The sequence below is a fragment of the Urocampus carinirostris genome, chromosome 2, assembly GCF_059441175.1.
Source record: "Urocampus carinirostris isolate Australia breed hairy pipefish chromosome 2, RoL_Ucar_1.0, whole genome shotgun sequence".
Taxonomy (NCBI): Eukaryota; Metazoa; Chordata; class Actinopteri; order Syngnathiformes; family Syngnathidae; genus Urocampus; species Urocampus carinirostris.
The window spans coordinates 35,486,760-35,630,938 of NC_142350.1; the positions used below are offsets into that span (position 1 = coordinate 35,486,760).

At 40.9% G+C, this 144,179-nt stretch overlaps 3 protein-coding genes and 1 pseudogene across 4 annotated transcripts in view; all 4 read left to right on the top strand.

Moving 5' to 3' along the window:
* Nucleotides 1-48,172: 48,172 nt before the first annotated feature.
* LOC148371751 (U2 spliceosomal RNA) lies at nucleotides 48,173-48,262 on the top strand (annotated as a pseudogene).
* Nucleotides 48,263-61,031: 12,769 nt separating this feature from the next.
* Nucleotides 61,032-102,108, top strand: LOC148371752 (neurocalcin-delta A). The gene is made up of 5 exons (XM_088326317.1): nucleotides 61,032-61,350; nucleotides 81,355-81,764; nucleotides 89,415-89,520; nucleotides 96,446-96,565; nucleotides 99,175-102,108. Exons 2-4 carry the CDS (start codon nucleotides 81,387-81,389, stop codon nucleotides 96,541-96,543), a joined length of 582 nt encoding a protein of 193 aa, XP_088182443.1. The 5' UTR covers nucleotides 61,032-61,350; nucleotides 81,355-81,386; the 3' UTR covers nucleotides 96,544-96,565; nucleotides 99,175-102,108.
* An 18,726-nt stretch (nucleotides 102,109-120,834) lies between these two features.
* Nucleotides 120,835-135,164, top strand: LOC148371753 (14-3-3 protein zeta/delta-like). Of its 2 annotated transcripts, none has more exons than XM_088326319.1 (6): nucleotides 120,835-120,936; nucleotides 128,464-128,775; nucleotides 130,154-130,277; nucleotides 131,464-131,627; nucleotides 131,698-131,793; nucleotides 134,334-135,164. In XM_088326319.1, the coding sequence occupies exons 2-6, from the start codon at nucleotides 128,473-128,475 to the stop codon at nucleotides 134,367-134,369; spliced, it is 723 nt and encodes a 240-aa protein (XP_088182445.1). In that variant the 5' UTR covers nucleotides 120,835-120,936; nucleotides 128,464-128,472; the 3' UTR covers nucleotides 134,370-135,164. The 2 variants fall into 2 exon arrangements, with proteins under 2 accessions (XP_088182445.1, XP_088182446.1); XM_088326320.1 differs by lacking the exon at nucleotides 120,835-120,936 and adding an exon at nucleotides 125,365-125,385.
* Nucleotides 135,165-136,931: 1,767 nt separating this feature from the next.
* Nucleotides 136,932-144,179, top strand: part of LOC148371754 (polyadenylate-binding protein 1A) — a 7,318-nt gene continuing 70 nt past the window's right edge. Inside the window, exons 1-15 of the mRNA XM_088326321.1 lie at nucleotides 136,932-137,730; nucleotides 138,542-138,735; nucleotides 138,907-139,022; nucleotides 140,317-140,456; nucleotides 140,781-140,875; nucleotides 140,944-141,081; nucleotides 141,169-141,264; nucleotides 141,344-141,616; nucleotides 141,996-142,086; nucleotides 142,160-142,282; nucleotides 142,377-142,519; nucleotides 143,298-143,382; nucleotides 143,467-143,597; nucleotides 143,728-143,818; nucleotides 143,895-144,179. The exon at nucleotides 143,895-144,179 is cut by the window's right edge and continues 70 nt beyond it. Of these exons, the coding sequence (XP_088182447.1) occupies nucleotides 137,538-137,730; nucleotides 138,542-138,735; nucleotides 138,907-139,022; nucleotides 140,317-140,456; nucleotides 140,781-140,875; nucleotides 140,944-141,081; nucleotides 141,169-141,264; nucleotides 141,344-141,616; nucleotides 141,996-142,086; nucleotides 142,160-142,282; nucleotides 142,377-142,519; nucleotides 143,298-143,382; nucleotides 143,467-143,597; nucleotides 143,728-143,817 (1,908 nt within the window). The 5' untranslated portion in view covers nucleotides 136,932-137,537 and the 3' untranslated portion in view covers nucleotide 143,818; nucleotides 143,895-144,179. The remainder of the gene's footprint in view (nucleotides 137,731-138,541; nucleotides 138,736-138,906; nucleotides 139,023-140,316; nucleotides 140,457-140,780; nucleotides 140,876-140,943; nucleotides 141,082-141,168; nucleotides 141,265-141,343; nucleotides 141,617-141,995; nucleotides 142,087-142,159; nucleotides 142,283-142,376; nucleotides 142,520-143,297; nucleotides 143,383-143,466; nucleotides 143,598-143,727; nucleotides 143,819-143,894) is intronic.

Genomic DNA, 144,179 nt, shown 5'->3' on the forward strand with positions numbered 1-144,179 from the left:
AGGGGGCGTGGTATGAGCCCAAACTGGTCTCCAAGTGAACAGTTCTTGAGGGAGAGTGCACAGACTTCAACCCCAATGAGTGATAACATTGCCCTGCAACACCTGACTGACATGGTAGGCCGAATTGGAGAGCAGATAGGCAACTCAGTATTGGCTAGTCTGCTCTCTTCTGGTTTCATTGATCGCACACATGCACATGACACACCAATGACTGGCAAAGCAGCGACTGCTATGACTAAAGACGACCCCAGACCACATAACACAACGCAGGTAAACACTACACCGGTAATTGTCCATGTCAAGACTGAACGTGAAATTGTGACTTTCAGGGGAAATGGTTCTGACAAGTTTTCAATTCAAGAATGGATCACCATGACTAAAGCCCAGCTTCGGAAACAGTCTTATACAACAGCTGAAAAAGCAGATGAGATACTAAGCAGGCTTTTAGGGAGGGCAAGAGACGTTGTCAGAGTAGCTCTCAGGAGTGATGAGGCACTTGATGTGAGGCAAGACCCAGATATCATTTATGACATTCTAATACGATACTTTAGTCATTCCTCGTCAACTCTCCCGTTGCAAGATTTTTACACCACGCTACCCTCGCCAAAGGAAAATCCAGTTGACTACTGGATCAGACTAAACAAAGCAGCAGACACTGCTGATGAGGGTTTGCGTCGCTTGGGCAGAAAAATGGAAAACCTTGGTGGGGAAGTGGCACAAATGTTTGCAAAGTACTGTCCTGATCCACAGCTATCGAACATTTTCAGATGCAAGCCTGTTAATGAGTGGACCTCTAAGGACGTTCAACTCAGGATAGATGAGTATCAAAGGGAATCAGGGGCGTCAACTAGGTCTTGCAGTGTCCCTCCACTGAAGAATTACCCGACTGCAGTGCTTGACAGTGAATCTTCTTGTTGTTCCTACTCTGGCTCTATAGAGACGGGTCTCCAGTCCATTTGTCCCCACCATGTTAACCCCGATCCATATACAGATTTTTCGTGTGTTCGACAGCATGCCCAGCGCCCACAGCATGTCTCACCGCCTGTCCGTGTCCCACCACAGCATGTCCCACCACAGCATGTCCCACCACAGCATGTCCTACCACAGCATGTCCCACAGCCTGCTCAGAAAGATGACAGTGATGTCCTTGGCCGAATGATGAGCATGCTAGAGAGAGTTTTGTCTAGAGTGGAGCCACGCAATCCTGAGCGTATTCAGAGGCGCTTAAGTCCTTTCAACTCCCCTCCATGTAAGGTGTGTGGTGGCGCTGATCACTCCACTTTATATCATTGCAAATTGAATAATCTGTGTTTCAAGTGTCTAGCCCCTGGTCACTCTAAGCAGCATTGCCCCGACAAAGTTTCTCCCCAAATCAGTTCAGTTTCGGGAAACTAGCTGACCTGTATTCAGAGGGAGGCCGTACAGGTCAAAATGAGTTCTCCCACCCATTTGATCTCAATTTCAATTCAGTTTTTAATTCTGACACGTTCACACAATCTCAGTTGCCTAATATTGTTTATCAAAACACGCATACTGTAGGGGGCCGCGATAGTTTGTTTTATGTACCAGTTAGAGTGGGGAGCAGTATGACTTTGGGGGGGATGTTGGATAGTGGCTCCATGGCCTGTACCGTGAGTGAGACTGCTCTGCGTAAGATGCTCTCTGTTGGAGCAGTACGTACAGAAGACGAATTTTCCACCAACGTGACACTCATTGGTGTTGGGGGTCGACGAGTGTGCCCAAAGTCAGCTTTCAACATCCATATGGAAATCAATAACTGTAAAATGATTGTGCCAACAATTGTTGTTGAGGGGCAACCTGATGACCTAATCATTGGAACTAATGTTATCAGAAACATATTGCATGAGTCAAAGAAGTTTAGTGCGTACTGGACAGCAATCTCTGCTCCATCATCCACTAATGCTGAAACGGAGCAATTTCTTTCAATGCTAGCTGGCTTGCATAGATGGAGTGGTGGTGAAATGCCCGAGAAGATAGGCACAGTGCTCTGCAATTCAGCCACATGCCTTGAGCCTGGCCGTGAGTACCTCTTGTGGGGGAAGCTGTCAAAAACTGCACGAGTATCTCCTGGGAGCGCAGCGATGACAGAACCTACGTCGGCACGATCTGCCCCCAAGGGTCTAATGGTCGCCAGAATCGTCACACCTCTGTGGGCAGATGGATGGGTTCCACTGAAGGTCATGAATGTCACAGAATATCCGCTGTTTTTGAGACGCAATGCAAAGCTGGCTGACTTGGTGCCTTGTGTTGCTTTGGAGGATCTAGACCTGGTCAGTGGCCATCAGAGTACTTCCGTTGTGCAATTGCCTCCTGTCTGCTCTGATGTAAGTAATGCTGAGGAGAAGCTACAGTCTATTGGCCTGGGTGAACTAGATGTTGGCTGTTGTGATGCATCGTCTGAGTGTAAAGACAAGTTGTCAGAGCTGATCATTCACTACCAAGACATCTTCTCGCGTAATCACCTTGACTGCGGAAAGGCGAAGGACTTTGTTCACAGAATCCATCTGGTTGACCAAAAGCCGTTCAGACTCCCTTTCAGACGTGTGCCACCGAGTCAGTATCAAAAATTACGCCAAGTCTTGAATGAAATGGAAGAGAAAGAGATCATTCGAAAGTCGACAAGTGAATATGCTTCACCTTTAGTTCTCATCTGGAAGAAGAATGGTGATATGCGTGTGTGCACTGACTTTAGGTGGTTGAACAAGAGGACTCTGAAAGATGCTCATCCTCTGCCACATCAGGCTGATTGCTTAGCAGCACTTGGTGGCAACTCCTTCTTCAGTACAATGGACTTGACGTCTGGGTTTTACAACATGCCTTTACACGAAGATGATAGGAAGTACTCAGCGTTCACTACGCCTATGGGGCTTTATGAGTACAACAGGTTGCCACAGGGGCTCTGTAATAGCCCAGGGAGTTTCATGAGGATGATGACTTCCATTTTCGGGGACCAAAACTACTTAAGTCTGCTATGCTACTTGGACGACATTTTAGTTTTTGCCCCTGATGAAAGTTCTGCACTCAGACGTCTTGAAATGGTGTTCAGCAGACTCCGTGCCCAGAATCTGAAACTGGCCCCCAGGAAATGTCACTTTTTAAGGAAATCTGTAAAATTCTTGGGCCACATTATTGATGAACATGGAGTGTCTACCGATCCAGAAAAAGTTGAAAGTATAAGCAAAATGACTGTGGCGGACTTGATGGAGTCGGATGGAGCGACACCTTCTGAGAAACGTGTGCGGTCTTTCTTGGGCATGTTAAATTTTTATCAACACTTCATTCCGGGGTATTCAACACTCGCAAAGCCCTTGTTTTATCTGCTGGCTGGCCAGAAACAGAAGAAAGGCAGAAAGCCCAAATGCACTGTAGTGGGCCGCAAACTGAAATCAGGTGACTGGACTGCTGACCACGACCAGGCATTTACAGACCTCAAAAAGGCCCTTATCCATTCTGTGGTTTTGGCTCATCCAGACTTTAGTCGTCCATTTTTGCTGTCGACTGACGCCTCACTGGATGGCCTTGGAGCCGTTTTGTCCCAGGTACGTGAAGGTGACACAGTGGCTAGGCCAATTGCGTTCGCTAGCAAGTCTTTGACCCGGTCACAGAAGAACTACCCAGCTCACCGTTTGGAATTTCTTGCACTGAAGTGGGCTGTGTGTGAGAAGTTTAGCCATTGGTTGAAAGGCCATGAGTTTACCGTCTGGACTGACAATAATCCACTTACACACATTATGACTAAACCCAAATTGGACTGTTGTGAGCAAAGATGGGTGTCAAAGCTGGCCAGTTACAATTTTGAAATCAAATATGTGCCTGGTCCCAAAAACACGGTTGCTGACGCTCTCAGCCGTGTCCCTTTTTGTCAGAATGTTGGCCACAGACTAGTCAGTGAACCTCTTCATGATCTCACTGCGGAAGCTGCGGTTTTGTCTGATACAGCCGTCCAACAGACTCTCAGAGACTCTACAGATCAGCCTGTCATGGCAGAGAAGCTGTCCCATTCTATAGCTACAAATGTCCAGTCATTACTCGTGTCGGCCCAGACTGTATCCAATCAAGAAGTTGCTGCTGTTGTCCAGTCACACACTGAATGGGCCTCCGGTGCGAGAACTCGTGCAGCTCAACTGATAAGCCACATGCCCCACCTTATTCCAGATACACAACCCAGTCTGCCTGCCTTCTCTATGGATGACCTGCGAGAGGCTCAGTCCAGGGACAGAGTTTGGTCTCGTTTTCGGTTTTATGTGGAACGGTCTCGAAGACCGTCTAGACGTGAAAGGGCACACGAGACAAGTCAAGTTCTGGGCCTCCTGCAGCACTGGGAGAAGTTTGTTCTGAGTGATGATGTTTTGTACAGAGTATCCCGTAATCAGATTTCAAATGCAAAACGCCATCAGTTAGTGGTCCCTGATTGCCTGAAGGCCGAAGTTTTAAAAGGGGTGCATGACAGTGCGGGCCATCAAGGCCAGTCAAGAACCCTGAGCATCGCCAGACAGAGATTCTTTTGGTTGCATATGGACAGAGATGTGAGGATGCATGTTCGTCAATGTCAGCGTTGCATAGTCAGCAAAGTCACTGAGCCTGCAGGGAGGGCCCCTCTGGAAAGCATTGCCACTTCCCGCCAATTGCAACTTGTTTGTATTGATTTCTGGTCCGCTGAAGATTCACACAACAAATCTGTTGACGTATTAGTGATAACAGACCATTTCACCAGATTGGCACAAGCTTTTCCATGTAGAGACCAGTCAGCCAGGCAAGTAGCTAAAGTTCTATGGGAAAAGTATTTTTGTGTTTATGGCTTTCCGGAGAGGATCCACAGTGATCAAGGCCCAAGCTTTGAGAGCAATTTGGTCGCAGAACTTTTACAATTGTCTGGGGTGCGTAAGTCACATACTACCCCGTACCATCCGATGGGAAATGGAAGTGTTGAGCGTTTTAATCGTACTTTGGGCAATATGATCAGAGCTCTGCCCCCTGAATCAAAGCAGGACAGGCCAAGACGTTTACAAACACTCACATTCATGTACAATTGCACTGCTCATGAAACTACTGGATATGCACCATTTTACTTGATGTTTGGGAGAGTTCCTCGCCTCCCAGTCGACACTCTGTTTGGGAACATTTTGTCTGACCCTGACATTACCACCTACGGCAGATATGTTGCAAAACTGTCTGAAGACCTGAGGGAGGCTATGTCAATTGCTCAGGAACATGCAAAAAAGGAACAGGGCAGACAGACTCGACTCTATAACAGGGCAGCAAAAGGGCCGTCAATTGGAGTTGGAGATAGAGTCCTTGTGGCGAACAAAAATGAGAGGGGCAAGCGAAGATTGGCTGATAGGTGGGAGTCTACCATCTACACTGTTATTGAGATGAACCCTCAAACACACACATTCAAAATTCAAGACACCATCACAGGGAATGAGAAGGTTGTTCACCGTAACCTGCTGATGTTGGTTAACTTTCTCCCAGTTCAAGACCAGCCCTCTCTCCAGTCTGATTTGTCTTTGTCCTCTGCACAATCATCTGCCTCTGTTTGTTCTTCAATGACCAGTCCCACTGTCTCCGAAGAATCTCACGCTCGAGTGCCTGCTCAGCTAAACCGGTCTGGATGTACGGCAGATGATGCGCAGAGTCTTGTAAGCATCTCAGGCCCTGACAACTACACAGATCTCACGCCTGCGTCTGGGGAGAGAACCAGAGAGTGGGTGCATGGGCTGAACTCTGAAAGTTCTGATCACTCTGGTCATTCCTTGACCACTCATACTCACGACACTGCTGTTAGGGATGACATTTCGACTCTTAGTGAGCATGATCATGTTCAATCTGTAGTGGCTGCTGTCTCTGGAGGTAACGTTAGCCACACTGATCAACCAGAGTCTGCACCACACCGCACTACACGCCTGGGTCGTGTTATACGACCAGTCAACAGGCTTCTTCACACTATTGCTAGACAAGATGTCACCAGACACCTACAGTGTAATGTTTAGACTATGCGTAACACAGTAGTTCGAGCTCTTGGGGCATGACATTTTTTCCCTTTAAAATTCTTCTGAAATAACTTGGTTTTGGAGATAATGTTTTGTGCTCATTTATGTCTTATATATGTCTTGGGTGAATGTGGAATGTGTAAGGCATTCTATAGCCGGCGGCTGGTTCAGAGAATTTTCTCTGTCCACTGCATCCTTAAAGGATACTTCTCAAGCCGGTCCTAATATGTGTGACCCAATGACTACTGTTATATATTGATTTTGATTTTATAACCAAGTGTCAGATTTTGTCCAGAATTCGGTGGGGGTGGGTGTAACAGAGTTGAAATTTGATTGTTTTGAATGTTTTTTTGAATTCTCACAAAATCTGTGTTTTTGTTGTATTACTGTTAATATTCCGGTACCTCATTCAGTTGTTAAGTCATGGGCGTCTGCGACTGTTCTTTTCGTTTGGCACTTTATGGGCTTCAGCGCTTGCCGTAGCTTAAATAAGTTTGTAAGCGTTGAAGGTAAGATGTGCCCAATATCAGTTGGATAAAAAAAATGCATATTTTGCTAGACATTTGAGCTGCTTTCGAAATTATTTTTGTATATAAAGATATATAAGTTGTTCTAAATGATGTATATTAAAAAAGCACTAAATAAGAGGTTAAGCAATACAGCTTGAAATGAAGATGCAACGTGTTTTGATGCAAACACGCCACGAGGTGCGGCCTGTTGAGTGATGACCCGTTCTTTTGTATCTTTAATATTTTAGATAATTGCAGTCGTGAACAGAAGCCCCTGACTTTTGTATTGTTTTGTTTATTTAATGCAGGTACGTGTGAAAGTTATGTTCATTGTTATTATCGAAGTTTCATTATTAATGTGCTCGCATGTTGTCTGCTTGCTGTAGCTAAAATAAGTTTGTAAGCGTTGAAGATAATTGCAGTCGTGAACAGAAGCCCCTGACTTTTGTATTGTTTTGTTTATTGAATGCAGGCAATAAACCCAGAGATTGTGAAACCTTGTGTCGTGCATGAAAGAGGGTCGCTACATAGGAAGCATACACAGAAGCTTAACAGAAAACTTGGATATTTTTACAAGCAAACACATGTGAATGATTTGAAGTGATATGCAGTCAGGGGAGGCAGGGGAGTCTGTGCCTCACCTCTTATCATGGGACTATAAAATTCCAAATATATTAAATGGTTATGTTCATTTAGTGTTAAAGTTTGTTCACATTTAACTTCACAAATTTTGGACTTTATTTTTCAAAATTACTAAATGTTCACACTATATTATGAATATTATTAATACAATTTGAATGTAACATATTACTGTGCTGAGTATCTGCAGATGCAGAGTGAGGGAGGCATTTCTATTGCCTCATGGCAGAGGGCGATAGTGAGACAACGATTCTGAATTGGCACACTCCTTGGCACCCAAAAAATAGAATAAGTGATAGTATTAGAAAGATAACTGCAGGTCAAACCATCCAACCATTTTTTATGCTGTTGCATGAACTCTCTTAAATAATGGAGGATTAGAGCATAGAGTTCATTTATAAGCTAAAATAGGACAATAGAACATTCATTTCTTATGCTATAGTTTATACATTGCTTACTCGCTCTGCCAATCAAATGATAATTATAAGATGTCGGTTCATTCTTTTGTAAATCTGACTGTGCTTCACCACACATGAACCTCACCACACGTCACAGATAAAGCTTGATGAAAATTTCGGCATCACTCCCCTTGCTCAGTGGGTCATGTAAGTAAACATCGCTGAGTTTTATGATTCACAGTCCTACTGCTTGATCTTTTTTTTTTTTTTTTCCATATTTTTTTGCAATACAATAAACCACTGAATATTTTGTCCCCAATAGAAATATTTAAGATTCCAAACAGGCAACTAGTACTTTTCATCACGCGTTCTGTTGAAGCTTATATCTAAAAAGAGCAGCACGTAGACTTCATTTATTGGTTAGGGTAACAATAAAATGTTTTTTATTTCTATGGTACAGTTTATATATTGCTTTCTGGTTGTCAGTCACACGATGAATAAAATGGAGGTTTATTCATTTCAAAACCTCACCGCATGTCACTGATGATTTGCAAACGTCAAGTGAAAAAATGCATCGACATTCATGCAATTTAGCCTTCCTTTATGGAAATAGAGTTTAAAGATAGGACCAAAAAAAATGAGATTTTTTTTCATGGGAACGACAATATGTTTTTAAAGGTTATTCATCTATCTATCTACCCTGGTCATACCCCTCGAGAGGGGTGACCGACAGCAAGACAACACATACAAAAATCAAGAAATTAAAAGAAAACTAAAAAAGGGAAAAAGTAGCAAAAAACACACAAACATTTTTGGACATGGCCAACCCAAATTCCCTAACACCCAAACAAGTTAAGCACCTCGACATCCAAGTTGGTCATGCTTTCGTCCCCCCAGATGAAACGGGACACAAGAACGCGACCATGTCACTCGGGTCAGGGTGACACAACACACTCTTCTGTTCAACAGCAGGGCCCGACAGCTTTCACTGGTTTACCCCTGCCGCATATACGGGTGCCCTGCCCATCCCTTAGAACTTGTCCAAACATCCCTCTATCCTTTCAAAACACCTCTCCACTCATTCATATCACCAACAAGAGCTCAGGCTTCCATTATATTTAGACCTCTTTCCTGCAGTGCACTCATAACACCATCCATCCACATCAATCGCGGCCTTCCTCTTGGTCTCCTTCCATTTACTTCTGCTCTGTAGATCCTCTTCAACATTCGCGCCTCATCCATCCTCTCTATGTGTCCAAACCAACCGAGTACTCTCTTAAAGGTTAAACAATGGTATTTTAACATCGTACCATCGGTAGGGGGGCTAATTTGATGGATACCAACAGCCATTCGTCGGTGGTGAATGCAATATATTTATAACTATATATTGTAAGATTATTAAAATAGGTTACTGAGTATGTTACCACCATAACATGGGTTTTCCAGCTATATTAAGTTTATTATTTGATAAGCAGCATTGCTTTAATAATAACATCACTCATTTGGTTGTTATACATGCATTTTTGTTCATCCACATTTTTGAATGAAGTATTTACTTGCTTTATCTGTCAGGACCAGAACGGAGACAGGACCCACTTGCGTTGCGTTTCTCACAAGTTTTATTGGAAGAAAGGGAAGGGTCCCGCCCATGATCCGGTGATTGCTGGACGCAGAAAGCAGGTCGCTCTGAACGCGAAAGTGCCGATCAATGGTGGTGTCGGGAACGGAAAAACTGGACCTTAGGGACAGGAGAGCAAAAAAGTGGAAGCGAGTCATAAGCCAGGAAAAGAGAGTAGAAGCGGTCGGGGACAAAAGAGGTCAAAAGCCGGGACGGGAGAGTAGACGTGGTCAGGATCAAAAACGGGTCGAAGTCGGGGGACAGACAGGAGCAAAAAACAGGTGGGAATCAGGGTCTAAAAAAGGCTTGCCTAGTGTTAACTGAGGTTCCCAGACGGACTGACAACTGGGGACAGATAGGAGTGGGTTTAAATAGGGACAGGGAGTCAATCAGAGTCCAAGGCAGTTGGCGCCAAAGGAGCAGGCAGAGGTGATTCACGTCGGTAATCATGACAGTATCCTTTCATATCAGTATTTTCCCAACAAGGGTCTTCCGATGAGTCAGCCTCATTTTATACAACAACCTTAAAAACCCAGCTGTGTGCAGATTTAACCAAAGTCTCTTGTTCATTGAGATCCTTTCTCTTGTCTTGTAATGTGAGTTCCCAGGAAGACTTGTCAGAGTTTCATTTTTACGTTTTGCATAATCCACGCCTTTCTCCTAAAAGAGAGGGGCTGAAACAAATTTCGAAACCTTTCTTGGTTGGAGACACGCTTCCCATCGATTGGACCAGAGTGCACTCTGATTTCAACTTTATTTTGAAACTTAAAATAATAATAAATAATAATTTATTCATCTAGATTTAACACAGTTCAATGTTGAAAAGTGCAATTATTTATCCCAATCGACGCTTTTAAAGTTAAACTCACTTAATTTTCTCAATTCTAATAAATGTCTGTAATAAATGTCCTCAACTGCATTGATTCTCTCCAGCTCTATTTTTTTCAAAGTCCGAATACGCTGTCTGGTGCCGGAAAAGAACACGCGGCAAGACATTGGAAATGTCTTTTGCCTTCTATACTGTACTAACCAGAAAAATATAATTCTGTTGAAATGGGAAAGAAGTACAAAAAATGAAATTGAAATTTTGGAAAACCCGGATATTTAGGAGTCATAAAAATCAATGTTGTCTCCGTGTTTTGAACATAAACTTTAAAAGGAGTGAATAGTATGAAAAAGTAGCAAAGCACCCAACATTAAAAAAATGACAAAATAATAATAATAATAATAATAATAATGAAATAAAGCGAATGTTGCACTATTGACTTCACATACTGATAAAATGACAATTGTTTTATTAATTCATGATGAAAACGTTCACATACTACAGACTGTTTTACAAGTAAAAACGATGGAAAGTGTTTGGCAATGGTTTTTGGAAACGGTTTTCGGCTCAGGTACTTTCACTCAGCAAGTAGAAATCAGCTCATTACATTTAGATTTAGAAGCACAAGTGGCTAACGCTAATCCGTGGTAGAGTTTTTACTTTCTGGATATGTAGAATCCATCCATTATCATTTCTGCAGTATGTGTACGTTCTGTGTCGTTACTTCATTTGAAAAGTAATTAATTAACAGTTACCCTCTCAGATACCTGACACTAAAAAGTAGTGCGTTACACTGAAAGTAACTATCTAGTTACAAATTACCGTATATACTCGTAAGCCAACCACCTTAAGCTGCTTATTTTAAATAACCACATAATAAAATAAATACAATAAAACGTGTACGCCAACCGGTGGAAGCAGTGAATCCTTCATATTTCTTGACTTGTGCAATCATGAGAGCTTGCAAACGACCACTTGACATATCCATTTTGTGTTTGGGCTTCAGACCACCCCAAGATCTCCTTCTCCATTTCTGGGTACAGTCCAAGGTGTTTTCTTTTTCTTTCTCCAGGATACAGTGTATTGCAAAAATAATTTTTCAAATAAAAAGCCCAATTTTCAGCGAATTTTTACCTCAAATTATATGCTCATTAAATTCCTATTAATTTGCTGTGTCTGTATAAGCCACATTTCCCTCCCGACCCGCTGCATACCATTCCAAACAAATATGCGCATATAAGCTGACTCCCTGGTTTCAGTGTTTTATTTTATAGCATATGAATTTGGCTTAGATGCGAGTATATACGGTAGAGAGAATATCTACATGTGGATAAATTCAGTCCTGCCGTCCTCTGTGATTGAGACAGCACTGCCACAACTGTATTCAGTTAATCTTTGTAGGGTAGATATATACACCATAATTAGTGATCAGCATTTATAAAGCAGAACGGTAAAGTAGTAACGGACTGAGTGAGTAGTAACGAAAGTAGAATTGCAAAATTGTATTAATAACGTGTTACAGCACTCATTACCAGGAGCAGTAATTGCGTTCCAGGAATGTGTTCCTTTGTAATGAACTTGTCCTATCACTGCAAATGACAATTAAGTCCATCTGATTTTTGATTTTCAGAAAAGGTATGCTTACTGTTAAAAGGTGGCTTGACTGAGCTAAGCCCTCTAAGTTGGGGGCACTTTGATGCATTGAACTGCGGCTCAAGATAAAAGGACCAAGACAACAGTGTACAAACGTTTTGTACATTTTATTTAAAAGCTTGAATTATATTATCATTATTTTTGGCGGGGAAGACATAGATGCTTTTATATTCAGTTGCCACATTGTATTTGGTGTACAGTTTTTTTTATGTGCTATCGGGCATGTAGTCGAGATCCTTGAACAATCTTCCAAAATTAAACTACAGAGTATGCAGTTTGGATTAGAAATAACAATTACAAAATAAAATGCTGCAAAATAGATGTATAATATCGTTTTAGAAGTGTCTGTATCCTGCTGTTCAATTTTAAACAATTCATTTTTAAATCACTTCTGCAAAGACCACTACATGGGCGCTTTCAACATGCTAGCTTGACAGTATTTTAAATTCTATGTTCATGTCAATGATAATGTGATGGTAGCATTTTTTATTCTTCCTTTCCACAATGCTCTAAAAATACTAGCAGCTGCTGATTAGGTGCATGACAAGACCCAGAACATTGGCAGGGAGAGATGCTGAAGTGGAGAGATGACAGTCCTTAGAGATGAAAGGACCTCCGCACTTCGGATTGTGGGCCTAAATGTGACAAACAACAACCATAGTGAGAAAAGCAATAATTAATGAGAAATTGAGTGTGAAATCATTTGTCTTTTCTGATGAAATCACTTTTGTCACAGTGGTGCTCATCTACACAGATAGGCAGCTTCTGTGTATTTGTGATGCAGTTTGCAATCTACCATATTTTCAAGACCACAGGGTGCACAGTGTGAAAGGGTACAGTCTCCGTAGCTTGTTCTATTTCTGAATTCAACTCACGCAATCGGCGCACCCCAAGATAGGGCGCAGGAACCCTCTGCATAAGACCGCGTTACAACAACACAGACGAGCATACAAGTGTGCGTGTTTAAAAATACTATCTATCTATCTACCTTGGTCATATCCCTCAAGAGGGGTGACTGACAGCAAGACACACACATACAATAACAAATAAAAAAAGAGAAATAAATAGCAAAAAAACACGAAAATTTTGGGACCATGGCCAACCCAATTGCCCAAACACCCAAACAAGTTAGGCACCTCGGCACCCAAGTTGGTCATGCTTTCGTCCCTCCAGATGAAACTGGACACCAGAAAGCGGCCATGACACTCGGGTCAGGTTGACACAACACACTGTGGTGAGGGGCCCTCTCCTTGTGAGAGGTAAGAGAATTCTCCCACCATGGTCCGCTGTGTGTCGTAAGAGGCAACTAAAGTGGAGGGAGCGAGGGGACTGGGGATCCTCTCCTCTCTATCTCTACTCCCTAAGAGACAGCAAGGCAGAGAAAGGGGGGCGGGAGACCAAAAGGTTTCGCAAACCCTAGTTATAGGGTCATTAAATGTGAGAGGATGTGGAAGTAAAGCGACTGAGTGGAAGAAAGAGGAGATTGGAAGGATGATGACTAAAAGGAAGGTTGATGTGTTAGCCTTGAGTGAAACAAAGATTTAAAAATACAACGGAAGCAAAACTGAGTTTTGTTGTGGTTAAGTGTATTGATTACAAAGTAAAACAAACTTTAAAAGAAAGAGCTGGTACTCAACTGTTTGGCATTCACATTTTTACCAGTAATTACATAACCCTTGAAATCCTCATCCTCTGTTTCTGACTGGAACAGCTTTGCTAAATCTCCATTAAAAGGTTCGCTTTCTTCACTTTCAAAGTCAAGCTTGAACAGTCCGGCCCAAGCGTCATCAATCAATTCTTTTCATTATAATCTGTTGGGAATTTCTGCGCCACCGTAGTCCTAAACCAGATGGAAAAATTACACCGTTTGATGAAACGAAAGCACCAATTATTCTGCAAACAATGCATTGCGTGTGACGTCCTGTGTCCTCTTCTGCTCATGTGAAACTTGTGTTGTTCACACGGGAGAAGACATAAAAGTCAAAGGTGATCCCTACTTGTCGCATTCAAAGGGAAATGTGAACGATCTCATGATTTTATTAATATTTAGTTGGGGGACAACTCTGTTCCGTCTCCAGTTGCACAATACCTGTGAAATTGCCAGATAAGCTAAGGCGCGTCCATGAACACTTCCGCTAACAATGCATTGCGTGTGACGTCACACACCCTCTTCTGCGCGAGCGATATGATGGCAATCCAACGAGAGACACTTAAGTTGTAATTAGTTGGAAATGTGAAGGATCTCCCACAAACATCGGATTTCACCCAAAATTACTGTAAGTCTTAAAATAACCAAAACTTGAACCTTTTACCTCCCAGTTCTGTGGGCAGGCCCCTAACCCTAAGGAAACCGATCTGATCTACGTCCACCGCTCTGCATAAAAGACAAGGCGCAACGAACAATTTCAAGAAAACTTATGTGCGCCTTATGGTCATGAAAATACGATACACTGATGCTGATTTTAAAGTTGATGGGAACCATTTCAATTTTTATTCACTCTTTGAAAAATGACTTCGGTATTGGTTTTGTGCGTTCGTACAAATCGTTGCGTTCGAAGCATCTGGTGTTATTATGCCCACTGCAAAAGAAGTGTTGTTAAATTTTTCTGCTGCCTTATTGCATTCAACACAGGAAATGTTTAGAGGACGATGTTTTTCCTCTCTTGTCCTCTGAATATTCGTTGAATTTCAAGTGATGAGAATGTAAGTAGGATTAGAGGCTGAAGATGAAGTATTTGTAGGGATGTTTTCAAGAGCAGAATATTCTGGACACAACTGTAAAATAAACAAAGGGTACATTCTGACAATAGTGTGCAAGTAACATTTGAAGCAAGCTTTTTATACTTTTTCTGAGACAATTCAAAACCGCTGGTTGGTTCTTGGTTGTTGGTTGTTTTTCATTCTCTGATCAATATCCCGCTATCAGCTATTTCAACAGCTTGGTCCAGTGATTGTTGGACTTCTTGACATGAAGCACGCTAGCCGATCTCTAAATTGCATTCTTGCACTGAAAGAAGAGGCAATTTCGTTGTACTTTTGTATAATGAGACGACTATTTATTCAACTTGCAATTCTGTTTTCTGTGTTTGTATTTGTAGAGCTATAGTTATTTTGTTACAGTCGTGTACTCTCAGTCAGTAAGGATGTCATCTCAAAGTAAGTTTGATCCTTGGGTATCAATAATATCTATATTTAAATCGATCCTTCTACCTGTAACATAAACTACTACACACATACAGTTAGCAGGGACAAAGGATGCACACAGACAATATCTATTGTCTTAAGATATCTTAAAATAAATGCGTCTATTACTTTACATGTAGTCAGAAAGAAGACGAACATTTACTCCAAAACTAGTTGTCAGGTTAACACAAAACTGCAGCACTGTATTGTGTTTTCTCTTATTCAACCTCCAACACAACACACAGCTGCACAATCCTTTATATAACTTCCCCTAATATTGTTAGACTGAATTATTTATAATACGCCAAGCATTTCTCTGCATGATAAGTAATACACAGCATAATGTTGGATAGTCAATTCAAGCGGCTTGTTGACTTTATGAAATACGATTCATCAAATGTGAGACAAATTTGATTTGGGTTCTGTGAATTATTCACAAGCAGGATGGATAATCCTATCAAACAAAACCAATAAATTTGGTATCGTGTGATTAATGTTTTGAATGCTATTGGTGCACCAAATGCATCAGCAACATGCAGTAAAGTATGGCAAGGTGTAAAAGAAGCCCCCCTTGGCTTTCTTTGGGAATATTAGCCGACAACATTTCTTACATGGCGATTGTAAATTAAAAACGGAAAGTTGACTGTGAGAGTCGCCGCTTCCATGATAAGTGTAAATTGGACTACTATTTCACCAAATTCCGAAAAAATTGTGTCTGCCTAATTCGCCAGGAGACTGTAGCTGTTTTCAAAGAATATAATGTCAAGAGGCACTTCCAGACGAAACCAGCCGACTACAAAAAGTTAACTGGAAACAGATGCAGTGAAAAAGTGACGCAACTGGAAGCTTTTTTAACGGCACAGAAGTGCTTGTTCACAAGACCCCTTAAGTCGAATGAAAATCGTACAAAGGCGAGCAACGAGGTCGCAACGAGGTCGCGACGATGATCCCCAAGAAATGCAAACCTTTCCCGGAGGCTGAATGTATTAAAGACTGTACAAAGAATGCCAGGCTGAATAGTCTGCCCTCAGACATTTTTAGCGTACTAAATGTGGCCCGCTTTCCGGAAATTTATGACATCCCTGCTTTAAGTGACGGACAAAAGCTTTTCCCACTTGCAAAGGGCTTGCTCAATTAAGAGTTGTCCGACCTTTTACTAATGAATCAACACAATATATTTCCTTAAACAGCTCGTACGGCTGTTGGCACGATCGCTCTGTTGGATCACCCACCCCTAGCCAATTATAGTTTGTGAAACTGGTGAGATTTCTCAAGGCCCTCTAGAGCATGGGGTCTCCAACATGGTGCCCACAGTGCCACTGTAAGAAAGCTGAGGTGCCCGCGGACCTGTTGTGAAAATAGTTTGCCAGTGCTGGATCATTGTGTTTTTCTAGTAAAATGTTTTTAGTGGTTGACTGAGTCTATTTAACCCTACTTCCAATAATCAACCTGGTAATAAAAAACTAACAACATAGTATAACATGATAAATTGTTGCTTTAGGAATGCATATCAAACTGTGTACCCTTTGCTCTAATTAGTAGCAAGAATTACCTCTCATCTTAAAAAAGATTGGAGACCCCTGATCTAGAGGGTTTTCAGCCAACTCAGTATCTGATTGGCTAAACTAATAGCTTTCTCGAAGACTCATATCATGCCTCAGGGCATTCAGGATTTTTGTGAAGGCCTATTAACTAGCAAAAACTAAAGGCTGAAATGTGATCGATTAAATGCTTACATATGAAAGCACACATTTGGAAGCAGAGGCACCAGGGAGAAACAATTAAAGGAAGCTCACAGAACATTTGGAATTTTCAAATAAGTATTGCTGGAAAAGTATAATGAACATCACATTTTCCAGATATTTTTTAGTCCAGTAGGGAAGGCCAAGCATGCCCTCAAAGCCTACCACTGTTAAATAGTTGTATTTCTTTCAATTTAAAGTTGTTTCTCATTTAATGTCATATTTTTTTTGCATTTTGTTTTTCAAACTTGCTGAATCGTCATACTATATTAAAATTAAAATTATTTATACAATTAGTATGTATCGTATTACTGTGCTGGTTGTCTACAGATCCTGAGTCTCATCTCATCTCATTAGCTACACCGCTTATCCTCAGTAGGGTCGCGGGGGTGCTGGAGCCCATCCCAGCAATCATCGGGCAGTGGGCAGGGGACACCCTGAACTGGTTGCCAGCCAATCGCAGGGCACACAGGGACAGACAACTCGCTCGCTCATTCACACCTAGGGACAATTTGGACCGGCCAATTCACCTGAAATGCATGTCTTTGGAACGTGGGAGGAAACCGGAGTGCCCGGAGGAAACCCACGCAAGCACGGGGAGAACATACAAACTCCGCACAGGAAGTCTGGAGCTGGATTTGAACCCACGCAGGAGGTTCCCAAGACATGAACTGTGCCGCACACGTGCTAACCACTGCGCCACCGTGCTGCCAGATCCTGAGTGAGGTAAGCAATTCTCTTGCCTCAGAGCAGAGGGCGATAATAACCAAGAATTCTGATTTGGCGCACATATCAGCCCCAAACAATAGAACAACAATAACAATATTTGTGCTTGCCTATTAACAAAAGACAACCATCCCATTTGAACCTTTAACTTTAACCTTTACATTTTTATTGGCTTCCCCAGCCCTCCGTCTAGCGCAACCGCTGAGCGTGTGTGCGTTCATCAACAGCTTTCGAACTGTTACAATTCTCTAACCTGGAAAGAAGCCAGGAAATCTCGCGGCGGCAACAAGCGTGCCCGGTATCCTCTATCGCCCTCAGGCACAACAGACCCCGAGAAGGCCTCGTGCGAGAGTAGAAATACGCTAATTGTTTGATTATACACATCTCCATGATAATGAATTACTTCTCCGTGATTCAGGAACATGGTGCGCAATGTGAATTAGCGCCACAACATTCAAGCTGTGAAAGTTGATTACTCATTAGCAGGTGACGGAGTGGCACCAACCACCTTGACACCTCCCGATGCCCCACCTGTTTATTGGTACAGTATATGTGTGTGTAGATATCATTTGAAGAGAGCTGTATTGTCTTTTACATTATAGTATAATGTTCAGTATGATTGTCAGCCAAACGTTACTCCAGTTATCTTCAAGTCCAGTATTATTATTTTTTAGGCACGAGTTACAGTGATCCCTCGCTAATAGCGAGGAAAGCTCGGGCCTAAACCATACCAGTCCAACCGACCCAAGCCAGCGGGTATTAAAGCCAGACTCAGCCCGAGCCCGACCTATTAAGTTGATTTTCAGGACCGAGGGCGAAGAAAGCCTTAAATTTCATATTTAATCGTTTAGGACTCAAGAGAAGGAGAGGCCTGCTTTTTGTAATAAATCAAAGTTAAACAAGACTTTTGAAATAATTCTTTAGTGTCTTAGTGTTCCTTACAGTGCGTCACCCTTGTTGCCCTGCTTACAGATGTCTGCTTTCATTTTTAAGCATTTATATATATATATATATATATATATATATATATATATATATATATATATATATATATATATATATATATATATATATATATATATATATATATAATCTCATCTCATTAGCCGTACCGCTTATCCTCATTAGGGTCGCGGGGGGGCTGGAGCCCATCCCAGCCATCTCCGGGCAGTGGGCAGGACACCCTGAACTGGTTGCCAGCCAATCGCAGGGCACACAGTGACAGACAACTCATTCGCTCATTCCCACCTAGGGACAATTTTGACCGGCCAATTCACCTGAAATGCATGTTTTTGGAACGTGGGAGGAAACCGGAGTGCCCGGAGGAATCCCACGCAAGCACGGGGAGAACATGCAAACTCCGCACAGGAAGTCTGGAGCTGGATTTGAACCCATGACAGATTCCCATGACATGAACTGTGCCGCACAAGCGCTAACCACTGCGCCGCCGTGCTGCTAGATATAGATATAGATATAGATATATATATATCTCATCTCATCTCATCTCATCAGCTGCACCGCTTATCCTCAGTAGGGTCGTGTAGGCACTGAATATATATATATGTGGGAGGTGGCTAGAGTCAGGAACACGTTCATATTTCATTTAAGCATTTAACATCACATTTCCAATAACCTGACCGCAGGCCTTCAGGATTTGCGGGATCTGGCTCATACAATCAGTTTTGGAGAGAGCAGTCTTGGTGTAGCCAATCAAATTTTGAGGTGGCATCTGAGAGAAAGCTAATGGGCGTTGAGCAATGTCACCAGTTTCACAAACTGTGACTGGCTTAGTAACTAGGAAGTGGTAATCTACCGAAGTGAGCAAGCATGATAAGGTTTTGTCTGCACCTCTTAGAGTAAAAAACTCCCCTCTCACCCACCCTCTCCCGTTCTCGGTTAGTCTATGCTCCCTGAGGGGGCCGCGTTTGGGGCGGGGCGCCATCGTCAGACATGATAACTGGGTTCGCAGTGGGGGCCAGGCGTAAAAGTCACGCCACATCACTAATTCGGTTAAGGCGTACGTCTACAATCCACGGCACGCCACTAGGTTTCAGTGGATAATATAATATTTAATTGGATGATAATTGTAAATAAATTAAGGTAGAAGTTCACAGATTTTTCCTATGACAGGTTTATGAAACATAACTGCCACGATAATCAAGAGGTTTAATCGATGGAAGACTCGCGCATACTCGAGGTTTTTTTATTGTAAGCTGAAAATGGTGAAAGTAAGACTGTTTTAAATACACTACAAATACCAACCCAAACCCTAAAGAAGCACTTATTCGAGCGCCTTTAGGAAAGACATGTACACGGATGCGCCATAAAGCAGCTTGACAGAGGCTGCAATGATGATTTCAGCCCGAAGATGGCGTCAACAAGTTGAATATTTTGATCTTACGGGCACCAATTTTAGTGGTAACTCCAAAATAATGTACTCTATTATTAGGGAGTGCCTAAGTATTTCAGTTGTCTTGTAGACATTGTCATATCGTAATTGTGTTTTGGTTACTTTGCTGCTTTAACGATAGTATATTAGTTATAGTTGTCAATACAAATCGTGACACTTTCTAATGTAGTAATGATCACACCATGCCAATTAGAAATACAAATGAATTATCTCTTCTTTTACATTTGTTATTAATAAGATAACTTGCTTGTTCCTCATTTCAGATATGACACTGTTGATTGTTTATAACAAATATCTGTCAAACTATTGGGGGTGGCAGTAGCTCAGGAGGTAGAGCGATCGTCTTAGGATTAAGGGATCCCAGTTCGAATCCCGGCTCGTCCGTGTTACATGTCGAAGTGTCCTTGGGTATGACATTGAACCCCCAATTACCCCCAATAAGCAGGTTAGCGCCTTACATGGCTGCAAGACCGCTATTGGGAAATGTGGAGCACATTGTAAAGCGCTTTGAGAAGTCATTGACTTGAAAAGCGCTATATAAAATGCAGATCATTTCATTTCATTATGCCAATTTCATGTTCCCCAAAGTGACCTTTAGCAGGCATGCACTAAATCAGAACAAAAGGCCAACCTAAGCATCAACGACTTAAGAAAGATGAAGTCTTCATTCTCTATTTCACTGTAGTATCAATATGCTAATCAAAGCAAACATATGTTAATAAAGAAAAGTATGATGTTTTTCTGTTTGCCAAAACCCCCAAAACAAAACGAATCCACGTTCAGCACATCTATGTGTGGGTCACAGAGTCCGCCGATGTTTGTGGGCGTGTGCGCTGCCCAAGCATGTGTGGGGGGGTGTATACGAGAGAAAGCGAGAGCGAAAGCGAGAGCGAAAGCGAGAGCGCTGCAACAAGACAAAAGTTAATGAGGTTTGAAGGCTGCTGTGGCAGCGGCAGCTTCAACCCAACACTCCTCCCCCTACGCCCCATCCCTGTCCTTTACCTCTCTGCTTCCTGTCTGGGCCTTTATTAAAAGGATAATACGGCAAGGGTCTTTAAGTGTGCAGCTGCAAAGAGAAAGAGGGAGAGCGAGAGGGAGAGGGAGGGAGAGTGGAAGGGTGAGCTAGATAGCTAAAAAGCTAGATAGATAGGTTGTTAAGTAGGTAGGTAGGTAGGTAAGTAGGTAAGTAGGTAGGTAGGTAGGTAGGTAGGTAGGTAGGTAGGTAGGTAGGTAGGTAGGTAGGTAGGTAGGTAGGTAGGTAGCTAGCTAGGTAGGTAGGTAGGTAGGTAGGTAGGTAGTGAAGGGTGGAAGGACAGACAGACAAATATATAGATAGGTTAACTAAGTAAATAACTTATGAAATAATACAGGTGCACATAGCAGGATCAATGAGGAGATGTTTGTGTTATGAAATTATTTTTACGAACACCTCTGTCCGAACTGAGCCCACTTTTTGGAAAACGGCTCGTTTCTGGCGCAGGTTGTTGTAAGAGAGACACAAGCCATACAGAGTGATGGAAATTAAGAGGCAGATGTGGGGGGGGTCCTCACTTTTTCTTCTCATGTCTGGCAGGACCCCTACCCCAGCTGTCTCTTGACTCGATCCCCTACCGTTTCGTCCGGTATTCTCACCTCTACTCTGCTCAGCCTGCTTGCAAGTCAGTCTAAGTGTGTAAAACATGTTTTGGGGGTTTTTCGAACTAACTTATATTTCCCACTCTTAAACACAGATTGGTTTAAGCTGTAGGAAGATATGTAAGACTTGAAGATTTTGCTTCATACGATAACGATAAATTCCACAAATCCCAGATTAATCAGTCTAGTGCTTAGCCTATATGGGACAAACAAGATCGCTTAGACTCAAAAACATTCCTTGTCTCAATTCCCCTTAAATACTTTGGCTTATTTTAGGAATTATTTCAAGTCAAATTTATTTGTACAACCTATTTCACCTATTTATCATTAAAAAAAAAAAATCCCTAAGAGAAAAACAACCTAAACTCAAGCTATGAGCATAATCCTAGAACGGATTAAGCTCGTATGTAGAGGAACCACTGTATATGAATTGAGTTACTGAGGCTACTTTCAATCTTACATACAAATCTTTTTGCAATTCAACTTTCCTTAGGCATTCCCATCGTGTGCATATTTTATAATTCTTTTGATCATCTTTTTTAGTGTGCCGTCACCCTAGAGGGTTTTAGGAACACCTCTCTCCACCCACTATCACTAATGCAACAGATATTAACACAGTGTTTGGTGTAGCGTTAGTACACATTTAAACGCTCTCCATTTAACAACTGTGTCAAGGGTTTTTAACATCTGTTTACCTCCACCACAACATTAAAAATACTTGCACGCTGGTACGATGACACTCTGTTCATATACATCGGAATTGAACAGTCGTGAAAGTTATCGATAAAGGTACACTTATCTTTCTATATCATCTGAGTCATTGTCATATATATATATATATATATATATATATATATATATATATATATATATATATATATATATATATATATATATATATATATATATACATATATATATATATATATATATATATATATATAGATAGATAGATAGATAGATAGATAGATAGATAGATAGATAGATAGATAGATAGATAGATAGATAGATAGATAGATAGATAGATAGATAGATAGATAGATAGATAGATAGATAGATAGATAGATAGATAGATAGATAGATAGGTATACGTCACAACTTCACATCTATATAGCAAAACTAATGCACTGTATTTTCTTGACAATAAGTTGACCTAAAGGCGCAGTCTTTTACGTGTGGCATTGCTATTTTAAACACACACACAAATTTTCACATGCTCCTGATGTGCTCCACAATCAGCCCGCGAACCTTGTTTGTTACCAGGCCGCACAGATCGACCATAGCTGTTCATGGAATCCCTACGAACAGACAATGGCAACATATTTTATTGATTTATTTGGTGAATTCGGATTTTTGATTACTTGGCCCAGGTATGTTTTGTTGTGTTTCTGGTTACTTGTTTTGACATCTTGTTAGTGGTTTAGTGCCCACTCCTTAGTTTATTACTTTATTCCATGCTTTTTCCATTTACGGTTTTGGTCTCTGTTTTGTTTTTTGTTTTTTTTTTAGATATTTTGTTGTTTTGCTAACCCTTGTTTGTTCACTTTATACCTCCTTTGGTTATTAAATACTATCCCTCTTTTGAGCACCCGGTTTTAGTTGCTGCTTCCGCCACATGGGTCTCCTCCACAAACCCTAACACAGAGTATATTGCATGAGTTGGCACAGAGTTCCCCATGTCATGTGATTTTTTTTGGTACGATGTTACAAGGACACCCAAATGTTGCACATGATTATGCAGTGGATCTATTATTATTATCAGCAGTAGTAGTAGTCATAGTATTGTTCTTCTTATTATTATTATTATCTCATCTCATCTCATTAGCTACATTAGCTTATCCTCAGTAGGGTCGCGGGGGTGCTGGAGCCCATCCCAGCAATCATCGGGCAGTGGGCAGGGGACACCCTGAACTGGTTGCCAGCCAATTGCAGGGCACACGGGGACAGGCAACTCACTCGCTCATTCACAACTAGGGACAATTTGGACTGGCCAATTCACCTGAAATGCATGTTTTTGGAATGTGGGAGGAAACCGGAGTGCCCGGAGGAAACCCACGCAAGCAGGGGGGAGAACATACAAACTCCGCACAGGAAGTCTGGAGCTGGATTTGAACCCACGCAGGAGGTTCCCAAGACATGAACTGTGCAGCACATGCGCTAACCACTGCGCCGCCGTGCTGCCTTCTTCTTCTTATTATTATTATTATTATTGTTTTCATTATTATTGTTATTGTTATGTTCTATGTTTAATGCTACTATTGCGCCAGTCCATGAACATATTGTCTGACTTTAAACCTTTCCATGGCACAGAAAAGGTTGTGAATCTCTGTTTTACAGTGTATGCCTTACAATAACACCACACACACACAAACACACACACACACACACACACACACACATACAAGTTAGCGTATTTGAAATTAGAGCGGCAGCAAAAAAAATTTGGGTTGTGTTTTATTTAAGTATTTGTGACAAAGTACTGACGTTTTTCTTAAATCAGCAATGGGCATGGGCGGGGTAGAACACAGGAATAAAGCAGTGTTAATTTGCAAATTCTCGAGGTAAGGTAGGTTGTACCCGTTTTCTATTTCTTTGACTATGTGGCTCATTTAAAGCATTTCTAGGGGATCCGCTTCCATGCGAGTATATACGGTAATTTGTAACTAGACATTTACTTTCAGAGAAACACACTCATTTTTGGTGTCAGTAGTCTGGGGGGGGTAACTCCATTACATTTAAATTCCATAACTAGTAACTGTAACTAATATTTTTTTTTTCCAGTAACAAGCCCAATACCTCACACAAAAACATAAGCCTTTATTACTTGCTGCAGGTTGTTGCCATTATGGGCTGTCAAGGACAAACAGTAGCCACAAGCCGTTCCGTGGTGAGGACCAAATAGCAATCAGGCAACGTCCTCTGTTGTATGAATCTCACAGACCAAATCATGTTGAAGTACTCTGGTAACCAAGGCATTTGATGGATCCATGTCTTTTATAATCCATTTTACTCCACATATTAGGTAGTACTTCTACGTGTATTTGTGTCGGTTACAATTTAGCTGTCTCGGTTTGATATGTAGAGACAGTCACAGATTACATTTTTTGTTCATCCACTCACTATGCAACTTCATCATTTGCCATACTGTCCACCTCTCTCACCTCCAGCAAATCCTTTCCCTGCACTGATAATGCTCCAAATATCAGGTGAGTGACTGCTGGCAGAAGAGAGATTGTCTGACCTTATTGTTTGCCGTTGCCCCCTTTTTGTTCTTCACAAATAAAGGTTTTTTTTTTAATAAACTGAAAGGTCCTCTACCGTGGCCCATGGAGAAAATGAAAGGGGGCAGTGAGCTATGGTACAATGTGACGGCGGAAAAAGAGCAGCTCATCAGAAAATAACAAAGGTGCAAGTTAAAGATAAGGTGCTTGTCAGAGATTAATCCAGTCCCGCTTGATTGTTTTCTTTAATACCAGACCTGCTACAGCAAGCGATAAGTTTGCTGAGTAATTTGGTTTTCTAGGGGACAGGCAAGGGACGAAAGTGTCTGGCCGGGTGCTCGAAATAATATTCAGGTGGGCTCTATAATTGATTTTGTCCTTTTTTTCCTTCTCAAAGAAAAATGAGATGAAGCCGAAAAGTGCTTTGACAGACTTTTTTCGTTCATGCAGCTACCTGCTACTTTTATTCCTTGCTTTCTTTTACCTCACTTTCCCCTTTGGATTAATAAACTGGCTTTGTTGAATATGGCAAAGGCGAGACGAGAGAGCAAAGGAAGAAACTGATTTTTTTTATTAGTATTCTTTTTTGCACCTCAATGTGATAGTTTCATGACGCCGAGGCAATATAAAAGAATGATGAATATGGCTATAGCTCACAGTGCATGTGTGTGTGCGCGAGTCCAATTCTTGTTAGTCGAAAAAAAAGATTGCAGCGAACAATAGATTATGATCTATTACAGTAGGCTGGTAATGAATTGCAGCTACAGCCACCCAGCGTTAATTGGACTGCTGAAATAAATATGTAAATGCGGAATGTGAGGGGAAAGCATTTCCAAAGAAACATTCTAAGTTATCAAAAAAGATTGTTTTCCTTTTTATAGAAATTAAGTGTGTACTTTCATTATTTGTTTCCTTTATATTAATGTAATTAGTGGTATCATAATTACATTTAGCATCATTATCACATTCATCAAGTTGTTGTCTAAAAAATATATTTTTAAAGGTACAGTGTGTAAGTTTAGTGGTCAAGTAATACCGTGCCCTGCAAAAGTATTGGGCCCAAAACGTTTTGTCAAAACAGATTTTTTTTCTGAGAATCAACGACATGTGAGACCCAGTTGTGAAGTGGAACCAAATTGTTTCAACATCTATCCATCCATTATCTGCACCGCTTCCTCAGTAGGGTTGCGGGGGTGCTGGAGCCCACCCCAGCTGTCTTCGGGCAGTGGGCAGGGGACACCCTGAACTGGTTGCCAGCCAGTCCCAGGGCACACAGGGACAGACAAGTCACTCGCTCATTCACACCTAGGGACAATTTGGACTTGCCAATTAACCTGACATGCATGTTTTGGAATGTGGGAGGAAACTGGAGGGCCCGGAAGAAACCCGTGCAATCATTGGGAGAAGATGCAAACTCCGCACAGGAAGGCTGGTAGCTGGATTATTTCAACATTTTATATCATAATTACAAGCAAGAAACTGAAAAAAAATTGCAAGACTAGTGACCCCTTGTTCTCTAATTTACTCTGACTCCAGAAGTTCCATGATGACTTCTGAATGATATAATGTCGACCTAAATGACTAGCAATGACAAAAAAGAGTGCAATTGTGTGTCATTAAGTCTACATTTAAATGCACTCAGAGCTCTGGAGAGGAGACGTCATTATGAAAACCAAATGATCAAGCAGGTTTGAGATAAATTGGTGGCACTGTTCAAAGCAGGAATGGGATGCAAGAAGATTTTGCAACATTTACACATCTCTCGAAGCACTGTGAGAGCTATAATATCAAAATGGAGTGAACTTGAAACCACAAAAAACCTACTAAGACCTGGCCGACCCTCTAAACTTTTGGCCCAAACTAATTAGAGAAAGTACCAAGATACCCATGATAATATTGGATGACCTGCAAGTATACACAGCTGAAGTGGGACAATCTGTGCACAAGACAACTATTAGTCGTACCATGCATAAATCTGCCTTTTATGGAAGAGTGGCAAGAAGAAAGCCATTTCTAAAAGAATACCATAAAAAGGCTCGTTTGGCGACAGCAAAAAGCACCTTGTTCCACACAAATAACATGTGGAACAAGGTGCACTGGTCAGATAAGACCAAAATTGACCGAATACAAAGCATTATGTTTAGTCGAATAGTAACACTGCATATCACCCTGAAGTTGAGGTAAAGTCTATGGCCCAACCCACCCCGGGCCCGAACCCGACCCAGATTCAATCAGGCTCGGGCTGGACTGGGCTCTGTCTGTGTGTTTTTTTCTTTGCTTTGCTTTTTTTTAACTAAGGGCCCGGTCACACAGCCGTTTGCGTCTGTATCGCGGGTAAAATTTTGGGGGGTTTTTTTGCCCGTGGTTGCCCGCGATGGAAAATGCGCAAAATTGGCCAACCCGCTGTTCATCGGTGGTATGCCCGCAAAACAGACGCCGGCGACTGTTCCGCTTCCTCATCGCGTCATTTCCGCGTCATTTTCTCGTGTGGACCACGGGTATAAAAGCTGCCGAGCCGGCGTTATGCAGAGAAATGCATCCGTGCCGAGATTTGCATCCCCTTCTACTACAACCACTTTTACCTCGTTTTATCTAACTTTTATATCACTTTTAGGGAATTTAATGGCGAAAATATAACCAAAACCACTTCGTCTTGCATTTGTTGGGAATGTAATACAACTTAAACCATTCCGCCTTTGTATTTGTTGTGAATGTAATCAAACGGTAATGCACGCCGTATACAAATCACTTTTGAGCAGGTAACATGTTTATTTTGCCTTTTTCTATTCAAATCGCTCGTATTGAAACTGTTATGCACTCTACCATAAAGCTTATTTCTGCATAATAAGCTTTACGGTAAAGTGCATAACAGTTCTCAAAAAGTGATTTATATACGGTGTGCATTACCGTTCGATTACGTTCACAACAAAAACAAAGACGGAATGGTTTATTACATTCCCAACAAATGCAAGACGAAGTGGATATGGTTATATGTTCGCCATTACATTCCCTAAAAGTGAGATAAAACGAGGTAAAAGTGGTTGTAGTAGCAAGGGGATGCAAATCTCGCCAAGGATGCATTTCTCGGCATAACACCGGGCACCGAAGAAGCCAATATGTTATTATTGTAATAGTTTTTCATTTTTATTTTATTAGCTTGTTATGAAATGAAAATAAATGTCAAGAAATAAAAATGATTAAGACGAGGTCACTACTGTGACGGGGATCCATGTTCACCTCTTGACGTCTCGAGCACAACTGACTTGTGCTCGGCAAATCGCACTGTATATACGCGGAGAAAGGCGTTTGACCGTCACACGCGTAACACGCTAATTTCACGTAATAACACCGCGATACAGGCGCAGAACATGCTATGACCGTGCTCCACACACGATTACACGCTGAAATTTCGCGTCCTACCCACGTGTAACCACGCCCTGGCCGAGGCCATAGCACGTCGTTCCGCGTCATTTCCACGTCATTATCTTGTATGTACCACGTTTGCCGCCCGCGGTTAACACGTGGTCTAAAGTTTTGAGCAGCGCAAAACTTTTTCGCGCGGCCAACCGCGTGTGAATTTCCGACCGCGAGTAAAGCACTGCTGTATCTCGTCTATATGGCGATCTCAAAGCGTCCAACAGCGTCTTCTTCACGGGCAGAAATTTCTGGCCGTGATTCAGCCTCGATACAGACACAAACGGCTGTGTGACAGGGCCCTAAGAATGTATGGTTCAGTAATAGAAACAGTTTGTCCCACAGTTTAAAGTCTGTCGTGAGCTCGTCCTTCAAATCTCTGAAACTGCAGAGGCAAAGCCCAGAAGGTGGACCGACTCACCGGGCCGCTGTCGACACCGTCCGAAACTAATCCGCCACAGCATGACGCTTTGTGGAGTGACGAAGTGTCTAGAGAGATATGCACCACAGTCTACAAATTACCTGGCGTGTACTAGGCTTCATAAAATATGTTGGCCCTCACTGCACAGGAAATGGATTAGAATTGCCTGCCTTTGTGCGTGACAAGCGTCAAATAGCACCATGGCTTTCAATAAAAGATTCAAAAGATCCCAACCAGCGGGGCCACAGGACTGGCAGATCGCAAGGCAGGGCGAGGAATGGACGAAGAGGCGTTCTTGTCCCCAATGTTGTTTAATAGTTGAAAACTGGTGTTCTGCCGAAATGTCCTACCTTGTGGAGAGGTCCTACCAATTCCTAGTGCGCATGCGCACAAGGATGATTGTGGTTTCCTACAGAGAGTACTATCAGTTTCCAATTTGATTTAGTCTTATTTGACTCTTTCACTCCTTTTAAGTACTGTTTTCTGACATAGCTTTTAAGCCTAACGTGTTTTCCTGTAGTAGCTTGTAGCATGGTGTTTGTTGACTAAGGTAATCACCCATTGTATGTATGCATGCCAGCCCTTGATATATGTCACGGGTAAAAGTTCTGTTTGCAATAATTCTAAATTTCTGTGTCGCTAGATTTACTTGATGAGAAAATAAATCACTGTCAGATTAGTTTACGGTAGGACGTGTCCACAAGATGGGACTTTTCAGCTCTGTGCACCGCTCACCTTCTTTGTTCACAGTAGCCATTCTTATCACCACACTTTACGGAAATAGCACACTTTACGGCCGGGACGTCGCGCCGTTGTGACATGACCCTGTGGCTGTGTTTACACACATCATGTGTTCAGTGTTCCCATTTCTTTGTCCCACAGTGCTGGCGTGCTAATCAGTGCTCGGCGGCCAAAGTCACATTATTTTTCCTCCTTCGTCCTCACAGATGAAATATGCAAATTCATTTATTTTTTGGGGGGGCAAATAAAATTAATTTGTCGGGCCCGGGTCCGGTCGGGCTGGATTTTTTTTTAGGCCCAGACTCACCTTTACCCTGAAGACTTACTTTGGGGTAGCCCAAAAAACAAAATAAATCAGAGAGGTGTAAATTCCAACCAAAAAACTGGATGTTCTGTCTTCAAAATAAGCAGAATCTACAAAGCTTTTATTTTTAGTACCACAGGGATAGGGTACTCAGTTCATCAAGAGCCGTATTAGTCCAGCCAGTTTTCCATTTCCCCTCATTCAACACAGTACCAGTTCTCTATAGAAGCTCTATAGATGTCGGAGAAAGATCCAGGTTATCAAATTATTAATTCATGTTGTGCATAACGTTACATTGTTATTGGTAATATACTTATCAAGTGGACCACCAAAACTTTTCTCTTTTTTCTCAGTTGTTTTTCTTCTTTTTTTCTTTTTTTTTTATATGTTTCCTTTTTGGTGTATATTTTGCTTTATTATCTCCTTTTTTCAAGTCCTTACTAGTTTCAAACAATCTAACCCTCAATAACTATTTTATGGCCATACATTTTTTTGACGTATAAATAGCATCAATATTAACGGTGGGCAGATGGCGAAATCGTTTTGGGGAAACACCATCCCCTATGTTTGTGAAAGCGGTAACGTTTCTTTAGGCCTTCCCGAAATTAAATTCAAACCAATTTAGAATTTGATTGGCTTAGCCAACAGCGATGTTGTTCTGTGGGGACGCCTGCTCCAAAATAATTGCAGGCCTATGGGAAGATTCCTGAACCTAGCAACAAGTAATCCTGATATGTGATTGATTAAATGCTTTGATTTGAAAGCACACGTGTGGAAACAAAGCATTGTAGGGGAGAAGCAATGAAAGCAAGATAACAGAGAATTTGAAATTAAGGTTTTCTATGTTTACTATCATTTGTGGCTTTATTTCAGCAAATCACAAAAAAACAGCATCCCTCAATTATTAATTAAAAAATAAATCAAATGGGCAGCACCGCGGCGCAGTGGTTAGCGCGTGTGCGGCACAGTTCTAAGGTCTTGGGAACCTCCTGTGTGGGTTCAAATCCAGCTACCGGACTTCCTGTGCGGACTTTGTATGTTCTCCCCGTGCTTGTGTGGGTTTCCTCCGTGCACTCCGGTTTCCTCCCACATTCCAAAGACATGCATTTCAGGTAGATTGGCCGCTCCAAATTGTCCCTAGGTGTGAATGAGCGTGCGAGTTGTCTGTCCCAGTGTGCCCTGCGATTGGCTGGCAACCAGTTCAGGGTGTCCCCTGCCCAGTGCCCGATGATTGCTGGGATGGGCTCCAGCACCCCCGCGACCCTACTGAGGATAAGCGGTGCAGCTAATGAGATGAGATGAGATGAGATGAAATAAATGAAAAAGTATTGATGGACAAAATAAAATTACAATCACATGAATTAGATATTTTTAGGTCAGCAGAGAAGGTCTTGCAGGCCCTCATGGCCCACCACTGATGAAGTGCCTTTTCTCTCTCTCATCTATTGTTAAATAAAGCCAAGTGAGCAGGCACAGCTGTAGCATAGGCAAAGTAGTCTATGATAGCTAATCTCAACCCAACTACAGTCAAAATCAGTTATTCTTAATTGTTTTAAATTTGCAAGTCAAGCACACCCACACAGACACGCACAAACACACGCAGACACACAAACATGCACCTCTACTTGTCCTATTTTCTCCCAAGGGTCTCTGTTAAAATTGACCTTCTATGCCTTTCATCACAGGAAAATATCACCCTCAAAGAATAATAAGGCCGCCAGACACATTAATTAGAGGGTGTCTATTCGGAGAAATGTCTGAGAGAGCCAAGAGAGAGAGAGAGAGAGATGAGAGAGAGAGAGCGAGAGAGAGAGAGAGAGAGAGAGAGAGAGAGAGAGAGAGAGAGAGAGAGAGAGAGAGAGAGAGAGAGAGAGAGAGAGAGAGAGAGAGAGAGAGAGAGAGAGAGAGAGATGCGCGCACACAGACGGATGGACTTAACGGACAGACAAACAGCCGGACAGACGGAAAGACAGACATACAGACAGACAGACAGACGGACAGACAGAGATAGAGCCATCTATGTTAAAGGGACAGTGTGTGTTATTTAGCGCTTCCTAGAGGTAATAAAAACTTGTTTCATTAAAAACGATTTTGAATAATCGCTCCAAATTTGTCATAAAACATGTTTTTGTTTTTTAAATACTTGAAGTTAAAAAAAAAAAATGTTTTTATTTTACATAACATAAGCCTTACCTTAAGGAAACTGTAATATTTGTCTGCCATCTTGTTGCTCCGGGTTCACCAAACACCTCAAAAAGAGAAGTAATATTGTGCGTTTTAATCACTTTGTTTTTCCCTAATTTGTATTTTTCATTGTGTTATTTTAGCACTTTTCAGTTGCTCTCTACAATAGATCAGCATCTAGTTGTCAAATATTACACTATAACCCAATAACAATATTTGTGAAAAGCAAAATCATTCTGATTTTATCTGTTTTCTGGTTATAGTGCCCAAACTAATACTAAATTCAATTTAATTTAATCAAGCAGTCGCACACAACAAATATGCCAGTTTACAAAAACTTATTTTACTTTAAAAATGAAATTATTTCATTTCAGTAGACTACTCAGCAATAAGAAATGAATCAATGTATAGATTTAATGTTTAAATATAGTCCGATTCTTTCTTTAAAGCCTTGTTGATAAACATATAGATTAGTAGAGACTGAAAATAAGGAGACAAAACAGCAATAAATTTCAAACTTGCAAGAAGGACAAGAGAGGGCTGTACTAAAATCCTCAAGATATGTAAATTCCAATCGGTTCTATAGGTCTTCATTCGAGACATTTCTTTTGTAATAAATTTCCAAGGTTACAAAAAGAGGATTTGCCCTAAAGGGTGTGAAATCAAAGAACGGCAATATGATAAGCCAATAGAGACAATGATTTCAATAGTGCATAGCAGTCGAAATAACGAACAACCCTGGCATCCTGCCATATCCATTGCAGGTGTCCAATATTAAAAACAGCAACAAGCAGAAATAACGTATATGTATTTTAGAAAGCATTTGACACATTTTCCTATATATTTTTGGAAAAAGCAAGACATTCAGATGTGTATTCTGAGTGTTCCAGGTAAAAAACAAAAGGCCTGCCAACAAGAGAAAATAATTGCAAGTACAAATGTCATTTCCATGCGAGAGAGGTCTCTCAGGACACAATCCACAGCTCGAGTGCTAGATGTGCTAACAAGATGGTTAAAAAAATCTTTGTGTGTGTGTGTGTCTCTGACACTCATCAGGAAACTCGGGAAGCTTAAACGCAACACAGCCGTGTCTTCCGTCAGCCTCGTTTTTCAAATCTCTCTGAGTTTCGAGCATCCCTTTTGTGTGCAAGCATTTGTTTATTTTCATGAGGGGTGGCCAGACTTTTGGAGTAATGGACCCAATTGGGTTGAAAAAAGTTTGCATAGGGGCAGGAAATAAACAGGTCTGATTCATGTATTTAATTTTTTTGTGTATGCCGAGAGTGAGTCCAAAGACTAGAAATACCACAGACAAGCCTTTGGCTTTCCTACATGGAATGCCCAAAGGGCAGCCAACCGACTGGGTTGGTTTCACCATTGATCTGCAATTACTGGATCCGACAGAAAGCCCTAAGCCTCACCCATCACAGTAAACGGTATCCATGTATCACACGCGGAGAAAATATGGTGGCCAGAACAACAGCGAGCGACTCTTTAGTCGTATTCCTGATAGAATAGCCGTATAATTTCTTCCTTATTATGCACACTTGTCCCAAAAGACAGTCGAAAAGGGTCTCAATTGGTACATAAAAAGTAATAGGAAATGAAATGAAATGATCTGCATTTATATAGCGTTTTTCAAGTCAATGACTTCCCAAAGCGCTTTACAATGTGCTCCACATTTCCCAATAGCGGCCTTGCAGCCATGTAAGGCGCTAACCTGCTTATTGGGGGTATTAGGGGTTCAGTGTCTTACCCAAGGACACTTCGACATGTAACACGGACAAGCCGGGATTCGAACTGGGATCCCTTGATCCCAAGACGAGCGCTCTACCTCCTGAGCCACTGCCGCCCCCAATAATAATCACAGCATCAAGGTGTCCAAGGCACTAATAACCTTGTAATGTTGGCGATTTATGAGGAAGTCGTCAGCCCCCTAACCACTTCATATAGAAATTAATCTGGATTGTCAGCTCTGACGGATTCTTACTGCAAATGTAAAGTAAGGTATGTCAATTTATTGTTTTCCCTTCTAACAGACCTTAATGGGTTTTAGATATTTTCCCTCACTCTCATATCATCTAATGCAATAAAAGAAACAAAGTTTTCTGTCTTTGCGGATAACTTTATAAGGTTATAACCTATGACAGAACTAACCCATTCAGGATTTTTTTAGGGTGTATTCAGGTTTCTATTTTGTGGTAATATATCAAATCAACAAAGCAAGGAGGAGCTACACGTCATGCTGTGAGGCTGATAGGGTGCTGTGTTTTAATAGAATAGAATAGAATAGAATAGAATAGAATGGAATAGACCTTTATTGTCATTGTTACAAAATGGGTTAACATATTGTGACAACAAAATTGGGCATGACACTCCAGTTTCAGACATTCACAGTGAGGTAAAAAAGCCAAGAAGATAAAGGAACAGCGAAGATGAGGTTATAAAACAAGGAGCATAAGGTTATAGTTATAATTTACACAATATTTACACAAGAAATGTCGGCATGTAGGATGTTACATACAGTTTGGTATCGTAATACAGTTTGGTATCGTAAGGGTTTGTGCAATTATGCATTTGGTGCAAAAATAGTCAACATTGTGCAATGTGAGCAGTAAACATAGTGCAGTCAACATGTGCAAGAAATATAGACATGAGTACCATTTTACGTTCGTATGAGGTAGTGTTTTGGCAAGAGTTTTTCAGTTTTTTGTGCGGTGTCTCTTTAGGGTGGTAATGGCTCTGGGGAAGAAACCGACCCAACAGCAGCGTAAACTTCAATTTAATAAAAAAGAAGAAAAGAAACACTATAGAACAAATAACTTTGTTCCCATCAATCATCTTCACATTGAGATGAGTGTGAGGGAGTCGCCCTGACGTGCATACCTTTATCCACTTCAAACACTTCTCCAAGTTCTTTTTTAGTTGAGGAAAAGGGAGAACCCTCACCCTTACCAATCATTCCGGATACTTCTGATCGACAATACCAGTGCCCCAGACACATCGTCAAACCTTTTTTGATACGAAACACTCTACTTACAAATGTTTCAGGGACATCAAAAAAACAAGTACAGAAAACTGCAGCCAGCTATTTGAATGTTGACCGTGAGTGCAATGAAAAATTATATTTTTATGAGGGTAAACAAAGTAACACAGGCTTAGAAATCCAGGCGAGTGCGATCGTACGGCATAGAACAGCAACAATTTTGAATGAATGAATGAATGAAAACTTTATAAAATTTTCGAACATTATAAAATAAAAACAGGACCAAAACAATGACTCAACAACAAAAATAATGTTAACATGTTCGAAAAGGGGTAGTAAGAAGCAGACGCTTATTTTCGCTACCCTTTCATCTTCCCTATTATATACATTTTACAGCTAGCTCCTCTTTTGTGTCTAAATATAAGAAAATCTCACGGATATACATATTACATAGGTCAGATATCAATAATTATAAAAATAACAATAATCACATATTTTATACACCAATCATCGTAGTACCCATCTAATAACTTTATAATGCTACTAGTCACTAAATATCATTGTGACACCAATGATAATAACAACAATATGAATAATAACAGTTGTGATATAATAATAGTAACAATAACAAGATAGTTAACTATAGTTGTAAACGCAGTAAGTCCAATCTCTAGTATCACTCATACCCCATTTTCTTCATCTCTGAATTCTGCAGTCAATGTTTTTTTGTATTTAAATTTGAACACGGGAATAGTTGGACATTGTTTGATCTCGTCTTGTAAATTGTTGCAATGTTGGACTCCGCACACAGACACACACATGTTTTTCCTGTTGGTTCTCACCTTTGGGATTTTGAATTTACTAAAGCCCCTTAAGTTATAACTTCCCTCTTTTTGAGTGAATAATTTTTGCATGTTTTCTGGCACTATGTTTTTGTTGACCTTAAATAGCGGTTGTGAAGTGAAAAATTTTACTAAATCATCCATATTTAATAATTTGGACTGCAGGAATAAAATCTTAGTATGATACCGATATCCTACCCTGTGTTTGGTTGTAATTGCACGTTTATGGAGAATAAAAAGGGGCTGTACTTTTGTAATTATTGCCCCAGACTTCTGCACATTATGTTAAGATTTTAAATGAAATCCCATCGGGGTGGGCGTTTCCTTAAATGTTCTGTATTTGATAACTGGTATTCAGCAAATACAGCTACAGTTGGTGGTTTGCTTTGGGAATGGAGCGTGGCTTTGGCAGCATGTTGTGGACATATTTAAAACTGCAGGTGCTCATTTTATGTCTTGTGCTTCGCTCAGCGTTGCCTCGCGGAATCGATTGAATCAGTTGGCATAACTGACCCGATCTTCTGCCTTAACGTCCTACCCTCTCGAGTTGTCCTACCTTGGGCTGACTTTACGATCAAATTGTAAATGGTAAATGGTCTGCATTTAAAACTAGCAACGGTGAACCTCGGAATTATTGAAAACAGAACTATTACTATTGATATAAAACTAGAATTGGCATGTATACAGTACATACACTGTGTGATTACCGTAGTCAACAAACACAATGCTAGAAAACTACCACAGTAACCACACCAGGCCCAAAATCTATGTCAGAAAACAGTACTTTGAATCAGTGAAAGAGTCAAATAACTCAAAATATCAACAAAAATCGTCACTACTCACCGCCTTTAAAGGCAATGTCTCAAGGGGTAGGATAAAATGTCATACTTTGTTGACCACTGATTTACATGTTGCTGATGATGCCATTTCTACGTATGATCTAAATGATGTCAATTCCGAATTTCCAGCATTGCTGACATGAACTGAGAGAGTGACCCAAATGTTGCTCATATCATCGATCAAAAGAAATCAAACATGTTTGAGATCTACAAAACAAAATGTCACTCAAGCACGTCTGATTGCATTTGATGATGGACTTTTCGCATTTCCTCCAATGAAGCGCTTTTGTGCTTTCAGCCCTTCGTTTGTTGGATATGATGAGATATCAGCTGTGAATGTCAAATCAATTCGACAGCCCAACAGAGATAAAACTAGTCGAGGTGTTTCTTTTTCATGCAGCGTCCTCCCGCTTATGTCAAAATCTGCTTGATTTTATTTGCAATAATGGCCTTTTTGGTGTCAGGAGTTGGATTTTTGCCTTCCGGCTGTAATTTGCTTGAGTGCCTTTTGTGGCCGTTGGGCTCAATGAGGACAATATAAACAGTAATTACTGTGCCTAATTAATTCATTTTTTTAAAAAAAGCTGGAGCTACTAAATCCAACAGTAAATCTTTTTTTCGGGAGAGGGATAACAGTTTACGAGAATTGGCATGGGCATGTTCCAAAAATATGGTGAAATAATGACATGTATTTATTTTGTTTTGTTTTTCATTTTTGGGGAGTTAGGGATTTCTATCCTCTCACAACGTTTGTACCCTTCACTGATCAACGTCTGGGACCTGGATTTTTGTAATCCCTTCTAAGGATATCTACTTTTGTCTTTCACATGTTTGTTGTCTTCGCGAATCATAACTTGTAAGGGTGGGCTGATCGATCCAAATATTGATATCATCAATACTGAGCGAATATGGTTTGATACTAATATCTTAAGATCGATACCGTCCTCCCATTGTAACCATCACTATAACAATGTTGTAAGTGTGTTTTAAGACTTGACATTCATTATAACTTTCAAATTCTATCCGATTGTGGTTTCACTTTATGTGCTTTACTGATTATTTTATTTTATTTTTTTATTTTATTTTATTTTTATTTTTTTTTTCAAAATATTGTGCAGTGAAAGTTACCGTATTTTCTGGACCAAAAGGAGCCCATGATTATAAGACTTGTAAATTGATTTTTTTTTTTTCATGTATAAGGCGCATCAGGCAATGACATTAAAATAGAAGATAAGAAACGTATTTCATAGAACATAAATATTAGGGCATCTGATTTTACCACTAAAATAAGTCGATTAATTCTTAGATGGATTCCATATGTAAAACCATTTCGTTGGAGGTATGCATTTACAAATGTATTTACTATAGTTCCATCTCTATAAAAGTGCTATGGATCATAAAGCACATTTTCAAATCTGTTGTTGAACTATTTACATTTTTATACTGTTGAAGTTTGTATTGTTGTTATTTCTTTAAAAGAATGACAATTTTCAACTGCTTAAATTGCATTTATAAAATAACTCAAGGGGGAGGGATTCAATTATTCGATAAAGATTCCCAAGCAAAAAGTATTGGTTCGGTATATATCGATACGCCCCTGTATTTATTTTTATCAGATAGATATAAAAAAAAAAAGAAAGATCCCAGTATCGCCCACCCCTATGAACTTGTTATTGTCATATTGTCTGGGTGTTTGGGTAGAGTTGATGTATTAGTTCCTCCTAGATTAAAATGAATAATTTTCCTCGCTGGTGAGTTAATTTTGGAGTAAACAATTTCGTATCAATGAATAGTCTAATTGATTCTATTTGCAGCAATGGAAGCTCATAGAAAATATCCCAACCAAAAATAAAATCCGTAATACCGTAATTAACGACATCCCTGTACATGTGCTGCGCAAATCCAAAATATAGAATGAAAAATACCTCATTTAAGGTGATTCTTGTGACTGAGAATATACGTAATTTGCTTAGCAAATATATTGGAATATTGCTCAGCTTGTTGACCCTTCCTAAAGCCCACTTTCTTTTTCTGCAGGATTCTGCAGGTCTCGTTTTCTGTTGAAAGCTTTTCTCCTCAAGATGAATGTATTCACTCATTTTACTGGCGCCTTGGTATGGGAAGCATAGTCGAGCTTATATCCCCATCTAGTGGTTATTGCCAGTTGTCTGGGATTACACTTGGACGTCCTAATACCTAAACACCAAACACTCGAAGCACTTATTTTTGCTTTTTTGCTTATGTCAAAGTTTTCAGATTTTCAGGAAACGAAGGCCTGGTTTATGAGATGTTTGCCTGTTTTTTAAAGAATACCAGCAGTTCAACATGTTGCCCTCTTATAGATGGAAACTGGGCAGCACAGCGGCGCAGTGGTTAGCGCGTGTGCGGCACAGTTCTGAGGTTCTGAGATCAGACCTCCTGTGTGGAGTTTGCATGTTCTCCCTGTGCTTGCGTGGGTTTCCTCCAGTTTCCTCCCACATTCCAAAAATATGCATGTCAGGTTAATTGGCTGGTCCAAATTGTCCCTAGGTGTGAATGAGCATGTGAGTCATTTGTCTCTGTGTGCCCTGCGACTGGCTGGCAACCAGTTCAGGGTGTCCCCTGCCCACTGCCCGAAGACAACTGGGATGGGCCCCCACACCTCCGCAACCCTACTGAGGATAAGCGGCGCAGATAATGGATACATGGAAACTGGCAATTCCAAGAGGGGTTTGGTCTTTTGGAAGCGTACACTGATTTTCACAGCCAGATTGTCCAGTTCAGAGGACATTGCTGGTTGGCGGTACTGCAGCAGAGCCATCAACATTATTAAGGACTCTTGCCAACCCAGCCACAACCACTTTGACCTGTGGCCCTCTGGTAGGCGCTTCGAGTCCCTTAAAACAAGGCTCAGAGACAGTTTCTTTCCCAGGGCCATCACCACCCTAAATGAGTACACAAAACAATGAAAACCTATCTCACGTTTTTGCCACTAAATGTTATTGCACAAAAACTGAAAAATGTATACCTTCTGAGTAGTTTAGGGATTTTTGTTCCCGTTAAATGTAATTGCACTTCTCTTCATTGAACTACTGTTACGAGCACTATTCTGTCACGAAGTGGGCCGGGAATCAGGAAATTGGAACTCATTTGCGTAGACGATCTGTCACTTTAATTGAGAAAGAAAAGTTGTCCAACACACAAACGGACCCAAAAACAAAACAAAGCAGGCTCAAAGGCAGGCAAAAATACAATCTAGGCATTACTCAGATCAAACAGGCGTGAACAGGTTTTCAACAAGGGTAAACAATGATCTGGCAAAGGGCAGTTTCAAAAGGCGCGTTTAAGTACCAATAGGAGTAATCAGGAAAATGCAGGTCAGCCAGTGTCAAGGGGCGGGGCCAGCTGGGCGCCATGACAACCGTGCAGGACACGACACTATTCTTTTTCATTGCAATATTATTTTAACTTAAACCAGTCTTTAAGCACTACATTGGAATATTTTTCTTATTTATCCTGATAGTATCTTCTCTTTTTTTTTCCTTCACAGTATTTAATGTATTTGTCATCTAAATAATTACTCAAGTAAAAGTAAGTGCATGCTGTGCAGATCGACCACGAAGAAAAGAAAAAAAAACAACTCAGCCCCATACAACAGAATTCGAAATAGTGTTAGCAAGCCAACAGCAAGTCGAGCCATCCAGTACATCTTGTATCATTGCATAGACTTTTTTCAGTATTACAACCAAAACGAAAGCACAAAAATGAATGCAAACCTTTATTCCCAGCCTTTATGAGGTTTTTGGGTATCCGTAGCATCAAGTTGGCGGACGTTTATGTCAATTCCCTTTCAGTAAGGCTCATGTGTTTGATGCTTTTTTTATTGAAATTGCATCCTTCCAAGCAAAATTAACACGAAACATGACATGTTTAATTTCATACAACGGGAAATTCTTAAATATTTCATCTATCTTTTGGATATTGTGAATGTTTATTATGTTATGTAAAATTAAAACTAAGTTCTCGACCTACAAATATTTTTTTGAAAATGCATCTTTTCATGATAGTTCGTGTATCATTGTTTATTATTTAAATATATTTTTGGGGGGTAAGATGGGTGTTATTATCTGTTTTACCACTAAGGGACGCTATATATTACACGTGCGTAGAATATGTAAATGTAAATGGTCTGCATTTATATAGCGCTTTTCAAGTCAATGTGGTCAAATCTGGTATTTTAAGGAGAAATATAAGAAAAGAGTTTCAAAGACATCATCATCATTTTGTATTTCATACTTACTATGTTTTTTTTAATTTATTTCTTAATCTGGAAAATCTTGAGCAAATGATTTATAAAATAAGGTCAATATTGATTAAAATGAACTCAATTAATTCCTAACAGAACAAACTTCACTGTAAAAATGTTTATTTTCACTATTTGACTACATTTACATACATGCCAAACTTTTTGCGATACAAAGATGTAATCACACATTCTATTTTTACGCGTGTAACATAATCTGTCTCCAGAATTTAAAAACAAAACCACAACAACTCTTAAAACGTTTTTAAACCCGGAAGAGGCAAACTTTCACCAAAACAGAAATCGAACGTGATTTTTGGAGCGGTTTATTCAACCACAGAGTTTTAGTCTCGCTTCAAGATGAAGCAGCCGTAGACTAAAGTTTTTTAAAACCCTTAGGGTTAGAAATAACTTTATCTACACTTGAGGTATTTCGGCCATGGAATGTCCATACCTTTGCAGTGTTATAACTTTTTAATTACATTTTTTTCATCTTCCAACCACTCAAAATATTCAAGGGGACCTTAACTGTGCGTACATATATATTTATTTGTTATGCCCACCACAAATGTTTTTCCTTTGATGTTAACTCGCCAAACCATAAAAAAGACAAATATGTCAAAATAGTGACCAAGTGTGTACGGAGGTGTACGGAGTTTGGAACTTTTTTACTTGCAGCCGCCATCTCCTAGCTTGTGTCATAATTACAGCATCTGTCAATCTATTTAAGTTGCACGTGCAAGTATATGCATTTTTTGGACGCCTCAAATAAACTTTTATATTTTTATTCTCATTTTTAGTTTTTTATTTTGCATTTGGACGTTACCATTTTTTTCTTAAATAAATAAAAACAAAACAAAAACATATTAAATTAAAAAATAAACATAGGTATGATAGATAGATAGATAGATAGATAGATAGATAGATAGATAGATAGATAGATAGATAGATAGATAGATAGATAGATAGATAGATACTTTATTCATCCCCGAAGGGAAATTCACATTTCCAGCAGCATCCCTGAGCTGAGAATACAATAATAAAGCAAAAAGAATAGAATATACAAATACCTAGTGTGACGTGCAAATGCCCACTGTAGCGTGTTATATAGAATAACTAAATAGTGCTACACATAATACATATTGCAATAAGATTCGGTAATATGCAATGTAGGTGGTGTGGTTTACTGTGGGCTTTTACTCTGCCGGGTAGAGTTAAAGAGCCTCATGGCATGAGGAAGAATAGATCTCTTCAGTCTGTCCGTAGTACAAGACAGTGACAGCAGTCTGTCGCTGAAACTGCTCTTCTGTCTGGAGATAATACTGTGTAGTGGATGCGATGGATTGTCCATGATTGACCGCAGCTTTTCCAGTGCCCGTCTCTCGGCTACTGTTGTTAGGCTGTCCAGCTCTTTGCCCACAACAGAGCTCGCTTTCCTAGCCAGTTTATTGAGACGAGAGGCATCCTTCTTCTTGACGCTGCCTCCCCAACACGCTGTCGCACAGAAGAGGGCGCTTGCCACAACTGTCTCATAGAATATTTTCAGGAGCTTTTTGCAGATTTTGAAGGAGGCCAGCCTTCCGAGGAAGTAAAGTCGGCTTTGCCCTTTCCTACATAGAGCTTCTGTGTTGGCAGTCCAGTCCAGTTTGTTGTCCAGCTGCACACCCAGGTATTTGTAGGTCTGGACAAATTCTACACATTCTCCTTTGATGGTTACAGGAACCGGGTGAGGCCAGCCTTCTGAGGAAGTAAAGTCAGCTTTGCCCTTTCCTACATAGAGCTTCTGTGTTGGCAGTCCAGTCCAGTTTGTTGTCCAGCTGCACACCCAGGTATTTGTAGGTCTGGACAAATTCTACACATTCTCCTTTGATGGTTACAGGAACCGGGTGAGTTCTGGTTCTCCTGAAGTCCACCACCATCTCCCTGGTCTTGGTGGTGTTCAGGTGCAGGTGGTTTGCATCGCTCCATCGGTCAAAGTCCTGAATCAATTTCCTGTACTCCTCCTCCTGCCCATTTCTGATACATCCCACGATCGCAGTGTCGTCGGCAAACTTTTGCACATGGCAGTACTCACATGATGTCATGACATGATGTCGTGATTGCCAATTTGGAGCACCTGCGGCGACTTGATTGGCGCCAACAGCCTGGACAGCTGATTGGTGGACAATCCCTTTTTAAACCCCCGGCTCCCTCTCAGTCATTGTCAGATCGTTGTGAAATGTTGTATTCCACTCAGTGAGCATTCCCGTCCGACTCCGTTTCTGCTAAACCTTACTCCTGCCTGATCTTCGTTTTTGACCGGTTTCTAGACCTGATTACGCCCGTTCTGCCTGCACCCGTTACCTGACTTGTTTTGCCTCGTTACCTGCCTGCCTCCTGCCTACGACCCCGATTACGAACTCGACATCGCCTCTGATCTCCAGCCCCGGCTACTATTCCCGCCTGTCTTCGTCCGACACGGAAGTGTCACTCCCGCCTCGCTCGCTCCTGTTTTCCGTCAGTCCTCGGATCAAGCAAGCAAGCCTTATTCTCCTCTCTTTTCAATCAAAACTGAGAAACGTACGCTATTGAGTCCTGTGTCCGTTCTGGTCTGTGACAGAACGATCTGACCACGAAATGGACTCAGCGCGCGCTTCTTCGAGTGGAGACCAAAGTAACGCGGAGCCTCCTTCCGCCTTGCAGCGTTTGCAATGGGCTGAGAACGCAGTCCAACAAACCACGAGTAACGTCACCGCCCTGCTGCAACAAGTCCAGAAACAACAACAACTTCTAGATCAGCAACAACTTCTCCTACTTCAACAACAACAAGTAGCGAGACTGTCAGAACAGATGTCAAGGCAACTGACGTCATCGGCTCCGCCTTCCGACATTCACTCCCCAAGCACACGATCGCCTACGCCACTAATGCCGTTTCCTACCTCTCACGCCTTCGGATCGGCAGAACCACGAGTGGGCGCGCCTGAAAAGTTCTGTGTAGGCCCGGCACAGGTTCGTGCATTTCTGGTGAACTGTCGACTTCTTTTCGACTTGCAACCTGGCAATTTCGCGTCCGAAGCGGCAAAAGTGGCTTTACAATCAACCACCTGACCGGAAAAGCCCGACTCTGGGGAACCGCTGAGTTCGAGCGTGGCTCAGAGGCATGTTCCTCGTTCGATCTATTGGCCCAGGAGATCGTGAAGGTGTTTGACACAGGATCCTCCTCGGCCGATGCACCCCTCTCTCTTCTGAATATCCGCTAGGGAAAACGCTCTATCGCCGACTACTCCATTGATTTCCGAACCCTGGCCAGTCAGAGTCACTGGAACGCCGAGGCGGTGGTCGACTCTTACCTCCATAGTTTGTCAGATTATCTAAAAGAAGAGTTGGTGTCGCACGCCCCGCAAATTACCCTCGACGAAGCTATCGCTCTAAGGGCTCGGATTGACCGGCGAGTTCAGGCACGACGACAGCTCACCCAAAGAGCTAGGTGGTTTCCAGACGACTCAGCCTAAGAGTTCAAGTCCCCACGAAGCCATGGAGGTGGACCGCGCGTCGTTATCTGCGGAGGAATGCCGGCAAAGGATTTCCGAGGGTCTTTGCCTGTACTGTGGCGGCGGGGGACACCGGATCTCATCTTGCCCGGTAAAAGGAAGAGCTCGTCGGACGGCGGAGGGAACCAATTGAGCTCAGCCATTATCCCAACCTCCAAAACCCCAATAATCGTCCTCGAGGCTCGTCTCCTGATTTCCCGTATTCCCCAGACTCTATCCGCGTTGGTCGGTTCCGGCGCGGAAGCGAACATTCTGGACATTACCCTCGCTCGCAAACTCAGAATACCCTTGGTTCCTCTCTCGTCCCCGATCACTGCCCGAGCGTTGAACGGTCGTCTGTTGGGTACAGTCACTCAGATTACCGAACCGGTGGAAATGAAATTATCGGGCAACCATCAAGAGCGGATTCGTTTCCACCTGCTCCCTGGTACCATGAGGGTCCACCCTACCTTTCACGTGTCCCGGATCAAGCCTGTCCGCCAGAGTCCGCTGGTACCTGAAACTCCTCCTCCTCCGGCCCCGCGCTTTCTGGATGGTGACCCCATCTACGACGCCTTGTCCGCTCTCGTCGAAGGGGCTTCTAGTACCTGGTGGACTGGGAGGGATACGGTCCGGAGGAGCGGTCTTGGATCCCTGCTCGACAGATTCTGGACCACTCTCTCATCACGGAGTTCCATCGCCAGCATCCTGACCAGCCTGCTCCTCGCCGAGGTTGTCCTAGGGGCGCCCGCTCATCGACTCCGTTTCCGCCTGGTCCCGCTTCTGCCTCGCCTCCTGATGCTGACGATGGGGCTTCGATCCGCTCCGAGGAGTTCTGATTTTTGGTTTCCTGCCTGTTGGAGAACTCCTGCCTGTTGGATTACTTCTGCCTGTTGGATTACTTTTCCTTTTTTGCCTGTTTTTTTTTTTTTTTAATCTACTTCTGGAGCCGTCCCTTGAGGGGGGGTTCTGTCGTGATTGCCAATTTGGAGCACCTGCGGCAGCTTGATTGGCGCCAACAGCCTGGACAGCTGATTGGTGGACACTCCCAGTGAGCATTCCCGTCCGACTCCGTTTCTGCTAAACCTTTCTCCTGCCTGATCTTCGTTTTTGACCCGTTTCTGGACCTGATTACGCCCTTTCTGCCTGCCCCCCGTTACCTGACCCGTTTTGCCTCGTTACCTGCCTGCCTCCTGCCTACGACCCCGATTATGAACTCGACATCGCCTCTGATCTCCAGCCCCGGTCGAACCACTTACTATTCCCGCCTGTGTCACTCCCGCCTCGCTCGCTCCTGTTTTCCGTCAATCCTCGGATCAAACAAGCAAGCCTTACTCTCCTTCTCTTTTCAACATTTTCAATAAAAACTGAGAAACGTACGCTATTGAGTCCTGTGTCCGTTCTGGTCTGTGACATATGAAGTTACTCTCTGCCCTACCCCAGTCCCCCCTTTCCACCTACCTAATGTGTTCCGCCCCTAAAAGCTTTACTCAAAGTGAGAAAATAGAGTATAAGCAGATAAGCACGATGGGGAAAAATGATAAGGGCTATTTGAACTCAGTTGGGCGTTGTTATCACATTCTTAACAGAAAAAAGATTCTGCTCTTACATTTTTAAGGACACCACAAACAGAGCACCTCATATTTAAGAGCGGAAAAGTCAGTAGTCTAACTGGCTTTTTCCTATCAGCCCATTTTTTTCCTTATTTTTCTTATAAAACTGAAGTGTTTGTGAGAATGCATTTATCATTGAGTTTTTGCAAATCCTTTTGCATCTGAAACAGAAATTGCTCGATTGAGGATTCATTAAACTCGCCCGGTCTGTGCAAATCCCAACCCCCGCTTCAAGTAACTCGATATAACTGCTGTCAACATTTTCCTCTTCCTTCCAGATGGTGACGAAGGAGCCTGGGTTGAAGGCTTCTAATAGGGAAGAAGCTTCACCGGGTAGGCTGTTGACTGCGACAGTCGCTTTTGCTCGCGTGAGTAAGCGAAGGAAAAGCAGAAAAGGTTTGTATGTGGGAGGACATCGCTGAAGCTACGCTAGCGAGACAACACAATGCAGCCGCTGCCCATTATTATGAAGACGGCCAGCCAATAAAAGAGCGAGCGTGTCTGGTCCACCCACACTGCATTGGCTGGTGTCCTAGGAGATGAGCAAAATATTTTTGCATCGTTTTCTGCGCGGCACTCATTTTGTTTTCACCATTTTGCCGCAGATGTAGGAGTTATCAACACGACCTACAAGATCATCAGCTGCTCTCTGCCCAGTCTATAAGACAATGCCGGTTTGCGATACAGTTGCAGATCCATCAATATCATAAAGGACAGTTCTCTTCCCAGCCACCACCTCTTTGACACATTGCACTCTAGTAGGCAATAAAAGTTCTTTGAAAGAAGGACAAACAGACTCAGAGACAGCCTCTTCCCCCAGGGCCATCACCGCCCTAAATGGGGGCACAAATTATGAAAACATATCCTGTGACTTTTTTGGGGTTTATTTTTTGTTGTTGTTGCTGCTAGATGTAATTGCATGAAACTGTGAAAAGATATACCTTGTGACGTATTTTGGTTTTTTTGTTGCTACTAAATGTCATTGCATTTATTTTCATTGTACCATGGTTACCATGTTTCTTTTCATTCACATACGCTGCAGTATCATTCTAACTTAGGCCAGTCTCTAAGCACTACATTGTAAATATTTTTTCCTGCCTTTATCCTAATAATAAAAAACCGCTGCTCACCTTTCTCGCTCCTGCTGTTTCACAATTTTTTTTCATGCATTTTGTTCTGGATTCTGATTGGTTTAACAGATCCTATCAGAGAATGTATTGGTAATAAATAAAGAGACACATTTTTACAGCTACAGTATACAGTACTTTCATTTGTTGACTGAAAAGGTTTTGTTATTTGATTTCAATGTATAGCAGAGTATAAAAATACAGTATTCTCTACTGTATCTGCGTTTGGCCATGTTCATTCTGTGTAAACAAACTTTAACAGTCTTTTTCTGTGGTGTGAAATGGGAGGTGTTAAATCTTAACTTCAGGGCAATATCACTATTTACTGTTAAGGAATGTAAATGACCCCCAGTTCTTTTTTCTTTTCTTAGCACTATTTTGCCAAGGCGAAGGCCTGAGACCCAATGAGAACCCACATTTGGGTCACGACCCACCATTTGAGAACCACTCAGTTGCATTACAACAGTGTTTCTCAACTGTTGGGTCGGGACCCAAAAGATGGTCACGGGCCTTGTATTGGCAAAATAATGCTAATATGAGAGGGTCATTTTAGCTCCTTAACAGTAGATGGCGATAATTCCCTGAAAATGCCAGTAGACAGTTTATTTATTTACACAAGACGAGCATGGCCAAATGCAGGTAGAGCGGTGAATATTTGAGATATGGGTATTCAAATCTTGAAGACAAAGCCACTACGGTGTCACGAGGTGGGACCGGACCAGAACGGAGGCAGGAGGCAGGAAGGGAGAACTCAATTGCGTTGACAATCATTACTTTTATTTAACAAAATAAAAGTCGTCCAAAACTCCGGGACAAAACAGAACAAAAACATTCTTACACTCAGAATGGTCAAGTACAGGTTTCCTCCGACTCAAACTAAACAGGACAGGGCATACCAGAACGGAAAATGTGTAATGAGCCAGCACCCGCAAAACCCACAACCCAGCCTTAAGTAGCACACACGCAATTAGCTGATCTGCTTCAGCTGGTGCAGACCGGTCACCACGGCGACCATGCTGACCATGACATACGGTAAAGTGGTTTGGATTTCATTAATTTTTTGCAGCTAATTCAGCATTAAAGGGAATATTATTACTAAGTCATTTTTGGTCTTATTTTTTATTTGAATATATTCCAATATCTCTGGATTAAACTGCAACATCCTTTCATTAAATAAATTGGAGAAGTGGAATTATTTCTTCATTTGGGTCGCGGCTTCGAATTTGGTTGAGAAACTACTTGGCCAAGTTGCAGCAATTGTGTACTTGGATGTGGGATTCCAACTGTTTTGGCATTTGAGTCAGGGTGATGTAGTGGATAAGATCCAGCAGCAATGCTGTTTGATTTTTGCAATTGGGAGATGGAATAAGAGCTTGCTCTGTCCACTCCACGCATCGGCCCGGTATTGCAGTACTTCCAGGAAAGGTGCATTCGCACTGATCGCTGCATGGCTCTGTGGCTAGGACCTTGACTCGGTCTCTTGGCTGAGAGCAAGTGTCTCGGCCCCTTGGCTTTGTAGCGTATTATGATTTGACCGATAACGGATAATGGATAATTGATAAAGACCAATTAAAGACCCCCCCTACGTCAGACCAGGGGTCGGAGTCGGCCAAAGTCACCCTTCCTCCTCACAAATAAATGATGAAAATTTGGATTTACTTTGGACTCAGTCCCTCATATCAAGTTTATCTGTAGGGCTCGGGCTGGTCTGTTATGTTCTTGGTTTTTGTTTTTGTTTTGTGCTCCATTGAAGTCTAGTCATCCTGGAATGGGCATCACCTCATTTGCGGTCCCTTCTCGAGGTTTCTTCATTTTCCTCATGTTGAGGTTTTTGAGTTTTTCCTTGCCCTCATGTAGGTTTTAGATCAGGGGATGGTGTAATAATAGTCTGTACCTTGCAATAGTCTTTGGCCTGTGCAGCCCTTTGAGACTCCTTGGGATTATGGGCCATGCAAATAAACATGACTTGAATTGACTTGACTTGACTCCTCTCTGTTTTCCTGCAGGGAGTGTGTGGCTGGCTGCTGCTACGATGAGTCATATCTGCCTCTAATCAGCTCATAAACCACCTATTAAAGCTAAAAACTCCAGAGCAGCATAGCGCTGGTCAATTCTGTCCTGATGGTATTTTAAATCTCTGCCTTAGACCGCAGCACCTGTCAAGATTCCCTTCCGTGAGTTTTATTCTTATTTCATACTTCTCGTTTCCCCAAAACTGATTCCGTCTCACATCTCTGCAGTCGGGGTCCAACCACATAGAAAACATAACATAAATTAACCATCTAGCTTGGACCACGCAGAGACGGAGCGTTTTAACCAGGCTCCGGTGTAAAACGGCCTTGTCAAAACAGAGCATCCTTGTGGGACAACACTGAGTCGCGCTCCAGGAAGTGATGTCCATGCTGCAGAATCTCTCCTTGGGGACAGAGCAACTCGGCGGTCGTCTAAACGAGGTCTCCACTCAACTGGCGTCTGTACACCAGCCCACAGTTACTCTGTTGTCAGCTTCAGTCTTTCCTTCAGGACAATGCTCCTCAGTGTCCTGCTGCGTCCACTTCCCCGCTTTCCCTCCAATGTGAGCCATTCATTCCCACTCTCCGTCATTACTCTGGATAGGTAGGGGCATGTAGACAGTTTTTGCACCAGTGCACATTAGTTTTTGATCAGCGACCTAATTCCTACTCCTCCAATAGAACTAAAATTGCATTTATTATTAGTTTACTGACTGAAAGAGCTTCTGTGTGTGCTTTGGTTTTTTTGGGCAGTAATTCTCTAAGATGTTACTCTATGTGTCAGGGGTGACCAGAACAGAGCAGGAGACCCCAGAGCGTTCGTACAATTCTTTATTTGGGGGAAGCGAACAGGGTTAGCGGGAGACGCGATGACCGTCGAACGTCAGCAGCAACGCCGTGAAGACAGCTTCGGGACACGTAGCCAATCGTAGCGTGGGACGGAAGCAGGTCGAGTTTACCGGGACTGAAGAGAAGATCGTAGCGTGGAACGGAAGCAGGTCGGATCGGAGGCATGCAAAATCAGGTAAACAAGTAAAAAGACACAGGGAAATCAGGCGAGTCAAGCGGGGTAAAAAGTAATCCTCCGACAAAGAGTTCTCCGCGTAACGCGTTTAAAAAGGGAGCATTAACCAATCAGGAAGCACATTCCAGCGTGCCACATGATTACCCCAGGTGGCTCCACTTGGGTAATCATGACACTATGTCTGAGTTTACAGCCAAAAAGCTTAAAACATTTTGACCATCCACTCAAATCTAAAGAGCAAAGTAGAAGACTTAGCATCGCAGCAGAGATCATACTCAGTCTCCGCATTTTCCATCAAAATCTGTATTTTAGCCACTAAGTGCGGTTGGGACAAGAAAGGACTTCTGGTCATTTATTACTGTGGGTTAGCGGTTAAAGACAAGTTAGCCTCCAGGGACGAAACATCTAGCCTGGAAAATCAAATTTCCTTAACCATGAGGTTAGGTAACCATCTTAGAGAGAGGCATAGGGAAAGATTAGCCTTTTTTTTTTCCATTCAACTCCGAGGCCAGGGCAGCCCATCAGACTTTGATCGCCATCTCTGGGAATGAACCCATGCAGATCGGCCATTTGTTACTGTTTTCCAACAGAGTGCTTCCGTCGTCTCAGAGGGTTTATGTTCTTTCTCTGGACAGGCAGGCCACACTCTCCTAAAGTGCCCCAATTGGCCCAAAAGACCAGGCATGCAAGTCTCGCACGGGGCGCTGGTGAGCCGTCTGCCGACCAAGCCCTCCATTGGGCGTGTGCTTCTCCCTGGTACACTTTCTACTGACTCATTTACCTTTCCTGTGGACTGCAGAACTTGTCAATATTTTCTTTCTAAGGGTGTTATTCTTGTTCAATGCTCCTTGTTTCCCCTCGTCTGGTTACTGTCATACTGGCTTCGTGATCGCGACCAGCCTTGTCCCTGCCCCCGCTGCCTGACACAATCTTTAACTAAACTCTGTATAACTGCAGAAGCGTCTCATGTCTCTGCAATCGGGATCCAACCATTTAGAAAACATAAAATGTTCCGGATTTAATACCCGTGGGCAGGGTCAGGCTGTTTTTTTACCTCTAATTAGAACAACTAATTAATTCAGATGTTTGGTAATGGTTTGATGTGAGACGGCTGGGTCTAGTCCTTACCTGCCCAACATAGACCTTTATTGTCCTTTTACAGGTTCTAAATAAATGTTGACCCCCGTCAAGGTTTCAGTTATGAGGCTGAGCAGATATAACTTGCGTTCAGACAATAATGTTTTTGTTTGAACAAAGATGTTGTTTTAAACTGTTTCTGTTTCTAAAGAAACACAAAATAATTTCCTTTGGAGGGAACCGTTTTCTTTTCCAGCCAGCCTTATGCGCCCTGAAACTTCAGCAGGGAGTAATTCCCTTTTTGTCTTCTCGCTGACTCTTCTTACGAATGCACACACACACGCACTATCGGAGTGGCAAATCCGGAAGAACGGGAGATTTCCCACCTTGTGTCAAGGTTGATGTTGCGCTGGCTATGTGAGAAAAAAGGTTTTGAACGTATCTGCCATGTGCACTATCTAACCCAATGGTTCCCAAACTTTTTCAGGCTGGCGCCCCCTTCGCTCCCTAGTGAATTCCTTGCGTCTTCATAACCAAGCAAAGACAACATCTAACATAAATTACACTTGAAAAAGGCAAATAATGAACTTTCCGAAAAATCAAGAATTTGCACAGTATAGAAGATAAAATGTACGCACTTAAAATAACCCACACCAAACAAAGTAAACAACACGAAAAATAAATTGTGCACACTATAAAAAAGTAAACATTGCACCCTAAAAATAATCTACATACTTTTAAGGCTGTAAACATGTAATGTCTGCAATTAGTGTAATATAAAATTTACCATGCGCTACTGCAGCATGTTCATCGGTGCAAGAAAGGTATTCAAGTATTATTCAAACCAACCATTCATGCTAACTTATCAACACTACTGCTACTACTATGTTTTACTCTTATTATAACAATTCACTTATTAACTTGCATAAATAAAAAGTGTTACCTCTCAATGATAATGCAGTTTTGGTGTTATTCGACATTTTTAGCTAAAGTCACAGCATTGGTTATTTCTTTGTGCCTTTGCAAACGTTTTTCGTATGGCGTGATGTAGGTTTGTTTACCTCCCAGTCCACTTGTAGAAGCCCCTTCTTCGTCTTTTACCATTTTTTGGCATGCTGTGTATTGTAAATTGTGATCATTTTTAAGGTGCTGGTAAAAATGTTTTTACTCTGGACCTAGCGACTACGCGAAAGCAAATTCTGCAACGGGTGTTTTTTTCTGTTTCACGTCCACTTCGTCAAAACCAAAATAGTTCCAAACAAGTGATGTACTCCCCTTCTTCGGTGCAAGCTTCGTTTCCTTCTCGTTTGTTGACTCTGGGACTATGTTTACGGTCTCCGCTATGACACTCAATGAGCTCACACGGTGGGTGTGGCATAGTGTGGTGCTTGCAAACTTTGAATCGCCTTTATTGGGTAGTGTTGTAATTAAAACTTGCCTCTGATTGGCCAGCGGTTTTAGATTTTGAAGAGTAACACGTGTGGTTAGCCAAAATTCCATCACTCACTATAAAACCTTGAAAAAAACGCAGTGCTTTGCGGTTTCCCAACTGCACTACGTCACATTGCGATGTCGATTCGATTTCGGTTAATTGTGCTGCTCTAACGTGTTATGTACAAATCGTTAAACAAACGTTCAAACGTCTGCCCACATTTGGGAAACACTGATCTAACCTTACTCTTGCATTCTCTAGTCAGCTATTTGGCCACATTCAGCGCAGCCCCAACATTGTTGCAGGTTTTACCATCTGGGGGAAATTTCCCCTCCCAAATTTGAAGTTGGTTTGACCCACACAACTCTTCTTTTCTGGAATGGTAAAATGAACACAGAACAGTGCAAATGATATGAGTCAGGTACAATGAAGGGCAGAAAGTGTGGTGAAGCTACTTCATAAGAGTTATAAGAGTTTTTGTGTAAAGCCTAACAATCTGCTGGGAAGGCAAAAGCAAATTTGATTTTAAATTACTGATACTCTACACAGTGTTGGGAATTATCTATCAAAATGTACCACGACCCACATTCATCCAACAATTATGCGCGCTCGTTTTTTGAGAGAGAAATGACCAGTAATTCGGCAATTCCACACCGGGGCGGGTTCATTCAGAACAGCAGGTTTAAGTGTGCCCTCAGGAGACGACCACCCCCTCCCAGTTGCCCCGGATCATTTATACATTTCAACAAACAAAGCAAAGACATCCCATTGGCTATGTGTCATCTGTAGTTAATGTTAGCTTTCTCTTATTGGTCTTCTCCCCGCATGAGGGCGTGTCGGCTGGGCTCCACAATCTTCGCATACCAGTGGCGCCCCGACGTCTGCCCTTCTACATCTGGCCTTCTGCGTCAGCACTCACAGGAATTCTGTTATCAGAAATACGTCTGATGCATTCCACACAGCCTAACCTTCTGAAGTACCTTGAATAAAAACACAGTGAATATCTTTATTGCATTGAACTGAATACATGCACTTTGTAGTCAATCGTATAAAATCCTTTAACAGGTAAAAGTGTTTTCATCTATATCAGAATCTCAGTATAATTTTCCTTTAAATTAAATTTGTACAGCGTTTTATGTTAACTTATCAACATACTGTATACCTGAATTTCTTCCCATGCATCATAATAGCTCGCTGCTGTTCCATTCGTTCAAATTCCTCCTCCACAGCTAAGTCGGCTTTGGGTGTAAAACTCCCAGATTGAAAAAGAGGCTCACTGCAGCCCTGCACACATGCATGGTGTGTACATAAATATTCACACGCACACACTCATAGGAAAAATTATCATCAGTTGCATTACTTTACACAGTGACATTCCTCAAACTAGAACCACAGAAAATATAGAATTTGGACACATCAAGTAACCTCAGATGTAATTTGTCTTCAAAATTAACGCATGACACTAAAAAAAAAGTCACTAAGAATACAAGCACAAATGGGGAAAGAACACGAGTAAACGAGAAAATTATGTTTTCTTAAAGGTACGGTGTGTGTTTCACAATGTGATGTCGCTGCATGGCAGAGGTAGGCAAACTTTTAGAGTCAAAGTACGCTTTGGGTTCCAAAATTTGGTCAGGGGCCCTATCCAATATTCATCTTTTTCATTTAAGAGTAAACAAACATGCATACTAGGGCTGCAAGCACTAATCAATAAAAACGAATACAATTGATCATTAAAACGAATGCTGATTCCTTGTGTTGTGCAATTTAAGCAATATTCAGCACATTAATTTAAGGCAAAAAGAACCGCATTAATACAGAACCCGAAATAAATGCTTAACTCAAATAATCATGAAGTGTACTGCCTACAAACAAAGGACTAATGAGATTATTTAAATATTTAAATGGACAAAACTGGAAAACTTATATAAAACTACACCCACATTTTACTATAATCTAATACACTTTTTGGTTTGGTAATGTCATCTTGGAACAATTGAACCGTTCTCCCATTAAGTTAGTTTGTATTGCGATCAACACCGCACAAATATTTTAGGCACTAGAATGTTTTTAAAAATGTATTAAATAATAATAATGTAAACTTTAGCAGTATTAAAGAATTAATATAAATATTTTTATTACAACTGTTCAGAACACAAGCCAAGAGAATCAAACTAAAAAGGTATTATGTACAAAAATAAAAATACTGTATAATAATGTCATCTAGAGAACTGAAATACCTTCCATTGTAAAATATGTTTAAAATAAATGCCATAGTGCCAATAGATTTACAGGTTTTTGTTCAGGAACAGTAACATGTTTACACTTTGGTTGTAGCTTGTTGCTCTCTGTAAGGCAAGCTTTTTTTCATGTGTTTATGTAAATTTGTGGTGTTACACAGTAGCAGAGCACTTTAACATATAAATTAGACTTTACATTGTCCTTTTCTTTAGTTGACAAAAAAGTCTGCTCCGCGCTGCGCCTTCTCTTTGCCTCTGTCATTTTCTGGTCGGGCAGGGCGCATAGATTTGGCCCTCTCTTCTGCATGGCAGGCAGGTTGCAGTAGCAGGTCAGGTAGGAAGAGGTGCCTAAAGTGTGCCTGGCAGTTACACACTCAGGCATAGAATTAGGGTGGCCAAGGGCACTGGGTGAAAGAGAAAAGGGCTGCTCTATTCAAATTGAGAAGCACCGCTTTGAGGAAATTGGGGAAGAGCAAAGTATCGATCCCAGGACAGTGGTATGGATCCTATCCAAGTGCTTGCTTAATATCAATAATTTTGATATCCGGATCGACCAGCCCACCACTAATGTTCACTACGGTCTTATGACAATAAACACATTCCTAATCCAAATTCTAATCCTAATATGTATCGTTTAATGCTGCCTAGGCATGCAACCAGTGTTCCCTCTAGGGTGCGCGCGTGCGCAATTGCTCACTGCTCGCACATTCTCAGCGCACGAGAAAATCTAGCCAGTGCACAAAAATGAGGGCTCAAAATTATTAATTATGAAGCGACTCAAGTCAAAGTTACAGTGCATGAAGGTAAAAATACACGGGTTCCCCTGACGTTGTGTCCTAAATGCGGTATTTTGAAGTTGAGTCGAAGGAGAACGAAGTTTGTCGAGGGAAGCGGCTTCTTCGGCTCGGCTCACTAAAAGGAACCGGCTCTTCCGGGTCCTAAATGGCTCTTCGGGTTGTTTTTGTTTCTTTAATCCCAACATGACCAAATATAATGTGAAATTATGCACAAAATGACTTAAAGAAAGGGGGAATAGAATAAAAAATAAAAAAATACCAAAATGAAAAAGTAGTGAAAAGCTGAGAAAAAAAGAAACAAAAGGAAGAGAAAAAAGAAGGAAAATTTTAGAAAAAAGCCAGAAAAAAAGAAAGAAAGAAATGTAGGGAAAAAAGTAAATAGAGAACAAAAAGAAAAAAGTAACAGCTCGGAAAAAATAAACACAATGAGATTTTTTTAAAGGAATTTTTAAAAAAGTTGAAAAAAAAACAGAAAAAAGAAGAAAAAGTTTGTGTTGCATTCAACTCATTTCCAATTATATCAAGTGAATCTTGTTGCCAACATTGTACTTCCACTAAAAAATGTGATTAGGTACAGTTCTGTATCTTACAACCGACTAAATAAGCCTCGCAAAATGTTAATATTATGCGACAAAATATATCAGGAAATAAAAAGAAATGGATATTTTGTGAAAGAATTGTAAGAACAAACGACGTTTGTAGGCCGTACAAACCTTTGCAATAGTACATGAGTCAATTCATTCAAAAGAGAAAAATAATATTGCATTGCCGGAAACTCAGCAAAATGGAACTTGATGTCAAGTTTTGGACATGTTTGATAATTAATTATTTTGCCACACTTGGGATTATGGTTGCTCACTGTTGTTTCAAGCGCTGCTCTCCGTGTGAACGCTCAGACCCGTGGAAAATTAGAGGGAACATTGCATGCAACCCACCAGTATTTTTTTCCCTGCGCTTCATGTTCATGTCTCTGCAAGAGTTTTTCACACACACTCTGGGGGGGGTTACGTTGACACGGCTGACCTCGCACCCCCTTTTACGCTAGCCCAGCCTTTAACACATTATGTTGACCAGCAGACGCTATTCAGATGAATGTTGCAAAGGATGGGATAATGACTCATTTCTATTCTCTTGAGAGCAATTAATAAAAGTTGGGGGGCCAGGTGTCATAATGTGTTCTATTTCTTTGCATTGCACTGTTTGGTATTTTACTGCTTTTATAATAAGATGATTTAAAGCAGTGGTCATAAACTGACAGCCAAACTATAGTGTGTTGGCCCCACTTTAAAATGAGAGAATCTTTTCGTTAGATCGGGGTTCCTTTGCTGGACCATGTGAGTCGCTGCAAATGGATGCAGAGGCATTGGGGTAGCTTTCCCAATTCAAGCTGCTTTACAAATGTTGTCCGCTGACTTTCCAGAAGTGTTCCATTGAAAAGTGTCCTTCGTTGCAGCTTACTTCCTTGATTGTTTCCGAGGAGATGAAATGCTGTAAACACTGACCCAGGGAGTCTGGTCGACCCCACTGAGGTAAAGGAATGGATAACGAAAGGCTCTCAAAGGAATCATATCGCACTGGGCTTTGTTGCCGACACGGCTTGCGCAACATGTTGCTTGTTAAGCGGCCATGAAAGGGATGCTGAAACTTACAAGGGCTTGGAATAGGATGAAGAGGTGCTCGACTTCTGCGAGTCTTTGTTCTCACTTCTTGATTAGGAATACTCTCAAGAGACTGCATGTCGAACAGGTGGACGGGCATGGAGGCTACTTTCTTTCTAAATAGTTAAACAGGGCTCAAAATTCCCACGTTTTGAGATCGATGTACCCCTACTGCCCAGTTCGACCCATGACTATGAGTTTCTACAAATTAACTGATTCAATTAACATATTTTGCACACTTTAAGAGCACCCCACTAAAATAAAGTCTTGTGTAATGAATGTTTCAATATATAAGGCGCACAGGACTAGAAGGTGCACGGAATTAAAACCAGAGTAACAGCTAGAGTTACATGAAAATAAAACATACATTTCAATTGAAAAATTGTATTTTGTTGAACATAAATGAACTTTATGACGTTTGGTTTCACCACTAAAATTAATTATTTCATAAACGGTTGATGTGCTGTCCTCACTCCAAAGTATGGAGTTTTTCGCTGACAAATAGACTGGACTGCATTTGTAGAGCACTTTTCAAGTCATTGAAGACCTCCCTAAGCGCTTTACAATATGCTTCACACTTACCCATTCACACGCTCACACTAGCACACCGATAGCAGCGTCAGCCATGCAAGGCCGAACTGCTTATCAGGGGTCATGAGGGGTTCAGTGTCCTGCCCAAGGGCACTACAAGGAGAATGGAACCCGCAACCTCTCCGTCCCAAGCCGACTGACGTCCCAAATAACCAGATTAGGTATTTTTTTTCCTGTTTATTCGGAAAATGTTCTAACTATTACCTCAAACACAATTCAAACAAGAGTATATTATTTTGTGCAAAATTTTACTGTAAACAAAAATTTTCATTCAAGTAATCACAATACTTAAGAGAATTTTTTGTCCAAAGTAACAACAAAAGAGAAATTGCAATGAGAGTTCAAAAGTTGACGTCTGAGTTATAGTCTTCATTTTTTTCCCTTTTAGGGGCCGGTCACACAGCCGTTTGCGGCTGAATCACGGCTAAAATTTTGCGTTGTTTTTTTTTTGCCCGTGGTTGCCCGCGATGGGAAATGCGCAAAATTGGCCAACCCGCTGTTCATCGGTGGTATGCTGGCAAAACAGACGCCGGCGACTGTTCCGCTTCCTCATCGCGTTATTTCCGCGTCATTTTCTCGTGTGGACCACGGGTATAAAAGCTCCCGAGCCGGTGTTGTGCCCAAACCCGACTCCTACGGAAAAATGGATTAAGACGAGGTTACTACGCTGACGGGGATCCATGTTCACCCCCTTGACGTCTCGAGCACAACTGACGTGTGCTCGGCAAATCGCGCTCAATATACGCGGAGAAAGGCGTTTGACCGTCACTCGCGTAACACGCTAATTTCACGTAATAACACCGCGATACAGGCGCAGAACATGCTATTACCATGCTCCACCCATATTTACCCGCTGAAATTTCCCGTACTACCCATGTGTAATTACACCCTGGCCGCGGCCAGAGCACGTCGTTCCGCGTCATTTCCGCGTCATTACCTCGTGTGCCGCCCGCGGTTAACACGTGCTCAAAGTTTTGAGCAGCTCAAAACTTTTTCGCGCGGCCAACCGCGTGTGAATTTCCGACCGCGAGTAAAGCACTGCTGTATCTCGTCTATATGGCGGTCTCAAAGCGTCCAACAGCGCCCTACAGCGTCTGCTTTACGGCCAGAAATTTCTGGCTGTGATTCAGTCTCGATACGCCCGTGAAAGGCTGTGGAGCCGCGCTCTAAAGAATTGAACAGCGCAAAACTTTTACGCGCTGCCACCCGCTCGCGAATTTCCGACCGCGTGTTAAGCACTGCTGAATCTCGTCTGTATGGCGATCTCAAAGCGTCCAATAGCGTCCGCCTCACAGGCAGAAATTTCTGGCCGTGATTCAGCCGCAAACGGCTGTGTGACCGAGCCCTTAGCAACCAACAGTAAACATGTTAACCACAAGAGTGCACTCGAAGACCACCCTATATGTTCCTCAAAGGCAGAACGGTTACCGTATGCCATATCATTTAATAGTATGTATGCGTTTGGAATTCTTTTCCTCTGTATTTTACAGTATGAAAGGTAAGATTTTTTTTCAATCCAATCTCAAAATGTTTGACTTCAATTTAAATGGCAAACGATGGGCTTTTGAGATGTGAGCAGATCGTCCCTGCTGTTGAACTGAAGCTTAAAGGACAGGGGATGCATGCACCTTGCACCTAATTTTTGGTGAGTTTGAGCCAAATGTATTAACTAGAAATTACCACTCACATATTTGTTTTTTATAAGTCTTTTTTTTATCATTTGGTGTATTATTTTCTTTTATCGTTAGCAATTTTCTTATTAATTTGTGGCCCCGATGCCATCCAGCCAAGGGATGTACAGCTTTTTGTTCAGGAATAGTAATATTTTGGTTTTGGTTGTATATTGAGTTTGAGTCCCCTGCTTTAAAACCCTGAATTCAAAACACTGGTTGGTAATAGAATAGTAATACAATTTTAAAATCAGAAAATGTTTTACAGGGTAGTGTGTTCATCGGTGCACTTCGACATTAACCATTCACCGGCACTGATGTTTATAGTCATTGGCAGCCAGTGAGTCAATGCAAGAGACGTCAATAACCGTCTATGGCAAGGAATGAGTATTAATATAATTGTTTTGGGGAATCTAAAGACAGAAAAAAGCAGTGTTGGCAATGTTAATACCTCTTTTGGACCCTGTCTATCTGCCTGTATTCGGACTGTGCATGTGCGCGTGTGAGTGCACGTATGCGCACGTATGCGCGTGTGTGCATTAGTGTGTTGACCTATTGAAATGATTTGAGGGTCCCCGTTGCTATGGCAACACAGGTTTCTGTGTCTCTTTTGTGTTCTCCTCCCATTGCATTTCCCCTCCACTCGAGAGTGGGGTCACGTGACCACGGTGACGTCAAGCTGAAGAGGCCGGCAATAGTGATGGCAATTTCGGCGCTTTTTAGAGAACTATCTCTTTTGGCTCGGCTCACAGAAAAGAGCCGTTTCTTTCGGCTCCTAAACGCCCCCCCCCCCCCCCACACACACAAAAATTGTGATGGCTTACTAATATTAACGAAGCATTGGGGGGCAGCACGGCGGCGCAGTGGTTAGCGCTTGTGCGGCACAGTTCATGTCATGGGAACCTGTCGTGGGTTCAAATCCAGCTCCAGACTTTCTGTGCGGAGTTTGTATGTTCTCCCCGTGCTTGCGTGGGTTTCCTCCGGGCACTCCGGTTTCCTCCCACATTCCAAAGACATGCATTTCAGGTGAATTGGCCGGTCCAAATTGTCCCTAGGTGTGAATGAGCGAATGAGTTGTCTGTCCCTGTGTGCCCTGCGATTGGCTGGCAACCAGTTCAGGGTGTCCCCTGCCCACTGCCCGATGATTGCTGGGATGGGCTCCAGCCCCCCGCGACCCTACTGAGGATAAGCGGTACGGCTAATGAGATGAGAACGAAGCATTGGGCACCAAATTAATTATTTTGAAAAATACATAGCCTATCTTGTTTCAAAATAGCCTGCGTAGTGAACTTTTGCCTAATTCAAACTTTCAAATTGTTGATACCGTAAAATTCAGACTATAGAGCGCATCTGATAATAAGCCGTACCCAGTACATTTTTTAAGGAAAGACCATTTTGTACATACATAAGCCGCACCTGACTATTAGCCGCATTTTCCCGCATTGAAACATGAGATATTTCCAAAGATACGGAACACAGAAAAAGTTTTAATGACCTTCTCGCCGGCCCGCCGGTGGGCCACCGGACTTTTGATAAACAAACACGTGTCTGTACGATGTCAATGCATCATGCCGCATATCATTGGAAAGCTCATTCTCTCTCATTCTCTCTCTCTCTTTCTCTCTCTCTCTTTCTCTCTCTCTCTCTCTCTCTCTCTCTGGCTCCCGCCTCCCATAAATAAGGACCCGCTGTCTTTGATCACTCCAAAGAGCCGGCTCAGTATAGCCGTTTGTTCGCGAATAGCCCGTCACCAGCAAGCAAGAGTGTTAGCTTGCGAATGCGCGTGAGCGTCTACATGTGAATGTTTGCGTTTCTGTGTATTCTAAAGAAACCCTCTTGAATGCTTCTGCAAGGAGTCTCCGGAAGTCCGTGTCCCTCGTGCAGTCCATTTTTTTCTGGAAGGGTGTGTGTTATTGCCCGTTATTTTCCCGGCCTGCTGCTTCCTCCTCAAAGTTAGTGTGCAGGCAGTGTTGGGTGATGGGCTGCTAAACAACTTGTACATCGCTACAAAGTGAGGTAAGGGTCTTTGGGAGTTGCATGTATGCGTTTCTCAGTGCTGGTTAGCGGTCGTGCCGATGATAACAGTAAACAACAAATAAAACGATTTTTGTTTCTGTGCTAAAGGATTCCTGCGCAGTACTTGTTGGGAGGTTGGGGATGGGGGGTGGGTTGATGTTCCTTCTTCATTTGCATTTTGCAAATTGTAGCAAGTGGTGTTTTGAAATGCAACAGTGGTAATTCATGATTCCAGATCAGTAATAGCAAGGTATGTTGTTTTCTGTCTCAATAACACCGCCTGATCTTTTTTTCCTCAAAGCTGCTGCAGGAAGTGATGGATGGGGTGGGGGCAGTTCGTATATGCTGCGGCGAGCGAGAATTACGGGGGCTGATTGCGTGCGTGTGTGTGTGCGTGTAGCCACGAGTGATGGGCTGCACCACATGGCATTTCCTCAACAAGCATTCTAATGTGAGTGGCATTCGTGGGTCGGTGTTCTGCTTTTTCTGCCTTCAAGAAGACAAGAGTAAGAGAGAGAGGGGCGGGCAGGGGGTGTTTGGTTTGCAAACAGCTGCCACTTGCCTCCCTTGGAGACAACTGGATAGCATGTAATGCGTGCAACGCATCTCGCTTTCACGTACCTTTTAATATTAACAGTGTTGGGAATAACGCATTACAAAAGAACGCAAATACTTTTCTCGGTAACGCGTTTTGTAACTCAACTGTTGTTACAACATTTTGTGTTACTCCACTATTTTCTAAAAGCAGATAATGAATTGTAATGCCTTCTTCACTTTGACGGTTCCCCTTTAAGCATTAATCTAACCGCAACACAGCTTTTGATTACAATTACTGCAAAGGGTGGGTGGGTCAATATCACCTACAAAATACAAGTGAATCCAGTTACAGTATATGTCCGAACCAGAACAGGAAACAGGACCCACTCGCGTAACGTTACTCACAGTTTTATTGGGGAAAGGAAAAAGGAGCGCTGACTCGATCCGGAGATCGTTGGTCGCGGGGAGAAGGTTGCTCAGCCGCGGAAGTGGGACTTCCGTGGCGAGCAATGGCGGTGTCGGGAACGGAAAAAGTCGAAATCAAAGAGATCGTGGCGGCAGAAAAACGGGGGCTAAAACATAGGACAAGTGAAAGAGGGCTTGCTGTGTAAAAACGGAGATTCGCCGACGGACCGACAAAAGGCAACTGACAGAATAGCTTTTAAATACTGACAGGGAGCCAATCTGTCAACGAGCTTCAGCTGGTGACCGAGGGCGGGGCCAATTGGGCACCATGGCAACCGGGACAGAAGCTGGCAGCACACGGCGGGGGCCAATTGGGCGCCAGGGCAACCGGGACAGTGTGGCTGTCTGAAGCACAGTGCGTGGATGCTGAATATCTCTCTACTGATATTCTGATATTTACCTTAGCATTAATACTCACATTTAAGTCGAATTTAGAATACTGAAATCCTGCGTTCAGCTTATGTGGACATATTTGGTTGTGTGTCATCAGTAGTGAATGTTAGAAAGCACATGGGTAGGGGGCATGGCTTGCATTGGAACAACAGAATAAGTGGAGCAGACAACTAGATGAGCTGAGATCTCTTTACTCATCTCCTCGATTCCAGTGTTTTCAACCATTTTTGAGCCAAGGCACATTAACTTCATTGAAAAAAGTCCTGTAGACAACCACCAGTCTCATGTAAAAGTACATCCGAATTAACAATGACTTTCGCTAGACCGCACAGGCACACAAAGTGGGTAATTTCCCACCGCACAGTAGGACAATTAATAACTGCGCCACGGCATACTCGTGTGCACAGTGGTAGAAGTGTTCCTTTAGTTTTCCTGTTTTCATGTTGACAATATCTGTGTGTTATTTGTTATTGCAACATCCGTTACAGCCTGGTCACCCTGGAAGGCGGATTACCTCGTGCGGTCTCTTTTCACGGTTTCTTCATTTTCCTCATGTTGAGGTTTTTGAGTATTTCCTTGCTCTCATGTAGGTTTTAGATGAGGGGATGGTGTAATAATAGTCTGTAGTTTGCAATAATCTGTGGTCTGTGTAGCCCTTTTAGACTCTTTGTGATAAAGGGCTATACAAATAAATATGACATGACTTGACTGTTAGGAGGCTAAAGTGGCCCCACTTGAAATTGCAAATTATGCAGAATTTGCACCGACTCCCGTCCCATTCCGCCATAGATGCGAATCCATATTCTATGTACTGGATTAGTATGGCCACTTTCTTTTCCGACACCATGTCATAATATGGATTAAGATATGAAGAAAGTAATTACACTACATACTACGATGACATTAACACCTTGGATCACTCCTGAACCTGTTAAATTCCACACTTTTGCCAAGCAATGTCAGATGATCAGCTACAGCCAGTGATGGCTAAGCAGATGCAATGTGTCTTGACCTCCACGGCAGAGGCTCCACCAAACCCCTGAGACTAACACACAAAACCCCTAGGCTTCAATTGAGGGACATAGGAACGTTGATAAACATGTCTTTTTTATGTCACCAGTCGCTGAAATACGTCGTGCCACACATCATTGGAAAGCTTAAACACTTGGGGTTCAAGATATGACTTCAAATTGTTGGTTGGTTGGATCCCTCAACCACTAGGGTTCAGGGGCACCATTTCCTCTGGTGTGTCTAGGACAATTACAGCCTCATCACATAAACATCACAATCATTCTGAAACAAGATACCTGAAAACCATAAAAACGGAGTAGCTCACCAATTATGTCCCCTGGAAGTCATCGTCGAATATCCACAAAAATTGCTTCTTTACATCCAGGGAGTTCCAGAATATCCAACCATGTTAAATATTTACTCCAAAATACACGATAATGCCGACAGTTAAAAAAAAATCCCAATAGCATTTCTGCATGGTCAGACATTCCTTGTTATAATCCGTTTATTTTTCCATACAACTGTCGATTACAAATTAACAGACTCATAAATGTATTCCCAATAGGGTTGTTAGTCTCTGTACTTTTGATTGACACCACTCTTGGCCAAGAGCAGTCATTTTTCACGGTCCACACCTTGCATTAGCCTACAATGGCCTGTATTGAAAAAAAAAAATCATGAACTTCTCCAGCTTCAAAATTCCTCAGCCGATAGTAACCGATTCAAATGTTAATTGACACATTGGTTAGCCAATGAAATTCCCAACATAATTTCATTCCATTTTCCCGGGGTGTATTCAAATCAGCCGAAACATAGCAAGCTTTCAGCTCTTTCAAAATGTATAAACAAATGTTAAAAAAGTTAAATACACAATTGCAAAGGTTTTAGTTAAGTAAACTGATGTAAACCAAATAGCCACCTGTGCAAACACCTAGACCTACCATTAGAAAAATGTGTAAAATACAATGTCTAGTTACTCGGATTGTGACAAAATTTGACAAGGTACCAGGTAAGGCTTCAAGCTATTGGCTCACCTGTTTCCCAGCTAAGATGCCTATGCTACACTTATCTGCAGATATTTGTTTTTTTTTTAAATGATAATAATAATAATTGTGGAAAATAAAAACCTTCCATTTCTGTGTGTTCCAACTCATATTACTCAATGTCAGTTTATTTCAGTTTGGGACCAAACTTCAGCGTCATACCTTTTAAACAAGACCAAAACCGAGACTATACAGTTGGCATTAACAATGAATATGAGTAATAACTTGCATTGTACAAAAACAATTGACTGCAATGACTAGGCCTCTGTCTCAAAATTCCAGCTGATGCAGCTGGTTCTACATCAGTGGTTCTCAAATAGTAGGGCGGGCCGGCTTGGACGGGCGTGAGGATACGTCAAGGGGGCGCGGGCGTGTTCAATATCGGGGAACTTTTTTTTTTTTAACTCTTCCAGAATATGTAAATTTGGGTACGTAAACTTACAAGGATAGCTTTAAATATAAAATGATAACCAATATTTTCATGCAACAATTGCACCCGAGATTTACACGCGTACTTCCACTCATTGCAACTTCAACCCTTTAAAATAGTATCCATAAAGTTACAACTGTATTTTGGTGTGTCAAGCACAACCGTACCTGTATATTCACCAATTGATAAACTGCAAAGGGTATTACTGATACGGCATTTGTTGTTGTTGAAAATCGAAAATAATGTCCAGAAAAATCACACAAGTTAATGTGCACTTCATCCTGTTTTGGCTTTTAGACGGTTCATGTAACACAAGTGGAAACTAACTTGAAGGCAGTTTATGTAACCGGTGATTTATGACCACAGACAGGAAGAGAGCAATGGAAAAAAGTCTTAAGTGAAAAAGAGAGAAACTTAACCGATAAAAGAAGAAAAACAAAGCAGTACTATTTTTAATGTCTAAATGGTGAGTCGGACATAAACAATGGGTCCTACGTCATAAAATAAGTAAGGTAAGCTCAACGAAATATTCTTTTACAAGGTGCACGTGAAGAAAATGCTTGTAAAATGCACTCCGCATCATATGAGGTAAAATGTCTGTTCCAGTTGTTTTGTTGAAGCCTTGCAGGGTATTCTGCGATTTGAGTCGATTTCTGATGCATTCCAAATAAAAAATTTAAAAGAACGATACCTCCTATTGGAAGTAAAGAAAACTGAAACTAATCCCGGGATCTGCAGTATTTAAAGATGTTACCTGTTCCTAACATTAAAATATCCGTTATCTAACAATCAAAACCATCTCTAGATTGAGCATTTTTTTTATTATTTTTATAACAAGTTGTTTTTGCAAGCTTACAATTCACTGACCTTAAGAAGTTCCCTTCCTTTGGCAGCAGGGTCACCTGTTTTTTCAAAGTTGTTATACCTCCATTATCTGCACCGCTTGTCCTCTGTAAGGTCGCCGGGGTGCTGGAGCTATCTTCGGGCAATGGGCAGGGGACACCCTGAACTGGTTGCCATCCAGTCGCAGGGCACTCAGGGACAGACAATTCGCTCGCTCATTCACACTTTGTCAATTTGGACCAGCCAAATCACCGAATATGCATGTCTTTGGAATGTGGGAGGAAACCGGATTGCCCAGAGGAAACCCACGCAAGCACGGGGAGATCATGCAAACTTCACACAGGAGGTTCGAACTGTGCCGCACACGCGCTGACCACTGCGCCGCCGTGCTGCCCAATGTTAGACCTCTTTGCGGCAATTTCTGTGCATTAAACAAACAAATAAATCAATCAATTAAGTCACATTTATCTGTACAGTACTTAATCACAAAAACTCTCAAAGGGCTGCCCATTTGATCTCAGACCTACATGAGGACATGGAAAAAGACCTTCACGTGAAAGGAACGAAAAGGAAGAAATATTTTTAGAAAAGAATATTTTATTTTTACATTTTGCTGTATTAAAAAACACATACTAAGAAAAAAAGTTTTGTTTCAAGCTTTTTGTGAAAAAGGAAAATTGTTGTTAAACAAATGAATGGTATTCCAGATTGCTAATACATTTGCTCATTTTCAGTATCTTTTCTCAATTTACAAAAAAAAATCTCTTTTAGGAACATTGTATTCTTCAGCGCCTCGTAGTGGTTAAAAAAAACCTAATCCATAAAAAAAATATATATATATTGATTTGAATCAGTTTCTCCCCTTCTTACGACCATACTATCTCCAGCGTACGAAGAACTTTGACTTTTTTTTGCTTAATATCTCATGAATCCATTCAATATGGTTGGTGAAAAGTGTAAATCATTTGAAATGAAAGTGCAATAAGTAAGTTTGATGTGGTTGAGAATATGGTTGGATCGCTTTTTTTCGGCCACTTTCTACCACGGAAAAGGAAGTAGCCTAACTTTTCAACACCTCGCTAGACCAAGCCAAAGTACCATCATGCTTCAAATTTGCCAACATCATCCCAGTGCCAAAGAAACCCCAGATCTTATCACTCAACGATTACCGGCTTTGAGAGACTGGTTAAAGAGCACATCACCTCCAGTCTCCCCTCCTCATTCGACCCCTTTCAGTTTGCCTACAGGACAAACCGCTCCACCAGGGATGCCATCTCCTCTGCGCTTCACCTGAGCCTGACACATCTAGAGGAGAAGAACTCCCATGTGCGGATGCTGTTCCTGGACTTCAGTTCAGCATTCAACACCATCATCCCACAACATCTGGTAGACAAGATGAGACTCCTGGGTTTCAACACCCCCCTGCGGAACTGGCTGCTGGACTTCCTCTGTGACAGACCCCAATCAGTGCGGATAGGTCAGAACAGTTCAGATGTCATCTACCTCAGCACGGGCTCCCCCCAGGCTGCGTCCTAAGCCCCTTGCTGTTCACCTTGATGACACACGACTGCGTCCCTAGGTCCGCCACAAACCACATCGTGAAGTATGCTGACGACACAACAGTGGTGGGCCTCATCAGGGATGACAACGACCTGGCCTACAGAGAGGAGGTGGAGCAGTTGGTGGGCTGGTGCAGGGACAACAGCCTGGTCCTGAATGTCGACAAAACTAAAGAGATCATTGTCGACTTTAGGAAAAACCAGCCCAACCATGCCCCACTTTGCATCAACAACAAGGCTGTGGAGGTTGTCAGCAGTATCAAGTTCCTAGGGGTGCACATTACAAACAAACTCACCTGGTCCGTAAACACTGCATCACTGGTTAAGAGGGCACAGCAGCGCCTGTACTTCCTGCGGAGGATGAGGAGAGCCCACCTGCCCCCACCCTCCCTCATTACATTCTACAGGGGCACCATAGAGAGTATCCTGACCAGCTGTATCTCTGTGTGGTGTGGAGGCTGCAGCGCTACCGACTGGGGTAGTGTGAGGAGGGTAACGAGGACAGCAGAGAAAATAATCGGGACTACACTTCCCTCCATTCAGGACATTGGCCAGAAGCACTGCCTATCCCATGCAAAAAACATTACCGGGGACCCCTCTCACCCCCATCATGGACTGTTCACTCTGCTAGCCTCTGGGAAGAGGTACTGCAGTGTGCGGTGCAGGACCACCAGGCTCCGCAATAGTCTAGTCCCCCTGGCCATTAGACTGTTAAATGGTCAATCTAACATATAGTTAACTTAAATCTAAACGGCTGCTAATCTGACTTTTGCACTACTGGCAGTTTTTTTTATAGCTTGCCACTCCTTGCACATTGCTCTCTGCACTATTGTAATTACAGCGTTATTGTTACAGTGTTAATGTTACTGTGTACCTGACTTGTTAACCTGACTGCCCATATTGCACATCTGGTTAGCTACTCTTCTTGCACTATCGGCACTATGGTAAAATACTACACGTAGCCAAAATACAATACCACATTATTTATATCTGTACATTCAAGGAAACTGTTGGGGGTCAGATGCATCGACATTTCGTTCTGTATACACGTGTACTAGAATGACAATAAAGTAGATCTGAATCTGAATCTGAATCTGAATTGAAGCCCATTTTGCACAAGTGAGTTAAACTTCCCTTTATTTATCTTTATAGAGCATATTATTTCATTAAATGTTTATTTTTCAGTACGAAACAATAGAGGTTACTTTTACAAGTCTTAAACATACTTATACAAACCTTGAAAATACAAAATATAGCACTGAAGAAACCTACAAACGATCGTTCAGAATCTCGTTCGTAAGTAAGCCAGGGTCTGTATGCAAAAACACATAAAAAGTTAAGATCCAGCTCAAGAGCCAAACTGGGTTTGACATCCCTATTGTAAAGGGGGGTGTTTCCACCCTAAAGAACCGCTGATAAAGACTGTTTTAGATGACAGAACAAACCAAGAATGACAGGAAACGGGATAGAAGGGAAAACCTGACCTTGGTGATGATCAGTTCGGGTAAGAATATATTTTATTTTGCAGTGACAAAGTGAAAATATTGTTTTAAGAACAGATAAACAGATTAACTGACTAAACTTACATCGTCTTAAAAGTAGCAAAAAAAGTCACTTGGTTTGTGCTCAGCCTGATGTTTCAGTGTGTGGGAATTCCATTCTGTGGCTAAAAATAGAACATCTGTTTCCCATAGATCCAACAAATGCATGTGTGCCTATAGGCCTGGCAGGATTATCTTTTATGTCAGCGTGAGACGCCCTGCATGGAAACTTTTAGCTGGGGGTGGCCCCTCTGCACTTTCTGCACCCACCTGATGGGAATGGGATTTGAGTTAAAAGGCCCATGATTAGCTTTTTAAGGAACCCAGTTGCAAAGTGACAAAGAGTAGCATGGCCAGCTGCCCTTTGCATCTCGTGAATAAAAGCAGCTGTGCTCTATTTCATTGAGGGCCTCTGCAAAAGCTGTAAATGATCTAAAGAAGGTCTCAAGGACTCTTAACAAAGTTTATATGTGGTCTTCACCAGTGTTGGCCATGTTACTGAAAAAAAGCAATTAGTTACAGCTACAGTTGCACGATTAACTAAAATCGAATCGATATTGCGATGTGACATAGTACAATTATGTAATTGCAAGACTCTGCAGTTTTTTCACAGATTGATCAACATCTACCCTTCCAAAGTTCCCAAGAAAAGGGTGCTAAGATTAAACCCTTAGCAATCCTCTGAAAATGAACCTAAAATCCCAATCCGTAACGTACCTAACATTAATTGTATGCTGTTGTTGAATGTTTGTTTTATAGTTTTAAATATGGCTTGGATGTGATTATGTACAGTAGAGAGAATATCAGTAGGGAGAAATTACATGTCCTTAATTATGCCCGAGATGACGTCACCGTAACTGTATTTTGTTGTGTTGCTTGCATATTGAGGGGCAAAGAATGAACGGTTGAAGAACAGAAAGCATTGTGATCCGTGACTTACTTTTCAAAATATCAGCGTAACGCACCTGTTGTAAAGACGGATGAGTCATAGTACTCAGTACTGAGAAAGGTAATTGATTTCAGAAACGTGTTACTTTGTAAAGCGTTACTCTTGACACTGGTTTTCACATTGGTATTTGTATCAGTTGTTTCTATAGTTGTATCACAAATATACAAACTGGGGCAGCACGGCGGGAGAGTGGTTAGCGTGCAACCGCACGGTGCAGAGGCTCTGGGTTCATGTCCAGCTACGGCAGCTTCCGTGTATGGAGTTTGCATGTTCCCCCCGTGCCTGTGTGGGTTTCCTCCAGGCACTCTGGTTTTCCTCCCACTTTCCAAATACTTGCATGTCAGGTTAATTGGCCGGTTCAACATGTCCCTAGGTGTGAATGAGCAAGTGAGTTGTCTGTCTCTGTGTGCCCTGTGACTGGCTGGCAACCAGTTCGGAGTGTCCCCTGCCCACATCCGAATTACCGGCCCGTTGCACTGACTCCGAAGACAGCTGGGATGGGCTCCAGCACCCCAGCGACCCTACTGAGGATAAGTGGTGCAGATAATCGATAGGATGGATTAATATACAAATGGGAACCTCAACCATGTTGTTTTCAACCCTTTTAGCATAAATAGTTAAAGGAATATTTTTTGACCTCTTAAAAAAGTGAATCATGCAAAGGGCCACCAGTTTAATAAGAGTTTATTAATTCTTAAAAAAGAATGAAAAAATAACTGATAAGTAATTATTATTTTATTACTATTGTATTACTATCTTAAAAAAGGCTCATTTGACGAATACTAAACATCCATGCATGTGCTAGTTTCTTGGAGTCATCCTGTCTCCTGACCTCCCCTGATGGGACTTCCGTTCTGTTGGTTATTTTTCCGTGATACTCTATCCTGCTCCTATATTTCTGTGAACAGGAAGCGACACAAGTGCTTTCTTAATGAGAACCATCTCAAAGCTCTAGATTTGCCTCCAGACTGCTCTGTCTTTCACCAGGTGTTTAATTTCACTTATGAGTGTCCACTTGTTCATGCAGATAAAGCCCCTCAGGCGACACCACTGACAATTGGCATTTTGCTTTTAGCGTAAAGTTGCAGGGGACACCTTTTGGAGGAAAACGGTGGAGCTTAAAAAGCGTTGAGTATCAAACATGTTTTGGCACACTGTCGCCAAATTTCTTTCAAGCTTTTTCACAACGCATGCGCTATAAATACAAAACACTGCAGTCATTTCTGAAAACAATTCAGACGCCCTTCTGGCGCATAAATAGTAGATGTTTTTGCCAAAAATGTTCCTTTTATATATATTTGGAGCAAAACAGTAGATTTGACAGTAATTTATTTAATATTTACTAAGTATCATATTTATTCAGGTAAAATGCACGAAATTATTTTCCTAAAAAAAAGGCAAAAGTTCAGGTGTGTTTACAATGAAATCTGGCCTGACACGTGTTAAATGAAGTGTGAAACGCCCTTTGTGCAATGGTATGCCCCAGCGGCAGTGTTGTGGCGTGTGACGTCATGTCACAGTCACGGAAGTTCAATACAGTTCACTTGAGCATATGCTACGGTTTTCTGCGTCATTATTACCGTATTATTATTACAGATAATACACACACAAATAACATGCTTAGATGTACAGTGGAACCTCAGTTCTCGAACATAATCCGTTCCAGAACCCTGTTCGAAAACCAAAATAATTTTTCCCATAAAACAGAATGTAAATCGTTTTAATCCGTTCCAACACCCTGAATGTTTACCTTGAATGTTTAACATAAACATAAAGCTAACCCAGGCTAATCGTACATTTGCGTTATCGTAATCTTCCGTACGAAAAATTACGCTAACACGAACGTGTAAAAATAAAAAAAATCCGGTCGTTTACAAGTCATTTAGCACCCGGGTCTCCACAACAAGTGGTGAGCGGTTCATTGGAAAGGGGGCTCCGTTCCAACACCCTGAATGTTGGGCTCCGTTCCAACACCCTGAATGTTTACCCTGAATGTTTAACGTAAACATAAAGCTAACCCGGGCTAATCGTACGTTCGCGTTATCGTAATCCTCCGTATGAAAGATTACGCTAACATGAACGTGTAAAAATAAAAATAAAAAGGATAAAGAAAATAATTATGAATAGGATTTCTTACCTTTGTGGTGGTCAGCAGAAGCCCATCCCAGCCATCTCCGGGCAGCACCGCTAAGAGTCGTACAGCTGGGCGATTTTGCGTCTGCCCGAGACGATCGGAGACAAATTCACGACAGGGTTTTTACCGCAGATGCCGTTCGGTCACTCCCGCGAGCGAGCCCCTAACCCGCGGCAAGGGTACTTTCGGGCGCAATACGCACGACACCGCGACAAGCCGAGCGGGTCGGGGGCTCGGCGCGGAAACTGGCGCCCGGCGTCTCCCGCCCGGGCCGCGATGGCTCTACATGGCGCTACACGGCCCTTGATGGCTCCGGCCAACAGGCGGCTGCGGGGGAAAGGGGTAGCTGGGGGGACCTGTGGGGTTAGGGGGGGGGCGGTGAAGCGAAAGCCGCACCGAAACCGCGCGCCGGGAAACGAGAACGGCGCGCCGTGCTAGGGTTGTCTGCCGAGGGGGATTCCCGCAAAAAGTGAAAATCTGCAAAGTAGCGACGCCCCTTAACAACCCCCCCCCCCCTTTTTTTTTTTTAACCATTACAGACCGCGAAGTTCTGAAGTCGCTAACGTCGAACCGCGAAGTAGCGAGGTCTCACTCTAACCATATTTCTTCTGCGTCTATTGCACTTTTATTTTCCTGAAAAAAGAACTCAAATTTTCGTCGTGCATTATACATAAGTCTAGTTAGTATATTACCGTATTTCCGCAATGATTGATCTGTCAAAAGTATCGCTGACCACAATTGCAAAACATTGAATGCAACTGCATCTCTCGACCCCCAAGACACCAAGAACTATTTTTGGTAACAATATCCAAATCGCTTGCGCTGACGTTTTATAATAGATACAATAATTCTCCAAGCTCGTGCGCGGAGGCGAGCGGCCTCTTGATTTCTTGCTTTGCCTCGCTCACACTTAAACACAGGATAAAGGTGGTGTCCTTCACTTCAAAATATTCTACTTGCTGACGCCATCTTCTGGCTGAAATGATCATTGAGCTCCTTTTGTTGCGCATGAAAATATGTGGCATTTAGACTGCATTTGAAACAGGCCTTTTCTTACATTCACCATTTTCATCCTGCTATAAAAGAAAACCACGACCATATTACTCTACTCTCCCTCATCCCCCCGTCTCCTTTCCTCCAGCATAATGTGCTTCGTGGCTGGAACAACCATGATAAAAGTAAGATAAAAGCATATAGGCGCGGTTAAAGAATAGAAAAAGCCTCTTCGAACTTAGTTGAGCATTGTTAACACATACATACAGAGAAAACATTTAATTTGAAACACCTCAAACTACGCACCCCATCTTTGCCGATCATGCTGAAATTCAAGGAATTTAAGGACCTAGACAAAAATTCACTGTACTAACGACCTATGTTAGAGAATTCAGAAAACAGGAAGTTGTCCTAAAAGATATACATAAAACCAAAAAAAGCACGATGAGGCAAACAAATCTTTGGTGAATATGATAATGATTAGACTTAAAAGGGCATTCAATAAATATTGTGAACAAGTATAATGACCCGACTTTACTGGGCTTGGTCTTGCTGGGAATTGTACTTGGTCGAGGTAGTTGGGGCTTTGGTTTGTTGAAAAAGAACCATAGAGCCAATAGGGAGTGCAAAAGAGCCTCATGGTGACATGCAGCTCCATAGACGTTTGTACAAAAAAGCAGATGTTTATTGATATTTGTTTATATTTATTGGGGGTGCCTTGACACAAAACATAGCTTAGAGGCCTAAAGTAGAACTGTGTACATTTTGACCAAAATCAGTTCTGCAGTTTTGGAGCCTATAAGTCACATACGAATGCACACACACACACACACACACACAAACATCGGGATTAATACATTTATTTAGAATAGATTAGATATATTTTATTTTGGTATAGTGTTCAGAGTTTACGTTGTCAATAAATTATTTTTATCATGGCCGCATGTATTCAACATTTAACAATTGCTATAAGTGTTGAAATTGAAAATGCTCTTGACCAGGACAGTCCTAAAAAATATATATTTTTTTTCAGCTAAAAAAAATTGAGAAAAGCAAAAAATTATAATGACATTTGAGACAACCCAATTACTTTAATATCTCACAAGGGAACAACCGTAGTACTGCTGATTAGCTCCAAAAAGTTGCGTTTGGAATATTGGACTTTTCCTGAATACAGGTTTGTTTTTCAATCCTACTCAACTTAATGGCAAACATAGTATACTTTTACTGGCCTAAATTCAGTGGTGAACCATGTATTTCACACTTAAACCCTCAGTGGTGCTACGTCAAAATCAATCCAACCCTCGATAACTATTTTATGGGTTACAAAACAGTTATTGTAGTTACAGCTGTGACACAAATAACATAACTTGAGTAAAAACATAATAAAATTGCCATATTATTTAGAAATGTAACGACATTTTAATCACCCAAAATCATTTATATTTATGCACAAAATCAATCTTCCTTTTCTCAAAATTATTTCAATTACTCTGTCGTACAGATTGTTCGTGCATTTCAGTTCCATTAAGAAGTTCTTTTCTATCGCCATCGAAGCTTAAAGGCAAGCCTGTCCTGTCATATTTCTGGCATACCTATTTATTCGTTTTAGGGCTAAGAATGTCCGTTTGACAGAAACGGAGGACACAGGGATCTTTTTGTTGTGGTACTTTTGTTACCGCCCTCCCGCCAATCATAGTTTGTAAAACCGCTTTTTGGCAGGTCCAAATCTGATTGGCCTAACCTAACAGTTTTATCGTCACATTTTTTATGCTTCAGGGCCTGCAGAACTGGTTGCGAAGGCCTCCAGGTATATTTCTGTGCCAGGCAACAAGTAATGTTGGAAATGTGATGGTGGTTGAATACCTAAATAGAAAAGCACACTTCTGGAAAAGGTGCTATTTTGGGAAAAGCAATGAAAGGAAGCTGACAAACAATTTGGAATTAGTTAACAAATATTCATGGCCGAAATGTAATTAACATCACACAATTCTTGTATTTTCTTAGGCCTGCCTAAATTGTTTTTCAGGTCCACTGTTGTGTCAGGCTGACCAGAGCCACAAATATATAAACAACTACACATTCAAGTCTCGCAATATCGGGAAGGAAAAGCTACAAGGAAGCTAGCTGATTCCTGTCACATTCCAAAATAGTTGTCAAGGGTGACTCAGCTGAGTGGGCGCTCAGTCCACTGGTGCCAGATCCTTCACTCTTATTTTTGGTTGGCGTTACATCGATTTTTGCTGAGCAAATATCACATATCCTCCATACAAGATTTTAAGATTTTAATATTGTATCACTTGAGTAGCAACAGAATTGTTTTAAGTGCAGATTAAATTGACTGTCATTTTGTCTGTTCATTCGGTTTTACTTAATCCTGGCAGAGGGCATGGGAGGGGGGGCTTCATCGCCTACTCTTCCTTTTTGCAAGGTCTGTTACTATGACAACCTCACGAAAGAGGGAGAGAATAAAAAGATACGCTCCCTCAGACTTGGTCCAGTAATTTCTTGGTCACCAGATTGTTGTCTGAAGGTTATAAGAAGTTGAAATTTCATGGGACAAAAAAATCATTGTCGACACCTTTTAGAGAAGGTTTAATATTGTACTATTATTAGTATTATTTTTACAAACTAATAATTGCATTTTATTATTTATTTATTATCCTTGTTGCTGTTGTTCTTCACCTTATTTTTCATTTAATAATACTGTACATCCATCCATCCTATCCATTATCTGCACCGCTTATCCTCAGTAGGGTCGCGGGGGTGCTGGAGCCCATCCCAGCTATCTTCAGGCAGTGGGAAGGGGACACCCTGAACTAGTTGCCAGCCAGTCGCAGGCCACACAGAGACAGATGATCATGCACTCGCTCATTTGTACCTAGAGACATTTTCGACCAGCCAATTAACCTGACATGCATGTTTTTGGAATGTGAGAGGAAATTGGAGTGCCGGAGGAAACCCACTTAGGCACGGGGAGAACATGCAAACTCCACACAGGAGGGTTTGATCTCACGACCTTAGAACTGTGCCGCACTCACGCTTACCACTGCCCCGCCACTGCCAATAATACTATATATATCAGGGGTGGCGAACAAGTTTGACACAAAGAGCCGAAATTTTTAACTGTAAGAGTTTAGGAGCCATACCACGCACTGATCGGCATTAGACTTAACCTACGCAGATGATTGGCAGTCAGTTATGTGTCCGGAGCAGCATAAAAACAACAAATCTGCAAAATTAATTTCAAAATATTTTTTATCATTTGTTATTAACTCTGATGGATTCAAGTGTGTTTTAAGAGGGAAAAAAAACTAAACATGAAACGAGGCAAAGAGCCACAGTATATAGAAAATATGATGAGGCAAAGAGCCGCATTCTTATTGGCCAAGAGCCGCATGCGGCTCTAGAGCCGCATGTTTGCCACCCCTGGTATATATTATCATTATTCTTAGTAAAGAATAATGATAATATATACAATATTTACTTTTCTAGGGGATGGGCAGGCCACCCGTATGATGCGGCAGGGGTAAACCAGTGAAAGCTGTCGGGCCCTGCTGTTCAAGAGAAGAGTGTGTTGTGTCAACCTGACCCGAGTAACATGGCCGCTTTCTTGTGTCCCGTTTCATCTGCAGGGACAAAAGCATGACCAACTTTGGTGCCGAGGTGTTTAACTTGTTTGGTTGTTTGGACATTTGGGTTGGCCATGGTCCAAACATTTTTGTGTGTGTTTTTTTGCTCCTTTTTCCCTTTTTATTTTCTTTGTTTTTGTATGTGTTTGTCTTGCTGTCGGTCACCCCTCTCGAGGGATATGACCAGGGTAGATAGATAATTTACGATTATGATTATTATTGTAGTGACGTTTGGGGCAGAAAAGTACGTCTACCAAACATTTTAACCCTGTAAAGACCCAGGAATAGAAAAACAAAATATATATATATATTTTTTTATCACCTAGATCCGGGTTCTCAAACACGCAGCCCGCAGGCCAGCTGAGGCCGGCAGGGTAATAGTTTGTGGCCCCCGTCTTGAAAACATAATAAGAATAATTTGTTTGTTTGTTCTTTTTGATGTGGTTTCGGTTGTTATTTCAGTTGCTTTTCAGTCATTATTGGGTAGTTTCGGTGGTGGCGGGATGTTAGTTTTTTTCGGTCGTGTGTTTTTTTTCTTTAGTTGATTTTTGTGTTTAGGTTTGTTTTTGGGTTGGTAAATTTTTGGTAGCTATTTGGTCTCTTTTTTTGATAATCTTTTTGTTATTTTTTTGTACTTTTGTGTAATACGTACGTTTCTACATTTTGGTACTTCTACATACGTTTTAGTACTTTTTCATTCTTTTCATTACCTTTTCATACTATTTAGTTCGTTGTCTGTACTTTTTCACACTTTTCAATTGCTTTTGTACTCTTTTCCTTACTTTTTAGTATGTTTTCAATTATTTTTCATACTCATTAGTACATTCTTCAAATGTTTACAGTTTAGGGTTTTCTTTTGGTATTTTGGTCGTTTGGTCATGTTTCTGGTCGTTTCTTGTTTGATTTTTATTTTAAGGTTTGTTTTTTGGTGAGTGGTTTTGTGGACATTTTTATGGTTGGTTTTCTTCTAGGGTCTTTTTTCTAGCAACAAGGAATAGGAGTAGTTGTTGGTTACTGGTTAACCCTCTTCTGGCAGCTTTCTAGGTGTTTTATTTTTATTTTTTTACCAGTGAGACCCTTTTTGGCTGCTCGCCCTTTTTTGTACTAATACTGCATCCACCTGCAACAAGACGCCTAGGCATTCTCCACAAAAACAACCCAAACTTGTCTTAAAACACTTAAAACCTCTTTGAGTAATTAACACATAAAGCAATATATGGCAGGGGTGGCGAACAAGTTTGACACTAAGAGCCAAATTTTTTAACTCTGAGAGTCAAAGAGCCACACCACACACTGAACATTTGAGACTGTCTCTTTACCTGGTTTTTCAAGGTGCTCAATTTTTGCTTTCGTAGTTCAGTACCTTTGGGGAATTCCGTGTCAATATTAGCATGGGCTGTGCTAAAATGATTTGAAGTCATTTTCCCATTCTTCCTGAAATGCCCAGTGTTCATCTTCATATTTCCATTTTGCTTTGCATTTTGCCATTTTGACCATGAGGGTAACAGTCTGCACGCTCATGAAATGTTTTCCCGGCATTAGACGCAACCTACGCAGATGATTGGCAGTCAGTTATGTGTCCGGAGCAGCATAAAAACAACAAATCTGCCAAATTAATTTCAAAATATTATTGATTATTTGTTATTAACTCTGACGGATTCTAGTGTGTTTTAAGAGGGGGGAAAAAACTAAACATGAAACGAGGCAAAGAGCCATAGTATATTAGAAAATATGATGTGTCAAAGAGACGTGTTCTTATTGGCCAAGAGCCGCGTGTTCGCCACCCCTGGTATATGGCGACTCGCTTGCTGGGGGGGCTGGTGTTCCTCCGATGGCCAATGACAAAGACAAAACATGCTGTCTTCTAAATGCATTATCCCAGAAAATAATTTGAATATATTTTATGCAAAAAACATGTACTATTTCCTTATATTTTGCATGTCTAAGAATTTGGGATTACATTTAAATCTCACCAATGATATTAGAGAAGACTGGTGGCTCCATTAGCTCTGACAATAGCCAAGATGCTCATCCTGCAACCATGTTTTCCCTCACTTGAGCATTTTGTTTTGCCGCTTCTCTCGCTGTAGAGCCTTCTGTCATTTCAGCTGTCGTCAGGACTGGATCCATCACAATTGGCCGCCTGATACTCAAAGCACGTACCTTAGCCCACACGCCGCCCACATAGCCAAACAGTCACTGAAACACGATTGGCGCAGTCCACACAGGATTTAAAGTGTGCATCTGCATATAAGGGGATGAACAGTGCATGTTGCTGCATTCACACAAGAGAGCTCATCAATGGTTGTTTGATGTGAATGTGTTGCTATGGGAACTGCTATGATTTGAAAATAATCTTAATAACTGCAGTGAGTGTAGGTTGCAGTGAAGTGTATGGAATTTTGATGAATGACAGGAAAATAGCTTTGAAATTTAATGACTGTTTGTGTTACTATGTTTTCAATTTTTCTTTATGAAAAATTCTTTATTTGTCGCAGGACTTATCGCAGTGTGGAGCTGTAAAAATTGAGGAAAATATAGTGTGTGGAAGTCCAGGGTTCAATTACAGGCACTGCAGCCTCCCTAGGTGTGATATAGCAAGTGAGTTGTCTGTCATTGTGTCCCCTGCAACTGGCTGGTAACCAGTTCAGGGTGTCCCATGCCCACTTTATGGGATGGGCTCCAGCACCCCCACGACCCTACTAAGGACAAACGGTGCAGATAATGGATGGATGGATGAAAAATTACTTAGAACTTGCACGTTTGTCTGGCAATAATATAATAATATATAAAACTATGTCGAAGTGTCCTTGGGCAAGACACTGAATCCCTATCCCAATAGCATGTAGTTGCCTTGCATGGCTGACGCTGCTATTGGTTAGTTAGTGTGTAAAAGGGAATAGTGTGGAGCACATTGTAAAGCACTTTGGGATGTCTTCATTTACTTGAAAATCGCTATATAAATGCAGGCCATTTACATTTACATCCAAATAATGACCATACTTCTATATTCAAAATTTCAATCCCCATCATTCCTTTATTGTCAGTCCCCTGACATTAGGTTCAAAATTAGATTGTGGCGTGATTAGAATGTGTTTTTATTTTTTATGATCTCCAAAAGGAGGTGCTAGTGTTCTACATTTAGAGTGCCACCGCATGTTAAGAGTGGTGGCGACATCTTAATTCGTATTCCATTTTGATGTTGGTTGTTCTGCGAGATAGCCAATCACATTGTGTGTGATAAGTTTATTATTTTTAATACTGGACACATGCAAAAGAGATTGCATAGGGTGACGTTCAGTAATTTGACAATTATTGTGCACCGCCGTTCATTGTCGTGACTATTAATCACCGTTTACATCACTGTCACCATCAGCCAATCATGTTACTCTTCTTTGATATCCACACCCTCTAGCTTTTGTAACATAGGGGATTTAATTAAAAGAAAGGCCTCAGGGGAGGGGCCTTTAGAACAGGTTGGTATCTCTTGTCCAAGGTTTGGATTCTCTCCTTGTTCTTTTTGCAAGTACAAAATCCATTGAAGTCTTCTCTCCTTATTTTGAGTGTCCCTAAACTTTAAATTTATCACACTGACTCTGTTTTCATTTTGAATTGAAGCACTGCGATTGATTTAGCAGGTATGTTTCTGTTAAGAATTTGTCAAATAAATAAAAGTGTCCTGTTATGAGTTACTACCCATGCTTCATCAGTGCTGCGATGACATTACATTTTCCATCGTAACATTGGAAGCTATTTCACCAAGAAAAACATTACCATGTTTGGCTGTTTAGCGCAAACTTCAACAAATAGTAAATTTCCTGTTTGATGATACTTTAGAGAAGGACTAACAGATGTGTTTTGGCAAATATGCAGCTATCTGTGGCTTCTTGGCTGCAATTTTATGTCTACGTGTTTCCAGATTTGCAAGCACAATAGAGCTAATTTCAACTCCAGACAACTTGTAATATGATATAAGTTCTAGGCATGCACTTTTTCTGGCATAGTTCATCTCTGGAGCTTCAGTTCCCTATCAACAAATGAATGTCTCTCACTGTGAGTCAACATCAGGAAATGGTGCAAAAAGGGCCAGCTTAACTTCACCAGGAATCCTTTAGTGTCACATTTGTGGTCCTGTGTCATAGCTGACAGTGCCAGAGACCCTGTGTGAAAGTATGCAGCGGAAAGGCCCCAACATTTCAAGTCCCATTGCTTCTTCGGAACCACAACTACCATAGAAGAATGGCCAGAACAGGCACACTTTTACATTTCTGGCCATTTGGGTTTTTTTATGTGTGCCTTATAGTCCGTAAAATTCATGAATCTTTTTTGACACGCTTCAAATTGCTAGCATTATTACCATAAATCCAACAAGACTTCCTGTTACATCATTCTGCATTGCACACAACAGGGATCCAGAAACTGCGTTTGTAGTCCAGTGTTAAGATTGACGCTTTTTATTGTCTGTGTTCTCCAGCCGCGAGTTTACAACTTTGAGGACTGCCAGACATGGGGAAGCAGAACAGCAAGCTCCGTCCTGAGGTTATGCAGGACCTGCTGGAGAGTACAGACTTCACCGAACATGAGATCCAAGAGTGGTACAAAGGCTTCTTGCGGGATTGCCCCAGTGGAAACCTGTCTATGGAGGAGTTTAAGAAAATCTACGGCAACTTTTTCCCTTACGGCGATGCGTCAAAGTTTGCGGAGCATGTGTTTCGCACGTTTGACGCAAACGGTGATGGGACGATTGACTTTAGGGAGTTCATTATTGCTCTCAGTGTGACGTCGCGTGGCAAGCTGGAGCAGAAGCTTAAATGGGCCTTTAGTATGTATGACCTGGATGGAAATGGATACATCAGTAAATCGGAAATGCTGGAGATTGTACAGGTAAGTCAACTCCAATTTCAGACTAGTTAGAAGTTTCATTCATTAAACTTAATTTATTCAAACACCTAACGCAGGGGTCAGCAACCCAAATTGCTCTAAGAGGCTTATTGGACCAAAATAAATATATATATATATATATATATATATATATATATATATATATATGTCTAGAGCCACAAAAAAATTAAAAGCCTAATATAAGCCTTATAAGGAATGCAACACATTCTGTTTGTATCTATACTAGCTTGCTATAGAAATGACTAAGTTGGATTCAGCGTATCCTGTGGAGAACGATGCACCATGTTAGTACTCTGATCTAGGATACTGCCTCAAGGTAAATTTCCCTAAAAAAAATAATGAATTACAGTATGTTTCATTGCTTTGATAAAATTCTGTAAACACAATGAAGAAATCCAATTTTGATGTTGTTTATTTTTTAAGGACGAAATGGAACATGCATAACATGCCCATTATCTGTGTAACAAATAAAATGTAATAAAAGGCACCTTCCTTTATGAAAAATAAGATAGCAGCCTTTCGATAAGGTAGATAAAACCAAATCGCTACAGTTTTAAGTTGGATTTCTGTGTGGTTCCCTTTTCACCTTTGGTGTCCGTGGCCGATCACACACCCGCCGGTTTGTTTAAAAACACTCACCTGCTTGGTTTGTGACGCTGCCCCTTTAAAACGCAAGGAACAGCAGAGAAAGTATAAAACAAGTGTACGATACGCTAGAGTTTTGCATTTATGTTAGGTTGTCCGCGCAGGAGTACAAGCCTGAGAGCCACAACCTCACGTCACAATATTTGACTTTGCTGCGTTCGAGGTGACACCCTGTATACTGTGTTTTTACAACCTGATACCAGTGAGAGAGCGCCAGTCAAACTCGTGAATCATAACAGCTGATCTTCCCTCTCGTCTCAGTGTTACATAGTTACACCCCTAGTTGATGTAATATTTATTCTACACATTTTTAAAGCAGGGCAGCACGGCGGCGCAGTGGTTAGCGCATGTGCGGCACAGTTCAAGTCATGGGAACCTCCTGCGTGGGTTCAAATCCAGCTCCAGACTTCCTGTGCGGAGTTTGTATGTTCTCCCCGTGCTTGCGTGGGTTTCCTCCGGGCACTCCGGTTCCCTCCCACATTCCAAAAACATGCATTTCAGGTGGATTGGCCGGTCCAAATTGTCCCTAGGTGTCCAAGGACACACGGGGACAGACAACTCGCTCGCTCATTCACACCTAGGTGTCCCCTGCCCACTGCCCGAGGATTGCTGGGATGGGCCCCAGCACCCCGTGACCCTACTGAGGATAAGCGGTGCAGCTAACAAGATGAGATGAGATTTTTAAAGCATTAGAAAAAGTTACGAGTGCTTATCATCCTACAGAAACAATATTAAAACAAAAATTATTTTCCTCCCCCATCTTTTTTAATTCGTAAATATTATTGGAAAATTGGCAGGGACCCGCATTCTAGTGCTAAAGAGCCGCATGCTGCTCCTGAGGTTTACCTCTGACGTAACGTTGTAAAATGTTCACGATGTTAAATCAAACAGTGCTGATAATGACAAAGGACAAGAAATATTCTTAGTTGCCTTCTTGATATCTTGGAGGTCTCGAGGCGAAGTGATTGGCACGGAAGTATTGATTTACTGGCTTTCAAAAATGATTGCATTGTGTTTTTTCTTATTTTTCATAATACGAAAACTTGAGGACGCAATGCTCCCCTCACCTTTCAAAAAGAAACCAAAGGAGAGAGCTTTAGGATTTTCCTGCACTTGGTCTCAAATTGTAAACCTGCTATTCATTTTAACATCAGTTAAGTGGAGCTCTTTGGCTTTTATAAAAGCCAACAAAATAGACACAATTGGCTCTAATGAGTCTAGCACCGTGTTGTGTGGATTGTCTCCAAGGTCAGGCGAGTGTGGGTTTTGGCAGTTTTTGCTAAGGCAGTCCAGAATAGGTGTTCCATGCAGTTTGGAGTTCAATAGGATTTTAGAATCAACCTAATTCAATTTTGTGTCATGACCAAACGCCAAACAATAATACACTTCCGATTTTAGTGACAATTCAAATGAATGATGAGAATGTTGATTAAATAAGTATAGAAAACACAATTATGATGTTTAGTTCAGGAGTCCTTGCTGCAGAGCTTTATGATGATTCAAAACCTTGTTGGATTCCTGGTCTAGGGTGGCTTGACACCTAGATCACAAATTTCCAATTGTCCAAGGAATCAAGGGATTTTTGAAATTGTGAAAATGCTTGATTGCTATTTAGATTTTCGAGAAGGGTTGTTCAAACCTCACATTGTGTTTGCTGTTAAACGTCATATTGAAATATAATATTGTGAATGTGCTTGATTGCTGTTGAGATTGTCGAGAGGGGTTGTTCAAACCTCACACTGTTTGTTTTCTGTTATTAGTGTCAATAAAATTGTTCAAACCAAAACATTTTCCTGGGAGTGATAAAAAACTGGCCAAAACTCATCTACATAATTTTTCTTGTCTATTGTGAATCACACTGTCACCAGGTGAGTTAAAACAGACAAGGGGAGAAATTTAGATTTCCAAGTAATCTTTTTAACAATTGCTATGGATAATTTAAGGTCTTATCTGTCGTCTATACGGTGCCGTGCGTGTTCTGCCCTCAGCTAGCAGTGACGACTGGCTATCGGCACTCACTATGATGTCTATGATGTATTTTTTAGAAGGTTAAAACAGCAAAGATAAGCATCTGCTTTTGTGATTAACTACTGAAATCAATGATTTTATGTTAAAATGTTTCAATTAGAGGTTGTTGACAATTATGACGGAAGAAAAAGCATTGTAAACTAAAATCAAAGTAGTTTTGCATTCATTTGGTAATTAATCAATTTGGAATCTATAGAACAATACCAAGTGTGACTTGTGGTCTGGGTTCAAAATCACATGCTCATGAAGCGTAGGTGAAAACATACAGACCAAGATAGAATATGGGGGAGGCACAAAGAAGTAACAGCTGAATACAAACAAGACTACACAGCCTTGAATTCGAGGAGAGCTGTGATCAAAGATTCATCAGATTTCAGAATGTCGTGTGAGGCCAAAAAACATCCAATTAAGACAAACAACTCACTAGTTTGCCAACATTCCCAAAGATGTTCCTTTTTGAAAAGCATCACAGTGTGACATTTCAGCCATGCCAGATTAATTAAAAAAAGTATTTTTAGAGCATTATTTCACATTTTCAACAGATCCGAAGCATTGTATTAATGTAAGTCTTAGAAAACACACATTCTATTTCCATCTTAGCCTTGAATTAAAAGCTGGAAATGCTTTTTTTTCATGAAGTTGTTCTACTCTGGGATTACATATACCGATCTATGGCCAGTCTTTGTGAATACTTTTTCCTAATAAAGTGGTTCTACCCTGGGATTACTTGTACTGATCTATAGCCAGTTTTTGCATTCAGATTGGTGTTGCCATTTTTGTGATCCAACTTACTTTTTTTTTTTTTTTAAACTTTATTTGGTGATATGCTTAGTACAGTTTGGTGAATTCTGGGTTAAAGTCACAGTCTCTTCACAAAAAATATGAATAGAGAATCAGAATGAGAGAGATAAAGAGAGAGGGAATGATTGAGAGAGGGAGGGATTTAGATAGAGAAAATATTTCATAGAGAGAAAATAAGATTGGGAATAGTTGAAATAGAGAAAATAAGAGACATGAGGATTAAGAGATAAAATGATTGAGAGAAAGAAAGAGAGTTAGTTTAAGGGAGTGATTAAAAGAATGAGAGGGAATCATTAAAAGACAGAATGTAAGAGAGAATGAGAGAATGAACGATAGGGAATGAGAGAATGATAGTGAATGATAGAATGATATACACAGAGTATGATGGAAAAAAATTAGAGAAAAAGATGGAGATAGTGAGAGAATTTGAAAGAGAGAATGATAAAGGATAACAGAGAGTAAAAGAAAGAAAAAATGAAAGAGAGAGGATAGTAAGAATAATAGAGAATGGAAGACAATGAGAGAGTGCGAGAGTAAAAGAGAAAGACAAGTCAAGTCATGTTTATTTGTATAGCCCTTAATCACAAAGAGTCTCAAAGGGCTGCACATACCTCAGATTATTGCAAACCACAGACTATTATTACACCATCCCCTGATCTAAAACCTACATGAGGGCAACGAAAACCTCAACATGTGGAAAATGAAGAAAACCTTGAGAAGGGACCGCACATGAGGTAATCCCCCTTCCAGGATGACCAGGCTGCAATTGATGTTGCAATAACAAATAATAAACAGATATTGTCAACATAAAATATAGGTTATTCATATGCTAAAGAATAGAAGTGTGTTTTAAGCCTAGATTTCAAGAATTCAACTAAGGTTGCAGATCGAATCTCAGGGGGAAGAGCATTCCACAGCACCGAGGCTCGAATGGAGAACGCTCTCGAATCTGCGGATCTCTTCTTGCCTCTTGGGATCACTAGTAGACCAGCATTTTCAGAGTGAAGGCCCCGGACCAGAACATAGGGGGGAAATTAAATCTGAAAGATATGAGGGAGCAAATCCATGCATGATTTTGTATAATACCAACAGAACCTTAAAATGACAGAGAACTAACGAACAATCCAAAACAATTTTTAGAGATGAGTTTTTAACATGACAATATTCAAGTGTCTTTTTAGAAATTTGAACCATTTCTTGTTTTTTCCAGCACTTGATTTTATTTTAGTCGGGATTGATAAATGCATCTCGAAAATTACATGGGTTGATTACAGCTGATGACTGATCATTTACTGCCCATCAGCTCTTTTGTGACCAGGAAGATGAGGTGCCCTTTACACAAGGAAACATAGCTTTCATTTATTTTAAGGACTATAATCACAATCAGCCCTTTTCTGTTAACATGTCACTTATCACAAGGACACCTCCTTATTACACATAAAACGAGTGAGTGGGCTATGATATCAGTGTTTACCACGAAGCTGCTGCAAGGTCTTAGACAACAATGCATAGTTAAGTGTGTTTGTTTGTGTGTTATCAGTGATTATCTCAAAGTAAAGGAGAACCTCTTCAGAATGGGCTTTCCCTTTTGCATACAAACAACATGCATTTTAGATTTCAGGTCCATCGAAAATGAGGTCTGTCTAACTTGATTTTCAAAGTAAATACCTCAAATTCCGGGAAGCGTACCTGATTAAAAGCTGCATGCTTAAATCTAAGAATGAATTTCAATGTTATTGTGCATTTGGTTTGAAGGTAATCCCAAATTCTTAAGCATGCAAAATGTGAGGAAATACTACACGTTTTTGCATGAAATCTATACATATTTCATCTGTATTTTCCAATTATTTTCCGAGATAGTGCATTTTGAAGACAGCTTGTCTTGTCTTTGTCATCCTGAGTTGCGATGTCATCCGAGGAACACCAGCATGCTAGTTGTCATATTGTTTTTAACGTGTTAATAAGCCAAGTACACTTGTTTGAAGCGAATTTTTGGCCGTTTTTGGGGAGAACGCATTGGTGTTGTTTTGCAGGTGACTGCAGTAATAGTAGAACAAAGGGCAAGCAGCCAAAAAGGGGCTTACTGGCAAAAGTAAAAAATGTCCGTAATCTCGGCGGAAAAATCAAAGGCTGGTCGACCAAAAAACACAGTAAGCAGCCAGGTTAACCTGGAACCAACAACAAAAAATCAGCAAGGGCTATGGCAACAAATGCGAAGAAATAAACCAAGGCAGACTGCTAAACCGGAGCTAACACCAGGCTAGCCGATCAAAAAACACACGGCGAGCAGCCTTGCCAACAGGGAATCAACAATAAAAAGCGGCAACGGTTATAGCAATCAAAGCGAAGCCAGCCAGGAATAAAACCAAAAGACGCAGCAAAACCAGCCCCAAAGCTAACGTGGGGTGGGCTGGACAAATAGCTAGAAACGCAGCGAAGAAGGTGAACCAAAAACCATAATCGCCTACCTTACAGCAGAAGTGAGGGGTATGCAATCGCTGTTCAATTCAATCACTTTCTCTTTCAGAGTTGACCTTACATGATGTGTTGATGGGACTCACCATTTTGAAAGTATTGTGTCAAAACTCTACAGCAAAACAAGCCAGATAGGTCAACTGTGAGTCTAAATTCCTCAAGTCCCCTGCACAGTATTTAAAGCGGCAGTGTTGAAAATGAAGCAGAAAAGTCGCGCCTTGTATTTCAGATTTTACAGTACAGTTCGTTATCATAGGGGTGTCAAACCCGTTTTAGTTCAGGGGCCCAATTGTAGAAAAGCCACTCTCACAGGGGCCACACTGGTAAAATGATAGGCATTTGTGTGTGTGTGTGTGTGTGTGTGTGTGTGTGTGTGTGTGTGTGTGTGTGTGTGTGTGTGTGTGTGTGTGTGTGTGTGTGTGTGTGTGTGTGTGTGTGTGTGTGTGTGTGTGTGTGACCATTTACGATGACCATTTACCATTAAAAGTGTGCCTTAGTTTTACGGCTGGGGATCTTTCAGAGGCTCACAATTAAATTCCGATTATGATTTAGGGTTGTAAAGTTTGATTATGAAACAAATATTGATCTCTAGTGTTTATCACCTGTGCATTTGTAAAATAAACAAAAACAACAAACTATGCCATTTCCACTACAGTTTCTTTAGCTTAGGGAAAACACATGAAAAGTGATAAATATAGCACACAGACACTAATTTAAGTGCAAATTATTAAAATGAGTTATTTAGTAAATTAAAATATTTGTCTGCATTTTATTTATTTATTTTTTTATTTATTTTTGACTGAATTTGGGAACTTCCCCATAAGATAAAATATCTGTTAAAACTTATTTAGACCTCTGCAAAGACACCCAAGTGGTATTTTCTTTATTTAATATTGTATAATCTAGTGCTCTACAATAATTTCCAATCGCTCGGCATTAAAAAAAAAGCATTCCTTTGTGGCAAATATTGTGCCACACTTGAGTGTAATCGTATTGCCTTAAACCTAGCATGTCAAACATACGACCCGCCCAAAAGCTTGGTGTGGTAAGTTGGTTCAGGTGTAAAACTGCATTCACTTAATTTTTAAAATAAACCAGTTATTAATCATCGTCAAACCTGAAAATATGTTTTCCCCATTGTTTGTGAATAAATGTATTGTGTTTAGAAAAGATCCCTTGGCATCCATGATTACAATATGTAAAGTAGGTTACAAATGTAGCCTGATTGATAAAGCATAATAACAGAAAACAAAGTTTTTACTACGGCCAGTCTCAGAACAGAAAGTCCGGGATCTGACCCCAGAGCCAAACTGATTTTGACATCCCTGCCTTAAGCATTTCTTAAACACACTTTTATTATAAATATAATAACATCAGGGTGGGTGTCTCTTCAAATCTTCTCAGGTTGATAAATGGTAGTCTGTTGACTACAGCTACCGTTGGGTGGTTTGCTTTGGGAGTGGTTACATCCAGTATTTAAAACGACAGGTCACTGTTTGACGTGACTCGGCTTATTTTTCTCTTGTGCTCCTCTTAGCATTGTCTCACCAGCGGAATTAAATCCTTTGGTGGGTCTGATCCGATTCACAGGCTGTATTTGTGACACCCGCGTTTGAACATTTTCTGAGTAAAGTTGATTTGGAGGAAGAATGACCATTCATTGCTGTGTTTGCTCCTATGCAGGCAATTTACAAGATGGTATCCTCTGTGATGAAGATGCCTGAGGACGAGTCGACGCCTGAGAAAAGGACTGAGAAGATCTTCAGGCAGATGGACACCAACAGAGATGGTAGTTGTCCAAGCATTTGTGACCAACATATTCCATAAAGCTCCTGAATCTTTGCACACTTTTGGCACAAAGTGCGCCAATATCGATTCCACATTGTATCTTGCTTATGATCTACAGTTCTTTTACCAATATTATGTAGGCATTAAACTGAAAAATAATGGTAATGTTTTCCTTTTAGACAGAACATTTTTCATTACGACAAGAAACTTTTTCGAACATTTTCGTCATAACAAGAAACCTTTTTAACGGTTTTGCTTGCTGATGGAACAGACTCGGATTCAAGAGACAGGAATCCCCAATGTTAAGCTTGTAAGAGAAACATGTTAAACGTGGATTGGTAAAAATCATACAAATTGAATTAAATGGACACTGTGTAATGTTTGATCCCTAAATGCTGATGTATTTTCCATTGTAAAAATGAGTGCTACAAAGCACAAGGAGGATTACGACCTACGAAAACTCAAGGTGACCAAACTGCACCGTTTTTCTTTTCATTGAGAGATAATAGTTAATGTATTTATTGCTTATTCTTCAAATCAACATTGCGTTTTTTTATTGAATACATTCTTTACCATTAGGAAGCGATAACTAATACACAATTTCCCTATAAAGTCTATGTTTACTTTTGGTAATTTACCAATAGACTGTAGCAGCAGTTGTTAAATTTGCCACTAGGGAGCACTAGCAATTCACTATTAAGTTTAATTGGATCAGTCTCGTAATCAGAAGACAAACTCTCTACATTACTTTAACTTTTCATCTCATCTCATCAGCTGCACCGCTTATCCTCAGTAGGGTCGCGGGGATGCTGGAGCCCATCCCAGCAATCATCGGGCAGTGGGCAGGGGACACCCTGGACTGGTTGCCAGCCAATCGCAGGGCAACTTTAACTTTTAATTATTTTAATTATAGTTCATGAATTTTGGATAACAATTAAAAATAGGGAAGGAATGAAAACAGAATGCACACACTGTTCAAACACAAACACGAGGATTTATTCAACATGGAATCGAAAAAGAACCAAACCCAAACATTGCATTCAGACACATTCGGGGTGTAATGAGTTTGACCGTTATCATGGATAAATGGCAAGAAAAGTGGCATCGTTCGTCATGATTCGTACATAGTCATGAATATTTTAATGACAATCACAAACTTTGTCTTATCAGACTTTGTTGTAATCCTCTGAAGATTTTTTGGTCTCGGTGAGGAGACCTGGGTACGTCAGGGAACTGTCCATCAGGTGGTGCTGTCATTCCACCCATCCCAAAGACCTGAGTTGTTTGAACTGAGCTGGAATGCATATGTTCAGTTCGTTCTGTCCGTGGTAACAAAAATGCGCATTTAAAAGGCTGAAAGAAAAGGAAAAAGGGGGGAAACGAACCGAAAGTGTACGTAGCCTGATAATCCAATAGGGAATGAAAAGAAGGAAATTCTTTAAAGAGATAAAGGGGAAAGGTCTTGGGGGTAAGGATGTGTATTTTGGGAGTTGCGGCCAGACACAAAAATGGAGTTGTCGTTGTTCTGATGGGCCTACTTTCCCCACACAGGGTTTTTTGCTGTTGTTGTTGTGATGCAGAATTAGCAAAGAAGGTACACATTAAGAAATAGTGGGAAAGTTTATCGTCAAGATAATACAGATTGAGATATTTTTCATTCTTTTTTTGTAATACCATATCTCTTTAGGACAGAGTTTATTAACCTTTCGGAAGCTGAGAGCTACAAATTTTTGGGTGGTTATTCTGCTATAACTTTTGTTGTGTTGTTTTTATGTTGTTAAGGTGTTGTTATTGTGTTATTTCTTGCTTATTATTAATAATAGTCAGCTTAAAAGCTTATCTCACGATAGAGAGAAGGGGCACAAGGCACTTACATACATAGGCTTAAATAATAAAATGATTTTTCAGTATTGATCATATATAGGATTTATTATGACAGTTGATAGTTAAGTTGACACTATGAATCAGGAGAAAAGACATCAACGAATTTTGAACTTGCAAGGAGAACAGAAAAGGACTGTACAAAAAACCTTGCACTGCAAAATTCCAAATTTGTTCCAAAGGTCCCTGCCTGAGCAATTTCTTTTTTAATGAAAATCCTAGGTTACAAAAAGCAGATCCACCCTAAAGTGTGAGGGAATCAAAGAATAGCAACATGATTGGCTAATACTGACAATTTGGTAAAAAGTGCCTACTAGTCAAAATAACAAGCACCAGCGACAAAACATAGTCAGAAAACGAACTGGCATCCTGTGCTTTGCAGGTGTCCAATAGTTTAAAAAAAAGAAGGCAGAATAAACTTATCAACAGTTAAAACAGATGTTATTATTTTAAAACACTTTCTGTAAATCTGTTGTCTAATTATTCACATATTTTAAAAAAGATCAATGACCCGTTACTAGTGAGCTATTTCAGAACCGGTCCACTGGCTACCCATGTTCTTTGAGGGGCAACAGGGTTCACTCAAACATGTCACGGCCAACTGCTTTGTCAGCCATCAGCTGGGGTCTTTTCACAAATCTGCTCACCTTTTCTACCTACTAGCTCTAGATACTATCATTTGAATATTTAACAACTCATTGCACTCAGACCTGATATTGATGTGGCTTTCACACATGTGTGTTAAGTATTCATGGACTGCATTGTTGAAAAACTCACACTCTTCATACTAGGCTACATTATGTAGTTATAACACAATCATTGGGAAAAAGGCTGCCTTCTCCGTCCAACTTTATTTAACAGCTTCCTGCAAAGGATTAATACCGAGCAATATATATATATATCGTAAATTCCGGACTATAGAGTGCACCTGATTATAAGCCGCACCCACCACATTTTAAGAGGAAAACTGATTTTGTACTTACACAAGCTGCACCTGTATATAAGCCGCATGCGCCCACATTAAAAAATGTAACACAAACGCAAAATTAACCCAAACCCGCGATTGAAACTGAATGTCCTTCATTAAAGTACACAGTCCAAAAATTACAGCCGGCAAAATGAACGGAAAATGATATTGGTACTTAAGGTTTGATGCAGACCTGCAGTGTCCGGGTCCCATTGAAAGTAAACCAAGGAAAAAAGTGTATATTTCCAAAGGTAAGGGTGGTAAAAATATATATCCACTATTGTCCGCCGCGTCCACAAACAGGTCTCACCTTTACCCCACTTCCCGTTATCCCGCGTTTGTTCCGTCCCTTCTTTTTCATTCGCCCGTGCAAAACATATCAGAATAAGTGTCCAAAATAAATACAAATAAATACATTACAAAAATATACAGTTGCAAATACATATCATGCATGGTTACACATATTTACAAAGAAAGACGGTACACCAAGGGAGTTTTCAAAAGCTTTAATAATAATAGTATAACTTTCATCCCAAACGGTGCCTGGGACAGGGCAGTTAATGGTAGCAACACGCTAGCAACACGCTAGCAAGACGCTCGCAACACAGTAAACGGGTCTGTTAAAAAAACATACCGTACTTGTAAAAATCGCGGTAAACCGCCCTCATCTTCCTCCTTAAAACTGAAGCCATCAAAGTCGTCTTTCTCAGTGTCGGAAAGAAACTTTGTCATATAGACGTCGTCCCACGCTCCCGCAGCCTCACTCGCGCTGTCACTGTCGCCGGAACTCTCATCCACTCCTGATTTTGTGCCCTCCTCTCTGTCAGGCATCAGACCGGCTTTTCGGAACCTGTTGGTGGTGGTGGATTTTTTGATGTGCCTTTCTTTTTGCGTTTTGCATGATGAGGGTATGTTTACGCTAATTTAATTTATGCACAAGCCGAGAAGTTGCAGTCTTCCTCGGCACATATATTCCACCGGTCTAAATCTTACCTTTAGTACTCGAACGCCGCTGGCGGCCATTAGAAAAATTACATAAATTGGCCGCATCACTGAACAAGCCGCAGGGTTGAAAGTTTGGGAAAAAAGTAGGGGCCTTATAGTCCGGAATTTACGGTATATACAGTGCTCACTTTACAACGAAGTGTGAATTACCTACAGTGCATCCGGAAAGTATTCACAGCGCTTCACTTTGTCCACATTTTGTTATGTTACAGCCTCATTCCAAATTGTATTAATTTAATCTCTTATCTTAAAATTCTACACAAAATACTCCATTATGACAATATGAAAAAGTTTTTATTTTTTCCTTTTTTGAATTTATTAAAAATAGAAAACTAAGAAATCACATTTACATAAGTATTCACAGCCTTTGCCATGAAGCTCAAAATTGAGCTCAGGTGCATCTTTTTTCCACAGATCATCCTTGAGATCTTTCTACAGCTTAATTGGAGTCCACCTGCAGTAAATTCAGTTGATTGGACATGATTTGGAAAGGCACACACCTGTCTATATAAGGTCCCACAGTTGCGTGTGCATGTCAGAGCACAAACACCAAGCATGAAGTCAAAAGAACTGTCTGTAGACCTGCGAGACAGGATTGTCTTGAGGCACAAATCTGGGGAAGAATACAGAAAAAAATCTGCTGCTTTGAAGGTCCCAATGAGCACAGTGGCCTCCATTATTCGTAAATGGAAGACATTTGGAACCACCAGGACTCTTCCTAGAGCTGGCCGGCCTTCTAAACTGAGCGATCGGGGAAGAAGGGCCTTAGTCAGGGAGGTGACCAAGAACCCGATGGTCACTCTGTCAGAGCTCCAGCGTTCCTTTGTGGAGAGAGGAGAGCCTTCCAGAAGGACAACCATCTCTGCAGCAATCCACCAATCAGGCCTCTATGGTAGAGTGGCCAGACGAAAGCTACTCCTTAGTAAAAGGAACATGGAAGCCCGTCTGGAATTTGCCAAAAAGCACCTGAATGACTCTCAGACCATGAGAAACAAAATTCTCCGGTCTGATGAGACAAAGATTGAACTCTTTGGTGTGAATGCCAGGCGCCATGTTTGGAGGAAACCAGGCACCGCTCATCACCAGGCCAATACCATCCCTACAGTGAAGCATGGTGGTGGCAGCATCATGCTGTGGGGATGTTTTTCAGCAGCAGGAACTGGCAGACTAGTCAGGATAGAAGGAAAAATGAATGCAGCAATATATAGAGATATCCTGGATGAAAACCTGCTCCAGAGCGCTCTTGACCTCAGGCTGGGGCGAAGGTTCATTTTTCAGCAGGACAATGACCCAAAGCACACAGCCAAGATCTCAAAGGATTGGCTTCAGAACCACTCCATGAATGTCCTGGAGTGGCCCAGCCAGAGTCCAGACCTGAATCCAATCGAACATCTCTGGAGAGATCTGAAACTGGCTGTGTACCAACGTCTCCCATCCAACCTGATTGAGCTTGAGACTTATTGCAAAGAAGAATGGGCAAAACTACCTAAAGATAGGTGTGCTAAACTTGCAGGATCATATTCAAAAAGACTTGAGGCTGTATTTGCTGCCAAAGGTGGATCAACAAAGTATTAAGCAAAGGCTGTGAATTCTTATGTAAATGTGATTTCTTAGTTTTCTATTTTTAATAAATTCAAAAAAAGTAAAAAAAAAAAACTTTTTCACATTGTCATAATGGAGTATTTTGTGTAGAATTTTGAGATAAGAGATTAAATTAATACAATTTGGAATGAGGCTGTAACATAACAAAATGTGGAAAAAGTGAAGCGCTGTGAATACTTTCCGGATGCACTGTATATATGAAACTGAACAACTTCCTGATTAAGATTTTATTCTGTGCAAAATATGACAGCCCAAACAAATGTCGGGTCACCACCTGATGGTCAAGTATTAGTTGTAAATTTTAGGCATTTTTGAGGGAAAAATATGTTAGTAGTCAGTGTTCTGCTCTCCTTGTGTGTATGTGATAGACAATTCAGCAACAGCTTACCTCTCTTAGAGTAAAGCGCTGAATCAAGAATAACGTTCTAGCTTCACTTAAATCCCAACTAGTGTGGAACTGATACATGTAATGGAAATACAGTGAGTGTGACGCCACTTCACAAACGTCTGACAAGAACCATGAAGGTATTACCAATTTCTGTGAAATGTATTAAAAATATAAAAAATAAGAATAGCTTTGGAAACTTGCAGATAATGTGGTCAAAGGCACAACAACATATGTAGATGATGACGTGAAAGAATAAACTACTAATCAGCTTTTCTTACCAGTCTTACGACATGTAAAATGTACAAATTTTGCCCTTCTGAAGGGAAAAATAGCTCGCATATTTTGTTTAAATCAACGGTAAAAATTAAACTCACCTGAAACTTGTTTTTCAGTCTGTTCTGCTCTCCTTGTGTATGTGTAGTACCCAGTTTAGCAGCAGTCTAGCTCCTCTTAGAATAAAGTGCTGAGTCAATATTAGCGTCAAAGCTCTACTTCAATCCAAAACATAGTAAAACTGAAACAACACCACTGAGTCTGAGACCACGCCACAAACAATTTAAAAAAAAAACACAAAATAATTAGCAACTTCAATTAAATGTGTCAGAAATATTTATCAACAAAAGGATATATTTTGAACTATACAGATAATGGGGTTGAAGGCACAACAACGGAGGCACACAGCTGTTCATGTTAGTGATCCTTTGTGTCAATGAGGACGGTTAAATACAGAAACAATATAGCCCCCAATGTGACTCCATTTCCAATATGAGGGTCTCCTTCAAAATAACCACGTAAAACTAAGTAATCCTCAAATTAACACTTCCTGGGGGTCAGAACAGTCAGTCTTTCTTTAATATATCTGTCATTGTGTTTTCAGAGGAAAGAGTTATTTAGCAAAAGTACCAGTGGTGCTGGCATCAGTATTGTAATCAGTGTCTGAGTCTACTTTAGTTTTAACTGAAAAACAAAGTGGTATTGAATATCCTGAACGAAAGCAATGTGTTGGGGGGAGGTGCATTTAAATGAGAATTATAGCATGAAAAGCATGTTTAAAGAAAGTGACATAACACTTCTGTGTTTCAGGAAAACTGTCGCTGGAGGAGTTTATCAAGGGGGCAAAGAGTGACCCCTCCATTGTACGCCTCCTGCAATGTGACCCAAGCAGCGCTGGACAGTTTTAAAGATGAAGCATCCTCATGACTCGTAAGACTCGCGTTAAAGCATGGGTGTCAAACAGAATTTAATCCAGCCCGCGAGACGATGCTGAGAAAAGCTCAAAAGTGAGCCAAATCCTGTAACAATAATCTACAGTTTTAAACATATCCACTGGATGTTACCAAAGCCAGGCGCCACTCCCATAGAAAAACCACTTACTGTATCTGTATTTGCTGACTACCATTTATCAACCATAGAACCTTTGAGGAAACATCCATCCCAATGTTATTTGACTTAAAATAGAAGTCGCTGAGGTGCTTTTTAAGGCAATACATTTGGACTCACGTGTGGTGCATGTATAGCCCTTAATCACAAAATGTCTCAAAGGACTGCACAGGTTACAATTACATCGTCCCCTGATGTTAAATTAACATGCGGGCATGGAAAAACTCAAAACCTCAGCATGAGGAAAATAAGAAACTTTGAGAAGGGGCCTCACAGGTGGTAATCCCCCTTCCAGGGTGACCAGGGTTCAATAGATTAAGCATTGGGTACAATACACAAAACATAGTGAACATCAATTTAAAAAAAAACATATGTAATATGTGAAAAATATTCCAGCAAGTGTATGACAGCAACAACGCCTCGGGCCTGTAAAATTGTCCAAAAAGTCCCTACTATACTAGATCCTCAGAGATTGGAAATGATCGGTCAGCACCTGGATTAAAATAACTACTGATTCCCCCGCGACCCTACTGAGGATAAGCGGTGCAGATAATGGATGGATGGATGGATGGATTTTTATTACACAAAAAAAAGAAAATTAGAAAAAGATTTTTAAATCTTTACTTCAATCCTTTTCATTAATTTGCACTTAAATTAGTGTCTGTGTACTATTTTGTAACTTTCCAGGTACCATAAGTTTCATTCTAGATTTATTAAAAATCAACCTTAAGTCTTTTATTCTCTTCGTATTGTTGACTGTGGTGACAACTCAATAGCCCATCTCAAAATAATGGAATATCATTTAAAAAGTATACTGCTAGGCTAAGCTTATTTATGAAAAGATTGTATTTACCTTTTGGTTTTAAGTGCCTTGAGCTGGTACAGTGGCATGCCGGGTGGATGCACAGGAGGAGGGGAGGTGTATTATTTTTAATAAGCAATGTGACAGTAAAAGAGTAACAATGCATGTGCTTTGTTTGTAGTTTATTATCTCAAGTTGTTTCTGTGGTTAGGTTTTTAGTTGCCCCTTTAGCATTCCCTGCGCAAAAAAAAAGCTTAACAGACTCCTTGTGATTAAGGGCTATACAAATAAACATGACTTGACTTAATGGAAATGTATTAAATTCTTATTTTGCTAGTTTTACAAAGGCACAGTTAATAAACATTACAACAGATTCACTATTAGGGAAGTATAACAAATATTGAGGAAAACAAAAACCTTACCAATCAAATCTTAAACCATAAATCTTGATTCAGCCAGTGTTGGGAGCGTTACTGAAAAACAGTAACTAGTTACAGTTACTTCATTTAAAAAGTAATTCAGTTACCCCTCAGATTACTGACACCAAAAAGTTGCGCGTTACTCCGAAAGTAACTATGTAGTTGCAAATTACCGTACATGCTTGCGTAGAAGCTGACCCACTAAAATTGCTTTTAAATAGCCCCATAATAAAAGATTAAAAAAAATATGTACAACAACCGGTGGAAGCAGTAAAAGTATCATATTTCTTGGCTTTAGCAATCTTAAGAGTTTGCAAATGAACACTTAGCCAAGATACTCTATATTCGTCCGAAGAATGTATGTGACAACATAAGTAATGCAAGAGTACTAAACAATTGGGAACTTAAATCCATGATCTACATTTATAAAGTAGCACAGTAATGTTGTAACGCACCAAGTAGTAACGACAGTAGCGTTACAATATTTTAATAATAGCACATTACAGTACTCGTTACCAAGAAAGGTAATTACGTTCTGGGAATGTGTCCCTTAACACGTTAGTCCCAACACTGCCCTCAGTTAAGGCACACTTTTTTTTGTCGTTATCCGGACTATTCCGTTTTTTTGGCCAAATGTTCTACCCTGTCGAGACGCTCTACCGCTAGCTATCGTGACAGCAGCGAAATTTTTTTTCAGCGCACTGAGCATTGGTAGGATGTAGAGATAAGACTGGGACTAAAAACTCCCACAGGTTATTGAAGCCAGAACTTTCCCGAGCCCAACAAATTGACTTCATTTGAGGGACCGAGCCCGAATCAAATATGAGGGCTGCCTTACTGAATCCATTGCGTGCATCCTTCACAAAGGAAAAGAAAAAAGAACAACGACGGCGGATAATTCTTTTTTTTTTTTTTTTTTTTTTTTTTTTTTCAAGTCAGCAAGAGAGGAGCTCCGCCCGAACCCGAATGTAATGATTGGCATTTTAGGCCTGACCCGATGCAAATTTCGAACTCTGGTTAAAGATCTTACCTCTAGTGGGACATCTCAATGAGTAAGAAGGAGTTTAAGTACACCGAGCCCCGGGAGAGTGGTTTTTCCTACCGTGTGGGTACTGAGCCAAAAGGAGTTTGACACCCCTGCATTAAATCTACCCAAAATAACATTTCATTAAAAACGAAAATCTCAAAAATATTAATTGGGTCTCCTCTAGAACTTCTCTGGGTGACCAATGATGCAGTTCACCTTTCACTATGTAGAAGATCCATAATGAAGAATGTCAAGCACGAACGATGACGACGGACTCTCCGGTATAAGCCGAAGACGTCAAAATCCTGGCAAAACTCCTACTACCAAACCTTGGACTGGTTAGAAAACCCCAGCCATCGCCATCAGGCGGTTTTAAGGGAATATTTCCACTAGGTTGTATACACACTGGTGTTTCTGTATCAGTGTCTTTGTTTGGCTCTTGTGGACTGCACAGAAGAACTCCTGAGTATACAATAATAATGAGAAGCACGACAGCGTTCGGATGAACACGACTTCATGTGAGCCGGAGAATTGAATCTACAGAGCTGACTTGAACAAGTATTATTGTTTCATTTCTTATTTGCATTTTGTTAGGATGTTTCTTGATGTAAAAGGTGAACTCTACAATTGTTTGTTTCTTTGGAAAACCAACAAAATATTTTGTTTTATTTGTGTTTTCAGTTTCTTGCAAGGACTCACAAGATGCTATGAATGTTTTTGAGAATTTCTTGCCAGAGGTCTGTTTATTTTTTGCTCTCTTTGATTTTTTTTAACATAATGCTGGGGGACAATTAAGAGCAATCTGTAAAGATAATGAATGTTGTATCCGTCATCTTTAAGTTCTTGCTTAGAATGAGATTTCCAGCTTTTATATTTTGTCTGCGAGAGCCTCTAGTCAGTCGGAATCAATCAATTCTCAAAAAAACAAATGCATGGATCTTATATGCTTGTTTGTATTTACGAGTATTGTGTGAAGTCACACATGCGGTTCTGTGCTTTGAGGTTTAAGTACTGTATTGCCACGACCAGTACTATTACCAGTAAGTATTATATATAGCACTGTTGGAGTTCTCTTTTCAAGAGTAGGACAAATACCGTAAATTCTGGACTACAGAGTTCACCTGATTATAAGCTGCTCAAATTTAAGAAGTCAATTTTGTCTTGAACAAGCCGCAGACTCGAGCGATTACAAAAAAAAGAGCAAATATACTAAAGGTGGGAGATACTGAGAACTTTGGTATCGATCTGATTGAAGTAAATGTAGGGTGGTATTAATCTATATCAATCCAATACTTTTTGGATTGACCTTTTTTACGTTTTTTCTTGCAGCTTGTTGCGCTCAGTAGGGTGAGCTTTTTTCCATGTTTTTGTAAATGAATGGTGTGCAGAGAAGCGGCACTTTGAGGAAATTCTCAGATCCAACGAGTCAAGTACATGCTTAGTATTAATAACATTGATATTTGGATTGATCTGCCCACTCCTAATACTAATTCGCTGAAGGAAAAAAACAAAATGACGCAAAATGTGAGCGCTATATTTCTATACGACAGCCACAAGGCTACCATACTGTGGGAAAAAGTGCCAGATTGCAACGAAGACGTGAAAAGTCATCTATTTGTACTGTTGTCAGAAGTGGTTTCCACAATCACAGACACAATTACATTCGCTTTTCATCGATCATCGAAGATTAAAGGACACTCTAGCCACCTGACAATGACTCTGGTAATACTGAAAGAGAATGGAAGCCTTTTTGAACGATAACTTCAACTTCTGTTCAATTTAGATGTATACATTTGGACTTGATTTGTAGATGAAAAAGTTTCAATATTGTGAGTACTTTGTTGATACTGACTAAAGTACCGTAGACCCCCCATTTTGCTCTCGTCATGTATTATATAAATAACAATGGCAAAAACATTGCCAAATTTCTCCTCTACAAGGGCATTATACCTTTTTTTCAGACATCCCTGCAGTGTTCTGTATTCAGAGCGCATGCGTCGCATACAATGTGAGCCCTATATTTGAATACAGCCGTGCCAGGGCAACCATACTATATTGAATACTGCCAGATTGCAACACTGGTGTGTTTTTTCTGTTATTGATATTGGCGGTTGTCGCTGTGACAGACCAAGTTGCATTCGCTTGTCATTAATCCTCGAGGATTAAAGGAAACTCCAGCAATCTGACAATGACTCTGATGATACAAAAAGAAAACAAGCATTTTTGATAGATAACCTCCACTGTTAAATTTGGGTAAAAAAGTGGGTAAAAAAATATGTGAGTTAAAACATCAACTAATTTCTCATCTATAAGGGCATCATAAATGTTTTCAGACACCACCGTGGTGTTTTGTATTTAGAGCACATGCGTTGTGAAAAAGGGCATCTCGCCGTTTCCTTCTGCCCCCCGCACACTTGAGGAAATTGGCAACTGAGCGCCAAAATTAGCATTTTCCTCCAACAGTGCCCCCGCACACTTGACAGATTTACAATAACCGAATTTATAGTTTATATACAATTTAATCAAACCCCTTATTCATTTTTTTGGTCTACTGTTGCTTGGCAAAATGTTTTTCCTGGCACACAAAAAAGGAATAAGGCGCACCATGGTCAAAGCTGCAGATTTTAAAATGTAGCATAAAATTGGCGGCGTGCCGTCCGGAATTTACTGTATATGAAAATGAGGAGGAGCCATTTAAGTGAGGTTTGTCTTTCGGTCATATATTTGAAAACTGCTGTTTTTATTTCATACCACGCAAATTAAAACATGATAACTCCATAAACAACTGTGAGCATTTCCAGATTGGTTTGCTTTTATTTCATTTGTGAGATGTATTTTATTATTTTGTATCAGGGCAGTTTCAGGTGTAATTCTTTAAAATGCAAAATGAATAAAAACATGAACAAGCATCCACTAGTTAAGTGCCAAATAAGCAACAAAAGCAGTATTGAAAAAAATGCATACCGTACTGTACATTTGTTTTTTGTTAAATGGAATGTTTGTAGTTGTTGCATTTTTGTAAATTTCGTATCCAGTTTTAGTAGTTAAGTTTGAGAAATGCGGGTTTCTGTTTTGTCAACCTTTAAGGTTAAGAATTAAATTTATAATTGTATGTACAGTAGTCTGTTGTGTCTTATTGTAATTTTGTTGAAAGAATTCTTCTTTCCCCTTTGCCAGGAGTTTTTATACATACGTGAGTAATTTTAGGCATGTTTGCTTAAATCTGGTGTGTCCAAAGTTCAGCCCGGGGGCCAGTTTGCCAATGATAGAGTTTTCGTTGGCCGGCGGCCTCTGTCGTACAATTTATAATATGTGGCCCGCCATTAAAGTTGACTGCAGTATAAAATACATTTGTACCAATAGAATTAAAAAAGATAACGACAGTAGCCCTTTGTTCTTCTTGCCCTTGGTTTTTCTGTGAGAATTTTAGCTCATCCCATTTCTGACATGGCGAGTATTAATGAGAAAAAAAAGGAAAGTTGATTGTAAGGGCCGTCACTTCCAGTACAAGGGTAAATTGGAGTATGTTTTCTCAGAAATCCGAAACAACTGTCTGCCTAATCTGCCAAAGACTGTGAAGAATATAATATCAAGAAGCACTGCCAGACGAAACATGCAGACTAAGAAATCAAACGCTGTTAAAAAGTAAAGCAACTGGAAACTGTCTCAACCGCACAGCAGCACTTTTTCACGAGACCCCCGAGTCAAATGAAAATGCTTCAAAGTCGAGCTATGAGGTTGCAATGCTGATCACCTAGCCCTGCAGACCTTTTAAGAAGGGTGAATTTATTATGGACTGTTCAAAGATGGCCAGGCTAAATATCCATTCATCCATTAGCTGTGCCGCTTATCCTTAATAGGGTCGTGGGGGTACCTGAGCCCATTCCAGCCATCTTCGAGCAGTGGGCAGGGGACACTTTCAGCTGGTTACCAGCAAATCGCAGGGCACACATAAACACACAACTGACTCGCAGGCATGGGTAGAACATGCAAATTCTACATCGGGACGCCGCGGTAACCTTTGCATCATGTGGACGCACGCTAACCAGCCAGACGCCGTCCCGCCGCCAGGCTGAATAGTTGCCCTTAAACAATTCCAGTTCAACAAATCTGGCCCGCTTTCTAGGTTTTAATTTTAAAACAAAAAATGGCCATTATTCCTTTACTGACTCTAAAAGAAAAGGTCAGTGTTTATAATGTACACAAGGAACTCTGGGGACATGATACATTTTGAAATAAGGCATCCTTATTTAGATTATTTTAGAATTGTTATTGATTTATAATTAAATACAGTATCAATGTGAATTTATTACAACCCCCAAGTAAGATATGTAATGATGATATACATGTATATGTATACAAAACTTGATAGATACTTATTTTGAGTTTAGTCTTTTGTATTGGGATATGCTTAGCGGCACCATCATAGAAATAAAGCCCTTAAATGTAATGCTATGTTTTAGGTGTTTGGGGATTTACTTTGTTTGTATTTTCTACTTATAAAACGTGTTTTCCTGGTGTACAGATACTTGGTTGGCACAATATTAAGCAGATGTGCTTAAACTGATAGCTATCTGGAGGAAACATTTATTGCTGACAGTCTTCTGTAGAACAAAACGTGCTTATACCGATTAATGTTTGTTGCAATGAGATAGTAAAGCAATAAAACAAGCAACTAAAAGTTGATTCCCAAACGATCTGGTTTTAGAGTATCCGTGAAACTCGGGCTCATTTATTGAACAGAACTTAAAATACGTCTCTGCTCCCAAAAAAATAACGTCATTCACTATTACAACTGATGATGCAACTGCGTCCTCTAAAGGAGATTTATGGGCGTTACTGCACTCGTTACAACAGTGAGAGACGAGCGGTTTCTACTTGTATCCTTGTGGTATCTGCATACCTGGCAACCTTAGCAAATTGCTCTCCCTATTAATGATTGCATTTCTCCTTATCAAGCGATACTATACCTTAAAAATGTAACCTTGCGCATATTAACTTACAGCAAGGCAGTCTGTATATAAAAAACAAAGATAATTTGTGTAAACAATGTATTTTATTTACCAAATGAGCAGCGCAGTTCTTTCGGCATTTTCCTTAGTTCCTTCCCCATTTGCAGTAAATTTAGAGTTGATTATTATAAGTTGCAGTGAATGATTTTGCAGACTTTATCTGTCCTACATATGGCTTTAGTCTGCAACAAAGGGCTGGGCAAACTGAATGTCTTGCAGACTGTGAACACTGACATGAACTCAATCAGTGCCCCGGACCTGAAAAGACATTTGCCTGTCATATGTCCTTGGTGCCGTAAGAGATAAAAGGCCCTCCCAAAAATTAAATATTTTACCCAACTCCTCGCCGAGTCTTGTGGCTCTCGTCTCGTAAAAAAAATGTATGAAAAATGACCATCAGATAGCAGTACCTACCTACCTGACTTAGAACCACTCGTCATTGGCCCAGAAAACTGGCTTCCTATCTCCAGGGAGCTCACTATGTGGCAAGTATTGAAAGGAATTCCGGCTCTTTTTTAGATAACCAACTCTTTCGGTTCCCAAACGACTCTTTAGAATGTCTTTCTTTTGTTGTATTAATCATTTCATCCATCAATTTTCTGCACCACATAACCTCACTAGGGTTGTGGGGGTGTTGGAGCCCATCCTAGCTATCTTTGGGGACACCCTGAACTGGTTGCCAGCGCACTCACTTGCTCATTCACACCTCGGGACAATTTGAACTGGCCAAACCACCTGACATGCATGTTTTTGGAATATGGGAGGAAACCGGAGTGCCTGGAGGAAACCCACGCAGGCACGGGGAGAACATGCAAACTCCTCAGAAGCTGGGCTTAAACCCTGGGCCTCTGCACCGTGGGGCTGCGTGCTAAACGCCCAGCCGCCATATATATTATCATTATTATGTACAGGGCCGGAGTGGGCCTCTTTTTCAGCCCAGGGGTTTTCTACCCAAAGCCACCCCACTTAGCTAGAGAGGAACAATTTTAATGAATGGAACAGCAGCGAGCTCTTATGATGCATTTATATAGGGAAGAAATTCCAGTATATGTTGATAAGTAAACAGAAAACACTGTATCATTTTAATTCAAAGAAAAAATATTTAAATATTCTGATAAAGATGAAAAACAATTAACTATGTACACGGGTGTAACAGCTCGTATTTGGGGGTGCTCAATCACCCCCAAATTGAAACCAAGAACCCCCAAAAATTATTGAACTTTTAAACCTCTCATTTCCTTAAAAAAGGACAGGATAGGCCCAGATATAATGAACAACGCTAGCTAAAATATAAAAAAGGAAACAAAACAAAAGTGTGAAAACCACAGCATTGGAAGTACAGTAGTCCACCGCCTTGAAATGGTTCAGTCCGTTTAATTCCTAGCTCCTTTCTCGCTCCTCTTTCGCTTGCCTTGTGTCACTTGCACCATTGCAGCAGAGTCTATGGAGGCTCCAGTGTATTACCGTGAGAGTATGGTATTAAGGAGGCCCAAGATTGCCATAATACAATTGAAAAAGAGGAACACTCTTTTCCTTTTCAAAGAAAAAAAAACGGAAACTCAGAATTGGCTGATAACACAAAATTGTGTGAACAGATGGCAAGCAGAAATCTTTCGGTTTCCTTTTGACCTATACAACGCCTCGAAAAAGGTATAACAATCTTGCTTCAAAATGTCATAGAAATTCCATTGCTAATATTGTCCGATTGGAGACTTGTAGGGCGGTGGGCTCCAGAATATATTCTGCCAATAAAAAGCTGTTCATCTCCAGCCTCTTAACTTACCAACATTCTCCTCACCGTAAATTAATCCCTCTTCATTACCACAATAAGAAAGGTGAAAACCCCGTGGAGAAACAATATGGTCAAAGGCCTCAATAGACTAAGCGGCATTGCTGGGATGAGAGAGAAGCGAAAAGTCTACAATCCAGTACACCGGGAAACATTTTGTCAACAATTCAAAACCTACAATAAAACACTTAAACAGGCAAGAATAACATACTTCTAAAATCTTATTTCTGACAATAAAAGATAGAGCAAAATATTATTTATGATGACGTTGCAGACCACTTCAAAGTGTCCATGGAGAAGACACTGAATCCCTAATGTCCCCGATAGGAGGTAGTTGCCTTCCATGGCTGATGCTGCTCTCGGTTAGTGTGTTAACGGGAAAAGTGTGAAGCATATTGTAAAGAGCTTTGGTAGCTTTTCATTGAGTTGAAAAGTGCTGCAGACTATTTACATTTACATTTAGCAGAAAAAATCGTAAGATCAGGTCAATCCTTTTATTAAGATGTATAAAATAGCTGGACAATCAATTTTATCTTTGGAAAGACTGGAAAGCTTTGCTAATGCAAGACACTTGGGTGAGTTTTCTCCTGAGAGAACCCAACAGCCTGCCTTTTAGACCCAATTCCCACATCTCCTTCAAAAACATGTTATGGATTCTTTGAGGAACAGATTCTAAATATAGTCAATTGGTTTCACCAGTCAGGCAGTTTCCCTGCCACCTGAGAACACATCTGAAGAAGAGCAACTTAGATTCAAACATTTTTAATGATTACAGTCCAGTGTCCAACTTGCCGTTTTGGGAAAAAAAATTCATTTTATTTAGTGGTATTATTTTAAGAAGAAAAGAGCATTTTTGAAGGGCAGCACGGCGGCGCAGTGGTTAGCGCATGTGCGGCACAGGTCATGTCATGGGAACCTCCTGCGTGGGTTCAAATCCAGCTCCAGACTTCCTGTGCGGAGTTTCTCCCCGTGCTTGTGTGGGTTTCCTCCGGGCACTGCGGTTTCCTCCCACATTCCAAAAAAAACATGCATGTCAGGTTGATTGACTGGTCCAAATTGTCCCTAGGTGTGCCCTGCGATTGGCTGGCAACCAGTTGAGGGTGTCCCCTGCCCGCTGCCCAGAGATGGCTGGGATGGGCTAATGACCCTAATGAGGATAAGCGGTACAGCTAATGAGATGTGAGATGAGATGAGATGAGCATTTTTGAGAAAATTCAGTCTGGTTTTAGGATCAACCACAGTACAGAGACCGCCCTTTTAAAAATGTTAAATGATATCGGGTATGATATTGATTTTGATAAACCTTGTTTTCTGGTCCTACTCGATCTCAGTGCTGCCTTTGACACAGTCGATTACCACATTTTATTAAATAGACTCAGAAATTAGTGAGGGTCGTTTTTTTTGTTTTGAACTGGCATTGTTGCAACCTCATTGTTCCAACGAATAGTAAGTATGGATGCATGTTCCTTCAGAAGTTAAATGTGGGGTTCTCCAAGGTTCCATTTTGGGGATGTCATCAGGAGACACAGAGTCAAGTTCCATAGTTATGCTGACAACACCCAGCTTTTCATTGCCGTATCCCCTGATGACACAAGTCCAATAGATACTCTTTTAAAATGCATTTTAGATATCAAGTCATTGATGACAGAGGATTTCCTACAGCTCAACCAGTACAAAACAGAGGTCTTAGTCATTGGTCCTGAAAGTCAAAGAGAGAAACTTCTAACATAACTACAAGAATTTAGACCTTTAGAGTGTGGGGGTTATTTTTTACTCTGAGCTTCAACATATCAAAAATATAATTAAAATTGTGTCCTATCTTTTTAGGATTTTAGCCAGAGTCCGACCATTTCTCTCTACGGCAAACACAGAGGTTCTGATGCAAGCTTTTATATCCTTTCTTTTAGATTTATGTAATGCCCTGCTCTCCGGTCTTCCTAATAAAAAAAACATTGCTATCTTACAGCTACTAAAAATTCAGCAAGAGTGCTTTTTAGGAGCAATTTTCAGGTGGTTTTACTAGTTTTTAAATATCCAACCGTCTTGGGCCATCCTGTCTGTCTGACTTGGTTATATTATATCAGCCATCGAGGTCCTTTTGGTCCTATGGCAGCGATTTGTTGACTGATCCTAGGGTGAGGACCAAAACCTATGGTGAAGCACCATTTTGCCATTTTGATCCTCACCTATGGAACAGTCTGCCAGCGGACATCAGGTCTGCAGGGACCCTTGAGAGTTTTATGAGAAGGCTCAAGACCCAGTTTTTTAAAATGGCTTTTAATTGATCATTTATATATGTTTAACGTCTAACTTTTTAATGTTACGATTCATTTGTTTTTGTCTTTTTATTTTTATCTCTTGTCACTTTTTATTATTTCAGTGTTTCCTCATCTGAGGGGAGGAGGGCACACTGGTAGCGTGTGGTTCTATGGCTGGAAATCCTGAGGCCATCTGCTACCATCCATATCAGTGTAGTAAGCTTCCCTCAGGTTGGTTTCCTCAAATGGTTAGTCTGTGCCTTGCAATAATCATATTTTATTTCGAATACTAGTCATTATTGTGTTTGTCGTATTTTAACCATTGTGTGTGTCTGTGTATTACATTTTTCAGGTTGTTGGGTGGGGATCTATACAGCACTTTGAGTGCCATTTTATTGCTGGAAAAGGGCTTTACAAATACATTTGATTTGATTAGTAATGTTCTCGGTCCAGTCAGTTATTTTGATGGATTACAACCACTGTGTGTTACGTTGCTTATAAAGTGTGTCCTCTAAAAATTGCAAAATAATATGTATTCCTTAAAATTGTGATTTCCTGCACTCGTACACACAACAGCTGGGTATGTTGTTTTTGTAAATTGCTACCCAACATACAAATCCTCTTTCACTCCATTCAAACTCTTAGTGCTGCTCCAGCTGTTTTGGGTCAACAATGCACATGCATTCTGTGATGACCTGGGCTGGAAGGGGGGGTCTATATATTTTATTTATACGTTCTTACAATTACCCCTGATGTTTCAAGTGCATCCATTTATCCATTATCTGCACCGTACGAGGGTTGCGGGAGTGCAGGAGCCCATCCCAATTCTCTTCGGGCAGTGTGCAGGGGAAATTTTGAATTGATTGCCAGCCAGTTTTGAGGGACACTGAGATATACAACAATTCACACGCTCACTCATACCTAGGGACAATGCAAGTTTGGGTAATGTGCGAGGAAACCAGACAGCCGGGAGGGAACCCACGCAGGGTGAACATACAAACTCCTCACAGTGAGGCAGGTAGCTGGATTTGAACCCTGGACATCTAAACTGGGGCTAACACGCTAACCACTCATCTTCCGTGCTGCTCAAGTGCGTTCTCCAAAGGAAATAGGTGGGTATCACTGCATTGACGACTATGTACTTAAATAATACTGTCCTTGTGATCCCGTAAAGTTTTGTGATTTAAATTAGCTGATGATGAAGCACATGCAATCGGCCACATTCATGATCGTTTTGTGCACCAGGTATCAACATAGACAGTTGGCTAAAAAGATAAGGCCAGGCCAGAGTTCAATTTGTGACTATGTTAGTGTAATCGCTGAGGTCAGTCTTTTTTGAAGAGGTGGTCCGACAGGTTTTGTGAACAACTGCAAATTTAAGTTTCACCCTGAAGACAAATACCGCTTGCTCACACCTCTTACCGCAGAATGAATACCACAACTTGAAAAATGGAGCAAGACAGGCTTGAGTTCTATACTGGTACCTGTAAACCCCCAATGACTAAAAGTAGCACATGTCAAGCAAAAAAAAAAGGGCATGTTTTCCACCATAAAAAACTTTGGGGGCCAGGGGTGGTCGCCGGGTATGGATATTATTATAAAAACGTAAAATTACTTACTGTAGAAAATAATTTAGGGCGTTGTAAACTCGTTTACTTGTCCCATTACTGACCATTATCCATCTATCCATTATCTGCACCGCTTAGGGTCACGGGGGTGCTGAAGCCCGTCCTAACTGTCCTCGCGCAGTGGGCAGCGGACACTGGTTGCCAGACGGTCGCAGGGCACACAATGCCGGACAACTGACTTGCTTATTCACACCTAAGGATAATTTGAACCAGCTAATGAACCTGACATGTATGTTATTGGGAATGTTGGAGGAAACTGGAGTGCCAGGAGGAAATCCACGCAAGCACAGGGAGAACATTCAAACTCCGCACAGGAAGGCCAGTAGCTGTAACTTGGTCCCATGACCTCAGAACTGTGCAGCTCTCGCGCTAACCACTCAGCTGCCGTGCCGCCCAATGGTTCTCATCTCATTAGCTGTACCGCTTATCCTCATTAGGGTCGCGGGGGGGGCTGGAGCCCATCCCAGCCATCTCCGGGCAGTGGGCAGGGGCACACCCTAAACTGGATGCCAGCCAACCGCAGGGCACACAGGGACAGACAACTCATTTGCTCAGTCACACCTAGGGACAATTCGGACCGGCCAATTCACCTGAAATGCATGTTTATGGAATGTGGGAGGAAACCGGAGTGCCCGGAGGAAACCCACGCAAACACGGTGAGAACATATAAACTCCGCACAGGAAGTCTGGAGCTGGATTTGAACCCACGCAGGAGGTTCCCATGACATGAACTGTGCCGCACATGCGCTAACCACTACGCCGCCGTGCTGCCCTGGTTCCATTATTTATGTCAAATATTTTTACCAAGACTGCAAGGCAATTGTCACATTTGTTTTCCTTTTGATTACTTAAGCCCAACATTGTACTCATTGCTTCATTTCTCAAGATAACCTTTGGTTTTGCAAAATGTACTTGTACTCTGTTAAGATGCAGATTCTTTCAAATGTCCAAATCTAGCAGTGATGGGCCATAAGAGCCTGCAAGGCCCACTCTTCTGGCCTTAAAATATCGGAATCATGTGATGTTAATAATATTTTGTCTATAAATACTTGTTAAGTAAAGACTCATGCTTTGTTTGTGCTTTGCCTAAATAAAGCCAACATTGTTAGTCAATAATTCCAAATTGTCTGCTGGCTTCCTTTCATTGCTTCTCTCCTGCTTGTCTTGCCTTCAGACATGTACTTTCATATCTAACCAATCACATTTCAGGATTACTTGTTGCTAGGCTCAGAAATCTTTCATCCGCAGGCGTTCCCGCTGAACTATATCGCTGTAGGTTCAGCAAATCAAATTTCTAATTGCTTCAAATGGGCCGGCATGAATGCGTAGAGCAACGGTCCCGCTCAACATAGGGGGCAGGACTCACCAGAACGATTAACTCACTGCACAAACAAATACATTACTGTACTCTTAGGTTGTCCATTGCTTCTGTCGAACGGACATTTTCAGCCCTAAAAATAATAAAAACAAATGCCAGAAACACAACAGGACAAGCTCGACTTTCAGCATTAGCTTCAATGGCGATAGAAAAGAACTATTTGATTGGAACCGAAACGCATCATCTGTGGGACAGAGTAATGGAAATATTCTTGAGAAAAGACAGGAGGATGGATTATGTGCTCAAAACTTATTTTCGATAAAGTGTGGCTATATTCCTGAATAGTATTGCAAATGTATTAGGTTATCATTGATGTTTTTTATGTATTGCAGCTGTATTTGCAATAAAGGTTTTATAGCCATAAAATAGTTATTGAGGGTTGGATTGATTCAGACTAGTAATTACTTAAATAGAGTGAAAATAAAGCAAAAAATAAACAAAAGAAGAAAAATATAAAAGGAAAAAGTGAAAAGTAAGAAAAAATCTGGGACCAAAAAAAAGGAGAAAATGCAAAAAGAAAGGTTTTTGGGTGTCCCCTTAATCAGTGGATTACCAATTATGCTAAAAAGTCAGAGTTTAGAGAAAAATCTATTGTTCTACTTCATTATAGTAGCATTTTTCTCACTCTACCGCAACACAAAACCTAGCTCAAGACACTCCCAGAGGTCTAAAGTACTACTGTGGAAATGTTCACGAAAATTAGTTCAAGTCAAGTCGAGTCATTTTTATTCATATACCAGCTCGGTAGCCTAGATCAGACCTGGGCACTCCGGTCCTGGAGGGCCATACGTCCTGCCAGATTTTGAAGTTTGCTCTTCTTTAACTCGGGTGATACAAATTATAACCTCGTTAGCAAGCTAGCAAGTGCTCGTTAACGATACTGGTGATTGGAATCACCTGTATTGGATCAGAGAAACCTAAAAAATCATGCAGAACATACGGCCCTCCAAAACCGGAGTGCTCAGGTCTGGCCTAGATGGTAGGGCGCCCGCTCTGAGACTGGGAGGTCGCTGGTCCTCGGCCGAGTCATACCTAAGACTTACAACATTGGTACTCTTTGCCTCCCTGCTTGGCGCTCAGCATTAAGGGTTGAAATTGGGGGGTATGGTCACCTAATTACTAAAATGGCTGTGCCCTGTTTGGCTGCGGCTGCATCGGCTCGTTAGAGTTTAACTGTACGGGTCAGGTATATCGACATTTCGTTCTGTGTGCATTGTTACAAAGAATGACAATAAAAGTAAATTCTATTCTATTCTATTCTTAACCATAAGATGTCTAGAAGGGCGTAAAGACTACGGAATATTATTACGCTATCCCCTGATCCAAAACATACATGAGGGCAAGGAAAAAACCTCAAAACCCTCAGCATGAATGAATTAAGAACCTTAAAAAGGGGCCGCAAATGAGGTAATCCCCCTTCCAGATTGACAAGGATGCAATGGATGTTGCAAGGGCATCAACAAGCAATACACAGACATCATCAACATGATATACAGGTCATTCATACACTATGGAATATAAGTGTGTTTTAAGCCTAGATGTAAACAGTTCCACTGAGGTTGCAAATCAAATTGCAGAGGGCAAAGCATTCCACAGCACCGAGCCCGAATGAAGAACGTTCTCGAACCTGCGGATTTCTTCTTGACTCTTAGAATCACTTGTAGACCAGCCGTATCGGAGCCTATAAGCCACATACAAACACACACACACACACACACACACACACACACCAATCTGGATTAACATTAGTCTAGAGATTGAGTTTAGCATCACCTATTTGCTCATTGTCCCTTAGCTTCGACTGTTCACACATTAACATTGCATCAGCAAAGAGTGCAAGCCATTTTCAAGACTTTAAATTGATCCCACAAATAACTGAAAAGGATAATGATTAAAGGTGTAGACCAAAAACATTGAAAACTATGGTTTAGGAGGAGCAAAGGATTAATGGGAAGCAACAAATACCATTTAGTGAAGGAAGTAAAGTGATAATAATCTGTCATACGCAAACGACGTATTACTCTTTTTAACTCCCTTGCTCTCTTTCTCTTCTCAACTGGTTTAACTGGTTTGACATATAATTCTCTGTTACAGCCTTTTGCTGTGGTTTGTAGTTCCTTACTCGCGGAACCACGCCTTAACAAAGAGCGTAAGTCCGGATTCAGTCGCAAGCAGCTACAAAACATTTATTTCATTTGTGACCTGTAGTGTAAAGCAGTGTTTCTCAACATTTTTTGAGCCAAGGCACAATCGTTTCATTGAAGGAATCTTGAGACACACTGGTTGTTCCCTTCACCACCTGGGACGTAGAGGCACCACTTCCTGTGATTTGTCTTGGGCAAGTAGAGCCTGGCAGTGCCCATTTCTCTAAGCCATTGTTTTTGGCCAGGGATTTTCTCCCCCACATGAAACATGTTTCCATAGTTACCAGTTGCAGGAGAAGCCTCCTGACCTGACTCAAATACAGCACCTTCAACACGTGGCCGCCGTTTTTTTTCGTTGTACAGCGTCATCCCGCTCTTCAGAGATGAGCCGCACGTCGTAATGACAGGCAGCGGCGTTTGTGTGACAAATTCCTCATATCCAATCTTTCAAGTGGCAGCGATGGAAAATAGATAAAAAATGACCACAATTAAAATAAAACTGACAAACTTAAAAAGTAAATCCTCATTAAAGCACTTGAGCATCGTGCTTCCTTGTAATATACGTAGTTAATAACCATGTAAGTACATTTTTTCTCACTGTATGAACAACTAGGCATAGACGTAATATTACAGTACATATTATAGAACAGTAGTAATAAAAATAGCTTACCTACGACTCAATTAAAAATAAAGAGCACAGTAGTCTCACCAAGACGCGATGTATTTCCAAAGCCATGCAAATAGTTGCTCTGTGCTTTTTCTCTGAGCAACATCTACCAGTGAAATAAAACACAAAATATACACACTATAATAAAAACTTATCACCTTGTAATACCTATATAGATAGTGAATGTAAAAAATAAAATATAATGTTCATTTATGAATGTTTTTTTTTTTTCAATACAGGCAACGTGGCCTTATAAATATAAAAAGCAAAATAGAACAAATATATTTGAAAAATAACAAACAATATTTTCTGGAGGCTATTTGTCACTTTATTTCCAGTAAGTTCATTGTTTTTTCCCCACCTTTAGCTCAAACTTCGTTTCAAAAAACGAGTTTCTAAAATTATCCTCCTGTTAGATGTTAGATTAAAGCAGGTAATTTAGCTAATTTTGAGTATAATTTAGGAATTTTTAATCGAGATTTTTTTTATTGTTGTTTGTTTTAATCATTATCATCATTGAGATTTTTTCGTGTAATAGAAATGTAAAGGGCGTTTCCATGCTTTCCTCCCAGCTCCAGGTTAATGCACTTCTTTTAAAGACTACCACTCCCATGAGACCAACCTTACGTAGCCATGGTAACCATGACGTCGAATGTAGTGCGAAACCGCTTCAGCTCTTCTTAGAAAACGGTCTCCTACGGTTCGGCTCACCAGAGAGAACCGGCTCTTTCGGAGCCCAACCGACCCTTCAAATGCATTTTGTTGAGAATTACCTAAAAAAAATATTAAATGTATTCTACAACTATACTATGATAGCCTATATTTTTCATGTTATAGCGAACTTTTTCCTGATTTAAACTTCTAACTTGATTAAATATTGAATAACTTTTTAGTGCAACAACAAATTAATTATGAAATAAAATAATAACTTACATATCAGCTCAGTAGCCTAGATGGTAAGGCGCCCGCTTTGAGACTGGGAGGTCGGTGGTTCGCGCCCCGGCCGAGTCATTCCTAAGACTTAAAAAGTGGTCGGCGGCGCCCTCTGTTGGCTGCGGCTGCATCGGCTCGCTACAACGGGTCAGGTGCAATCGACATTTCGTTCTGTGTACATTGTTACACAGAATGACAATACAAGGAAATTATTATTATTATTATTGTCAGGACCAGAATGGAAACAGGACCCAATTGCGTAGCATTTACCACAAGTTTTATTGAAGGAAAGAAGAAGGGCTGCGCCCACGATCCGGTATCCGCTGGACACGGGAAGCAAGTCGCTCTCGTACTCAGATTTTGATCCGAAAACGGAAGTGGATCTTCCGTAGCGAGGGGTGGCGGTGTCAGGAATGAAAAAAATGGTCGGTAGCCGGGACTGGGAGAGCAAAGCGTGGTCGGGGTCGGAAACGGAGCCAGAACAGGAGAGTAGACATAGTCTGGGAGGAAAAGAGGTCGTAAGCTGGGAAGGGATGGCAGACATGGTCAAAATCAAAAGAGGTCGTGGCCGGAGACAGACGGGAGCAAAAACGGGACAGGTGGGAGTCAGGGTCGAAAAAGGCTTGCCTAGTATACGCTGAAGTTCGCAGACGGACTGACAACAAGGGACTGACAGGATTGGGTTCAAATAGTGACAAGGAGCCAATCAGAACCCGTGGTGGTTGGCGCCAATTGAGCGGGCACAGGTGAGTCAAGTCAGTAATCATGACATATATATATATATATATATATATATATATATATATATATACATATATATATATATATATATATATATATATATATATAAAAGATGTGAAATACAGAATCACTAAAAAAGCATAAATTGTAAATTAACATATTCACAGATGTACAAAAAAAATAAATCGTGAAATACTAAACAATTTTAGCTTTTCATACAACGTTTTAAAGTCGAACCACAAAAAAACGACAAAAAATAATTCCAAAATCTTACTTCTCGCTTACTACCCATCTTTTGATTTTCAAAAGCGGTAGATGTTATCAGGCGCTCAATTATTTTAAGAGCGAAACACAATTGAATGTGATCGTTTGAGCGGTATATTCACACACAAAGACTTAGTCTCGCTTCAGAATGAATCAGGTTTAGACTAAAAAAACAGTCTTGAGTTAATACTTTTAATTACAATTCAACTTTTAACCAACACCTGTCAACCTCAGCTAATTGCTCCCCTTATTAATGATTGCAAATCCTCCCTATTAGGCGAAAATAAACCTTACAAACACAACGCGTTACCTATTTACTCACACCAATACAGATTATATTGAATGCAAAGACTAGTTGGCTACACCTGTCTTGTCATGTGCGGTCCCTTTTCAAAGTTTCTTCATTTTCCTTAAGCTGTGGTTATTGAGTTTTTCCTTGCCTTGGTGTAGGTTTTAGATCAGGGGATGGTGTAATAATAATTTGAAGTATTTAAAAGTCTGTTGACTGTGCAGCCCTTTGAGACTCTTGTGTTTAAGGGCTATACGAATAAACATGATTTGACTTAAACACGTTTATTTCATTTCCCCAATAAATAACACAAACAATTATTTTAGTATCTTCTTAGTTCTTACCCCGCAAGTAGTACATTTAGTGTTGATTATTATATGTAGCAGAATAAAAATTAGAGCCCAAATGAGAGATTCGTCTAACAAAAACGTTTAAAATGAAGGAATAAATAAATCAACAAATAAATCCTGTACAAAAATTATTATTTGTTAATTGTTATATACTTTGAAATAATTAGAAAAAGTATAAAATACTGGGGAAAACATATAGTGTACGTTGACAGGTATGAGACTGAAACAATACAGAATCCCTGAAACATGTAAACATATGTAAAACAAAAAGAAAAAGGTTAGAATTTTCGACTCAAGATTGACATTTAGGATGGGCCTCAGTTTTGTTCAACTGTCAGTATTAGACATTGTACTCTGCTTTGTTGTTTGACTAGAAATAAATTTGGTTGTTACCCTATTGGTATTTATTAATGGTGGAGTGTGACATTTGAGGTGTCTTTAAAAATTTGGAAGTAGAATATTCTCTGTGTTAAGTGTGTATTAACGATTCCCAACTGAACTCAAAGAGTTTTAATAATCTTTTTTCCACAGAGGCAATCTGCTTTTATCTTACTTTTATCAGAGCTGTTCGGGACTCGCACCACATCCAGAAGCGAATGGGGTGTGGGGGAGGTTTCATTTCGTGCTTGTGCTTACGGGTTTCGGTTAGTGTAGCCTGACCATGGTGTTATAATAAATGCACGTACTGGACTGTCTCAGAAAATTAGAATATTGTGATAAAGTTCTTTATTTTCTGTAATGCAATTAAAAAAACAAAAATGTCATACATTCTGGATTCATTACACATCAACTGAACTATTTCAAGCCTTTTATTATTTTAATATTGCTGAATTTGGCTTACAGCTTAAGAAAACTCAAAAATCCTATCTCAAAATATTAGAATATCATGAAAAAGTATACAAGTAGGCTATTCAACTAATCACCTGAATCATCTAATTAACTCAAAACACCTTGCGAGGGTTTCCTGAGCCTTAAAAACACTCAGCTTGGTTCAGTAAACTAAATCACAAGTATGGGGAAGACTGCTGATCTAAATGCTGTCCAGAGGACCATCATTGATACCCTCCATCAGGAGGGTAAGACACAAAAAGAAATTTCTCAAAGAGCAGGCTGTTCACAGAGTGTAGTTTCAAAGCATATCCACAAAAAGTCTGTTGGAAGGGAAAAATCTGGCCGGAAACGCTGCACAACCAAGAGAAATGACCGCAGCCTTAACAAAATTGTGAAGAAGAGCCGCTTCCAGAATTTGGGGGAGCTTCAAAGACAGTGGGCTGAAGCTGGAGTCCAGGTATCAAAAGCCACAGTTCACAGACGTGTCTGGGAAATGGGCTACAATAGCCGTATTCCCATGGTCAAGCCACTTCTGAACTCAAGACAACGGAAGAAGCGTCTGACTTGGGCTATGGAGAAGAAGCACTGGACAGTTGCAGAGTGGTCCAAAGTCCTCTTTTCAGACGAAAGCAAGTTTTGCATTTCATTTGGAAGTCAAGGCGCCAGAGTCTGGAGAAAGGCCGGAGAGGAGCAAAATCCAAGTTGCTTGAAATCCAGTGTGAAGTTCCCACAGTCAGCAATGGTTTGGGGAGCCATGTCAGCTGCTGGTGTTGGTCCACTGTGTTTCATCAAGTCCAGAGTAAATGCAACTGTGTACCAAGAGATTTTAGAGCACTACATGCTTCCATCTGCTGAAAAGCTCTATGGAGATGAGGATTTCATTTTCTGGCCAAAACCACCAGTAACTGGTGCACTGACCATGGCATCACTGTCCTTGATTGGCCTGCTAATTCCCCTGACCTGAACCCCATCCAGAATTTGTGGGGTATAGTTAAGAAGAAGATGAAAGACACCAGACCTGCAAATGCAAATGAGCTGAAGGCCGCTATCGAAGCATCCTGGGCATCAATAACACCTCAGCAATGCCACAGGCTGATTGCCTCCATGCCACGCCGAATTGATGCAGTAATCCGTGCAAAAGGATTCCCAACCAAGTACAGAGTGCATCAATGGACATTTTCAAATGTTTGATTTAGTTTTGCTGTTATAAAATTATTTTTTTACTTGGTCTGAGGAAGTATTCTAATATTTTGAGATAGGATTTTTGAGTTTTCTTAAGCTGTAAGCCAAATTCAGCAATATTAAAATAATAAAAGGCTTGAAATAGTTCAGTTGATGTGTAATGAATCCAGAATATATGACATTTTTGTTTTTTTAATTGCATTACAGAAAATAAAGAACTTTATCACAATATTCTAATTTTCTGAGACAGTCCGTATATGCACATGCCACACAGGCAGCTTGAAAGACGATGTAATGAAGATGGCGTCAGCGAATAGAAATTATAAAAATTCCGGACAGCATCTTTTAGACACAAAGTGAAAGAAATTTTGTCTAAAATAACTCGTAGGATTTACCCCTCCAAAGTGCATCTTGTGAAAAGGTTTAATCAAGATGTTGATGTGAAATGTACGTTCTATTCTGCATACCCTAAAACTATAACGCATTTATGTTGGCACTGCCCCTGGGCGAAAAGTTTCTAGTCCGAAATTTGTAAATTTACAGCTGATAAGTTCGACATTGGGTTAAAGCTATTTTAGTAGGATATTGTATTTGGAATATATAAATTGGAGACATAAATCAAAGCCAAAAGAAACCTTGATTGTTAATCTTTTTATCCATCCATCCATCCATCCATTATCTGCACCGCTTATCCTCTATAGGGTCGCGGGGGTGCTGGAGCCCATCCCAGCCATTCTCAGGCAGTGGGCAGGGGACACCCTGAACCAGTTGCCAGGCAGTCGCAGGGCACATGGGGACAGACAACTCGCTCATTCACACCTATGGACTATTTGGATCGGCCAATAATCTAACATGCATGTTTTTTGGAATGTGAGAGGAAACCGGAGTGCCGGAAGAAACCCACGCAAGCACGGGAAGAACATGCAAACTCCTCACAGGAGGTTCGATCTCATGACTTCTCAACTGTTACGCGCTAACCACTGCGCCGCCATGCTACCCCAATCTTCTTATCGTTATAGCTAATTTCCACATTCACAATTACAAATTTATGGGTATCAAAATCTCTCTCATTGCCTTTTATTGTGAAATAAAATGATCCGTTTTGTCCATAAGGCTTTCCCACAACAGGAACGCCATTAAATCTAATACTAACTAATATTTGTAGACATTTTGGTATTTTTATGTAACTCATTGACTTGACTGTTTTCCCTACCATGCATTTTGTTCAATAGTGCAGTAAAAAATGCACTCCGCTTTGGAGCTATTAATATCATTAAAATGAGTTGGTCAACCTTTGAATCATATTTCTAACTTCTTTTTAGACTTGTCTTTTGACCCGTTCCTGAGGTAATGCGTTGTTAGGAAATAAATATATTAAAATGTATCGTTTACCAAATTGTTCGAATTGGTTATCTGACTCCATTAATCAAATATAGCCTTCATTCACCTAACAATGCATGCTTGTTTGTTTTTGTGAAAAGACGGACAAGAGACCGGCATTTCCACACGGGGGCAGATTTATTTTCTTAAATAATTTAACTAAGTGAACTCCATCGAATTAGCCGAATTAGCCGAATTAGCGTCTCTCTCGTTCTCCCTCGATCTTCTCCGATCTTCTCCGATCTTCCCACGTCTTTTCACAAGCTGGCGTGCCGGCTCCTCCCTTGGGCTTGCTGACTCCTCACATGGGCATGCCGACTCCTCCCATGGGTGCGCCAGGTGCCAGCTTCACCACCTCCTCGCCGTAGGGCGTCGCGATGTTTGTCCTTGTGCGTCTGGCCTTCTCTCGTCAGCACTCACAGGAATTCTGTTATCAAAATATGTCTGATGCATTCCAGACAGCCTAACCTTCTAATATACCTTGAAGAAAAACAGTCAGTGAATCTCTCTACTGCATCAAGTTGAGTACATGTACTTACTTTGTAATTAATTTTACAATATCCTTTACAGTCAAATGTATAAAATCCTTCAGCGTCTAGGTGAGAAACGACACTACGCATATTGACCAATCACGTGCGCCTTATAAGGGGAGAAAAAACTTCAGTGGAAATGTTTAAATCTAAGCTTAAAACACATTTCTATTATATAGCATATGAATAACCTATATTTTTATGTTTACTTCATGTGCGATCCCTTCTCAAGGTTTATTCATTTTCCTCATGTTGAGGTATTGAGTTTATCCTTGCTCTCGTGTGGGTTTTAGATCAGGGGATGGTGTGATAATAGTCTGTGGTTTGCAATCACCCGTGGTCTGTGCAGCCATTTGAGACTCATTTTGTTTAAGGGCTGTGCAAATAAACATGACTTGACTTGACTTGACTCTCCTGATTAATGTGGGTCCGGCTCCTGTCCTTGACTTTAAAGAGCCGTCTCATAGAGCCGTTACGTTCGCAAACAACACATTGCTGGCTCCGACTCTTCACACTTAGACGGCTGACTGTATCTTCTGGAAACCACTTCTCTCAACCAACTCTACTCAGGTAGGAATTGGAATAGGAATAGGAATTGATAAAAACATTTTTTGCGATTTTACTGTTGCCTCAGCACAGGCTGCAATCGACTCGTACAAAACATTTAACCGCAAACTGTAATTGACCTTGGCTTTGCTAAAAATGCCGACAATCATTAAGACCAGGTACAATGGATAACTCCATTACATTTTGTTGCTAAACTCGAGTAAACTTGAACCTGTTTAATTGTTTTTGACTGTATTTGACCAACAAGTAAGTCAATGGAAAGAGAATAAAAGTTGCTTGTGTTGGTTTGTATGTTTCAGTCAGTTATTGTGGGCAATTTCTTTCGACAGTCATACAATGTGTTTTATATTTTAGGAGAGTTGAAAGGCAAGCGAATCATTATGTTTTGGATGTTATCACGAATACATAACTAACGGTAGTTGCTGGATAAAAGCCCTTGGAACTCCGCGTCTTAATGACAAGCCTTGTAAGGGGCAAATAATGTGACCGAAGATTTTCAAATTTGCTTTATGAAAAGCCTGCAGTGTTAAGCATTTTTTGCGTCGCGTTTGTTGAGTGACACGCAGGTATGGGAATGGGTGTGGCGGCAATTTTGGGTGCATTACTGAGAGAGACAAAACAGGAATTACTGTATGTTACGCATTATCAGGCGCATCGTATTATTAAGCGCATCCCCAAAACGTAACCATTTGTGTTAGTCAAGTCGTGTTTATTTGTACGGCCTTAATCACAAGAAGTCTCAAATGGCTGCACAAACCACAGATGATTGCAAACTACAGAGTATCATTACACCATCTCCTGGTCGTAACAACATCTAAGTACAGACGCTCCCCTACTTACGACCATTCAACCTACACAAAACGGTAGATACGAACGTTTTTTTTTTTTGTTTGTCGAAAAATATCCTAACATTGCTGTAAGTTAGATTTTGTATTGTGTGCACCTTTTTCCGTGTAGAGAACAGTGCTGTAGTGCTTCTGTCAGAGGTCACCCAGCATCCACCCCAAAAAAGAAATCCGGCTTCTACTTCCTAGTTTGTGTGTAAACACACTGCACTGCATCTCTAGCGCGCTAAGAACGTTGACATTTTTATTGTTTAATATCTAGTGCAGGGGTCGGGAACCTATGGCTCGCGAGCCATATACGGCTCTTTCTATGAGTATCTGTGGCTCAGAGACAAATTTGATTGCATGCAAAATTTCTCCATCTTGTTCAAAACTTGAGTTGTCTATCCTATTCAGGTACATGCAAAGCCAAACCAAAGCTAAATAACAAAGTAATACTTCGCAGTATATATATAGGGCACGTTTTTCACTACAATTTACAGTCAAGGTGTCACACAAAAAAAGGGGGAAAAAAACTCGTTTTGGCTGTACAACGCTAAAGAATCCTTTATATAAAAGTTCACTATATAATCTGTGTTCAGTGTTTAGATACCTTATGATGAATCCACAGAACTGTAAATACGCCAAAACACCGGAAGAGAACTTAGTCATTTCATTGGGTGAGTGGGAGGGATGGGCGGAGCTATGCAAAAAGTGCAAGCACTCCCTCCCATCTCTCGCCCTACGCCAGACCTGGGCAAATTACGGCCCGCGGGCCACATCCGGCCCTTTGTACGTCCCTGTCCGGCCCGCGTAGGACCAATTATACACCATAAAAAAAAAAATAAACTTTTATTTTGAAATTTTATTTTGACTACATATACACGTCATAGACGTAGCGCCTTCACGCGCGTATACACTTGAGTGAGTGAAGGTGATACTGTTCGCCAGGGTACCCTTCAAGATGTCGGCACACCCCAAGAAAAGAAAAGTTGATAACGAATGCCGTGTTTTCAACAAGACATGGACTGCCAAATATTTCTTTACAGAAATTAAAGGTAAAGCAGTGTGCTTAGTCTGTGGTACACAGGTTGCTGTGTTTAAAGAATATAATTTGAGTCGCCACTACACGACCAAGCATGAAGATGAATACAGAAACCTGTCTGGTGAAGAGCGTGCAAGAAAGTCTGATGCATTGCTAGCAAAACTACAAACCCAACAAGGTTTTTTCACTAAACTTCACACTTCCAGAGATGCAGCCGTCAGGACAAGTTATGTAATTTCTCATAAAATCGCCAGAAAAAGTAAGGCATTTTCCGACGGAGAGTTCATTAAGGAGTGTTTATTGGACTCTGCTGAGCTGATATGCCCAGAAAAAAAGGGCGCGTTTGAGAACGTTTCACTCTCCCGACGCACTGTAACGAGGCGGATTGAGGACATCGCGGGAAATTTAGAGCTTCAGTTGAAGAAAAGAGCGGCCGACTTTGACTTTTTTTCTCTGGCTTTGGATGAGAGCTGCGATATACGTGACACCGCCCAGCTGCTCATCTTCTTACGTGGGATAACCGCAGACTTTCAAATCACGGAGGAGTTGGCAGCCATGCAGTCAATAAAAGGGACAACCACAGGTAATGACTTGTTCAGAGAGGTAAATGCATGTATGGACATGTTAGGACTGAAATGGGACAAGCTTGCAGGTGTGACAACAGATGGTTGTCCAAATCTTGTCGGGAAAAATATTGGACTTTTAAAGAGAATGCAGGATAAAGTGACAGAAATGAACCCCGATCAGAAATTGACATTTTTGCATTGTATCATACATCAGGAAGTGTTGTGTAAGACAGTGTTAAAAATGAAACATGTTGTTGATTCTGTCACTAAAATAGTTAACTTCATCAGAGCGAGAGCTTTAAATCACAGACAGTTTGTTGCTTTGTTGGAGGAAAATGAGGCTGAACATGGTGACATAAGCTATTACTGCACTGTTAGGTGGCTCAGCCTTGGCAAAATTCTGAAAAGTGTCTGGGACCTGAGAGACCAGATTCAGGAGTTCTGTGTTCAGAAAGGTCATGACGTCTCAGAACTTTCAGATGAAGACTGGTTGGCAGACCTCGGATTCACTGTGGATGTGACTGCACTAATGAACGAACTTAATGTCAAACTGCAGAGCAAGGGCCTTTTTGTGCATGAGATGTACAGTGCAGTGAAGGCTTTTATGAGAAAACTGCAGCTTCTCTCAAGCCAAGTGAAGGACAACATTCTGACCTTCTTGCCAACACTTAAGGAAGCCAAAAGATCAGGCGATCACCTCCAAAAGTACTCAACCATGTTAGAAACATTGCATGCAGAGTTTTCAAGGCGATTTCAAGATTTCAAAACTCTTGAGAGTGAAATGCACATGGTCTCTTCTCCCTTCAAATGCAGTGTGGATGATGCGCCAAGTGAAGTTCAGATGGAACTCATAGATCTGCAGTCTGACACACTTCTGGCAGATCACTTCAAGTCAGTCTCACTGCTGGATTTTTACTCCTCCCTCAAAGAGGAGAACTTTCCACACCTGAGGAAGCATGCTCAGAGAATCCTAGTCCTCTTTGGATCTACCTATCGTTGTGAACAGACATTCTCAGTTATGAAGTTTAATAAATCCACACATAGATCCTCCATGACTGATGACCACCTCTCAGCTGTCCTTCGCATAGCCACTTCAGACATTCCGCCGGATTTCAATGCTCTTGTTCAAGCCCAGAACAGACTGGATTATTCTCACTGAAGAGGTGACATGAGGTGAAGAACATTAAAAGTTATTGTTTGTGGAAATTAACAAGTTAAAAATAAATTGCACTGGTTCAATGATTGTTTTTCTTATTTAACCAATACACGACAATTTCACATAGCCTAATATAAATATTTACAGAGTGCTATATTCTTCTGATTATCAGCATCAGCTATTCAAAATATTTAATTTGAGCATTTTACAATGAAAGAAAGTGTGTGGCCCTCTGACACAATTCAGGTTTCTCATGCGGCCCCTGATAAAAATTAATTGCCCACCCCTGCCCTACGCCGTCTGCGCCAAAAGTGAGCTCATCAGGCTCCCTATTTGCAGAATGTTGTGACGTTTTTACACAATAACTGCTTGCATCTGGTTTTGAAACCAATATGTATGAAAAAAGGGTCAAAAGGAGTTTAACCGATCTTGAGTAATTGCAAGAAAGAGAAGTTTAAAGTGGTATGTTTGTTGATTTTGGGACAGGGGCTCTGGCATTATTCTCTTTTCATAATTTTTATCAAATCATCAAAAATAAATGTGCTGAAGACTAAGCTTTTGTCTGGGGCGCGGGTTTAGCAATTCAGTAAATTTGTCTCATAATATATGGTGTGGCTCTTTCCCAAAATAAAATTAATATTTTTTGCTTTTATGGCTCTTTGAGTCAAAAAGGTTCCCGACCCCTGATCTAGTGCATCCTTTCAATATGGTTGGTGTAAAGTGTAAAGAAGAGGTGAGCCGTTTCTTTTGAAATGAAAGTGGAATAAGAAAGCCATGATGCGGTTGAAACAATGATCGGAATGCTTTTTTTCGACTACTTTTTACCACGGAGGAGGACCTCTTTAAGTGCATCTTCCAAAAGTAAGTTAAACTCGACTTTATTTATCTTTATGGAGCATATTGTTTTATTAAACCTTTTTTGTTTCATTTTCAAAAAAATACATGTTACTTATACAAGCCTTAAACATACCAATATAAACATTAAACATACACTCCATACAAAATATAGCACTGAAGCAACTTACAAACAAATTCAACTTACGAACGATCTCATTCGTAAGTAGAGCAGCGTCTGTAGATGCTTTCTTTCGCCAATAAAGTTGGACCCCTCTCCACACGCTGAACCTGCTCTGTACCACAGGCAGGTATTTTTTTCCATAACGCATGTGCAAAAAGTATCATTTATATAAAAGTAGATCAAGTCCTTTATTCATAAAGTTTTGCAATAAAACATCAGAAGTATTTTTAACAATTACAATTTGACGGTACAGAAGTTATATGTATGTATTAAAAAAAACAACTTTATAAAGTACAGTACTTTTTATTTATTAAACAATTACTTGAGCCAGTAGTTTGGAATTGATCTTGAGTGATAAATAAATAATAATTATTAAATAAAAGTTTCAGCTTCACTGGTTTTGACTACTGCAGGACATTTTGGGAAAGCAACCCCTGACGAAAAACGAGGGATTACTTTACGCAACAAATTCAAAGTCAGCAAAAGATAATCACTGAAAAAGTGCATAGTGAATGATCATAAGCACCTTCAGGAGAAAAAAAAGCGCCTCAAAGGGAGCTAACTCTTGACTGGTGGGAAGCCGCCTCCGGTCCACTTCAAAGAACCGGTTCTTAAAGCCGTCACATTCACGAACCACATCATTACTTACTGGTCCAGCTTGACGGTTTGCTTTTTTGCAGTAATCCCTCAGTTATTGCTGTTAATGGGGACCATAGGATTTTACGTGACCCCAGTGGTTGGACAGTCTATGGGGGGGTCCAAGTGGCATGGAAAATGTTGTACATTTTAAATTCAAACGTATGGATCCAGCAAATTTTTCGAGGAAAATCAAGAAGCTTGATCTTTGATGAATGTGTGCTCAGTGATTCATAAATACACTAGTTATAAAAGGCAATGACACCGCAAACAAGTCACATCCAATGTTCCCTCTAATTTTCCACAGGTCTGAGCGTTCACTCAAAGTCGGTGAGCAACGCTTGAAACAACAGTGAGCAACCATAATCCCAAGTGTGGCAAGATAATTAATTATCAAGCATGTCCAAAACTTGACATCAAGTTACATTTTGCTGAGTTTCCGGCAATGCAACATTTTTTTGCATTATTAATGTATTATTGCAAAGGTTGAACGGCCTACAAACGTCATTTGTTTTTACAAAAATTCCTGCACAAGATTTCCATGTCTTTTTTTTCCTGGTATCTTTAGTCGCATAATATTAACATTTTTGGGGGCTTATTTAGTCAGTTGTAAGATACAGAACTGTACTTAAACACATTTTTAGTGGAAGTACAATGTTGGCAACAAGATTCACTTGATAGAATTGGAAATTATTTGAATGCAACACAAACCTTTTCTTCTTTTTTCCGTGTTTTTTTAAACTTTTTTTAAAATTCCTTTAAAAAAAATCGCAATTTGTTTATTTTTTCCGAGCTGTTACTTTTTTCTTTTTGTTTTATATTTACTTTTTTCCTACATTTCTTTACACTTCTTTTTTTCTGGCTTTTTTCTAAATGTTTCCTTATTTTTTTCTATTCCCTTTGTTTCTTTTTTTCTCAGCTTTTCACTACTTTTTCATTTTGGTATTTTTTTTTTTTTATTGTTCTATTTCCCCCTTCCTTTAAGTCATTTTGTGCAGAATTTTACATAATATTTGGTTATGTTGGGATTAAAGAAGCAAAAACAACCTGAAGAGCCATTTGGGATCCGAAAGAGCCGGTTCCTTTTAGTTAGCCGAGCCGAAGAAGCCAGTTCTCAACAAACCACTGACTTTACTTTTCAACTTCGTTCGACCTTGACTTAAAAATACTGCATTTAGGACACAACGTCAGGCTAACCCGTGTATTTTTACCTTCATGCACTGTAACTTTTACTTAAGTCGCTTCTTAATTAGTAATTTTGAGCCCTCATTTTTATGCGCTGGCTAGATTTTCTTGTGCGCTGAGAATGTGCGAGCAGTGCGCAACTGTGCACGCGCGCAGCTTAGAGGGAACACTGGTCACATCCGCAATGTTACTAAACCGCGAGGGCACTCCAGCCCTGTGTTGAGAAGTTCAAAATTACAGGTAATTTATAAAAACAACTGAGAAGGGCTGAAAAAATGGCACCAAAAAGAAAATCATATTCTTCAAATTACAAGTTGCAAATAGTGAAAAATGCAATTAAAAACGGTAATCGAGTTTGCAGTTGGCGAGAAACTTGTAAGGGACTGGCATAAAGCGGAGGAGATGATGAGTCTGACATAAGCGATGTGGAAGTGGCGCATCGTCCACTTCCAGAGTTGGGGTAGTTGTTTAAAAGTGACTCAGAGGATAAATATCTTGATGGATTTAGCGATTTGGAGTGGGAACGGTGCATTCGCAATGATCGCAACATGGCTTTAGGGCTAGGACCTTAGCTTGGCCTTTTGGCTGAGAGTAAGTGTCCCGGCTCCTAGGCTTTGTAGCGTATAATGAACTGACCGATAACGGATAATGGATAATGAATAACGAAGATAGAACAATAACCCTTAAAAACCCCATATATGTTTTTCCTTAATTATGATTTTTTTTTGGGGGTTCGTGCGACGTATAATCAGGAGCGATTTATAGTCCGGAAAATTGTAATTTGAGATGTGAATTCTTTTTCTTGACCTGGTTTGCAACCTGTCATTATGGTGGGATCCTCTGTCTTCAAGTCAAACCAGTTGAGGACCACTGCATTAAATAATCTGTGGGATATTTGGTTTATACATTGAAAAGGTCATTTTTATCATTTATGCTAACATCTGCACTCATCTGTATGAAGGTACCATTCTTTGACCAGTCCTGCGACTGTGGTAAAGCCACATTTACTTAGTTATTGTTGCAATGAAACAAATGTATGGATTATTCTCCCTATAGTCACTCGATTGATGTTTCAGTTTCTTTTGCTATTGTTTTCCTAGGAGGCCATTATGAGCGGGGACGGCCTTGCGGATTTGGTCGAAAAGGCCATACTGGCTGAACAGGCTGAGCGATATGATGACATGGCTGCAGCCATGAGGTCACTAACAGAGAGTCGTACAGGAAAGCTGGATACAGAAGAGCGTAACATGTTTTCGGTCGCCTACAAGAATGTGGTCGGAGCCCGCCGTTCTGCTTGGCGTATTTTGGGCAGCATCGCTGAAAAGGCTGATGAGGGCAGGAAAAAGGATTTGGCCAATGAGTACCAGAAGGCGATTGAGGCTGAGCTCAACGGAATCTGCAAGGATGTTTTGGTGAGCTTTTTGTAAAACATGTACGTTAGTAGGAGTTTTAATAAAAGGTTGAGTCACTGCACAGTATAATTCAATTGTTTGGTTTTTCAAGTTCTTTTTTCTCATTGAAATAAATTTTATCCTGGATTATCAAACAAATAAACTCTTGTCCCCCACCTCCTTACGACATACGTAGATTTTACAACTTTTTAATAAGTTTTGTAAGAACAGAAAAAGATCCAACACACGGACGGTCAGTTATAAGGTTCTGCCAATTTACAAATTGCGGTAAATTTTGCAGTGCTCAAATCTATATAAGTTCATCAAATAACTCATATTTAGTTTCACTTAATTTACAAATATGAGTGGTAACACATTTTTTTCCATCTGTTGTGTTGTTCAATTGTTTGTTTGTTTTTTGCAAATATTTTGTTGTTCCCTTTTGTTTATTAATGGTTGATGTCGTTTTTATTTTTGTGTGCTGTGCCCCAAAAAATCGTTCATACAACATAAAAATAAAAACATAGATTTTTATTTTCAGTTAGTGCAATATTGTTCCCTCTCTGAACATTATGAATTCACTAATTTTCATGAGATTCGTGTGATTTTTACCAGATACAAGCTAAAGCTATGTAGTACTAATATGGAGTTAAGTACTCCTTACTCCTTGATGAATATTAATTATGTGGGTTTTTTCGGTCAACGTTGTGTATGCTAGACTTAACGATCAAGCTTCCGTTTAGTAGAGTGATAATTATTTTAAAATTTGTGGAGCAAAGTCTCATAATTAACCTAAGTTTTAATGCAACTTTATCAATCATTGATTGGACAAAAAATAGCCACACATTTTTTGTGCCTACAAACGCCTAAATTCCCCAATTCACTCAATAGTACATATTCTTTACTAATTATAACCAGTTCATATTTTTAGAACAACAAAATAATGAAAGTAATATCATTTTTTGCCAAGGGAGCTATTTTGGGTCGTGGGTAGTATTTGTCCCCCTACAAAAAGAAAACTAATTTAGGTAATACTATAACTACTTTTCGATATCATTAAGTCAAATCAATGCGGGGGACATATGCTTTGTAACTCTAACTAGAAATAACATTTAATTTTCTAACTTGGTGCAAAACAAACTTTAAAATGTTAACTAGATTGAGATAGAAACAAAACTGGATTTGAGAACAGCCAATTTACTCAAGGGTAGACCAAAGGTCACAAATACCAAAAATCAAGTGTTTCAAATCCTGAAATTTTGCCAGAAGACGTGGTTCAAACTATTAAAACAATATTTGATATTTATCAAATAGTCTAGTGTCAAATAGTGACATTCTTTTGGATGAAGCACGGCAACATATAACGGTAAAAATTGTACTGTTCTGTTTGTGTGCTTAGGTTCTCTTAGAAGATAACCTCATTCCAAACGTGGGCGACCCAGAAAGCCAAGTGTTCTTTTTGAAAATGAAAGGCGACTACCTCCGCTACCAGGCAGAAGTGGCAACAGGGGTTGAAAAGGACGGTATGAACTTTTTCATCTATAAAAGTTGCAGGTGTCCACATCCAAGTTGGCAGTTTAACATGTTTATTGCAAATCTTCCTTTGAGAGAAATGAGGACTCATAATTTCATCAAATGAGATACTTTGTTGAAATATTTTAAACGGTGTCATGAATATGGGGCTGTACTTTAATGTATGGGTTCCCAACATTTTCTGGATGACTGACCGGTTTACGGTATTATCTATTTACAGCCTGGCCCATGATTGGCAATAAACACGTTTGTACTTTTTGTATTTATAATACCAAAAATGATGATAAAAATTGCAATAATCCCTTCATGAAGGTGTCCGAGTAGCCTCGCACCAACACATTATGAAAAGGCCCTTGCCACAGCCACAGGCGTTCCCTGCCAGCCATGGATTGTGGCTACAATAGTGGGGTCTCTCTTTTATTGGCAAGCAAAAACATGACTCTGCTCCAACTCACTACAAACCACTCTGTTTGCTAATGTAACATTTACCACAAAATGTCCCTTCTAGCCAGGTAATCAAAAGATACAAACTTGCTAAAGTAAGGAGACCTTCTCAGAGAGTGTGTTTGTGTTGTGTAGTCTCTGTGTACTGCTTGTCGTGTCAACGACCTCGGAATTCCATGGATCCTCAAATTGCAATGATCATTTTTTTCCTGCATTCTCCAAAGTTTCTCATGGACACTTGTTAGTTTACATGTGTATGGAAAACTCACCCAGCAATAATGTTTGTAACATGTTGTAACAGTTGGTTTGATTTAATCCTCGCTGTACCTTCCGTGGGTGGAAACTTTTGTCAGTTGCACCACCAGACACCTCCGTGACCAACAGGGGCTATAATTCAAAATCACTGCCTTCAACGCCCATTTCACATTCAGTTTGGCAGTATTAAGCCAAAAATAATGGAATCTTCTCCTTATTTTTCTTTCTGGTTGGCTCAGTACCAAATGTCCCACTGCCTAGTAACAGTCTACAGGCCAGCGGTTTGGTAACCCAGTTTCAATGTACTACTTTGAATCTCCAACATACACTTTGTGTCCGTCTTCACACGCATGCAAAGCTGCTTGAGGCAAAAGTCGTCTGGGTTTTTCTCATTCAGTGTTTTGAATGTTTTGATGTTAAACTAGCTTTGTCTTTGTTTCTCTAAATTCTATTTCAATATATACAATTTTTACTTAGAAATCATCAAAAAATCAAGAGAAGCATACCAAACGGCTCATGACGTCAGCTGGGACAAATTGTCTGTAACCAACCCAATCCATCTCGGTATGGTGCTCAATTTTTCTGTGTTCTACTATGAGATCGTCAACTCACCTGTTGAGGCCTGTCGGCTGGCGAAGAAAGTAAGAACTTCTTAAAAAATGTTTTCTTTGTTGATAACGTGATGGACTGATCTTTCATTTTGTCTTGCAGGGTTTTGATTCGGCCATTGCCCACCTGGATTCGCTCCCAGAAAGTGTATATAAAGACAGCACACTTATCATGCAGCTACTGAGAGATAACTTGACTGTAAGCTTCTCTATTTGCAGAAATGAGCCAAATACTTATATTACCTAAACCAGTGTATCAATATACTGTTAATATAAGAGCCATTGCTACTTGCTTGAGTATCTCGAAAAGCAAAACTAGTAAGGACAATCATGTTGGAGGCTCCTTGAGCAGAGCACTAGCTCAGTTTAAATCCGAATGTTTCATTTCGTTATCAAAAGATTTACTATTTCAAATCTTAATGAAAAATTCAAAATCATGAGGATTATGTACACAACTTCATAAATGTTCAATATCCATACTGCCTTAGACGAAGCAATATGTGAAGTTTGTAATTAGGCCCCTGCCAATCACGTTATAGTATGTTTTTATCAGTTTCGAGCAGATTACTATTTTCATCTATTTTTATATACAAATTATCCATCTTCTGCACTGCTTATCCCCACTAGCTAAAGCCCATCCCAGCTATCTTCGGGCAGTGGGCAGGGGACACCCTGAACCGGTTGCCAGCCAGACGCAGGGCCCACAGAGACAGACAACTCACTCCCTCATTCACACCTAGGGACGATTAAGACCGGCCAATCAACCTGACATGCATATTTTTGAATTGGGCGCTGTGGCAACCGTTGCAGAACCTGGCGCCACACGACGGGGACCAATCGGGCGCCATGGCAACCATGACAGAACCCCCCCTCAAGGAACGACTCCAGAAGTCCCAACAAAAACAAAATACGTTGCACTCCAGAATGGGCTGATGCCCCCGAGGAGGGAGGCCCCACTTCAGCCTCTGAAGGCGAACCAAAAGCAGGAACAGGGAGAGGCTGGGCTGGCAGACGGACGAGTCACAGTGGCGAGCAGACGAGTCGGAGTGGCGAGCAGACGAGTCCGACTGGCGAGCCGGAGAGTCGGACTGGCGAGCTGGAGAGTCGGGTAGTTGGACTGGAGAGCCGGGGAGTCGGATTGGCGAGCCGTGGAGTCGGACTGGCGAGCCGGGGAGTCTAACTGGCGAGCAGGAGAGTCAGACTGGCGAGTAGGGGAGTCAGACTGGCGAGCAGGGAAGTCAGACTGGCAAACAGGTGTGGAAGGCCGGCCGACAGGCACAGCGTTGAGGCCGACAGGCGCTTCGTTGAGGCCGACAGGCGCGGCGTTGAGGCCGACAGGCGCGGCGTTGAGGCCGACAGGCGCGGCGTTGCGGCCGGCGGGGACTAAGAACAGATCGGCGCCAAATTTTCCCAGAAACACCATTCAAGGCACAGCATTTCCCATGACGGGCGAGTCCGTGGGCACAATGGGAGGGAAAGGCGACAGCGCGGCAGGAGAAAGGACCCCGGGAGGCGGGGCCGTTGCCGACAGCCGACGCGACAGGAGCTCAGTCATCTGAGCAAATTGCTCCTGCTGGCGCTGCATGCTCCGTAGATTTCGCTTAAGCAGCAGTTGAAGGGCGGTGACGTCACTGGACAATCGCCAGATGTCGCCCTCTGTCTGGTCCAACTGCTGCAGAGCGTAGGGAGTATCTAGCTCCCCCCAATCCGCGCTTGTGTAAGCGTTTGCTGGGTTCATTTTGTGGTCAGAGCGTTCAGGCACGAACCAGGACAGGAAACAGGAATGAGACCCAATCGCGTAATGTTACTCACAGTTTATTGTGGAGAGGAGGAATGCGCGCATACTCGATCCGGGGATCGATGGTCGCGGAAGTAAAATGAAATCAGAACGAGGGAATGGTCCAAATCAAACAGATCGGGCCGAAAATAAAACAGGATCAGAACACAGGCAAATTCACAGGACTTGGCATATCACACAGAGTGTAGCAGGAGTTTCGCAGACGCTCTGACACCAGGCAACTCGCAAAACCGCGTTTAAGTAGTCCGGCAGCAATCTGTCAACGCGTTTCAGCTGGTGTCAGTGGGCGGGGCAAATTGGGCACCGTGGTAACCGTGACAGAACCTGGCGCCACACAGCGGGGACCAATTGGGCACCATGGCAACCATGACAGTATCGGTATTTGGCGCTTGATTTAATAACCTTTTAAACACCGGTGGGCACCTATTTACCAGCACTATGTTCCTCACAATCATTGTCATCAGCAATAGTTACCATACAAAACTGATTACTAGAGGCATGAGACTAATGAGTTAATACCGTGTTGTTTTAATTGACATTTTTTTAATAGTCAATTCAAAATGGCAGTTGCTTATGAGAACAATTTTCAGGACACTTAAAGGAGAGATTGGTAGCTCGACTTGGCCCGTTATTTTCCAATATTCTTGGTGTACCCTGAAATTGCCAGATTCCAACATGTCCAGAAAAAGATGCTCACCGTCATCTGATTGGCTGACAGTTGTAAAACAGCCTGGTGCTACTGATTTGACTATAGAGTTGTGCAGATTGCAGCATTAAAACACACCTTTCTGGGTGGATACTATGGTGCTGATTCCAAAAGCACAAAAAGCCAGGTATTGAATTAGTAGAATATATTTCAACCATTATGAAATTAACATTGTGTTTCACTCTCTTCCTTCTATTCCTTCTCCTTTATTCGCCTCATTGCTCCTCAATTTTAGTTGTGGACGGCTGAAATTGAGAAGGAAGCTGCATAGAAGCTCAGAGATGGCCAAAAGCCTTCGAGTCCTTTCGTTCTACCTGCTGTCATTTTGACTCGCCTTCATCAGGACCTTCAACACTGAGACCATACCGTCATCAATGTTAAGATTTATTGGCCTTGAATGGGTTTACATGCCATATTTTAAGGAAATCATGACGGTGAGGGAGTAAGCTAAAGTTGGAAAATTAATAGGTGTTTGTGTTGCTGGCTGCTATTTGATAACTCTTGCCTGACGGTGTATGTGGTTTTTAATACTATTATGGTTGTGGGTGAATGGAAAGATTAAAACCCTTAACCATAAGAAAGAATTTATACTGTATACATGTTTTAGTGTGCGTGGGTACCATTGTACTATATCTTGTTCATGTGGGTAGTTTGGTTCTATGCATCTTGTGAATTATGAATATCACAACTATCTTCTTACAAGATGTCAACTATTGGTTAGGAAAAAAGAATGAACGCAGACTAACTCACAGGTTACACATTTTACTTTGTTTTAAGGTTACATTCCATCATTGCTTGAATCTGTTCTTGTTTTGGTACAATTAACTGTTCAAGTTGGACTCCTATCCTGTTTTTGGTGACGGACTAAAGTGCTTGGTTTTCTTAATAACAGCCCCCTATTTTGGGGCTGGGTGGTATCTAGTCTACTTAAATATTATCAGGCAATCAAAGATTATATAAGATTGTGCTGATCAGTTTGTGTTTGTTTGATTGGAATAGGAATCACTCACAATTGTCATGTTTTATTTAAAATGCTTGAGTTAGGTCAAATAAAGAAGAAACATCATTCATGTTTGGATTTTCATCTTACACTAATAATCCAGGAAGCTAATGGTGACAGTGATTATATTGAACAGCATTGCAACCACAGGAGTAAAGATCCTCATATCATTGCAGGATTTTCAAATGGAGATACAATGATTTGTTATTTGTACAGTTTCTGCTTTACTGGAAACTTTTGTCTCCTCAGTACATCACATGTTTAATGTAAGATGTTCCACTCAGTTTTAAAGAATAAATGTTTGATTACCTCATGCAGATAACCCGAAATCTGTTCTGGTTGCCATGGCGCCCAATTGGCCCTGCCCAAGGACACCAGCTAAAACGCGTTGACAGATTTCTCTGCGAAACTCTGTTTTGACACGTCAAGCCCTGAGAATCTCCGTTTTTCCTGTGTTTTTGCTCTTGTTTCACCAAGCCCTGGGAATCTGTTTTTTTTCCTGTGTTTTTGCTCCTGTTTTGCTCTCGCCATGATCTGTTTGATTTTGACCAAATCCGCGTTCCGAGAAATCTACTTCCCGCTTGATCGAGTGTGCGCTCCTTTCTCTTCTCCCTAATAAACTGTGAGTAACGTTACGGGAGTGGGTTCTGCCTCCTGTTTCATCTAGTGCTCAAAAGAATGAATGAATGAAAACGTGGCAGACAAACATGGTGGCGACAAAAAGGTATAAGGATTTCACTCAGTAGAAGAAAAAAATATCTCGACCTATTTTGTTTTAAAAGAAATATCATTGGTATAATAGATTATGTATTTTTGCATAATATTGAAATCAATTGTAATTTTAACTGAACGTTTTTTTGTACCAATATGCATTGAATATGACATACTATCCCTTCAAACGAAGCTAGAAGTTCACATCCTGTGCATGGAGTTCATTAAACTGAATGAAAACATCAAATGTTAAATCAATCATACAATACAGTTATTTTGTGTGAAATTTCCAAATTTGATAATAAATTGTTTCGTAATATCGGATTATTTTACTATTACAAAAAAGAAAAATAAAGCCAACCTAAGCCAATCGCTCCTCTAAATAATGAATGTGAATCCTTCTTATTGAGCTTGTATAAACCTTCCAAACACAACGCGGCACCTATTTACTCACAGCAAGACAGACAATGTAGAATACAAACAAATTATTTTATGGAAACAAGTTTATTTTTATTATCTAAGGAAACAACACAAACGATTATTAAGCATCTTTATTAGTTTTTCTCCACTTGGACTAAATTTAGTGCTTTTTTTATATACGTAGATTAAAGATTAGAGCCGAAATGGCCAGTACGAGATCAGCCTAACAAAAAAACGAGTTTAAAAGAAAATTCTTTAAACAAAACGATCATACATCGTTACTTTGGCCTGGACGGATCTATTGACACTAACAAAGATGTTATACAACGAAATTGTGAATACGCTTGATTGCTATTAAGATTTTCAAGAAGGGTTGTTCAAACCTCACATTGTGTTTGCTGTTAAACGTCATATTGAAATATAATATTGTGAATGTGCTTGATTGCTGTTGAGATTGTCAAGATTGTTTTCTTTTATTAGTGTCAATAAATTTGTTCAAACAAAAACACAATTAAAGATTACTAATAACGTATAAAATGCAGAGAAAACGTATAAGGTATAGAAATCTCAAAGTCTGCTGACGTTTACGTGTTATCTGTGAATGGGCGGGGCTGAGTTTAAAAGGAAGCGCGTCAGCAGTAGAAAATGATGAAACACGATATAAACTATCGCGAGACGTGTGACGTCATGTTCGCTTTCGACCGCCCTTAGGATTGGACTAGTATCGGGAAAAAAACCTCCTCCGACCTTCCTTTCATTCCTGTAATTCGTCTGCGTTGGGTGTGCTCCGTAGCTAGCCACGGCACACATTTTATCAATATGAAACAAACCAAAAGCTAGAGCGCACACGCAGACATATTTTTTTAAGAAAAAAAAACAAAAAAAAAATCGGTGAAGCAGGATTTCATTTGCCAACTAAGCAACGCGAAAAAGAAGGAAGAACATTAGACGGACGCTAGTAAGCTAACGTTAAGATACAACCGCCATTATTGAAAGCGTGGGTGGTCTATTCGGTCCTCGCGTTGACTATAGTTTTAACAACAATTTTCGTCCATTTTGTTTATCATCACAAAAGGTGGATTGATTTGTTCTGTTAAAGAACAGCGCGCAAGAATATTAGTCCCACGAATCGCTTCGTTTAGGCCACGTTGCTGCTCAAGCTAGCTAAACCACGTTGTCACCTTTGATCGGGAACGAACGGTACCACGCGTCTGGGTGCTTAGTTATAAAGGTCGCCATCATTTCGTGTTGAAGGCCATTTATCGACCTTAGCATTTTACGTCTCGTGGCTGAGTATTCGTTGCCGTCATGAATCCAAGCGCTCCGAGCTACCCCATGGCCTCCCTATATGTGGGGGACCTTCATCCTGACGTAACCGAGGCCATGCTCTACGAGAAATTCAGCCCGGCTGGGCCTATCCTTTCCATCAGGGTATGCAGGGATATGATCACCCGTCGATCCCTCGGTTACGCCTATGTGAACTTCCAGCAGCCCGCTGACGGTGAGTCCAAACGTTTGTCGAAAGTAGATGAGGAATCGGTCACTCCATTTTGAAATACTAACTCGTAAGGGTGGGCGGATCGATTCCAAAATCCATATTTCCGATACTAAGCAAGTGATTGGATCAGGTCAATACTATTGTCCTGGGATTGTTACTTAACTCATCCACGCATTCCCCTCAAAACGCTGCATCTATATGAATATTGCGCAGCCCTTCTTTCTTGATTTGGATTACTTGCTTTTTATTTTCAAAATTAAATTGTTTTTATTGTCATTGCTGCAACGTCATTAGACTTGGTACTTAAGGTTAAACCATGTAATAGACTTGAAACCGAAATTAAGATATTCTACGAATAGGCAAAAACATCTACACCCTTTATCTTGAAAGGCTGGTTTAAGTTATTATACTTGTGCAACGAAAGAATAGTTTATCTTATAGTGCAACGAAAAGTAGTGCAATTACATTTAGCGTTGATATATTGTGCAATGGAAGGCGTAGTTCTCTAGATGACATAGCTGTACAGGTTTCATATTTTTGTTACATTCCTGCTCTTAATTTAACTCATGGCTTTTTTCCGTAACAGTTGTCTTTATACTGGTGAAGTTCGCAGTGTAATTCCCATAAAAATATCTGTTATCCAAGCAAAACGTATTATATTGGTATTGATTTATTTGGATTGGATAGATGCCGAAATTTCCAGTGTCGCCTACCGATATGAACTAGCAATCAGTCCACTCCTGTTCACAAACAAAACGCAACACCCAGATATTTCCAGTGTTGACATGTTGTCATTATAAATCATTTGTTTCAGCTGAAAGAGCCCTGGACACCATGAATTTTGACGTGATCAAGGGCAGGCCACTTCGCATCATGTGGTCTCAACGAGACCCCTCCCTGAGGAAAAGCGGAGTGGGCAATATTTTCATCAAAAACTTAGACAAATCTATTGATAACAAGGCCCTCTACGATACATTTTCAGCATTCGGCAATATCTTGTCCTGTAAGGTAGGTGATTTGTATTGTGTCCGCGTTTCTCCTGGGTTTTTTTTATTTATTCTGACAACTACTTTGCATGAGACAAAACCTAATCCATAGCAAAATGGTGTTGACTGCAATGTATTTGCCATGCATGGTGTTTGTAACCATTACTGAAGTGCTCAATGTTCCTTCTCCAAGGTGGTTTGTGATGAAAATGGCTCAAAGGGTTACGGCTTTGTGCATTTTGAGACCCACGAGGCTGCTGAGCGGGCCATTGAGAAAATGAATGGCATGTTGCTCAATGACAGAAAAGTGTAAGTGGGATTATGATTGCAATGACTAATCTACATTGACTCACCTATATTTTAGATGTCATGAAGATGTGTGTTTGTGTAATACAATTAACAGGATGTTGTGAAATATTTCACTTTCAAAGCAAGTATAGCCTTGTCCAAAAAAAGATGGCCAACACACTCGTATGTGATTTACATTGTCACCTTTTCCCAATGGCCTAAAGGGAGCATAAACGACCCTTTTAAGGGAATCTTCTATTTAGGTAATATCAGGGTATTCCTTTGGGTGGGCTGATTGGAGTGGTGGGTTAAAAAACTGCAGAATTCCCAACACCTTGCCATGGCGCTGCAAGTCTTACGCTGCACACCATGCTGATCAGGAAAGTTTTGTCTTCCCCGCACCTCATCGAATATTGGAAGTGTATAAGTCATGCTTCCCGAGTGCAGTGTAGATAGATAGATACTTTATCCATCCCCGTAGGAAAATTCACACTTCCAGCAGTCTACCCCGTTGTTTATTAACAGATGAACATGATGCCCTAGGGGTGCTTGTAGCGAAGTGGATGACGTCACGCCAGTCCAAAAATTCGACATCCCTGCGGCAGATGGAAAACTTTTCTTTGTGAAAATCCAGGGATACACCACCTCGTGTTAGCAAGTCCATCTCCTCTCCGATTCCCCCGGCTTTCGTGTCTCTGTTTAGCGGCGTTGAAGCCGGATTGCTCCGGGTGGCTACACGTTAGCGTCCAGAATGCTAAACGTGAGCCACGTTTCCGCAAAACACAGCAACTGCGCTCCCTGTGCGCTTCGATGTTTTCCACCAGCACTCGATCTTATTTGGTTGTGAGTTCGCATTTACCATGATTACGGATGGTACCGAAGACTTATAACGCCACTTCGCTAGCTCCGGCTTTTCTTCCACGATAGGCCCCTTCATCACGCCGGCACGAGAATTTTTCAGGGCAAGGAGTTGAAATTCCTTGAATACACGCATTTCTTGTGCGTTAAAACCCATGTCCATAGGATAGAAGTAATCCATAGTGTAGTTGTCAAAACGGGAATAAAAAACACCGAAGATAGGAGCAGACAATAAAACAATAGGGCAGCTGCTGGAAAAGGCAGTTAAGTTGAATTGGTAAACATGTGTTTTTAGTTTGGCGTTTAATAGACAGTGGAAACTTCTCCCGTCAGTATTTTACTTGTGGTCTTATAAACGTAACAATCAGTGAAAGGGATACAATAATTTTGGCTAGATTTGAGTTGAGACACAACCAAGACGTGACGCGATAGGCTAATGCTTTTCTTTGCCATACAGATTTGTTGGTCGCTTCAAGTCTCGTAAAGAGAGGGAAGCAGAGCTTGGAGCCCGTGCAAGAGAATTCACCAATGTTTATATCAAGAATTTCGGGGAGGACATGGACGATGAAAAGCTCAAGGAGTTGTTTGGAAAATACGGTAAGTGTTGCGCTTAACATTTTAAAATGTTTGATACCATCACACTCAAAATCACTTAATCAAATGCAGGAAATTGTCCTCCTCTAGGGTGTGTAACCTGGCGGTTTGTGTTTTAAAGTGATACATTCCTTAACTTTGAACTAAGTTGGGCATTGTTAACACACACACACACACTGGGTCATTGTGATTTTCTAGTTTTAGTGGTTAACCGAGTCAATTTAACCCTAATATTTGACTTTCAACTTTTTAAGAATACCTCAAACAATGGATCCCTACTTTAAACAAGTATATATTCTATCTGATTATTCTATGATTTTTCTTTAGGACCAGCACTCAGTATCCGAGTTATGACTGATGAAGGTGGGAAATCCAAAGGGTTTGGCTTTGTCAGCTTTGAAAGACATGAAGATGCACAAAAGGTAGCATAGAACAAATATTTCTTGCAATAGCTTGTTCTTTGCTTTCTAAATGGCTATTTTTTTTTTAGGCCGTGGATGATATGAACGGTAAAGAACTGAATGGCAGACAAGTCTACGTGGGGCGTGCACAGAAAAAGGGTGAGCGCCAGAATGAGCTCAAGCGCAAATTTGAGCAGATGAAACAGGATCGCATGACCAGATACCAGGTATGTTGTTTTACTTGTCATGTTCTTTGAAATATTTTTTTTCAAAATAAAATTTTGAGTAAATACTCAATTCTTTTTATTTTCCAGGGTGTTAACCTCTATGTGAAAAACTTGGATGATGGCCTGGATGATGAGCGGCTTCGCAAGGAATTCTCACCATTTGGAACCATAACAAGTGCAAAGGTAAGATTATAGTGGACCCCCTCCCATTTTTATTTTTGGGGTGAACCAATCAAAGTCAGCTCTTAATTTGATCCCCCAGGTTATGATGGAGGGTGGTCGCAGCAAGGGCTTTGGCTTTGTGTGCTTTTCTTCGCCAGAGGAGGCCACCAAAGCAGTAACTGAGATGAACGGGCGCATAGTTGCCACTAAACCGCTGTATGTAGCCCTGGCTCAGCGTAAAGAAGAGCGTCAGGCCCATCTAACTAATCAGTACATGCAGAGGATGGCCACTGTCAGAGCAGTGCCCAACCCCGTTCTCAACCCCTACCAGCCCGCTCCACCCACTGGCTATTTCATGGCTGCCATACCTCAGGTGAGTTTCCTATTGCAAATATTTTTGGGATACTATTGTAATAAACAGGTCTCAAAAGTGCTTTCAACAAAAAGCAAACCTCTTGCATCTAGAATTTCTTGTGGCTCGTGTATAGAAGTATTGCAAGTTATTCTAAACATGCGTATCATACTGGCTTCCCTTTGCACCAATGGGTAACCAGTTGCTCTCCTTTCAAAAGGATGGACACCCCTGCGTTATATGAAGGAGTAGTTACATTTATTTTCCATGTATTTTAAATTATTATAAGTAACATCAGGACAGTCAATACGCTAATTTTGCCCTCTGACAGAGCTTAATATCCCTATATTAATAGATGGGGAATTCCCTTTTTTTTATCATTTTTTGTGACTATCCTCAGGCCCAAAACCGTGCCGCATATTACTCTGCCAACCAACTGGCCCAACTGCGCCCTAGTCCCCGATGGGCAACACAAGCAGTGCGTCCGCAACGTGAGTTCATTTGTGCTTTGTTGGTGATGAGATTTGTGACGACATTGATTAATTTTTCTTATTTTATCTCCAGACTTTCAAAACATGCCCAATGCGATGCGGCCTTCCGCCCCCAGGCCACAAACATTCAGCACAATCCGTCCCACCGCCACCACAAACACCCAGGTCCCACGCATGATGGCTTCTCAGCGCATGCGTGAGTAGAAACATGCTTTTATTTAGAAATTTTGACGTTATCAATGTTGAATGACATTGGTCACCTTCTTCCCATGATGTTTTCCACATTTCAGCCACCCAGGCCCTCAGCCAGCGGCCTGCCAGTGCGTCGGCCACCGCCGCCCCAGTGCGTGCAATGCCCCATTACAAATACGCTGCAGGTGTCCGCAATCCTCAGCAGCACATGGCTTCCCAGCCGCAAGTAGCCATGCAGCAGGTTCGTTGTCTTTAGTTTATTTCGGTTTACTAGTATTGCAATCTAATCTTTTCAATAACCCCAAATGTATTTGTGGGGCACTTTTTAGGCGAGAAATTGACACTCCGAAAGTGCTATAGAAACATTCAATACACAATAACAAAATCCCCTCCTTTTCACCACCCAGAATGCTAAACATAGTGGTTCCTTGATTTAAAAAAAAATCATTAATAAATGAGCTAATCCTTTCCAAGCCCCTCAAAAGTACAGTACTGGTTTATTTAATAGGAAAAGCATCAGAACATGAAATAAATACATGGTAAAATTAAATTGCTGACCAATAAACCTAAAACGAGCGGTATATCATGTAAAAACCAAAGAATAAAGCAAATCGTAAAAATGTACCTTTTTGCTTCTCGTTTCCTGAAAATGTGATCCAACGATGCCGGAAATTATGTAGGGTCATGCGCGAGGCAGATGTCTGGATAGCCCCCCTTGTCACCAATTTTGGGGTGATTTCCTTCCACAAATTCTTCATAGAGATGTGCAAAAATGTCGTTAGTTTTACGTGGTAGCCAGTTACTCCGTATCCTGAAACACGTTTATAACTAGAGGCAATATTTTACCGTTGAGGTACTTTGTAACCTGAAACTTTCGTATGTACAGACATTCGTAAGTAGAGGTACCACGGTACACAGAAACACTGGTTAAAATAAAAATGTTAAAGAGAAAATGAGTAAAATGATGGCAAGACAGACATGAGTAAGTAAACATTCGGATAACTGTTTTTTGTGTTTAGCCTGCTGTCCACGTTCAAGGGCAGGAGCCTCTGACTGCCTCCATGCTGGCTGCAGCCCCTCCCCAAGAACAGAAGCAGATGCTGGGTCAGTATTGTGTTAAAGTTCTCATAACACGCTGACTCGGAGTGTCTTATTAAAACGGACAATAACATGTTGTTTTTTGTTCAGGTGAGCGACTTTTCCCTCTGATTCAGAACATGCACCCCAGTCTGGCAGGCAAGATCACTGGCATGCTGCTAGAGATTGACAATTCTGAGCTTCTTCACATGCTTGAATCGCCTGAATCCCTGCGCTCAAAGGTCAGCAAACGGTTTCAACTAGATGCTGTTTACAAAATCATTGCAGAAGTTTTCCATACTATTCACTCTGCTATGATGACACACCACGATGAATTCGCTGATTTATTTATCAAGCATTGTTTTAAATCAGGTGGATGAGGCTGTCGCGGTGCTCCAGGCCCACCAGGCTAAAGAGGCGGCTCAGAAATCGACCACTCCTGCTGGTGTTCCCAGTGTCTGAGGTGTGGAAGGAGTCTCGGGAACTCTGGTTTGTTCAAAATTCAACGTGTTTATAACCCTGATTCATATTCTCTACAGATTGAGCATTTTGAAACCTGCTTCACCGATGGAAAAAGAGAAAAAAAATTAAACATTGAAAAACCTAAAACACTGAAAACATTGCAAAATGATAAATTTTTTCGTAAAAAAAACACATTTACTCTGCCAGGTCTAGAAATGGTTTGACTAGACCTTGATCATATACAAATAAAACCTTTGAAAAAAAAAAAAACAGCAAAATAGGTAAAATTGAATTAAATTGTAATGCATTCCTTTGTTTTGTCATTTTATTGTGTCAATGCTCAGAATATTGGCCATAGTATG

Bases quoted from the DNA above. Each gene is read 5' to 3' on its own strand.
- LOC148371752 (XM_088326317.1), top strand. From the start codon at position 81,387: ATGGGGAAGCAGAACAGCAAGCTCCGTCCTGAGGTTATGCAGGACCTG. The intron at 81,765-89,414 runs GTAAGTCAACTC...GCTCCTATGCAG, and splicing joins AAATGCTGGAGATTGTACAG to GCAATTTACAAGATGGTATC. The intron at 89,521-96,445 runs GTAGTTGTCCAA...TCTGTGTTTCAG, and splicing joins GATGGACACCAACAGAGATG to GAAAACTGTCGCTGGAGGAG.
- LOC148371753 (XM_088326319.1), top strand. From the start codon at position 128,473: ATGAGCGGGGACGGCCTTGCGGATTTGGTCGAAAAGGCCATACTGGCT. The intron at 128,776-130,153 runs GTGAGCTTTTTG...TTGTGTGCTTAG, and splicing joins GAATCTGCAAGGATGTTTTG to GTTCTCTTAGAAGATAACCT. The intron at 131,628-131,697 runs GTAAGAACTTCT...TTTGTCTTGCAG, and splicing joins CCTGTCGGCTGGCGAAGAAA to GGTTTTGATTCGGCCATTGC.